Here is a 144,179-nt window from a genome sequence, read left to right as displayed (position 1 = left end):
AGCCAAGATATTCTAAATTTGTTAGGAATCGAACAGAAGAAAAAGGAAATCAGACTGAAAAAGGACAAAAGGTAGCATTATTAGATCATAGGGGTAAAAGGAAGAGGAAGGGGAAAACCTGAGCAGTTATTTATTTTTAATCTTGAAAGCAGAATTTTAACATAAAAATATTCCAAAAACTTCAATAAGAAAACGGTAATATCATAAAAAACAAGAAGAAATTTTACATGAAATTTAGTGCTTTTACGAAAATCACTATAAATCAGATAGGGACTAAGCAGATATAAATCATTATTCTCCAATATAAATATACAGGGCAAAGATATAATTCTAACAATGTGGGCAAAAAATTGTCGAATTTTCGAGGCGATCTGCCCCTTTGTCAATACACAAGAAGAGAAAATAAAATTACATATTAAGGACGGTCACGGACGTTCATAAAAACGTTAACTATGAACACATATATATGTAGAACATACAGATAAACAAAAGTGACAATACCTATGCGTATTGTCTGGATGGTTGCGATCGCCGAAGGCTTATTCAGGTTGTCTATTGAAAGGCATATCAAAATGGTGTGTAGTTAAAATTAGTTTTAAATTAGAAATTATTTACATTCGTTCATACGTAGACACTTTATGTAATAAAGTGTGCAGCGCTAGGCGTATCAAACAGAGAAGGTGTCAGTCTGTTAAAATATAAATATAATTATTATTACATATCTATAGATATCGATAATATTTATAGAGCCAAACGCCTGTGACTAAATGCATACTAATAAATAAGATCTACTGAAATGGCTACATAATTACCTCTACATTACTGTTATTATCACTCAAGGAATGTTAAGGATTTGCTGACTCTTTTCACTTTTTATATGGGAACACATTATCTATATCCGTTTCTCTGATGCAAATGATTAAATAAAAAAAACACATATAAAAGGATAGTATTAAGAATATGTGCTTATACAAATATGTTTCGTTCTGAAGTAAATCTAAACATTATAGAGAACAGAATGTTTCAAAATATATTTATACTCATTCCCAATAGCATGTTATCACAGTACATGGTTTGTTTGAGATATGATGTTTGATAGAAGTTAGCAATAATGACGGATTCCAAATGAACATTAAAGAGTTGTTATTGAAACTGAAATATTGGTATTAAAAGAGAATGTACATTATAACATTTTTACGATATTTAATGAAGTGTGACTATAAATTTGGGTTTTCTCCAAGTATGTTCCGGGAACTCCGTAGATTATGTCATCTCTATACGGGATGTCTGTTTAGAGGACGCGATACTTCGTGTGGCAACCTAGTACAGCCGAACTATGAAGTTATATAAATATAAACAGATCACATGTAGGTTCTCAGAGAAACATATCGTCCGAAACATTATCATTCGTATCCATCGTCTTTGCAAGCTATGCACTTTGCAGAATAAAATAGTTTGTTGTCACGAGTGATCAAGTCAGTTCGAATTTATATTGATTTATCAGACTGGTACATCAATCACATCAATGTTCAGCGGCACAGAGAAGCTTACAGAGTTTTTAACGGCCGTACATCTCACAATAACGTTCCTCTTGTGATTTTATTCATTTGGGACAGAATCACTTCGCACGTCTCTTTGAATCACACCGACGTTATGATATATTACGTTCTTTAAAGGAAGTTGATTAAACTTATCATCCATCCACTCCACGACTGCCATTGCTCCTAGTTTACTACATGTATAATGGTGACTATGAATGTTTATAGTGACGTGTGGTAACGAATCCGATTCCATGACTTTGGAAACATGATTATACTTCTTGGTATGTTCATTGCCAGAAATCCGGCGATCTAAAAAAAATCAATTACATGTAGCTTAAGCAGTACATATTTAGTAAGTTCCATATAATTTTCATTAAAATTTGTGTCAGACTCATTTGATTTGTAGATAAACGCAACAAAAATAGATTCGAGTGAATGAATGCAGGAGGATATATGGGTCTAGTCTCAACGCTCTTTTACGTTTTTCCTATTAGAAACTTTAAATTTAGAAATCCCTTATAGTTAAGATAACTGGACCATGACCATGTATTTCAATCAAAGGAAATGTATTTTTTTTCAAGATAAAATAGCCATGGTAATTAGCATATTAATTGATAGCAGTCCATACTTGATAGTATTCACACACCTAAAAGGAATAATAACTGCATTAACTTGCCTATAATTTACTTTGTACATAAGTTATTGGCTAACAATTTAATACACAAGTTTCTGTTAGGTAAAACGCACTCAACTCCAATCAAACCGCGTCAATGTTAACACGAAAATATTTTTCGTAAGCATACTTTTTTTGTTAATCGCCAGGAACATATCTTTAACAGTAGACCCTTTTGCATTTAAATTGTAAACAAGAAATCATTAAAATGCTTGCCGTAAGAATAATCTAGATTATACATATGTAATTGCATTTCTTCCACTGCAAAAATGGTATTGACGCGGATACAAACAAAACTAAGATCTACAAAAGCCAACACTACAAAAACGTTTCACGATTATACTAAGCAAAAATCAATCCTATATAAAATGAATTTATATATATGTATTTTGCAATATTTCATAAATACCAGAAAACCATTGGTTGTATTGTATCATTCAAACTTAGTAACAAGAAAACGTACTCATATTGGCACATGAAGATATCCGTTGTGTTACAATTGACCGATTTCCATTCCCGCAGCACAGACGTGTTGACATACGACACACCCATGCACATGCCATCTTGTTTAGTCGGAATAGTCGGCGAAAACATGTTGTAGGTAAGACTATATCTGCTTCCGTCCCATATCCAAGCTGATTTAGGACTGGAGTATACCAGTCCAGTCCAAAAGACACCTTCTCTGATTTCTAAAACCAAGCAAAAATTATAAAATATTGGGAGCGTCCCGTAAAAAAGACATTTCTTGTGCATGGGCAATTGTTCGCGCATTGACATTCTAACTAATTATCAAGCAACGCCTGTTATGAATAAAATCCACTATATGTTGTACAGGTAGGACTGGTATTAGTTCACAAGCAATAATCTAAATGCATTTGATCAGGAGATCACGGTTGCAGACATGCCAAATGAATATTCTAATTTGCAGTCTCGTGAACTCGTCCAAAACTATTATGATTTGATGGAAGTGTTTTAAAAAACGAAGGGGTCCATTCCAAATATCGATATCCTGCTCAACTTTATTCTTTATTTAGAACCACCAGAAAGATACTTTAATCCTTAAATAAAAGTCGAGAATTGTTACCCGCAAAAATGCCACGATATATATAGAAGCCAAAGTGGTTATAGTAGATTATGGTAAAGTAGTTTTTTATAAATATATAAATATACCACAAATATTGTTTTACTTACTGAGCTATATTGAATTGCATTATTAGCATACTATATTGAATTTACTTGAATTTATTGAATTTTTTACCCGCAAATATGTTCTGTTTTACTCACTGAAATCCACTATTGAAAATTTCGCGATGCGTGCAATAAACTCGTCGTCCTCAGTAGAGTGTATTTCAATCAGATTCGATCCTTTAGCAACACAGATATCCTGATAAAATAGTCACAGATTATCAATATAATATACAAAAATTCAAGAAATATTGTATGTATACAAACAAAACATATCCTTTTTTCTCAACATTAACTAGAAATGGTCATTTGACATTTTGACGGGCTTTTCACCAACGCGGAATTACTGTCATGATAATTAATTTCAATAAATTTGGTAGCCCTTTATATCAACATGCTGCATCTTCAATTTCAGGTCTCTGGGCCTTTCTAGACCTAATAAGAAGAGGTCATTTTTTACAAACGTAATAGTACATACATTTTTTTTCTTTTTTTGGAAAAGTTGCACTTTTAAAATGTTTGACCCTTATTTCTAACAGGCAGTTAATGTTATACAGAAAAGTGTTAGTTATTTGTTCTATTTCTATTCTACATAATATATCCAAAAAGGAAAGAATTTTCTCAAGTCGTTTACGAAATATTGACATCAGATTTATAGGAAGTGAGGTGATACCGGCCATATTGATTTTGTGACCAACTGAATTTAATTCATGTAACACCGTCAGACCTTGTCCAAGAACATACAAAAATATTTTAAACATTTCTTGTCCTATTTAACTGGCAGAGACCCCACAAAAACGGAAGTATAAACAAAAATATAAAGCAGGAAATTAACAAAACCAAAAGGTATTTCAACAGTGGTAAAATGTCCTAATTATCAGCTATATATTCTGATCACTCAGAGCTATTTCCCTGCTTTTCCATCCGATCAGTACATGTAGCATAGCAGTCTATGGTGACAAACATGGAGCGAAATATTTAATGGTGTGTTATACTGATTTTAACTTGTTGCGTTATTATATTGTCAGTTTCGAAATATAAAGAAATGACGATGATTAATTAACAAACTTGAACTTGAGGTGGAAATTCCAACGGTTATTTTGGGTACATTTCAATTATTAAGTGTGCTGAATATCTTTTCTTGCGAAAATATTCATGTTTAATGTTCATTTCAAGAAAACATGATAAGTGCAGATGAAAGGCTTATAGCCTATTAGTGATAACACATTTTCCCACAAAGATATCCGTTCGATCCTCATTCTAATCGTATTATGTCAGCTCACTCTATTTGAATGATTTGTTTTGTTATCCAAACGAAAAAAAAGCATTCATTGTCAGTACTCAGTAGTGACGAGTACAGGCTGTCGTTGTCTATCGTCGATGTGTGTTGTTCAAGTCAGATATGGCGGCAACAATGGTATTGTACAAGCCTAAATCTTTTATTCCCGAATATGTAATGAGTAAGAAATTTACCCTTGCTTTGTTCCAAGGTTTCTTATCACCAAACATCTTGTAGCAGGTGTTCCCTTTGCGGAACGATTTTTTGGGGCATTTCACAATACTCTTTCCTGAAAAGATCGTGAAGAGATATAAATAAAAGATCCGTTTTTCATTCAATAAACAATCAAGAATATTTAGATAAGATGTTTTATATATATATATATTACAGGAGTTATCTGCACTTACGGATAGGTATGAATTGCGAGGTCATGCATGCGCGAGCATAACATCATATTTTTCAGCAAAATACTACATGATTTTTACAAAGACTCACAAAGTAATGACGTCAAAATCAATACGTACCTAGCCACAATGAAGGTAACCCTGTAATATGGAACGATGTAATACCCACACATACATTTTAGTTGTAAACGAAAACTGTAAACTTCGAATGTAAGACTATAAAGAAATTACCATTCATCATCAGTTTCGTGCAGCTACCTTTCTATAAATCAATTTACTTCCACATACAATTAATATTAGTAGTGGTCAACACGACATAGCGACTCTCACGTAACAATCATAATCCTATCAAATACAAGTAAAGTTGAAACATGGAAGTTCAAGTCGCCGCGGGAATAAATTGGTTGTTAGTTATCAATACACACATTAAGCTTTTATTGTTATGCATGCATCATCTTTCTATCCTTTTTACCGTGTTTCACACAAGTTGGGTTAGTGGCATCAGCAACACACATTTCATCTATTCTACAGGAAGGTGTTGAACAAGACCCAGCTTCTATCCCCTGTTTCGACAAGAATTTCATCATTGATAAAATAAAACTGATATTTCATTATCTTTTGATATGATTTTCTTATGTTGCAAACTCATAACTTATTTTCAGAAATTGACATTGACTGACATTTACTATGACATACACATGTACCCAGGTATTTTATATTGTCGTTTAAAACTACAAATGTAGACGTACATTGTATCGTGGATCGTGTTTCATAATATAAATTATAATAAATCAAAATGGATAGTTTGTTGTCAAAATTATAATCAATATACAAATGAATGTTTATTATTGCTACTATAAAGGGACGTTACTTCGTTCGAAACAGTACGTATAGGGTCAGAAACGCACCAAACTGGATTTTATCTGCATAAATATATACTGCATATGTATGCACAGTTTGGAATGTTGCTGAAATATGTGATGATCAAATTTCACAAAATCGATCAAAAGTATCATTAATTTCCACAAAAAGATGGGTTACAAAATGTAGAATCAATATACATACACCCTGCAGCATTCGCTATGGGGCGTTAACATCAAACTATGGACTATTACTTTAGTTCTTTGAATTTCAAGCGTTATTATAAAATCAAATTTTTGACAGGATTTATTTTCAGATTGTAACGGTATAATTAAATATTAACCTTTGCCATTTCTTCTATATAATCTTAACAAGGCAATGTAAAGTATACGTGGAAGTAAAACTGACACTCAAAACGGTTTTCATGTTCTAACGTAAACAGTGTTAATGCAGATACCCCAATGATTTAATGATGGAAATATACAATGTATTAAATATTCTACTATCTTCAAAGTGCAACTAGCGTATTATGAGGATTGTCTGTAAAGCTCTAGCATCTATATAAACCATATATGCTATGGGAAGAGAGTTCTTAAATAAACACAATACTATCATATAAACCAATACAAACAAGTCTTGACTGGAAAATGATTAACACAATATAGTACAGTTGATGTGGATTTACAAAATAAATCCATAGTTTACTTGAAAAGTAATAGAGACGTTATACAGAAAATAATATATGGATAATAATATGAATACTCTATGGCCAATTTCATTTCAAACATTTCTTACACGTTACATTGTGCAGCATTAAAGCATTTCCCTGTTCTTTTCAAATTTCAAGCAAATGGGACTTCTTTGATTTACCTGTGGGATCTCTGTTCTCCAAAGATGCCTGACCTTATTAATAAATTTATATTGTCTGTCATCACGATCCGAGTTAATATGACACCTCTTCTTACTATCGTTGTAGGTCATGGAGCGACACAAAGCAAAAGCTACACATAGTTCCATACATTGGTACTGCGATGGTAGCGTCATCGTGATGACACCGTGAAAGAAAATTGGATTTTTTCCCAGAGGAGAAACTGAAAGCATACAACCAGCTTCAAACACAAGGCTGACAAACACCGTTAACAGTACGACTGCTTTCCTCCAGACCAAACAACTTCTCCACATATTCGGTGAAACAGTTTACCTACCACAATGTAAGTAAGAATGTAATTGTATCCTTTTTACATTCTAATGAACACAGCTTGCTGGAGCGTATCTTTTATGAATTTTACAATTTTGCTATAAACATCCTCAATCAATACTTATCAGACATATTTGTTTTAACATATTTAACTAGAACAAAATTTAATGTCCAAAGTCAACGTTGGCGGAGTGATACATGTAATAATAATGTTTGACTTATCCGGGCCTCGAACAAACGTTCTACGACACCAAACCACCTTGTCTACAAGTTAAACCACTGTGCCACACCTTCAAAAATGACGTTTCAATAATGTTCAGTGATGGTTGGCTCAATGCTTTGAATATCTGGATCGCAATATCTATATACATGTATAAATGATAATTGTGCCTTAGTAATCAGATGATATCATATAAACACAAGTGACGGAGGATGACAATGTTATGACGTTTCCATGGTAAAGAGATGTTTGGCCGATATGTTATAACATCATGACAGTGGTCGATTAATGATTTATGCCTGGATCGCAATGTATTCAAGGCCCTGAAAAACGAATCAGATAAGAAATGCATATTGTTTTGATCTTCATATGATCTAATACATGTATGTTCTGTAAGGACGTATATATCCTTGGTTTAACCATGGCGATAAATATCAAATAATTTGTTGTTATTTAACCAGGAGGACTAAATTGACACAGGACTACGTCTTCGGCCTGTATCATTTTCTTTTGGTTCAATAATTCCACGCATTGACCTCAGTCACATGCAATCAACGGTGACCAAGTGCAAACTTCAAAAGAACGGAAAACATACAGGAATGTTACCTTGTCACTTGATCCAGCTTTAAAGCATTCCTATTCCACGAGCCGAGAATCAAGTTCATATAAATCATATACGTGTATGCAATGCAAACTGCTCTTAGAAAATTGATGCTATAAAGTTGAGGTCAATAATATCAAATGTCGTATAATAAAACAATCACCTGTTACCTCGAAAGGGATGTGAATCTCGACTTGTGGCCTCCGGCTACATGTTTTAAACTTACTCGGGATAACTTGCTGTATCTACATGAAAATAGGTCTATGATTGTAAAATATCAATCTAGTGAGATGCAGTGGTAATTCTGTAGCATTTCTTTTCTTTTTGTGTGTCATCCAGGCCGTCAAATTTGTCCTGGTGCTCCAGGTAATAGATTTAGTTGTCTGATTATATGTGGAAAGGAAGAGTATTTGTATATTTCTCTGGTACAGTGTAACATACACATACATTTAGATATATGTGAGTGGGTGTGCGTGTGTAGTACGGGGCGCCGATTGGGACTTTATCTTTTTGTAATCAAAATCAATTGTGTGTACACAAAATTGAATTCTGTCATAACGAAATCATTTTCGTCTCACAAAATTTTCTTTCAGCACACAGAATTCATTTTGTCTCCACAAATTCATTTCTGTCATGACAAAATTCATTTTTGTGGACGAAATTGAGTTATGTTAGATTAAAGTGAAACTTGACACAAAATTCAATTTTGTCTACACAACATCCATTTCTGTCATGACTAAATTCATTTTTGAGGACAAAATTGAGTTTGTTAACAAAATTAAAAATTGAACACAAAGTTTAATCTATGTCACAAAAATCATTTTGTCACCGAATCCAAATATGGATACATGTATATGCAAATGAACTGTCTCATCACGATTTTGTGACGTGGCCTCTCATTGGATATAGTGACCGTTTGTATGGCACGCGCACACGGTGTTAAACCAATATGGCATTACATAATGGATAGGCAGCAAGAGCTTATGGGGAAGCACATGTGTTTGTATCATCATAGTCATTCTTGAGGATGTTTAGTACTTTAATCAGCAGATTATGTCACGATTTCTTGTGAAATGTGCATGCTCTGGAATATCATTTATATAAAAAAGGTCTAGTAGATGGTGAGGGAGGTTACGATATCAAGTACAGACCGATTACATACATACAGAAACGGATACTCTATAGAAAATAGTCTTTCAAGGAAATGCACATGAATTGTCATAAGCGTAATGATTACGTGCCTATTCAACAAATATTCGTTCACTATCACAACTTTCAAGTCCGGTCACCCTTCGCCAAAGATTGAGCGAACTGTAAGCGTTTCAACCAATCAGTTAGCAGCCTACAAGTAAAGGTAGAACATGGACTCATTTGCATACTTAACTGACGGAAATGAATTCCGTCGAGACGAAAATGAATTATGTCCATAAAAAATGAAATTTGTCATAACAAAAATGATTTTTGTCCACTGAAAGATGATTTTGTTTAACAAGATTAATTTTTGTCATAAAGGGAATGAGTTTATAACAAACAAACAAAAACATTTTTTGCAAGACGAAAGTGATTTTGTTTCACGAATTTTAATTTTGTCTACAAAATTGAATTTCGTCATGACTTTTGTCCACTCAGAGATTGTTCGTATATCAAAACTTATTTTTGTAATGTTTTATAAATTTTGTTAATCTGGACTCATTTTTGTTGAACAAATTTCATTTTTGTCTACACAATATAGATTTCGTGTGCAAAATAACAAGTGTCGCATTAGTTGAAACTATCACGTAATATTTCATGTATGAAAAATTGACTTTCAGCCGTGGATTTCTTCGAATTTATTTCAAAAATGGTGGAATATTATAATTGTAAAATTGCAATAAAACATCCAGGTATGAAAGAAAAATACTCTTTCATAAGTGGATATGAAGGATAGGGATATTCTACCCTCGGGATCACAAAATTTTGCAAAACCCTCGGTAAGCCTCGGTTTTTACTACATTTCGTGACACTCTGGTAGAATACCCCAATCCTTCATATTCACATACGGAAGAGTCTTATATTGTTGTATATGCAGTGTTATATTATGATTTATGAGAACGTTAAGAACTGGGTATATAATGTATGTCCTGATTATTGTCTTATAATCCTTACACATTTTTTACAAGCACGGCTTGAAGTCGATTTCAGCAAAGCAGTGAATTTACTAGCACCTCTACCAAGTGTTGGAATGTGAGTGGCAGACATTATCGTGGCTTTTCGAAGATCAATTTAAAACATCACTTTTGACAACGTGATGACGCGGCTTTATTGGGAATGGTGGATATTACCCCAAACAGACATGTTTGGAAATTCTATGAAATAAATGACATCCCAATCAAAGACCTAAAACACTTGGTATTATAGAAATCAAAGAGCAGAAACCTACCTCCACACATGGGTTATAAGTTTATATTAAGCTGAGCCGAGAGCTGTAATTTGAGTTATGAGAGGGAACATGCCTATATGAAACTAATGTCAGAATTTGACAGACTTTTTAAAGCAAACGAACTACTAGAGACATTAACTGCGAAATTTATCACAGTATGCCGCGGACTATATTCATTTTTGGTAAGAAATCCCACCATTATTTTCGAGAGCGGCCTTTTTCAAGTTAGATATCATATAAGGCATGATAGGTTTATTAATTACTTACGAGACCGTCTCATTTTCGAAACCTTTCATCGGCGTTCAAAATAAACCGAAAATTTTTGATAATATATAAATTACATAATATATTTACAGTAAAAACGTATATAACATTTATAATTTGTCACCCTAATATATCGTAAATTAGATTCAAGGTCCAGTGGATGTACTGGCTGAATTATATATCAAACAATGTAAATGAGAAAGCAATTCCTCGCACCTCGGACAGAGAAATATCATATGATACCCAGTGCTAGATTTTTTTTATCTCACCGATCTGTCTGGTACCTTTACGCGCTTTTTGGAGGAATATTACGACATCCATGTAACAGTCCATTCATGTGACGTCATACTTTTGAATCGGTGACGTCACACGCTTGAGAGTATCACTATCTTTAGAAATATGTACATTCAGTCATTTATAATTCATTGCTTGGTTGTTGTTTATAATTATTAAAACAGTATGTGCCGATTGATCATCGTTTTTCTTTGATATCACCGAACTATAGTTTTACGCGGAATGACTAAATTCGAAGCTAATATAAAATTGTCAATCAGATTTGATCCAGGATGCCCCAGACGGGATGATCTTACACTGAACACGTTTATAGAATTCGCGGGACATTGCTATGCACTAATGCCAGATCTTCAAATTGAGAGTTCATGTAGATGTCATATAAATTGTAGAAAATATGTCAATAATATCTGCACTTTTTTTAAACATCTTAATATTAGATATGGGCTTAGTAGGAAGCTAGACTACGCCTACCTAAGCAAAAATAAGTCTAGAATTTTTTCTTGCGCGAAGATCGTTGTTTATATACCTAAGTTTATGAGCAAATGGAAGATGATATTTCCCTTTTTTCATTGAATCCAGCTTCTATGAAATGCTGATACATGACATATTAATCATCAAAGCCTGATTGCAAAAATTTTGAATTTGATTTTCTCGTTTTAAGATTAAATCGCAAAATTGTCCACCTGCAAAATAGCCAGCTATACGGTATACACTTTCCACACAATTACAATAACTATATCAGTATCCGCCTTATTTTCGCAGCATATCAATGTTTTCGATCCTGTTTATTCTAGAAATTTATGTATGCCTATACATGTATATCACTTCTTAGGTGTACTTGAATATAACTTAGTTGCTTGTTAAAAAGTGACTATGCATCGGTCTTAACCTTAGATTTTATTATTGACTCGTAGATCGTTGTGTTGTTTGTACATTTTGGAATTTATTTGAACCACCTGATTAAATTTAATGCATTGCTTTATCGGTAATCATTCGCATACATAAAACAAAACAGAAAACTACTACGAGGTCTTATAGAATTTGATTTAGCTATAATATCCCGGCATTTTGAAATAAACTCGAAGAAATCCACGGCTGAAAATCAATTTTTCATACAAGAAAAATTACGTAATATTTTCAACAAAAATTTCGTTGTTTCTTTTATAGTAAAACCAGTCAAGTTTGTGAAAAAATGTTAAATTTTTTATCGAGGAAATAGAAATTTTGCTGACGCCGTGACGTCACAAGACTTTATTGGATATGTAGCCATGCAATACAGCCTCAGGCGGCATGAGTGTATTGCCCTATACCAGCTAGTATTTCACCCGTAGGTATGAAAGCAAAGACTCTATGAGGCTATGAAGGAGGTGATATTCCACCATTCGAGTGACTAAATTAGGTGACTCCGAGGGTGACATATTTTTTTCTCCCATACTTGACAGGGTTTCCCCGCGGTTGCCAAGGAGAAGATTAGTAGAGAATCAAAAATAGGTCTGTCAAGTGAACAGGAATATCTCAACCCGAGTGAAAGATTTTATACTTAATAGGAAAATCCGAAATTCTCGTTGTTTCCCAGCCTTTTCATCGCGCAAATATCATAAGAACGTCGTTATACGTCAAAATTGATGACGTGATCGAAAATGCACGTCGCAGTTACGCCACATGTATTGATGACGTCACGTTATTGTCTAGCGCGTGTGAGCTGCCTTACACCCCCCTGTGTAATATAGAGTTATGTTTTCCCTAGCTACCAAGGAATTTTCATGTAAAGTATGGGAGAAATCTCTATCATACACAGGGGGATGTAAGATAATCGACACGCTCTAGACAACTACGTGACGTCATCAATACATGCGGCGTAACCGCGGTATGTTTTGTCGGTGATATCACCAAGTTTGAAGCATAACGATATTCATGTAATAATGGAGCGATGAAAAAGCTGAGAGCTAATAAAATTTCATCATTTTTCTATAGAAGGAAAATAATCAATCATGGATCTGTCAAGTAGACAAGAATATATATCTCTACCCAAAAACTTTCACGGGTTGAGATATCCATGTCCACTTGACAGACCCATTTAACATTCTATAAATCCTCCATACCAACTATATGACAGAGAATCCCTAACTCATAGAATATCATTTATGAGAAGTATTTACATTTTCTGCTCCCGAGACCGCCATTTTTAATGACGTCATAATGCAATAGTCCAATAATTATTTTGACTTTACAATAAGGTTTACTTATCCAGGAGCATGTGAAATAATATATACACTGGGAGTATTACCCTGGACATTTACAGAAAGATGTGAAATAAATATTGTTCCCTTGAATAGCTTTGTTGACAATTTTGATTCAATCTACATATGTACATTGGTTTACATGTACATTATTATATTACTATAAATGTTGTTGATTAAAAGTTCTACATAGGCAATATTTCTTCACGTTAATTGCACGTGATTTTTTTTCACTTGAATTTCACGTGGATTTCAAGTGAAAAAAAAATTCACGTGAGGTAAGGTTTTCTTATCTCATCATACAAATGTTGTCGATTTTAAATACTATCGTACCATATAAATGTTGTTTAGTTGCTTAATAGTAAAATATAAATGTTGTTCACTTGTTTATATTACCATATAAATATTGTTTACTTGCTTAATGGTTCCATATAAATGCTATTTATTTGTTTTATATTACCATATAATGTTTAATTGCTTTATATCACTATATAAATATTTATTTGCTTTATATTACTATATAAATGTTTGTTTGCTTTATATTACCATATATGTGTTGTTTATTTGCTGTTAATACTCGTACATATACAGATCTATATAATCATTATATTTTGTAAGTTATGTTGATAAATTTAGTACCTTTCCCATTTCAATATAACGTAGTTATCGATAAGCCAATGACCCAACTTCCCAAGAGGAAACACATACCCAAAACTATCAACTTTTACTGCGCAATAATATCATCGGATATAGTTCGTCAATGCAACCAACACAAAAAAAAACTTTATAAGAGTTATAAGAACTTTCTTTTGTAGTAACCTTCCTAACATTTGATTACAATAATCGATCAGTAGCATGAATTATGTAAAATTTAAATAAACATGCACAATCCAAAATCCACCGAAAGCCTGCCGCGGAGGAAGACAGCGAAGAAGGCGTTGTTCGTGATTTTCGGGAGACTACTATCGCGTAGTAATACCAACATCATAGAGTCCCAACTGAACACTTAAAACCCTTCATCCATGGTGTATATGTATGTACAAATTCAATGTCTGTGGTTTTAAATATTGGGGTTTTATTTTTCATACCATTAAGTACATGTATTACTTGAAATGAACTAAACAACTTTTAATTTTCATCGCGGAGTGGTTTCATTGTTTTGATGTGCACAGGGCGCCGAGCGTACCTAAGAATGCTGTTTCACAGCATCAAAAAAATAATGTCTTTTAAAAAACCACTTTCTACGAAAAATAATATCAGGATTTCGACTCAGACTCCAGTTCTGGCCATTATTTTTAGAGTGAAAGATACTAAAAAATCCTCCCGACCTACTGACCCTATTTTTTTGCCAATGTAACTCTAAGCAGATATATTTTTTACGTTATATGTAGACATGCGGGAATAATTTTGGAGGGGCCCCTTACAGTAACCATTGGCCCCTTTATTTTGAAAATGGCCCTTATGATTGGGAAAATTGCAAAGATCCTTGATTGCATGCATATTTTGTAGTGATCGAGTGCTTCAAATATAAAGTTAACAAAATATAACAAACAACTGTGTCTTCATGTCAGTTTCTTGACAGCTGAGAGTGAGTTTGAAAACAAGATTTCCTGATAAATAAAGAAAATCCACAGACAATAGATATAACCGCAGTATAACTTTTTTTCATTTTTTTTTTTTTTTCCAAAAATAAACTGTTTAGCAATGCATTTAAAGTGTTTGCTAGGACCATGATGTGCAATGTACATGTATGTCAGACAATCCAAGGAAGGTTAAGAAATTATTGGTATTTTTTTAACATATTTTGAAATTCTTTCAGAAACATATGTCATAATGATTCAACTATTGTATAATCTTGTCAAATCATAACAAAGGGACCTTTGAATTCAATTTGAGACATATTTTCAGGTGTGTGTGGATATAAGAATATACTTTTTGTACAGGTTTATTTTAATGTTCACAAAAGGAAAACTGTAGAATTATCATTTCCATTATTCACTACAAATGTAGACTGGTACATGTATATGATCTTTATAAAACTGTATTGTGAAAAGAATCATTGAATAAATTAGAAGTATTTAGAAGACATACATGGTGCATCAGCTAAAATATTATATTATAGATTAAATACTATACTAAGTTAAGTATCTTGTGTTTTACCTGTTGGACTCTCATTATAACAAATCCCAATAATACAGGTATTTTAAATTTGGAATCAGTGTTTTGGTCTGACTGTAGAGTCCTTCAAACACTGCATGCTGTGCATGTATATGTAATGAATTACATCATATGAACATCTTTTTTTGTGTGCACAAAATTATACACTGATTTTGAGTACCATAAAAATGTGTTTAATGTATATGATCCTTCATGGTTCCCTATATACAGTACAATAAAAGAAAAATGACAATACATGGAGTTGAAGCTGTATATTTGGAAGGGTTTTCATCAGTGTAACTTAACATGGATGTATGTTATATATAATGTCAGTCTATAAGTATGTAACATATACATGTATTTATTTTCTGTTGAATGAAGAGTGCATGATGACACATACTCCTATATCATTCAACATCTTAAAACATGAAATATAAATATTTGATATATGTTTCTGCTTATAAATCATCCATTCACCAATTAAGATAATGTTGTGTCTTTAAGAAAGAAATATAAATTACTCTGCCTTTCTCAGCAGATTGGATGGATGGCATGCATTTATTTAATTGATGGATAATACACAAGCAACTAAAGAATAAGTTTCATTTATTTTACTAATTATTCTTGAAAAAGTACACTGAAAGCTGTAATAGTCCATGTTGTGTGTATATATGTTCTGTTATGTTGTTCCTCAAGTTGTATTACATAGATAAATGCATAACTACGTTACAAGGTTTAATTGGGAAGTTTAAAAAAAAGTCAATCAGTAGCTCTATATGCAGCAGAACCACATATGTAATCCAGAGAAAATATGCATGTACATGATTCATATATATGTATGTTTTCATATATCAAAAATAGATCAAGCAATAGGAAATGCAAATCAAAATCATGTGTTTTGTTGTAAACAGTTGATCCATGTGACCACAATAAATCTCTATACTTCTCTACTGATAAGTCTACATATATGTACATATAAAGCTGCATGTACCTTAAGGCTACATGTATGTAAACTATCAAGGTACCACTAATATTTGTCTAATGTATGTATATACTGCACTCATCTATGCTGAAAACATATAAAAAATCAATGAGAAAACAAAATGAAGCCTGCACATAAAAAATTGATTAAAATAAAGTAATGGGTATCCAAAAAATTGTGTACATTGAAACCATAGTACATGTATATATGTTTATGATCCAGAAGAAATATAGATACAGCTATTAAAAGTATTTTAATGTACATATCAATTTTCAACACAACAATAATCATCTCAACATTCTTCAATAACTTTCTTTCTTATTTTTATCCATTTTAAGTCTCTATATTTGACCCATTTAGTTAATGTTATTTACATACTGTGGTGAAATATGTACCCCAGTACTTGTCCTGAAATTTTAAATTTGATGCAGTTTTTTTATATACATTATTTACTTCTACATGTATTGATATAAGATATTATATAATGATATAAAAAATGTATATCAGACAAATAATTTAATGATTTTAGAAAGGCTGTTAAATTATAATATTCTCTTTGTTGTTGTTCCAATTTATGGTAACAGAATACTCCTGGGCTTATCAAATACTGACCTAATAATTATAGTAACAGTCAGTGATTTTTTTCCCCTTTTTCTTTTTATTATGTGACAATGATTACAAAACTAGGTTAAGTTGAGACTGGGTTTGTTACAGCCACGCAGCATTTGGCAATCGGTCTATATAGTCTTAATCAGTAGGTCCCATGGCAGATTTGCAATGCGTTTTAATTATGAAATAATTAAAAAAAATATTTATATGAATGTATCATGAATTGAAGGCCTAGTGTCAAAACGTGTTGCATATTTTATCACGCTGTCAAAGATCTAGAGTGGGGGTACGTAATTTCGCACACTTTTGACATTGATTTTAATAGATTTCAAATAATTTCATTCCGAATCAAAAAGACTCGACTTACATCGGCAGATGTACACAAGTGCTTCACAACACACGAGTGTGTAAACGGATATGCGCAGACGTATCAGTGCGCACGGGAGCTATTATTAACTTGCGGTTAACCTGTGGTTGAACGGGTTTTGGGGACGTCCCAGTGGGCACATACATAATGTAACGTCCGGACAACATTTTGGCAACGTTTTATTTAGGTTGCGACGTCGGGGATATTCTGACGATGTTGTGAGAACGTTTTTCTCCAAACGTCCTCACAACATTAGCACTTGACGTCCTGAGAATGTTTTTATATGGTTAGGAAAAAAACTTTGACAATAATTTAACATATTTCAAAAAGAATTATTGTTGGAAACATCTTTTAAAGGAAGCGAATGAATCTATTCAAATAGTGATACATACAAGTAGGCCTTATAGTTTTTTCAATAATTATTAACTAATAAAAAAATAATTAATTATTTTTTGTACTTTTATTGTTTGAATTACAGATACTATAGGTATTAATTGAATAGATGAAAACAAAACAAAAAGTATAATTATAAATACCAAGTTTACTTTGTGTACACACGTGCTTCACACGGATAACATTTCTTAGCCTCGACAGCATCCAAACAGGCTAGGATAACTTCCAGATATCGACAGATATTTCAAGGTAGGTATTTGTTGATTCGTATACAAACTTGTTTTTATAAGAATGTGTTTATCATATTATATCAAAATGCTTACATAAGTCCACACGGAGGTACGTGAAATGGCTCCTACACAAACAGTCTAGGTGGAAGTTGTTGCACCTATTTCATGCAGGATGAGCAGAAGACATTAAAATATTATATAAACACTATATTTTGTTGTTATTGTACTTCAAAATACTAGAATAATGAAAATAAACAACGTAACATACAAACGTTGTGAAAACATTATATGAAAACATTCGGCGGACATTGTCAAAAAACGTTCCCCAAACTTTCATTTGTACGATGGCCCATATCAGCCGACATGGCAACTGCTTTACTAAACTGTAGTTGTACACACATTTGTGGTGATTGTCATGGCAACTGCTTTAGTAAAAAGCACTTGCCAACGGGTTTTGTCATTTTACTAGTTTGGCAACTGCTTTACTAGAGTAACTGTTTTGTCATCCTTACGCGTGGCCCATATCAGCCGTATTGGCGAGTGTCTGGCTTTTGAGACAATTAACATTCCACGCCGATATAAAGCCTAGTTTGATGCCGTACAGGTGTGGTGATTAAATGACCTTTGAAACCAAAACGATACTTTACGACACAAGACAAAGGCGATTAAAGTTATATACAAATAACATAGCCATAGGTGGTAACAAGTTATTGTACGGTAATTAACGGTAAACTAATTTTGAGAGCCGGATGGGGAGAGGTTACAGCCCTAGGATAGGGAAAATTAAATAATAGCTAGATTATCTCTCCTTAGTTTGAAAATTATTCAGACATGTATACTTAGTAGAGACAAAAAAATCGAGCAAATTTTTTTTTTCCAAATATACTAGGGACTGGTTGCCAGCCTAGGAGGGAAGCTAATTTAATGAAGGCATTCAACTCACCTAAATCTTTCATTATATGCCCCTACCTAGGGAAAACCCATATTTTTACATAATACCTGATATTATTAAAGATGAATAAACATGAGTATGAAATTTTATAATATATTGAGTTACTTCACTGAAAGCCTATTTTCATTCAAACGTCAACATTAGCCACAGATTGCGTTACATACCTATGATTCTACCAAGAAAAGTGTCGCAAAATATCGTTTTGGTTTCAAAGGTCATTTAATCAGTACACGTGTATAGCGTCAAACTAGGTTAGATATCGGCGTGGAATGTTAATTGTCTCAAAAGCCAGACACTCGCCAATACGGCTGATATGGGCCACGCGTAAGGATGACAAAACAGTTACTCTAGTAAAGCAGTTGCCAAACTAGTAAAATGACAAAACACGTTGGCAAGTGCTTTTTACTAAAGCAGTTGCCATGACAATCACCACAAATGTGTGTACAACTACAGTTTAGTAAAGCAGTTGCAATGTCGGCTGATATGGGCCATCGTACAATTGCAACCTTTTTCGCACACCCCAAAGCAGTTGCCATGACAATCACCACAAATGTGTGTACAACTACAGTTTAGTAAAGCAGTTGCAATGTCGGCTGATATGGGCCATCGTACATTTGCAACCTTTTTCGCACACCCCTCAAACTTTCATGTTTTGGGAGAAAATAATTATTTTCAAACATTTCATAGACCAACAACATCATAAAAAAAGATTAAGTACAGTTCCAATCTTGAAATGACATAAAAACACAATTATATTTCGAAATGAAAAAGTGACATCTCGCCGCCATTTTCGTTACGAAAAATGACCGCTCCCCATAGTAAACAATGTTAACGAGGTCAAGAAAGTCATAGGGTGTCCGCAGAAAATATTTGTTTTCCGCTTATACTTGATGGATTTTCATACGATTTTCGTTATATTCTAAAAAAAGGATTGTTTCTCTACATATTTGTACATGAGTCAGTTATTTATCACCCAGAATTATTCAATATCAAGTGGTTTATTTTCTATAAATTTCTTAACTGAGATGGGCCGTATTATTTCGATTTCGTTTTTTCAAACAAACTTATCCTGAAAAGTTTAGTTAAATATGACAAAATCAGCATGAGATGTCTCCTTTAGTCACAACATGAGCAACAAGGCAAACCTTTCTGACATTTAAAGGAAAATCGCGTAAAATCGCCAGGTGTGCGAAATTACGTACTGTGCGAAATTACGTACCCTCACTCGAAATGTGCAACATGTGCGAAATTTCCCTGTAAATTGTGCTTTCGTTTTGCTAAGCGTTATATCTTGTATTATTCATTTTCCTGTTTGAAATAATGCTCCTGAATTAAACTTTGATAAGCAACATTAAACTTTGTTCATGGTGAAATTAGAAACGGGGCGCACAATATCAAAGAACAACGTGAGGGCACTGTTTACGTTAAAATGACAGTGCGAGATTTTTTCCTCTATGACCTTTGACCTAAGCCGCCATCTTGGATAGGTTGATACGTCTATAGAAATCGGAAAAAAATATGCAAACCATGTTCATTGTTTTCAATAGAATGTGACTGGTACTCATTAAAATTAATGATTGTATGCCTCATGCATTTTCATTTCAAAAATGGAATCTGTGTCATGAACATGGAAATTGTAAAGCATCGAATAATGAAATCAAAACATATTTTTAATTTCCCTCTACTGTGGTCCAGATTTAACTGGGATGTAAGCTTACCATCGCTCTGTGGGATACGATCGCGAGTCTGATTTTCACAAGGAATACAATCACTCTAACAATCTTATCATATAAAATTTTGAGGATCATTTTGAGGTTTAATCAACTTTTATTCATTGAAATGATCCGCTACTCGAGGAAGTTCGATGCTGCATGAACAACTGTAGATCTATTCAAATAAATTTACCGCCAAAAAACATGTGCATATTCACACATTTCTTGTATCTGGTCGCTGCCATTTTGGATTCAGAAAACTAAGAAAACAATTCAGAAACAAAGCCTAAAAAGACGCGTATACTCCCTCAGTTGGATAAACATAAACTGGATTTTGAATGTTATGTTATGAAGTATGTTCCTTGTATTCGATAAATGACGAGTAAACTTACCAACGTCATTTGTCAGGCGAGCCGCCTCTGTCTCCGAACGCTGATGCAGATGCACAGGTGAATTTATCCCGAAAAATTGTTCCAGCCCTGGTCACGTGAATGCTTCTCATTAGCATATTTTGGTAGGATGTAATGGTGAAATGGTATCATATAATGATGAAATCCCGCCATATAATGTCAGTTTATCAGAATGACGAAATCCCGTCATATAATGATGATATCGTATCATATAACGCTAAACTCGCATCATATAATGATAATATCACATCATACAATGTATAATGGTAAATTCGAACAATATAATGGCGAATTCGTATCATATAATGACAATATCGTATCATATAATTGTGAATTCGTATCATATAATGATAAACTCGTATCATACAATGGCAATATCGTATCATATAATGACAGTATCCTATCAAATAATTTCAATATTCCATCATATAATTACAACTTGTATCATATAATGCCAATATCGCATCATATAATGATCATGATGAACTCCTATAATATAATGATGAACTCGTATCATATAATGATGAAATCGTATCATATAATTATAAGACATATCATATAATGACAATATCGTAACATATAATGATAAAGTCTTATCATATAATGATGATTTTGTATTATATAAAGATGAAATCGTATCATATAATGGACATTTATAATATAGGCTATGGATTTCCATAGAATGAAGGACTTATTGTGTATACCAAAAGTAAAATAAATTATTTTATAAGTAATCTGTGTCAACTAAACATTTTACATCAGTTATATATTGTTGAAATAATAGGCATCGTGTATGTTCTGTAGGTCGTGGAGCATCTTTAAATAGGCGCCTAATCCTGGTGCCATATATGGCAATTTTACATTGAAGTGAATCGGGAAACCTCTAGATGAACCTGCTGTTTTAGGTGTACTGTTTATGTAAAGGAAGAATAAAGAAAAACAGGAAAAACAAAATGAGTCAGTCGGGGCGTGTATTCTTATACATGTATACAGAAAACGTCGAACAAATGGATTGAATTTCCTGTCACCGGTAAAAACGTCATCTTATAGTCTTAAGAAAATTATACAGTTTTACAGGGCTCCTTTGATATAATTGCGTTCTTGCTATGAAAAAAATTAGCAAATTATTACAAGAACTTTTATTATGAAGGATCAATGTAGAAAGATACAATATTGTCATACCATCTTAGTAACTTGAAAAATATATATATACATTGTATTACGTAATTCTGATGAAAATATCCAGCCAATTACAATTTTGGTGACAGGAATACAAATATTGTACATACAAAATTAAGACATCGATTTAGCCAGTTATATTTCTTTTTATTCTTTGTAAACCTCACCACCAGTCCAAGTATCTGTATTTGTGGTCATAAGTGTGGGAGTGCGTGTCATTTTTTTTTCTTCCAATGTAATAAGTATGTAAATAAGACTCGTATTAATGTCACTATTTTTTAACTTCATCGGGGTATGAAATTTTGTTTGCAAACTGTGTGAATCCGCGTAAGTTTGCAAACAAAATTTATTTCATAACCCGATGAAATTAAAAAATAGTTATATCAATGCATGTAAGTAATTTTTTTAACTACCTAATGCTATAAAATACGTTTAACGTACGATTCCATTGATTTTCCAATGGATTATTTTTTTCTAAACCAATACGCAACGTCGACGTCTCTTTTCCGTCATTGCATGTTACAGAGTTAGCTCCCTTGCGGGTAGGTGCGCAATCCACGTCGTTTTCTTCGAAACGTATGACGCTACGCTCGCATACACATAGACTGGTTCCCGCCTCAGTTACCTCCCTTGCGTACGCTTCACTGAGGACCGGTAGCGAGTAGCCATCTTGAGTGGGAATTCCAACTCCAGAGTAGTGCGCATCATTTCTGCGCATGCTATGTCATCATGGAGACGGCTATTAACGTCGTTCTTATGAACACTCTAAACTCTGTTAGCACGAAATGATTTCAAAACTTAAGATCTTATTTAATTTTGTTGATATATCGTTCAAATAAATTATTTATTCTTTACGTTAAGATCCGTCGCTTCGTGGGTAAAGGGGTTTCCCACGCCTAAAAAAAGTAATGCCAGCGAACCGGATATGTAGATTGACCAATCAAAAAAATCATCATGGTTACCCGCTACCGGTCCCTAGCGAGCGGAGCGCAGCCTGGCGGAGAGTAGAGAACTAAGGGAAGGGAACCAGTCTAGCATACACATGACGTCACAATCAATACCTTCCCGTAAATGCAGATAACTCTGTAATATGCAAATTTGGAATTGTGACGTTATGATAACGTTGGGTTTTTCACGCCATTCTCGAATTTTTTAAGCCGGATTAAGTATGAAAACAAATAAATATTAATTATTACCTCATTAAAAAATACAGGAGGTACAATAAGTATAATTTTTCATTTAATATAAAATTTGTGGTTACATGTATATCTTCCCTAAACTCAGCAAGTCAGTAAAGACTAGAGCTCTTAAATTTCTTTTAAAGGGCCACTTCCTTTCCGAAACGGTATTTAATTTTTAAAATGGGAATGTAAAACGAAATTGGTAATTTTATAGAGTCACAAAAGTTATTAACTTACCGTTGATATTAGATATCATCTACTTCTGAACAATTTAATTAAACGAAATAAAATGTTAATTTTCATAACACGGGTCGTCTTGTGTTTCCCGCCGTCGTTCTTAATACCGCGCGGTAGTTGACTATCACAGCATCAGACGGCGAAACAGCGAAAAGACTCTCCACTGTTGTAGTATATTACGCAGGAAATCTTCCATATTTTTTGTGTTGTTACCTCATCTAAGGCCATCGATATACAATTTCTGATGTTATTGAGAAACCTTTATGTTTTACTCCGGAAAGGTTGTGGGCCTTTAAAATTTTGTAAAATAACCAGACCTTATTTCATCTTGATTTGAAAATTATCGTTAAACTAAATGTGGTTAGTCTAATGACCATTTAAACAACTGAGCTCTGGTGTACGGTGATTTTAATACGCAAATTAATTAATTTGATAAAAACTTTGGCTTAGACAGTACGTACAAAAATAATAGATAGGAATATACAAGGAAACAAGATAGTTTAAACATTATTACAATCTGGATAGAGATCTTAGATTAGCCACATGCGATAAAGGACAAAAATGAGTCCGGCAAGATGTGTATTCATATTGATTAAGAGGTAGGAGAACAATAAGGTTGAATGCCCTCGTATCAGTAAAAACAAGCAAATTCATGGAATTTGTATCCCCCGCTTTAGTAAATCAAAGGCCCATTACTCTGCCAAAAAGGGTCCGATGACAGTGTCAATTAGACTTGGCCAAAGTCCTGAGACATTAAACATGTTACCAAGTTTTCGAAAAAATCCAGTTATATTTGTGAGAGTTATTGAACGAAAACAGATGGAATTGTCATTTTTCATTATTCAAATGGTCATAACTCCGCCAATTAGGGTCTAATCAAAGTCCTGCTCGAATTTAAGCACGGCCCTAAAATATTTATCCAGGTTACCAGTTTTCAAGAATATCCGGTAATATTTGTGAAAGTTATTGAATAGAAACTGACAAAAATGACATTTTTTATTAATCAAAGGGCCATAACTCAGTCAAATATGGTCCGATAAAAATGCTAAGCAAAGTTATTCAAGCCCTTGGTATATTTGGCCATGTGACCGAGTTTGAAGAAAATCGATTAATATTTATTAGAGTTATTGCAGGGAAATGGCAGGAAATGAAAGACAATTAACTGTGTTACCAAGTTTGAAGAAAATTGGTTAATGTTTATTACAGTTATTTTACGGAAGTGGCAGAAAATGACTTTTTTATCAAATCGAATGGCCATAACTCTGCTAATTAAGATCTGCCAAAAGAGGCGATCGAACTTGGCTAAGCCCTTAAGACATTTTACTTTGTTACATGTACCAAGTTTTAACAATATTAGTTTTAACATTTGTTAGTTATCACACAGAAACTGCAGAAAAATGCCATTTGTAGTAAATTAAAAGGCCACAAGTCTGATAAATAACATCCGCTGACAGAGTTGATCGAACCTGGCAAGGCCCTTAACTTGTTACTAAGTTTGAAGAAAATCGATTTACATTCATTACACTTATTGCACGGAAATGGCAGAAAATGACTTTTTAGTAATTCAAAGGGCCATAACTCCGCTAAATAAGGTCCATCGACAGTCGCGATCGCAGTTGACCGAGCCCTTAAGGCATTTAACCTTGTCACCAAGTTTAAAGAAAATCGGTTTACATTTGTTACAGTTATTGCACGGAAAAGGCAGAAAATGACTTTCAGAGGGCCATAACTCCGCTAAATTAGGGCCATCGGCAGTCGCGATCGAAGTTGGCCGAACCCTTTATGCATTTAAACCAAATAAATATCATCCCCCATTTCGGAGAAAGCGGGGGATGAAAAAAAATGTATATATATATACTCATATATATATACATCAAATATATACAGTAATACTCATATATATACATCAAGTAAATTAAAAAAAAATATATGCACATTTTTTTGTAACAACGAATAGATTAAATTGTATACATAGATGTTTTATTACATATATACAAGAAAAATAGTAGTTACTACGCCCGTGATTTCGCAAAAAAAGAGAGCCCCTGTGTTTGACGACTTATAATGTTCGCGTGGTACACGTGCATTTATTCAATGTGTTTACTGAGGTTAATACGTATTGTTTTTTGTAAACCCGTCTTGAATTATGAACATGTATTGCCTGGTAGAGTCTCTAGGAAACAGAAATCGAAGATTTTCCAGCCCTATAACAGGTTCATGTTAATGTTTTCTTGGTATATTTGTTTGTTTGGACACCTACACAAGATCTATGGACACGGATATAAGCATTGACACGTCGGACACTCCGTAAAAGCATTCCCGACTTCAGCAAATGTATCCAATGCATCTCTTGACATAAGCCATTTCTTTTTTGTGCAGAACCCCGAGTTTGAAAATTAATAAAGCTAGCACGACTGCCCACGCTAAAACATTTACCAGTGTGATAAACACCTAAAATATTACCACGACTTCTCGTGAAATTCTGGAGATCCTAGATCAGTGTTTTAATATGAATTTTCTTGACCTTCATTCAAGGTTACAAGGGAAAAAATATTAAAACGACTTCTCTAAACGTCCAGGAAGGCATAGAAATAGATACCTAACATTATGTCTACAGCATTCGGATATAAAAGGCTAACAAGCTACAAAAACGAAAAATAAAAAAACTGCCTTTCCGAAACAAAAATTAAAAGTTTCTTTAAAAAGATAATAACATAAGAAAAAATATATCGATAGGCAAACGATAGTGAGTGTCAACTAACGTGCAGTGTTTAGGACGACGGTGGAAAACGTAAGACGACCTGCGTTATGAAAAGTAATATTAAGGATGTACTCCTCTGAGAAGTCAAAGTTTTCTTGTATTAAACTTTTTTTCTCATATAGATTTTTGGAAAGAGGAGTTCATACCATGAAAGAAAATGAAAGAAAACACATATGTCCGTGTGCTCGTTTTTGAGCTACTGTCACTGAAAGATACCTAGTTGACAAAATATTGGATTTCATTGGAATTTTGCCGTTTTGACCATATACACAAGATATTTAAGCCATAATTTCCTAATAAGGTGTTTGATATGTATTTATGACTGTAGAATTTATTTTCCAGTAGTCTTCTTTTAAAATATACCAGTTTTGATCAAAAAGAATAATATTTTTTATCAGAATAACAAGATATGCTACCCCTACCCCTTAATTTTGAGCTACAAAATGCACCATTTTCAGCCATTTTTGCCAAATCCAACCCTTTATAGAAAAAGTTATGGTATTAAACTTTTGTTAATATTTTGCATATCAATAGGAAAAGGGTTGTTCTTTCATAATCAGGCAGAAAAATGGGGGGTCCGTGTGCTTACTTTTTTGCCCCACTTGAATATATGTTATTTTTCAGTATTTTAGAGTAAAATTAAAAGTGCTCAAATTACCATTAAATGTAAAGTGAAAAAAGTGAATCATTTCATACATTAATGCTCAATATTTTAATTATCACGAACCAAGTAAAGATTTACAGCAAAAATTAGCTCAATACAGCTAAAAATGCTGGTGCAGTGATGATTTAAGCAAAAACAATTTCAGTAAAAAATGGTAAAAATGTGGCTCTACTTGAAGCGAAAAAAGACACAATTTCAAAATGGCCGCCAAATGGGCCATTTCTTAAAATCCTCGTATAAAAAAAAGTTAGAACTGTAATTTTTTGACAAAATTTGCAACTGGCAACTTGCTACAGATATTAATAAATTGTATTTGAAAATCTCATAACTTATTTGATCTTTGTCGAAACGAGACTTCAACGGGACTGAAACCTCAGAAGAATACATCCTTATATGTATTTGAATCAAGTTGTTCTGAATATGATAATAAGAGTAGTATTCACGTTAAACTAACGATTTTGTGACTCTACACAATTATTAACATAATTTTACTTTCCATTTTAAAAATTGAAAACCGTTTCGGATGAGGTTGCGGGCCCGGGCCTTTGAACGACTTGTCCATTTCTGGAAAGTCCAGAGACTTGATATTAGGTCTGTAACACGCTGAGATAGACTGCTGTTTTGGGTTTTTTTCAGATATGAATGACATTGATCATAATTCCTTGTTGGTAAAAATACCGTCAAGTTATCCAATGCCAATTTCTAATATATATTCTGTAGTTATGTAAAAGTTTAATTTTATCATGCATATTTCTGTTGTTTTATCAGTATAATAAACATACATTTAATTTATTTTTTGAAAATATTTAAAATTTGCTAAAACTAACGAGTCACATGCATTGGTTACTAATATAGGTGCATGATCGGAAGAACCGTCGGAATAAACAGCTGAGGAAATAACACATGTCCGGTAATTATATTTTACCGGTTCGGAAATCCACAGCATATTCCGGACTTTTCTATTTGTTTCCGACCTTCTTGTTATAAAATGCCACGGTTTTTTCTCAAAATCAACAGACAATCTCATCAACATCAAATAGCGTACCCGTCATTGCAGACTGAATCAAACTTGTCATCAATATGCAGGCACCTACACAACAGTGAGTAGCATGTTTTGTATTCATTTTTTCACCGATATTATTATTTTCATTTTAATTGACTTTTAATTCACTTTTCTTGAATTTAGTTGGAGAAGTATACCCCTCTATCTCCACATCACAAAATAATTACACATGTATAAATGCCTAGAGAGCCTAATAATTTTAAAAGTCCAATATCCGAATCAGTCTACTTTTTTTCTCATAATTTAGAAGAATGTTGAAAAAAAAATGTTGTAAGCCATGTAGAGACTAAATCGAAGTCAAGATGAACGACAATGATTCAAAAACTGTTTAAAAAAATCAAATAAATATTGAACGTCCCAAGTGGGGTTCATTTAGTCAAACAAACCGAAGTTACACGTAGTTGACATTGTAACGTCGTTGCCGACAACGTCAAATGACTAACGTAACTACATATATAACGTATGTCCGAACTCTTTCGGGAACGGGTCATGAACTTTCCGACGTCCGTTCGGTAAAAATCGTTCTTCTTTGGCGACCAGTTTAAAATGAAGGCATGTTTACAAGCATCGACTTTCAACAAGTACCAAAGTTATTAAGAAATCATCATAAACATTCTTTGATAAAACTTAATTTTAACTGCATCTACAAATATTAACAATATCGGGGTCTAATCTAACTTGACATTTTGTTGATATTAGACTAATGCTATGGCACACTTCTGTAATAATTATTTTAATTTTCAGCGTTGGAACCTGTGTGTATCCATCCGGACCAGGATCTGTTCCATGTTGTAAGTACCTAGTTAATATTACTCATCAAAATCACTTTATACTATTAATCAGTGCGTGATGGTAGTTCCAGAATGTGGTTCAATATTGATATTTAATATGAATTTAAGGCAAAGCCTCAGAAGAGCGCAGCTACATGTAAAATATTATAACATCATAACTTTATATTGTCTATATTTTTCTACGAAATTAACAATAAAATCTTTCACTGACATGCACATACTATCGATAGTTAGAAAGAATTCAAAATAATTCAAATGGAATAGTTCAATATAGAATCTACTTCAATCTTGTTTTTATCAGATGCTATCAAAAATACGCGCGAATCTGTGCCGTCATCTTTGGCGTCAGGTTTTGTGACGTCACTGCTGACGGTGCCGTGCGCTTGAGAACATACACAGTTTATATTGGAACAGTACATTTATTGCGTTGTTCTTGTATATGTGTAAATTAAAGCTACTTACAGTAATTTTAAAACGTATGCTGATAACACATTTAGTCTAGTACAGAAATTTCAAATCTCGTCGTGCTGATAACGAGAATTAAAACATGGCTGCCTGCATGGAGGCGCGAGACTTTTCCCGCGGGACACAATATCAAAGTCCAAAGGGGTACTGGAATGTATTGGATCTTTATGCTTACACACATGTTATGGATAGTAGAGCTTCGCTCTACGCGGCCTTCGGCCGCGCAGAGAGCTGCGCTCTTATAAGCTATCTCAATGTGAAGCCAAACTATGTAGCATGCTGTTGAAAACCTACTTAGTTAGTAAGAAAGACATTGGCACTTGTCGTCGGTTGACCACGTGAATCAGTCAACAGTCAGATTAGTCCGCTAAACCTGTCTATATTAGTTTTATTTTTTTTTGTCTTAAAGATGCTCCACCGCTGACAAATGGTATTTTTTCATTATCAAAAACAGCAGCAGACGATTTAGCATTTTTACTCAGTTGCAAAAGTTACTTACTTTACATCATTACCGCCACTGAAAAGTTTGAGCTTCTAATTTTACTTCAAGTTAAAAATATAAAAAAAATCATTAATTGCATCCCGAAAACATTCAGTGGCACTATATCCTATATGGAATGAAGTACTGATTGCTCATGACCCAAAGGCAAAACAAATTATTTTATATTATTTTTTGAGTTAATTAGACTTATGTATACACGATTAAACACTAACTATTGTTCAAATGATGAATATCATTTATGCTCTGTCGGCGGTGGAGCATCTTCAATATTAGGCAAACTAATAATAAATGCAGGTTTAGCGGACACCGCTCTGATATAAATTTACACTGAGCGTCGTAGGGTTTAGACAATGGCTTTCCGAGGGTATAATGAAGAATATGAAGTCCCATCATGTGGGCAGCGGTAAACACCGGGGAGCTGCATGTGTGGTACATACACGGGGGCTGCATGTGTGGTACTTACAGGGGAACTGTATGTGTGGTACATACAGGGTAACTGTGTGTGTGGTACATACACGGAAACTGTATGTGTGGTACTTACAGGGTAACTGTGTGTGTGGTACATACACGGAAACTGTATGTGTGGTACATACAGGGGAACTGTATGTGTGGTACATACAGGGGAACTGTATGAGTGGTACTTACAGGGGAACTGTATGTGTGGTACATACAGGGGAACTGTATGTGTGGTACATACAGGGGAACTGTATGTGTGGTACATACAGGGTAACTGTACGTGTGGTACATACACGGAAACTGTATGTATGTTATATACAGGGGAACTGTGTGTGTGGTACATACACGGGAACTGTATGTGTGTTACATACACGGGAACTGTATGTGTACGTGGTGCATACACGGGAACTGTATGTGTGGTACATACACGGGAACTGTAAGTGGTAGATGTACTCTGTTATCGTTTATATATGCTGATTAATTATTATAGATATGTCCTTATCATTATGAAATTGCTGCTAAATAGCTTTAATTAAGCCGAATTCTTCACATCGTCAACAGTGTTTCCTAAGTTTCTAGAGACGATTGTGTCATTGATAAGCTTGGCTAGTTTGGATTTTCCACTTCGAATCGAAATCCCTATTTCATTTTGTTCTATTTTTTAGATGGTGAGCTTATTATTACTTTGTTTGCCTACATATTGAAGATTACCCGATAATAAAAAGTAATTCATTAAAGTAGCAAAATAAAGGTTCAAATTACTTAACATTAACTAAAGGATAATATAAATCCATCCACAGTTAATTAGATAATAATACTACTAATTATAATAAATAGGAAATAAACTCAAAGGAAAAAAACCAAACATGTTTGTTGATAGTGATATACTTTAAACAAATAATACAGTATGTAGAATGGCGCGTCGTCCGCCCGAGTTCTACATGGATTGTAACCAAATTTGGTCAGAAACATCTTTAGGGAAATAGGAGTTTGTATAAATTTTGGCTCTGACCCCACCGGGGACAGGAAAAGCAGGGCCCGATAGGGGAAATAGAGGTAAATTCTTTAAATCGTAGAGTTATACATGGAATGTAACCAAATAGCAAGAAATATGAAATATTCTTGGGGAAAGGGGAACAGAGTTTGTAAAAAAAATAATTCTCTGATTCCCCCCTCCCCCCTCCGGGAGGGGGGGGGGAGGGGGAGGGGGGGCAGGAAGGGCAGGGCCCAATAGGGGAAATAGAGGTAAATCCTTTAAATCGATACTTGTCATAAAGTCAGAAAACATCCTTGGGAGAAGGGAAACATAGTCTGTATAAATTTTGGCTCTGCCCACCTCTCTGGGCCTCTTAATAAGGGTGACCGCCTTATATCTCTACGGCCCAATAGTCCAAAGGCCCGTTAGTTCGAAGGCCCATTAGTCCTAAGGCCCGTTAGTCCGCAGGCCATATAGTCCGAAGGCCCGATAGTCCGAAAACAGATAATATAATTGGGATTTATATGCGAACAGTACTTGAAATGAAACAAAGGTTTATTACAGTTTTCGATGCAAAAGATTTGTTGTAAACTTGCTAAGGTATCTTACATGTATGTGACTATAGAATTGATACGGAAAATGATATGAAACAACGAAATGTATAGCGTATTTTCAAAAAGAGCATTCTAATCTTGAAATACGTAAACGTATCTGATATTAAAGAGTATTATTTTTTTATATGTACAATGCAACCCTGTTTAATATTTCACCAAAAAAAAATTTCATTATGCGGACCATTTCCATCATTATGGATAGAATAAACAATTCAAAGAATGGGGAAGCAAAAATAATTCGTTAAATACATGTACCCTTGACCATATATATTGTACAATATAACGAAGTTTACTGGTATAATAAAAGTCATTTTTCGGTAGGATTTGATTATATACATCATTTATCCAAGGAGCAATGTTAATCCTAATGCAATATAGTGTACAAAAGGCTAACAATCGGACATTTTAAAGCTTGCATGTTTGTAAGATAATCCACAGAATGTATGCTTGTGAGATATCCTATAAAATGTAAGATGTTATTTTTATTATTTTTTTTAATTTTTTATTTTTTTTTTATTTTGATGTAATTTTGACCTGGCATTGCTCCATGAAGAAATGACAACTTGCTGTCCATAGAAATTGTCAGATCAGCAGTGCCGAAAAATGTTTTCGTCAAAATACGTTAATTATAACAACTCTATAACTTGTAATATTTACTCATTTTCGGACTAACGGGCCTTCGGACTATTTGGGCATTCGGACTAAAGGGCCTTCGGACTATTGGGCCTTCGGACTATTGGGTCGTAGGGATATAAGGGTGTCACCCTTAATAAGTAACGTAGGAGCCCAGTCTAGTCATTCAATTATTTCCTTAACATCGACGTATAGACAGATACATGTATATATAGATAGAAACGAATACGTATATCCTAGAAACGAATACGTATATCCTCCAGTTTTATCTACAGGATACCAAGTTGTTTCTGGAAATGATAATCGAATGGGAACTTTAAGTAATTTAAATTCAACTGTCGACGAATGTGAACTTTAAGTAATTTAAATTCAACAGTCGACGAATGTGAACTTTAAGTAATTTAAATTCAACAGTCGACGAATGTGAACTTTAAGTAATTTAAATTCAACGCTCGACGACTATGCACTTTAGGTAATTCAAAGTCAACAGTAGTTGAATGTGAACTTAAAGTAATTCAAAATCAACAGTAGACGAACGTGAACTTTAAGTAATTTAAATTCAACAGTCGACGAACGTGAACTTTAAGTAATTTGAATTCAACAGTTGACGAATGTGAACTGTTAAGTAATCTAAATTCAACAGTGGACGAATGTGAACTTTAAGTTATTTAAATTCAACGCCCGACGACTATGAACTTTTGGTAATTCAAATTCAACAGTTGTTGAATGTGAATTTTAAGTAATTTAAATTCAACAGTCGACGAACGTAAACTTTAAGTAATTAAAATTCAACAGTCGACGAATGTTAACTTTAAGTAATTCAAATTCAACAGTCGACGAATGTGAACATTAAGTAATTCAATTTCAACAGTCGACGAGTGTGAACATTAAGTAATTCAATTTCAACAGTCGACGAATGTGAAATTTAAGTAATTTAAATTAAAAAGTCTACGAATGGGAACTTTAATAAATTCAAATTTAACAGTCGAACTTGTATTTGTCAATATACCACACTATGTACTAAATCTGACTATTGAATTTTACATCGTTTTTACTTAAGCATTGATGTCACTATTTTTTAATTTTATCGGGGTATGAAAAAAAATTGTTTGCAAACTGTGTGAATCCGCGTAGCGGATTCTCACAAAAGTTTGCAAACAATTTTTCTTTTCATACCCCAATAAAATTAAAAAATAGTGACATCAATACTTATAATTAATCTTATACTCTATTTGATAAAATGAAGTATGTTTAAGTGTAACATTACAGTGGTTTTTCAAGGGACTCTTTTTTCCGAATCAATACGCAACGTCAATGTCCCTATTGTGACGTCACGATAACGTCGGGGTTTCGCGCCATAGTGGTATTGTGACGTCACGATAACGTCGGGGTTTCGCGCCATAGTGGTATGCAAAAAAAATATTGACCTATCAGAAAGCCAGATTTGGTATGAAAACAAAGAAAAATTAATTATATGATTTTATTTCAGGCGTGGATGACCTCGATAGATGTCCCCAGGCTTTCAAGAATGAATGGGCCAACATTCCAAATGCCAGTAGAATGTTAACTTCATTCCATAAAGGCTATGAACATATCGTAACAATGAAGGTGTGTACGTTTTTCTAATACGATTATACCAGAATATGTGTTCACCATGAAAAATGCTACGGAGTTGTTAAGAACCAAATCAAGGACCCTTAAAGGCCTACTACCTTTCAAAAAAAGTTTCTTAAAAAACTTCACAACGTAAGAAAATATATATCGATGAGGTTACAACACCAAACAAATGCAAGATTTCCTGCTTATCCTATACTAACAGTGAAGATTCATTTCGCTGTTTTGCCATATGGCGCAGTGATAACTTACTAACGCTCGGTAATTATGACGACGGCGGGAAGCATAATTCGACCGGCGATATGAAAATTAGCATTTAATTTATTAAAATTTTATTGTTCAGAAGGTGATGACAGGTGTAGTATTAACGGTAAGCTAATAACTTTTGCGACTCTACAAAATTATTCATATCGTTTTACATTCCAATTTAAAAAAAATTAAAAGTCGTTTCGTAAAGGTAGTGGGCCTTTAAATTAGGGGCCAATACGACGGCGCCATGAGGAGATCGAAGCCTGAATATGATTACGATGGCATCGATATATCTTTTTTCTAACCGATGGAAGTCCTTGATTTTCGATTTGTAAATTATACAACCTTAATATTTGCTTTATAAATAATATCAATTCTGGTCCTTATTTTGCTTATTTTTTAAGCAATTAAGCACGTCTTTGAACAATTTTTACAATTTTTTTTTTGTTACATTTTGAACAATACCCACTTTATACGTGACCCTGTCTGTTAATAGAAAACTGGCGGCAATTGGTCGGTGACAACCGTAGAAAAGGGCAGTGCAATCGGACAATAACCGGCGTAGTTGAACATTGGGAAAACGGATCTGGAAACTGCATGGACCTCAATAATCTATTAAGAAGATATCTTCACTTGTAATCTTCCAAGAATTAAAATATATTCGCAATAAAGCTTATTTTTTGTTATTTTCTTACAATCTGAGTAAAATACAGATCCTTACAACCATTCCGTTAAACATAGGATCTGAGAACATCACATAAAGGGTTATGTTTGGATTACCTTTGTACCACGTGTATTTCAGATCCAGTGCATTTTCTACACATTGCTACATCAATTGACAACGCCATTTCGTCCCAGTATACATATAAATTTAGCTATGTTGTGCTCTATGGGCGAGATGACTACGTACATGAAAACAATTTGGACAGCTTTTTCAAACTAATTCGTCCCCATTCAAGATTCTGGCAGTGCCAATTTTATTGGCCATTTCCAAAGGTTATCTGGACGTGACCCCGAATGGGGTGTCGTCAGATTCTCTTATCAAACGGAATGGTTATAAGGATCTGTATTTTAATCAGATTGATTTTCTTACGAATTTAACGACGTTTGGATAATTTCATGCCAGTACATATTAATAGAAACTTACATTGGTCTGTCAAGTGGACAGGGATATCTCAACCCAAGTGAAAGATTTTGGCTTGTCAACCCGAAGCTTGCCGAGGGTTGACGGCCAAACTTTTTTCACGAGGGTTGATATATCTATGCTCATTTGAACGACCAATGTTTGATTCTTTTTCTCTCATACTTAGTAGAAAAGAAAGATATGAAATCACAGTTTGTTTCCAGTTTCAAACTGGTCTGATATCTTTCCAATGTTAGTCTACATGTTAGAGGGGTCGATTGGGTTTAAGCATCATGAACCACAAAAGCGTCATTTCCTTTGTTTTTTCTTTATTCTGGTTTAAAAACCCTACAACAATAAACAATCATCTATCATACATACATACATATAGAACAGACTGATTAACAAGGGACATAACTCGTGCATGCATATTATCAATAAAAGAGCTAACAAAAATATACAATATATACTACGAATCTCGAAGTACCAATAAATATAATTAGTTCGACATATCAGAATGTTTATACAAATAGATTGATTACATTTAGATAACTGAATATCAACAGATATCAAAAGATAGACAATCACTTATCCTACCGTTCATCGTTAGCTTCACAGCGATAAACGGAAATAATATAAATATTGAATGGTTAATAAACATTCAATTATAACTAATCCCATAATATTCTATTATAAATTAATAGCAATTACTAAGTAGTTACTCACCCCACACATCATGCGGAGGTTTCCAAAATGGGCGATTATTGCCTCTTAACCCGTAGTGTGGATACCTGGTACAATTACTGTAATAAATACACACAGTATTGTACACAATTGAATTTAACAGATGAATGTATATCTAATTCAATCTGTATAGCTTATATAAATAATTAATAATCAATTATCTGGATCAAGATACATCTGACCATTTAATATACTCTAAAAATATATTCTTATGTTGTATTTAATACTATTACAGTACAACATTAATATTCAATTGTATACAGAATCATAACTAAACTTATTGTAAAAACTCACCAGATCTTCTTAATTTCCCTGAATATACTCTGCAGGAATAAGTGTGGTGCATATGGCTCAGGCGCCAGAATAGAAGTGGTAGAAATTTAGAAGAAGATTAAAAGCATGCAACATAAGTTTAAACTGTCCAATGGTCATGTCTGTCTCAAGTCACCTGACATACCTAGTCACATTCCTCTCATACCTATATTCAAGACCATTAAAGGCGCACACTCCATACAAATCTCTACTACTTGAAATTATCGTGGATGAAATAGCATACCCTATACATTTTTGTGTTGTTTCGTATCTCTGATCATGCTATATCTTGACGGAACCTCGGATTGAGCATCATTGAACCTGTGTTTGTGATGGTTTGAATGACAAATGTAGCTAGACTCCTAATACAGTATAAGAAAACAAGATCCACTTTGAATAAGAAGGTATACCAAAGTAATTCCAAACAAACAAATGTAACAAATATAAGCCCAATAATTGCTACACACAGATAACGAACACTGATTGTGTATCGATGTAGTTTGATTGTTTTCCTTCGATAAAGATTTTAAGAATCTTTCATTTGTGGATATGAAGGATAGGGATATTCTACCCGAGGGTCACAAAATGTAGTAAAATCCGAGGCTTGCCGAGGATTTTGAAACATTTTGTGATCCCGAGGGTAGAATATCCTTATTAGGCCATGGGCTAGGAGGATCCCACATAAACCCCCCTAAACCTCCGAACCAATATTTTTCTTAACCCTTATGACCAACTGATCACAAATCAAAATGTTAACATAGCATAAGTAGAAGCTCTAGGTTATGACGTCATCAAGAAGGCCGCCATTTCGAATTTCACTAAAAAATGAAAAATAGTCCTTACATCGACATTTTTCAACCGAAGTAGACAAATGAGGGATCAAAATGACCACAATAGAACATCAAATACATATCAGGACCAAATAATCCAATATATGTAGTGATCTTTACGCAGAAAATGAAAAAATAGGATTTTAAGCTCAAAAATGGTGATTTTTCAGCAAATTTTTCATATTTGGCTTGAGGCTGCAAAATGTTTCCCAACAGCAAAGTATTATTTCTAATCAGTTTTTTAACACTTATCCCCCCAATCAGTTTAAAGAACAAAACAACAAAAACCAATGTAAACATTGTATAAGTTCCGGTTATGACGTCATAAAAATGGCCGCCATCTCGAATTTCACTAAAAAATGTATTAGTGAAATTCAAGATGGCGGCCATCTTGATGACGTCATTACCGGAAGTTCAGCCCAACTTATGAAATGTTAACATTTTGATTTGTGATCAGTGAATCATAAGGGTTAATAAAAATATCGTTTCGAAGGTTTGGGGGGAGGTGCCTGTGGGACCCTCCTAGCCCATGGCCTATATCCTTCATATCCACTTATGATAGAGTATTTTTCTTCCATACCTCGACTTTTTATTGCAATTTTATAACTATAATATCCCGCCATTTTGAAAAAATTCGAAGAAATCCAAGGTTGAAAAACAATTTTCATACATGAAAAAATACGTGATATTTTCAACAAAAATTCTGTTGTTTGCATGTTTTATAGTAAAACAGTCAAGATTGTGAAGAAAAAAAAATTACCGAAGAAATAGAATTTTTGTAGACGCCGTGACGTCACGAGGCTTTATTGCATGAGTAGCCATGCAATACAGCCTCAGGCGGCGTGAGTATATTGCCCCAGACGAGCCAGTATTACATTAGTACGTATGAAAGAAAACTTGTTCTAGATGCTTATTATTAAATTAAAAAAAAAACAATGAACAACAACAGAAGTCATATGCATCGTGATTTTGTTCAATTCCTCATCTTTTGCAGCTGCATGAATAAAACATATATTATATTACATTAAATGTTAAGTTCTTTTAAGTTTCTGTCTCAAAAGGATATATTTTACTAAACGTATTGTTTACAATGTTTTAATCTGATCCAGTAAACTTTCGTTTCCTCGTTTGCTGGACTTTTCATTGTATAGCTCAATCGTGACCTTCCGGAATTCGTCATCTTTGGCAGTTGCATGGTGCATGGGAAAATGTCTCAAACTAATATTTGAATTGTGTCAAGAGCATATTATGCACTCCAAGTTAAAAATAATGTGAGAAAGGAAATTTAATAAACTAATATGAAGTTTAATTGGAACAATATTCAGAGGAGTCAGAGGAACATCACTTTCCTTAATGCTAATAGTCCTCGATATTCCTTTACATGTACCCAGGGCAATGTCATAGTAAAACTGAAGGCAGTTCAGGATCACATCACAAAAAGAGCAACTTCTAAGAAAGATAATGTACAGCAGTTCGATTTTGTTGATTTACATCAAAGGACCAAACGTTCGGCTCATCTGTTGTCACAGACAAAACCTCCAGATTTGGTATCACATTATCTAGTCCAGGAGTGGATATTACGCAGTAAAAATAGTCCTATTGATAATATAGTATTGTTGCAATCAGTTAATACAATCGCCCATACTCAATTTTACTGTGAGGGATTCCATCTTTTTCCGAAACGAATCATCTTGTTTGTTTTACTTTTTTTCTGGGCAAGTTGATTAGTTTGGTCGGCAACTTTCGCAGTCATGTTTTCTTCAGTAGTTTCCACTCTGCTGAGCGCACGTTTATATCCCCTGAATGTCTAGTGAATCATGACGGTCAATTATAGATTGTGACAATTTAGATTGCAATTGTTCATTTTCATACTTCAGTTTTTTGACGTTTTCGAGTGTTAGTGTATGGTCTTGATCAAGTGCTGCCAATTTTCTCTGGCTCTGGAGTAATTCATTTTCCTCCTTCAGGTAAGAAATTTTTTATTTTAATTTTAATTCTTTGTCTTTCATCTCGTCATAGTTTTTTGAACACGTTTCTTTGACTTCAATAATAAGCTGTAAACCTTTACAGTCGGAATTCCCTCAACAGATGTTTGCAATTTACGTCTTTCATTCTTATTCCTACAGTTTGGGCACAAACATAGGAGAATGTTTCGCTTCCATTTTTCGCACCAGTGTAAAACGTTATCTAAGGAATTAAGGGCCAATTCCTCACCAGCGATATTCTTCTTCCCTTCTCTTTTCATACTGAACAAAAATTAATAAAAAATAAATGAGAAATATCATGTGAGGCTCCATCGCCGGCTATTCACGTAATCAGCCTACACTAAGTTATACACTGGTTTCCGAAAATGCTTATTTTATAATATTAATCCCTGCGAAATGGTATTCATGACATCATGAATATTCATGAATGATTCATGAACTTTCAAGAATATAAGCAGATTGTGGTTCATGAAAAAAATGAATATTCATCAAATGATGAATCCACGACACATTCATGATTGTTCATGATCAATGTGTCAAGAATTATCCATGAAGTTTTATGCATGACTAACATTCATTAAATTCTTCAAAATGAATGAAAACGTTTCATTCTTTATAATAATTTTAATGAATATCAGTTAAGCATAAAACTTCATGAATGATTTTTACATACTATTTCATTCATTTTGGTGATTTTAATGAATATCCACTGAAGTCACATAGCTTATGACATGACCACATGAGTCACATCACTTCTATATATATTTCCCGCCTAAACAGACACAATCGCAAATGGCTGCTGTATTTGCTGGCATGTGGAAGGGCAAACATTATTCATCTTAAAATGGAAGTTTTGGCACATTAATGAACGGATTATTCCATTCCTGGATTTCTTTAAACACATATAATCACTTTCGGAAGTTTTGATTTATCTGCAGTTCTTTTAAGTGCGAGTGTACTCGTACTATCATTTTCCTTGTCGGGTGTAGAATCTGGGTACATCCGCTATTTCGCAGATTCCAACTGCGTACGTGATACCGGAAGTCAGTGTCTCATAGCGTTTAATAGATTTCGCCATAATTTAGTGACACCAAACTTTCAAAAACGTATATTAAGATATACTTATCAGCGATAATCTACTAAATTAACAACAGTGACATTCCACAGTTTTAACGCATTTGTTTTGTGTAAACTCCAAGCGGCGTATCATACAAACTCTTGCATCGGTCATGATATTCTAAGCATCTGGTCGACTTTGGAAACTTCCTGAACAATGCAATGCAATTCAGGTTTATATAAGCAATAAAAGAAAGTGACGAAACGCATAACATTTAGCACCGGCCACATATTTAATTTATATCAAATCATCCTGGGTCTTCGGTGAACGTTGCACTATCGCTTACTAAACCCTGTGACCATAGACCGCATTAGCTGCTGTTCTAATTACACCGTGATATTTATAATATTTATTGCATGAGAGAAACAGAATAAAAAAACTTATTACAAAATATCAGTCTTGAGTGTCTGAGCTCTAGATCTAATGTAACCCAGAAAAGCGTTCAAGCATGACAAAAATAAGTCACCACGTGAATGTGCGTGCTTTCTCGCCTCACTGCTCTATCCACTGAAGTGACTCCGCATGTTTGGTAGCTGGTAGTCCAAATCAGGCGAGATATCAGTATCGAAAGCCAGAGAGTTGTCTTCAATGTCGATGAGCTACTATGACCCTACATTACCAGTAATGTTCTAGCCTGTCATCTGTCATGGTCCATCAATGGCCATATCAGGAACAACAGGTTCAGGGATGTAGGATCTCCCTCAGATTCTAACATATCTTATATGCTAGATAAGTCGTATAAAGTATCATTCATCAATCTTGTGGACCATCGTACGACCATAAATGGCACAGGTGATATCATCGAGGTCATAAATGAGGCAAAAAATGTTAAATGTTTTCATCTTTTCCCACCACTCCATAAGATGCTGGTTGTGTCACATCTAGTGTATGCGCAAAGAGACCATTGAAGACTATCCAGAAAAACAAATATCTACAGTGCTTTACAGACTTGGCAAATAGTGGAACTTCACTGCAGACCTCATTTATGACCTCAAATAATCCGCCTGTGTCATCTTTGGTCACTGAGGGTTCACAAGAATTAAAAATTGTGTTCATAGAGAGCGCAGTGAAAGATTAACCTTCCAGTTCATTCTTACCTGAATCTAACAATTACATTTTGTCCTGAATCTTAAAAGCTGTTTTACGTTAGGAGTTGCTTCGGAATTTTCCGCCTGGCAACGGAGAATGACGTTGAGATATAATTTGTAGCCGCAGTCACGTATTTTTACAGAAAGTGAAAGTAGAAATATCCTGTGTTCAATATTGTTTTTCTTGTTATTAACTCAATACCAGTAATTCAGCAAAGGTATCATTCTGATAATTAATAATTCTATAAATTATTTCTAGCAGTACAGCTACTCAGCGCACCCAATAAGCTGTAGCACATGTCAATATCGATAAGACTGATGGGTCAGGGGATATTACTCTTTCGTCGTTGGATATCCTTTATTTACCTGGCATATTTCTATTTAGTTATACATTAAAAAACATACGAAGGAATGGATTAGCTGCTGCGCTCTCAGATAGGCTTTGCTTTAAATTATATTAAGAATTAAGGAGAACCAGCTCAACCATTCGAAGAATGTGGATCTGGTGTCTTTTGCATCATGCCGGGGAAGTCTAGAACATCATATACGATATGTGAATCACTATGTTGGAAACAGGAAGAGCTCCCACATCCCTGAAGCCGATGTTTCTTACGTTAAATCTGGTCATGGATGGTTGACAAGTTAGAACCACGATGGTAACCCGGTAATGTAATGTCACATCAGCTCATCGCCATCGAAGACAAAGAACTAGTGAAAGAAATATGTGACACTGTAGTAAACATCTGACATTTCCTTAAGTTATAAACAGGAAATAACAATTAATGTGTTCATTCTAAAAGACGCAAAATGTTTCGGAAAGTGTCATGGTATTTACGGAATGACAGGCTTACCTCAGTTTTAGTTCGATACCACATAGCTATTAGTTGGCGTTTTGCTGTGATAATTCAGTTGGAGACGCTACTAGTCTACAAAATTTCGATCATTAAAATAAATTGTTTTGAAGTCCCACTTAGATATTGAGCCAACTTTAAATTCAAATTTGTAAAGATCTAAAGCTTCAAAAAATTGAAAAAGAATCAAATTGCATTATCAATAGACCTTTTATTCCACTTCATATACAGATTCTTATAAAAATAAGAAGGGATGTAAGAATATATATAAAAATCTGACAAAGTCAACACAAAATATCAACACTGCAGAATTGAAATGGCTTTTAAATCCCAACATACAAATCGAAAATTGGAAACAAATATACACAAATATCTTCAAAATAACACAAGACACTACAATACAATAGTCCCAATAAAGGCTGCAACATAGAGTTTTTCCCCTAAATATGTACTTAAAAACATTGGAGTAAAGAATTACAACAAATGTAACTTATGTTAAATAGAAACTGAAAGCATCGAACATTTATTTTGGGAATGTGAAAAACTTATGTTATTTGGCAACACCTAAGTAGACGGATTAAAGATACACTCGATAAAAATGTAGAACTAGATCTTATATCAATCCTATTCGAGAAAAACAACAATTATCAAACTTACTTTCCTCTAAATTTTTTAATACTTCATACAAAATACCTTATCTAATCTTCTTCCAGGAAAGCTTACTTTCAATGATATTAAACATATTTGATATATCGAATTGATATTGAAAAAACAATTCCACAGAAAAATATTAGTATGGCTCACTTCAACAAATTATGGGAAGGCTGACAAACCATATTCAGTTCATGATTTTTCTATCTATTTACATGTGCTTAGTATTGAATTTACATATTGGTTTCTAGATTTTTTTAGTTTATTAGATATATCTAGCTTTGCAAATCTACATGTTGTCTACATATATACTTAGACCTATAGGCTCCTATTCATTATTGTGTAGTATGTATGATTTTTTTGTTCTGTTTTTCCCTGTCTTTATGGCTGCTGAGTAAAGTGAATCTCGATTACCTCCCCTTACCAATATTATTATTACTAATAGCTGTTCATAAATCAATGCAAACACACGTACAAGTACATTTTTCCTATAAGATTCTAATAGCCGACAAAACTAACTTGCAATAGTAATTTGCAAATTCTTCTTAACCAAATTATATCAAACTCTTTTTTTGTTTGTTCGCTTTTTCCCAAACGTACATATACTTACTCAGCATACTATATCATGTTTTTTTTATAGAAATGCAATGCATATGCCATGAAAGTTGATGTTGATGTCCCATGTACTTGTAAATGTGTTATACGCAAAAAAAAGCAATTTATGACTGAAATTTGCAAAATTTAATTTAACAGAAATCTACATTAAAAAAATTAAATACTCGACTTTCAGATGAATAACTCATTTTGCGTATTGTTTCACCTGAAATTGATGTTGTACCTCATCTCCAAAGTTATCTTTTAATCTAATCAAAGTTTTTGGTCAGGGGAGTTTATTCATAATGCTGATTTGTAAAAGTATAATTAGATCAAAAAGATCAAACGTCAGCTGAACGTTGTGGCTAAATTTCTTACCCGCCTACCTGTAGCGGCTATACAAACACTTATCTGGCCACAGGTTAACGACGCGCAAAAAAAAAAAAAAAAGAAAACCAAAAACCTATACATACTGAAAGGTTGTTTACTTAGCCCTGTATCCTATTTCCAGAAAATGGGGTAATTAAATTTAAAATACTCTGAACACCTCAAAAATCATCCGATCTGAATATTTTTAATTAACATTGAAGACAATTCCTTACTGGTCACTATGATATATGATATGATGGGATTATGTGCGAATTGTATTTCATATCGAAAGTTGAATTACGAGGATTCGTGTAAAAATCGTTAGTCGGAAAAGTACACGCTACATCCCCAGGTCACGATTCCCTAATGAGCACAGACCGAATAAAATCGCCATCCATTCAATGAATGCATCACTGAAGTGCAGATCCACAATATAAACCCACTTACTTATAAAAAATGCACATTGGTATCCCTTAGCGATCCCCACGCTCCAATTATTGTCATGCAGAACAGATGATCATGGATATCGGCCATTTTTGTATGTCGTCTCAAATTTTATACAAGCTCTCTGATTGGTCCACTCGCTCCTAGGAGTCAATGATTTAATGCCTTAATCAATATGTTTAAATGGAAACATCAAATAATTTTGTAGTTATATGGAATGAAATTGTTAATCACAGTTTGGCTTCATGGCACGACCGTGCGACCATGGCACGACGCATAAGAATAGAAATGTGTGTTTTGTTTTTTTTTCAAAATTTGCAACTGACAACTTGCTACAGATATTGATTAATATTATTTTTAAATTTCTTAATTTCTTTGATTTTTGAGACTTCAACGAAACTGATTTTTCAGAGCTGTTGATCCTTACGATATCAGTAACCAAACAATGACATCAACTATAAAGGGGCGAAACTCTAAAACAATTACCAGATAAAGATAATATTATTGTTATATGCAAAATGTTAATATTTTTCAATAAGTTTTTCTTTCACAACTATTTTAATGAAAAACCAAATTGGATTATATATATATATATATTCCATCATATTGTTTATGTATTTTATTGATTACGTTAGCTTGCTTAAAAACTGCGAATCAACCTTAGAAAATACTTTTTTTTTAAATGAACCTCCAAAATTCCTATATAATGAATATAAAAAATGATGAAAAATAGATTATTTTTAAGCAATCTTTTAGCGGACTTTGTTTTCTTTTGAAGAATATGTATCTTTCTTTCAGAATTTCGAGGAAAAGATATCTTTTGCGTTTACATTTACGCGTTAACCCTTATTGATTAAATTTATAAAGTTTTTGGCATCTTTCGTGGCCGTCCTGAATACCTATTTTCAATATGCAACTTGCAACATAAGTACATGTAGCAAAACAATTTTATGCGAACTATGATTTTGGGATATTTGGTTTGTACCCAGATTGGTATCTTACCATCTTTAATATGATTTTTTATGTTTCTATTTAAAATTTTGACTTATTTTCAGAAGATTACATTTGACATTCATTTTGACCCAGGTATTTCATATTGCGTTTCCTAGTATTAAAACAAATATCAAACATTGACACTTTTACAAACTGAATCCAGTTTTAACTCTGTCTCTCAGATATATATCTGTTCAAATATATGATGAAAGCTCACTTTTCAACCACGTCATAACAACCCGACTGCACTGTGTTGCGCAAAATACAGGACAAAGTCTAATAAATAAAACATACATTTTGCTTCTATGCCTGGGTGTTGCACTTTATGCATCATGGACAGCTTGCATATTTTGAATAGAAGATATTTGTTTGGTGATCCACGTCATAAAAGAAGCGTTTCAAGGGTGTTCAGTGATTAACGGATCGATGTGTTGACATGATTCCACTGAAAATTGTCAAATAATGCTTTGAAATATTGATCGCAATATACATGTATATGCATGAGATATTATGTTTTAGTAATGAGATAATATCTCAGAAACACAAGTGACGAAAGAGCAAAGCGATGGCTGACCGTTATGCTAACATAATCGCAATGAAAATTATCATTTAATGATTTATACCAGGAAAACATTTCTTATAGGATGTATGTAATGTAAGTCTACATATTACTTCGGTAAAAACGGTAATTAAATCCACATATTGACCTCAGTCACGTGATCTATAATGCATATAGTTATATAACTGTGAGTTTTGTCAAAATGTTATGTCAACCTGAAACCGATGAACACCTGTTCAGAGGTTAACATTGCTAATCCGGTAACCTGGCTATAAATAAATACAGGGGATTACCTGTCTCTTCCACAGTTTTGACCAATCAAAATAGAGCATTGCCTATCATCGGGCAAAAACCAAAGCAGATATGGCAGACAGCAGTGTGGTTGGATTAAAATAGATATTTTACACATGTTGAATAAAGCTTTATGTCAGATGATTTCATTGTGAAGAAAGGTACTTCAAATACCTACTGAGGGATACGCTAATAAATATTTTCTTGGTTTTGTTTTGTTTGATTTTAAAATCATTCACTGTTCTTTCTTCAAAATTGTTTCAAATAATGAAATAGCAAAGTATGTATCGTTTTATATAACAAAACAATAATTGACTTTTGTAGGTGAATAAAAGAAATTGTTAAACTGTTGAAAGGTGATATTTCCATCGGCCTTTGGCCTTGGAGAATAACACCATTCTGAGGTTTAAAAATTCCTCGTATTAACCTACAAAAAAGTCAATAATTACATAATGTCTACCAAGTGAGCTGCAATGATATTTATAGATCATCTTATAGTCTTCTGCTTCTTGTTCTTCATTACATAAATAACTTCCACGGATACTTCACACACAGCACGCTTCTTTTTATCGGTGAACAGCAATTTAATATAATTATCTACCAATAAATATACAACAAGACCTACACGTAGAAGCACACTTGGCACAGGACTGTCTTATGTCTTTCCATCCTGACAAATGCAATTCCTTTTGATTGTGACGTCATGTGTTTAAGAGCGTAACGTCATACGTTTCGGAGAACACACAAAATAATGACGTAACAATCAATACCTACCCGCAAGGGAGCTAACTCTGTAATATGCAAAGACGGAATACCATCAGCATCACACAAAAAAGGAAACAAAATACACTAAAACACACTAGTAAACCACATATTAGAACAGTTGTAGCTCAAGCGTCACACTACAACACCCTTTGCTGAGACATACAGTTGATATGAACCCCATCTGAAAGAAAGATCAATCAAACAAATATAGCACAGAGTAACACGATACATTCAAAGCAGATTTCATAACACTAACTCATTTACAACATACAGATACATGTATGTTTCAGAACTAGAGACGCACATCGAAACATAATGATACATATCTGCTACCAAAGACACAAATAAAGAGTCTTTCTTTCAACATATAATCACACAATGGAATCAATTACCAGTGACAGCAGTACAAAATAACACTTGCTGAATTCAAAGCACACGTCCCATATACAGTCCTTGTCCTTTTTATCTCGTATTTATCTTTCAGATATCGTTCACCGTATATTATCGACCTATTTTCAAGTTGATACGGTTAGTTTTCAACCCGGGTTAGTTTTTGAGATACGTAACCCGAGGCCGCAGGTCGAAGGTTATACCACCTTATACTCTCGAATTCATTGCGATCAAGGTAAAAATTATTAAATGCTAATTTTCATTGTGATTATGTTATATGATATCGGCCAAATATCTCTTCACCATTGAAACATTATATCATTGCTATCCTTCGCCACATGTTTTTTTCTGAGATATCATCTCAATACTAAAACAAAATTATCACATATATACATACATATTGCTATCCAGTCAATGGCCATATTGAAACAGTCTTTGTTGGGGACTTGGACGTGACAAAGTAATGTAGCTTGAAGGCCAGGCGATGATTTGGTGCCGTAGATCATTCGAGGCCCGGATACGACACGAGTCGTTTTAATTATAACTCCGGATCGACAATCATTGACTAAAGACATATACATCAAATATTAGAATGCGTGCTAGTTAAATAATTCCAAACAAAAATGTCTGCGCAATGGGTATCAATTAAAGATGATAATGAAGTTGCAATGTAATTATGATTCAATCACATTCTTAGTTTCTTTGGGTAGGTAACCGGCACCACCGAATATGTGGAGAAGATATTTGGTCTTGGCGAAAGCAGTCTTACTGTTTACCAGCCTTGTGTTTGAAGCTGCTTGTATGCTACCAGTTTCTCTTGTTGGAAAAAATCCAATTTTCTATCATGATATCATCTCAATGACGCTACCATCGAAGTACCAATGTATGGAACTATGTGTGGCTTTTGCGTTGTGTCGCTCCATGTCCTACAACGAACATACGCAGTTATGTCTCATTGATTCGGATGGCAATGACAGACAATTTAAATCTGCTTACCAGCACACAGTTATTTCAAGGATAGATATTCCACAGGTAAATCAAAGAAGTGAAATTTGAATGTTTGAAATGAATGTGTGATATTGGTCCTAGCCTATTTTTGTATTGTACTTTTGTGTAAATACTATATAAAATTATGTTAATGAATTTCTTGTCACTATTTTCTGCATTGACTTATTTTATGATAAATGACGTTTATTTGATTATACCCGTTACAATCTGTAACAAGTCTGCCAGTTGCGATTGATAGTAACTTATCCAAACTAATATTATTTACTGCCATTGAACCCTAAATGCATCTGTGAACGACCAAAGTACTATATTACTGTAGCGAGTGTACATAGAGATTGAACAGCGTTTTGATTGCGTTAAAGGTGGTATGAACGCAATGGGATATATTCAATATAGCGCGTTAGCGATACATGTAGAATATGTCTGTATCCCATTGCGTTCATACCACCTTTAACGCTATCAAAACACTGTTCAATCTATATATTTACATAAATAAATATACTTTTACGTCAAATTTAAAACGGTGATGGTTGCTAAGTTGGGTAACTACGGTAGTCAGGATGATAGATGATATAGTTCCGATTGTTGAATGTTATAGTTGCAGTTTGGTTTGAAATACAACAATGACACTTTTCGATTATTTTCATTTTTTTTCAATTTGATAATATATCAATAATGTCCATTTCGAATAAAAATTGAGAAAACCAAGGCGGAACGACTACCGGTATGTATCGTTGTCAGGGTAGTGATGCGGTCCGAATTGGAGCGAGCCGCCGTATTTGATTTTCAACCAGGGAAAGATACTGTGATATAGCCTATTGATGGTATGACCGTTGGGCTGCTGAATGTTTGTTATGTATGTATCGGTCTAAGAACGCGATTTAGACTACATTATTCATAGTCATGACTTTTACTTTATTTTACGGAGGATAGACAAGTGTTTGCGTTTGTGTAGGCCTATTTTGAATGCAAAGACGGGGCTATTTAAAGCTTATGATACTGTTTCTGATAGGCTACCTGTAATGTTTTTTTCTGGAAACCTGTATATGATCTGTTAACCTATTGTATGCTTAGCCGCTCCCAGAATTGTTCACCGACAATCAGATGGTCATGCATATTTATGCGAGATAAGTGACCGTACACACGTGTAGGCCTACATCTGACGTAACTATGGGATTCCCCGAACATTCCTGAGGAAAGTCCCCCGGTTGTAGCCCTGACCAACGATTCATTTTGTAGTTTCTTACCGTTACAATGCTTGAACACAACTTTTGTTTTGATGTCGATTACATGTTTGATTGGATCTAATAAAAACTCTTTATTGTTTATCGTCAACTTGTGACGCAAAATCTTATCGAAGCGTGAACTAGAAGTAGTCCGAACCTGCACTGAGTTTATATTCATACGTCATTGCGATTACGCTAATTTGAACGCAACTCCCCTCCCATTGACTATATAGGGGCATGTGTAAATATATTGTATTGAATGAAGTGACGAAACAAGATAGTCGTGTCCCACTCAACCTAAAATAGCGATGATTGCATTTTGGCTGATCTTAAAGTAGGCGGAGTTAAAAGTGATTGAAGTCCCACTTGCTGAAGATTAAAGGTCAGCTGAACGGTGTGGCTATATTTCTAACCCGTCTACCTTTAGCGGCTATAAAAACAAAACAAAATTCTAGCTCACCTTCAAAAAAAAACGGCTAATAACGCTGGAAAGAGCGACAATTTTCCTTTTCAAAATTATTCTACACACATATGCATAGTTCCGTCACGAAGAATTACCAGCCAAATGTGCAAAAACATTTCTCTAGATTTTTGACAATCGCCTTATTAAAATTCATATCTCCTGCTCGTAGAATATGCATGAGCGATACAAAAACTATGATTAAACGTATTGATAATAAAACTTAACCTGGTTTCATTTACCTTAATATATAAATCTTTCAATCAATTTTGTACAGTACCTCTACACATTTGTTGACAAAAAACGTTTGTAGTTAATAAAGTTAAATATTTTCAAAACCTAATGATATCGAATCCAACTATATTTAAAAATTGTGTTGTAGTTTATATTATCGTTGGAATGAAGTTCTTTACCATAAGATATGTTTTTTTTACTTCAACTATATATTCGTTGTCACTACAATTCATTTAGCAATGTATAGATCATGAGTCTCCTAACCTTCTCGAATTCATATTCTCGATAATGAAAACTAAACCGGGTACTAATTTATAAAGAAAATAACACCAACGATTATTTGATCAATCTTTAATATTATAATTGTTTATACTGACATACCATCGGTCCTCGCTGATACATGTATACATATGAAGACTCCTTCCAACTTCGGCACAAACACCAAATTGTAACATCAAAACCCACGTGCCCTTCAAGTTATATTTGGTTCCGCCCATCTTGTAAACGAACCATCCAATGAGAAAACGTTTTTATTCTCAACGCCGCGGAGTACTTGTGCTTTATCCTGTACTATTGATACTTGTCGTAATTATATGACACTTTCGGCGTTCACAGATAGGGTTTACCGGCAGTAAAATAATTCTGTAATATAATTAGCTATAGTTATAACTACAATAAGTAAACATATATTTACTATTTAGTCCATAAGTAAGTTTTTGATAATTCCTAATACAGCATGATTACCTTTTACGGTAAATGTATCCAGAGATACTAAATATTGGTATATTTGTAGTTTGAAAGCAGTTTCAAAATATGAAATACCTGGGTATTTCTAAATAAATATCTGATGAAATCTTCTGAAAATAAGTCAAAATTATTAGTTTAATCATATGAAAAGATTACTAGCTATATATATTGTTTAGATTTAGCAATGATCTTATTTTTGTCGAAACAGGGGATAGCAGTAGGGTCTTGTGCAACACCTTCCTGTAGAATAGATGAAATGTGTGTTGCTGATGCCAAGAACCCAACATGTGTGAAGCATGGTAAATCAATACTTAGAAAGATAAGCCAAGACAAACAATGAAAACTTAATGTGTGTATTGATAATTTACAACCAATTTATTTCGGCGACGATTTAAACTTACTTGTTTCAACTTAACATGTAATTGATATATTTTTGTTAATTACTGACGCTATTTCGATTCATTCACCGCGAAATTTTATTGCGTGTGGAAATAAGGCAATGTATTGTATTTAAAGGTGCTTGCGATGTATGGTCTTTTCTTTATATTCTTACATTCGAAGTTTACATATTTCTTTTATAACTAAACAGTTGTTAGCTGTAAGTATTCAGCCTTCACATAGTACATTGTTACATTCCTTGCAGAAAGGTATCAATTGTGAGGTCATCATTTTGTGATAAAAAATCACGTCGTTTTCTCTAGAAAGTATGACGTTTTGTTATGTTCACAATTCCATGACGTTACAATCAATACATATCCAAAAGTGCTGATAATGTTTGTAATATACAACACAAAATGTGTTCTCCTAAATATTCTTATTTCTTTATTGAAAAAAAATTTCTCGTTATTGTCTTTACAGGGAAGAGTATTGTGAAATGTCCTGAAAATTCGTTCCGCAAAGGTAACACCTGCTACAAGTTGTTCACAGCAAAGAAAACTTGGAACGAAGCAAAGGCAAATATCTTACTCTTACACATTATATCATGAGCATAACAGGGTGTCATATAAAGTTTCGAGACATGTACATAGGTTTAGGTAAGTACTGGCTAAGTATAGATATTAGTACATTTGAATTACGCGCCATTTTCTCACGCGTAACTTAAAAATATGAACTTCGCATGCGTGAGTCAAAAAGGTAAGCTAAGCGTGGTGAATACGGCAGACATGCATCTTGATGGGTTAAGAGGTGTTTACATTCCATAAGGTCGCGGGGAGCGTGAAATGCGGTCACGGTAAGTCAATATATGTTTAATTTAGTTTAAACAATATTTATTCAAATATATACATACATATACACCAATACATACAGACAGCTAGGATGGGAAAACAAGCTTAGAGCTTATACTAATTCCTCTCCTGAAATAAAAGCACGGCGTTTTGACATGGACATATACACAATAACAGAACAACCAGTGAGACAATACATTTATACTTAAGTAGAGATATTTCTCTCTCTCTCTCTCTATATATTTTTTTTGGTAGTACATTAAGTGTTTAATATAGAAATATACTGTCAATAGACAATTAATTTTATAGTTACTTTTCAATTAAGTGATAAATCTATATGATTTACGTATACGTCTACTGCAGACATTTAAAATAATAATTTTGTGATAGTAAATGTAAAGTTATAATTATGAATTAATTATGTAGTTTGACAAGTTATATTGATTGAAACCCCAGTGAAAAAAAGAAGAAAACTATACAAGGTATGAATTACTAAAATCTTTTACTGTAAAAGATGAACTTCTGTACCGAAACAAAAATTTCCTCGTTCATTTTATTTTCAAATGAAGGATCACCCCATAAAAGGATATTTAAATCGTCAACGATATTATATTTTGTGAATATACCAGAGAGATATTGGTGCCTAATGTCAGCATATTTGATGCAATTGAACAAAAAATGAAAGGAATCTTCTATTATAAAACCACATGCACAACGAGGCGAATCTATAAGATTTTTACTGTAAAGATGTTGGTTTAATATACTGCATTCTAGACGCAACCGAGCATGAAGTATTTGGTCTGATCTATTACCTGTGTTAAAATAGCTAATCGGTGTTCTTGTGATTTCAGTTTCAAAGTAGTTTTTGAGAACCTTAATAGAGGAATTTTCTCTTATATCTAATGGAAGTTCATTCCATGCACGAGTCGATGAAGGTAAAAAAGATTCATAATATAAATTTGTCCTTGTGCGAATTGTTTGATGCATATCTGATCGTCTAGTGTTGTATGTATGAATTGCGGTTGGTCTAGGGGGTAATATGGAGGAAAGATATGTTGGCGATGTGTTATGAACCATTTTGTGATATTGTAAAAGTTTATGTTTTCTACGACGTTCGAATAGCTTTTCCCATTGTGTGTCTTTATAAAGTAACTCTATTTTCGAAAGTTTGGTTCCCCCTGTTATAATTCGGGCCGCTTCTGTTTGAACATTTTCTAACCTATCAATTAAGTATTTTGGTATATTGTCCCAGATTACATCCGCATATTCTAAGATGGGTCTAATGAATGACATGTAAATGTGTTGTAAAGTGTCTCTATCAAGTGTAAATTTTAATTTTCTCAGTATGTTTAATCTTTTAGAGGCTGATTCTATAATATGGTCTATATGTATATTCCAAGAAAGATTTGAAGAGAACCAAACTCCAAGATGCTTATGATTGGTAACTTCAGAAACAACATTGTTATTTAAGTAAATGTCTCCGTGATCGGGTCCTAATAATTTCCGTGATATTATTAAACTTTCTGTTTTGTTTGGGTTAAAGGTCACCAACCACGTATCAGCCCATTTTTGAATGGTTTCAAGATCATTATTCAACATTGATCTGGCTACATTTGGATTATTAACAATAACATACAGAGACGTGTCATCTGCAAACAGTTTAACGTTACATCGTAAATTTACAACTATGTCATTGATATAAATAAGAAAAAGTAGAGGACCGAGTATTGACCCTTGTGGTACACCCGCATTTATGTTTTTGAAGTTTGAAAATTTACCGCCAACAACTACTCTTTGCTTCCTATTTATTAAATAACTTTCAAACCATTTAATAATGTTACCTGATAAGCCCGCTAGTTTCAATTTATATATCAACCCATCATGCCAAACACGGTCAAACGCCTTGCTTATGTCACAAAATACTATTCTAATTTCTTTCCCTAAGTCTAAAGCTTTCCCAATATCATTTGTAATATAAAGTAGCTGATTAATTGCAGAATCACCGGATGTAAAACCCGACTGGTGTTCAGTGAAGAAGTTTTTATCTTTAAGAAAATTGTAAATATATTTAAACACACAACGTTCCATTAATTTACCAACAATACTTATAAGAGAAATGGGTCTATAGTTTGCTAGATTAGATCTATCGCCTTTTTTAAACACTGGAGTTACATTTGCAGTTTTCCAACTATCTGGATAAATACCTGAATTTAAGGAATTATTAAAAATACAACATAGTGGTTTACATAATTGCTCTTTGCCTTCTTTCAAAAGCTTTGCATGAATTAAGTCGGGACCAATTGCTTTAGACACGTCAAGAACACTAATGGCGTCATTAACATCCTGGGGAGTTATAGTGAATATATCTAAATAAGGTGGATGGAATACATTGTGTGTAGGTAATGTAGCATGTGAAGTGTTTAATGAAGACTGTTCTGCGAAATAGGTGTTTAGTGCGTCTGCTTTACTTTTATCATCATTAATTACTGTATTGTTACATATTAAAGGGGGTATAGAAACAGATTTTTTGGAGAAGCGAGTAAACGTGTTTGCTAATTTCCACCATTGTCGAGTGCATGGTTTGGTAAGTTTAAGTGTATTTGACAGTTTAGTTTTGTAATCTGCCTTGGCTCTTCTTATCGCATCAACACATGAATTACGTAACTTTTTGAACTTATTCCAATGGATTTGACTTTGAGTGTGTTTAGCTTTCCTATGCATACGTTTCCTAGCTCTTATCAGAGCTCTGATATTATTATGCATCCAAGGGGAATCTCGAGGACGAACAGTAATAATTTTGTTGGGAACTGAACATGCAGCACAAGTTAAAATTGATTCGGTTAAAAAGTTAACAGCATCTTGTGGAGGGCAATTATTTATATTTACCTGCCAATCGATTTCACCAAGTTTGTTATTGAACAGCTGATAGTCGCCTTGGTTGTATAGCCATACTTTTCTTTTAAATGTACAATTGTAGGTGTTTTTAGGAATATCAATATATACATATATAGGGCAGTGGTATCTATCTAAAGCTGGTAGAAACGATTCTCCAACTGATACCTTTTTAATCATATTCATATTATTAACTATGAACAAATCGAGTAAAGAAGAAGTTCTTTCAGTGAAGTTTGTTGGATCATTTACTAATTGAGTTAGGGAATAACGATGTAGAATATCTTTTATATGTGTTGGTCCGTGTGTACCTGGCAGGTTCAACATGTTTTCATTAAAATCACCAGTTATAAAGATATTCTCAGTATTTGTATCAACAGCAAGATCTATAGAGTTTTCTATGAGGAGCCATATATCATTTTTGGAATTTGGAGGTCTATAAAATGTTCCAATTAAAATATCAATATTGTTTACACTTATTTCCAACCAAATACATTCCAAGCTTGCTATTTCAAGATCAGTACGACGGTGTACTTTTATATTTTTATTTACATATACAGCTATTCCTCCACCTATACGATCATATCTACTCCTAAGAAATGGGGGATGGAATTTGTCGAAAAGCAGATCATCCGAGGTCTCAGTGATAGAGTTTAACCAAGTTTCGGTAATAGCGATAAAATCGAAATCTTCAAGTTCAGACATTATAATATCTATTTTTGGTAGCAAACTTTGAACATTATAGTGAACTATTGACAAGTCATTATCATTATCAAATGATACAGTACTGTATGATGAAATTGTGTCTGAGTTATCAACAGAAGGACCCGGATTTAATTCAACATCTCCACATTGATATAGCAAATACGCAAACCATAAATGTACTAATAATATTAAACTGCAGACGCAAAAATATATACACACAATATATAACTGCTTATTACTATTTTCATGGAGAGCTTGCTGACTATAGATGTTGTTTATTTTGCCTTCAGAAATCAAAAATAAAAACACAGTAATTGGAAGTGATCTGTATTTATAGAGCCAGAACAAATTTACCATCAGAAGAAAAAAAGGGGTGATCCTCTTATATCAAGTGGAAGGCGAGCTTTAAAACCATGTATACCGATTCTCATGCGGTGACACATATACTCAACAGGCATTAGGTTATACGATAAAGGTAATACAGATAAGACCGCAGATGAGAACCGATGTACATGGTTGATATGAATAAAATATTGAAATTTCTTACCAAAATATAAACGCAGTATTTGTGCTTCGATACAGACCAGCAATTCCTTCCCAGGTCAGGATTCAGGGATTTCACTGAGGTTAGATGACACATAGATGTACAAAAGAAAATCGCAAAAATCAGATACATATAGAGGATATGAAGATACATAAATTGAAGGAAACCTTTAAAAAAACCGTGATTATAAGTATTCATATATTAGGTACGTCGTTAGCCATAAATAGCCTATAGTAGATACGATATGTGTGACGTAGTCAACGATAAATTACAGAACATTGGGTATCTTAGGTGGTAACAGAGTAAGGAAAATAACAATGTGGTATATATTAGAGATTTTACACATAATGTATAAGTATAAACACTCATAGAGCCCGACACACATATAGTCTGCCATATTCTTACACGCACAACGTGTATATCTATCAATTGGAATCCAAAGAGACAAATTATGAAAAAAATGATTTAGAGGCTAAACGTCAGTTTTTTTCCATATTAGTGGCCAGAAAACTTAAATGTAGTTCTATACAAATAATAAACATATATGTATGTAGTGTACATACTAGGTATTGTAGCTCGATATTAAGTAAGAGACCACCTTAGACAAGCTAACTAAGAGACAAGACACTTTGGGGGGGGGGGGGGGGGGGGGTAGGGTAGGCCTAGCAGATACATACATATATAGAGATATGACTGTAAAAAAAAAAAAAAAAAAAAACCCAAAAAATTTATCAAATGCTTAGTGAAAAGACATATGCGTATACTATACACATATACTGATAGGGTCAGTATCTGATTATGATGGATGTTATTTCATATAAGTAATTCATTTATATATATATATATAAATAGATACAATGATTTTTGTGGCGAGGATATATTCGGGCGGCGGGGGAGGGGGATTTGGGAAGTATAGCAGGGAATGTCTCAACATATGCACATACGTAATATGTATATATCTATATTAGGAGGTACGACTGTACGTGACAAAAAGAGAAGAAAAATAACAAAACAACCTGATAATGAAAAGAAATTAATAAAAAGAAATTTTCTAAAAAAACAAAACAAACGGATTATGAATACTGCTTAGTTAAAAGGCATTTTCACAAATTGGTATGGTAAGAGTTCTCTATACTGAGAAGATCTCGAAGTTTATAGTAACCAAGATAGGGATCAAGGTTATACTTGTAGACGGAGTTCTCCATTGTCGTTTAATTGTCTCTACGATTAGGAGGATAAAAAGTGTGGCCAAACTGGCCGAGATCAGACTCATTAGAGATTTGATGAGTGTGTTCGGAATTGTCTTTGATCATTATCTTGCCATCCCATGTCCAGGTCTGTTTGATTTTTCTAGACTTCACCATATTTCGACACAGATAAAAAAGACGGTCTCTCTTTTTTGTGAGGTCCTCGTTTACGGAGATGTTGCGTGTGGATGAGCAATCTTTAAACTTTTTCCCGGATTTAAGAAGTTCACGCTTGGATTCATAGGTTCGCATTCTTACGATTATCTGACGGGGTTTATTTTTATCGTTAGTATGGCGACTTGTTCCAGCTTTTCCCACCCGATGTGACCTTTCAATGTCATCGGCAGCTAGAGATATATTAGCCTTCTGAGCAGCCTCTATAATTAAATTTGTTGTTACCTCCCCTTGTTGTTCAGGAATGCCTGAGAAACGGACCAAGGGCCTGCGGCTATACTGTTCCAAATCATCCACCTTCCGCCATAAATCTCGATTCTCTGATTTAATCTTTTCTAGTTCATTTTGGATGGGTGATAAGGCGTTTGATAACATAGTTTCAAATCTATAAAATATCATGTCGCTTACGGCCGAAGCTATGCTATTGATGTCTTGGGGAGTAAGAGTAGTTCCGCAAGATACAGGCGCTGTAGCAGCTGGAGGAGGGGGAGGAAAACCATAGGGATAACGGTATCCGCTCTCAACGTTACCAGGGTCTCTCCGATAAAAATCCATAGGCGGGTGTCCACGAGGAGTAGATGTGTATGCAGCGGCCGGGTTTGAATTGACGTTTGCTTCCAATTGCAAATTAAGTTCTGGTTTTTGTTTTTTTAGTTCTTGATACTGGGATGCGCTTAAATTGGAAGAAGATGAGTCACTAAGTGGTCGTTTATTGGAATCACAGTTTTCTTCAGACATGTTTCTAAATCGAACAAGCGTATAAACAATCTGTCTAGGCGTAAACAAAGTTTGTATGGTTGCACGTGAATTCGTGTTCACATATACACTTAGTGGAGATACCTCAACCGTGACGTGAGCGAACAGCAATATATAAATAAAAAGTCTCATTAACGCGGAATTCGGCCTTATCTACTACTTTTTCAGTGTCTCATTTCAAAGTTCAACATACCCAGAACACACCAGCCAAAGATGAAACAGCCAGGTTCCCTCAAAAGTATCACATTAGCATGAAATTTCACTGACAGCCATCCACGTATGTGTACACGACCAAGGGCCGTAACTCTTCCTATGTTTAATTTACCTGTATATGTGGTGTATAATAATAATGTATTTTATTGACGTGTCACACATTTTTACACATTCACAATTAAAAAATATTCTTCATTAGTAAACATGCCCAGCCATTAATTACCTTACGAGACACGAATGTAATAAAATTATGGACAATATATGTGAATAAACAACACTATCAGTTAAAGTTAGAATACGTTAAAGATAACTATAATAGAGATCGCCTTCTCTTCATCGCTAAAAAGATATGTTTTGCAAGACTAACTTGAAAAACATCACAACTCATTAAATAGATAAGTTGATTATCATAAGACATACTTTTAAAATGTTCACATAAAACAGTTCAAACATGTAAGTTTTCCTTATGCTTTACAGTGAAAAATAAAATGAACTTCAGACTCAATGATATCATCACAAAATGGACAAGTTCTTTCGTTTAAAGGCATTGGAGGCTTACAATAACGCCTTTTGCAAGTTCCTTTACCATCATTTTTAAATCTAGGTATTCATCGAACCACAGCCCTAAATATTTATAGGCATTACATATCTCCAACTCATTTGTACCACAGGTGAACACAGACTCCTTACGTGATGTAGAGTTGGGGCGAAAGTGAATAATTTTGGACTTTGTCGTCTTAATTGTGATTCTCCACTTGAAGCACCATTCCGACACAATATTCAATAACTTGATCACTTTCTGTCGCCGAGATGAGCGCTATGTCGTCCGCGTAAAAAAGAAGACTTAAATTCATTGTGTCTATGCTGACACCACATCCTGACTGATTAAGGATTTTAATCAAGTCATTTATATACAAAAACAAATGCTGCTGGTGGCAACAAACATCCCTGTTTTAGGCCCCGCCGTACATTGAAGCTGTCGGTTAATGTTCCATTTATCCGTACATAACATTTTACATCCTAATTGTAATTGAAACCACAAACAATCCCTATCTACCGTGTCGAACGCTTTCTGTAGGTCTATAATACTTGAAAATGTAGATTAACCTTTAAATTAATTTTCTATTGTTTATAATGTTATATAATGTATAAATATGTTCCTGACATCCTCTTGACTTACGGAATCCATTTTGAGCGTCGGCCAGTTTATTTTCCCGTTCTAACCAATTCGTAAGTCTAGTATTGATACCATCGCAGTAAACTTTACACGGTACCGATAAAACTGTTATCCCGTGATATATTGAGGGGTTCAAGGGGTCAGGGCGTGTGTGGAATTCGGCTTAATTAGTGGATTAATTATTCCTTCCTTCCGTTTTCCAGGCAACACTCCATTTTCAAAGCATTTTTAAAAAATTGAATGAAGAAATGTGACACATGCATCATGTTTTAACGCTTCCGCCGGTATGTTGCCTACATGTATCAATGCTGCTTTATGAAGCTTTGCTTTTTTCACTGAAACTTCTACTTCCTCCATCGTTTAGAAAACTACTATCACAATCATCGGAATCGGTTTCCTCTCGAATGCGCTTTAGGTGAACCTCATCAAAGCTATTGTCGCTAGTAGAGCATGTAGAATATAGGTCATTGTAGTCTAATTTCCAACTATTTAACACTGCTTAATATCGGTAACAACACGCCAAAAATTCCTAGAATCGTGTTTAACAAGTGATTCCTCTAATGCGCGTTGTTTCTGTAATTGATAATTACGTTTACATCTACAATGAAGTTTGTCGAACAGTCGCCGAGCGATACAATACTCCTCCTTATAGCGACGATGTGTTATAGGTGAACCTTTATACTTCAGCCAAGTTTTTTCTTTATCGCATAATGCATCCCAATTCTCCTGTAAGATATCGTTCCAGTAAGGTTTTTTATATAACGACTTGCATTTGTAACTATTATACGAGTTCTGTGTACGTAAATGCACACGCGATGATATACCTACTCCCTCCTTTTCTGTATGTAGGAATTTTTCAAATGCGTCATAAGCTGTATTTATGTCACTATTACAAGCGAATTCGTGCTTAATGCGGTCTATAGTTTTGTTTATTGCGTCTATATTATCGACGGATTTAAATATTGCGTTGAATATTGGAGCTGTGCGTTTAGACTCAATAGATGTTTCAAAGCGGTGATTAAGATCCATTTCCGGAATATCGATAGAACATTGTAAGTATGAGTGATCCGGGGTTGAACATGGTGTATTTAAAACGTTGTCGTTAATCAAATTAGACATTCTGTTCGCTTTTAAATCATCATATGAAATCAGTTGTTCATGGGGAACAAGTATGTTATTCACGACAGACCTTCCTTTTGACGACACACATGTAAAATCTTGTTCCCGTACGACCGTTCATAACACACAAATTCGTATCGATCCAAAAGTCTAATGACATGTCACCATAACTGTTTTGTGTTGGGTCGATAGATATACGTTGGGGGAATGTAATCGACGCCCTCAATGAAATCATTTTCCTCTCCGATTCTGGCACTTAGGTTTCTCATTATAGCAATATTACCTTCCTCCTGGTATTCATGTACATGATTTAAAATTTCACTAAAAATTGTCCCGCGTCGCATGCCCTTGTTGAATTTTCTGGCACTAGATATAGTACACACACAAATAACACAGAGTCAGTGGATTTGTTCCGTAATTTTATCCAGAATATTCCTTCGTGCTCTTTATTTATTTCGGTAATCACATAACTTGTGAAGAGATCAAATCAACTTCTCCGAACCCCGTCTGGTGTGTTTGTGTATATCGGTACGATTAGGCAACATCAATTTGAAAAATAGTTCTTCGGGATTTTGGAGAGAAAAAAGTGGGGCGAGAGGTGTTTTTTTTTTTTTTTTTTTTTTTTTTTTAAATTTTTTTTTTATTTTCATTTTCCTAAAAAATGTGTCGAGCGGTAAAAAAATGAGAATATATGTATACAAACATTAACACCAGGCTAAATCCATTATATTTGTATTTCATTTACATGCAGGTTGTAGCATTTTATGTTTTGAGAGTCAAAATAAAAGATATACTGTAAATAGCATCTTTGGCCTCTGTGTTATTGACTTGTCTGATAGACTAATTGTTGTCTGAACAATGTATATGTGCAAAGATTTAAAGTGAACAAGGTAAAACCCAATATAATGATAAATTCAACATTAATTAACAACAATAATACCTGACTGCCATACCTTGGCATTGAAATGAAAAACCCAATTAATTATCGAATTCAAATATATTTATACTATAAATCAACAGTGTTTTTATTTCTCGTCCAGGTGGAAATCTACTAAAACACTATAGGATAATAATAAATATTGTTGATCTTCAATATTGGGAACCTGTAAAATTTTGCCACACCCAATAGAACAAAAGGTTAGCATTTGCGTACATGAAATTTTTTTTCATGTAAATATACATCAAAAAAGAATTTTCAAGTATGCAAATGTAATAATTGGATTGTTAAGGGTCGTACAAAATCAAATGTTTTGCTGGTGTTGACATGATATGTAGTAAAAGTAAAAAAAAAAAGGCTGTTTACTTTTCCGCGTAGATTTGATTTTTTCGGCTCAGTTTTCAGTTTTTTTTATTGGGTTATCCGATTCAATGTCTGAGCATTTTTTTCCGTTTTCTCGGTGAGTTGTGGGTATGTATGAGGGCAGTGGTACTCACAGTGTTGTCGAGATCTTCAGTCACACATTCTACCACTGATGGTGCCATCACTGATTCCAGATATGCACCGGCGGCCGCTTGAGACAATGGCTTGTCCACAAGCTCCTCAGATTCCAAAATGTCAAAGAAATTTGTGTCCTTCATCTTCAACAATAACGTGAAGCACTAACTATCCCAGGCACAAATAATTATAGTCACTTAAAAACACTTGGAGAAAAGGCATATGTATAAGTATCACCCAAGTATACAGCTCATCGACGTCAAATAACCTAATATTCGCGTTAGAGCTTTCAACGCACCAATATCCAATGATTGCAATGTTTCGGCCAGCTGACAAAATACCTTGCCGAGCTGAATATGCGAGGAAATTAGTACGCGAAAACTCAAGTCGTGAAAACAGTTCACCTGTTATCACTTGACCGTGGTCAGGTCTCGGAATATGGAGAAAATTCCACGTTTCTACGCTCAAAATCCAATTAATACAATGAAGTTTGTAAAGTGTTCATACAAAAAATAAATTTCTTTCCTTAACTGGTTCCAAATGTGCAAATGTGTATAAGAATAACCGTGAACGTAAAGGTGTATAAGCTCGTGGATAATGATTTGTTGACAGTATTGAGCTAATATATATAGGTACGCGAACGCACGTAGAGAGCGGTGATGTGTATTGCCGTGTTTGGTATTCAATACCTGTATTTATTCTAGTATAATTATATCATATCAAAGTTAGGTAGTATTTTGATAGGCTTCATTATTTATATAGTATTGCTCCATGCCAATGTCTACATATACGCTAACCACATGTATGTGACCTATATGGAAGCCTTGAACAGCCATATACTGAGGGGTTCCCATTATACACAAGTACCCAGATATATGAACGTTTGGTGTTGATGCCTTGTGAGGTGATTCCTGGTGAGGGATTGCGACCCTTAAAGGATTTATGTTACACTAATTGTTTGTTACATTGTATACTATGGAGGCCCAGCTGTGTGTTGCGCTAGTGAAATTATTAGTTATAGGTCGTTGATGATTGGCACACGACCACAGAACTATTATACATGTATAAGTACAGTCTGTTGTTCGTTCGGGATACAGCACTACAGTACAGCGCCTGATAGCAGACAGGTTTTATCTGTATGGAACGACAGAGGGGACACCAGGATTTCAGTGACATTGCGTATGGGATTTGTGGAAGCAGTAGTGTGGAGCTCATGGACTTTATATAGAGGGGATAAATTAGTGCTAGGAAATTGTTGTATTATTACTAGATATGTGTAAATTCTAAAGTTGTAACATATAGTATTGTAATATAAATATATAATACAAAAATATGTATAAACTTCTTAAAGTGTGATTGTGGGAGCATTGTGGGAGTTATATGGAGTGTGTATGTCTATTGGAAATTGTATATTTTGTATAGTCTATGCTGTAAATTGTAATAAATGTAAACATTGCGATATGTTGCTCTTTCATTTGTGAAACATGTGGCAATATGTCTCGGTTAGGTTACACAGGGTAAAATGTTGAAGCTTGTAGAATCCCATTGTTGCCGCCACAACTCACTTGACCAACAGATACTAACGGTAAACCATGCACTACTCCAATGACAGGCCGTACTTAATACTACTGAGAAATGACAATGCGAGTTTATTTGTTTTTCGTTGAGATAATAAAACAAATCATTCAAATAGAGGGTGTGGGTCTAGGTAGAAAAGATATACTCTGTGGAAATCCTGTATGACCAGTAAACTGATACCATACTAATACACGTTTAGAATGAGGATCGAACGGAGATCTTTGTCGGAAAGTCTATTACCACTGTGTCTTTCGGCTACGCTTGTCATGTTTTATAAGAATGAGTATTGAACATGTACATTTTCGGAAGAAAAATAATTCAGCACTATTGAAATATGGAAACATGCCCTAAACGACGGCAAAAATCGTTGGAATCACCACCGGAAGTATCAAGTTTGCTAATTAGTCATCATCAATATCATTAGATATTCCCGCTTCATGTTGTTCACTTAAGTCAACTTTGGGGCCGCGGTGGCCGCGTGGTTTAATATATCTCGACATATTACAACAAACCCTCCATCTCTGGGTCGCGAGCCGAATCCTATATGGGGTAGTTACCAGATATACGTACTGACCGCCGTGATCCGGGATCCGCCTTTCTCCACCAACAAACCTGACACGTCCTTACATCACCAAGGCTGTTAATAGGATGCTAAACTAATAAAACCATAACCCGCTTTGCTACCGATAGGATGTAAAAGTAAAGAAATACCTCTGATAGGTCAGAATAAATAATTGTGGTTTTGTCAGGTTTTTTATTTTATCATTCTTACTCTTCCGTTTTTGTTGAGTCTCTGCTAGTTAATTAGTAAAAGGTTTAAAGTAATTATAGTATGATGTAGGACAGGGTCTCGAGGTGTCACATGAACAAAATGAAGTAAGTTACAAATTTAATCCAATATAGCCGCTATGACCTCACGTATGTCAATATTCCATTAACAGCATGACAAAATTCTCTTTTTATACATTATGCAGAATCAAAATGGAACAAACAGTTTTCAGATAGAAATAAGGTTCAGAGTTCAAAAGTACAATTAATTAACCTAATTTGTTATTTTTTGCCTATTTCATAAGGCTTTTTGTGTCGCTGAAGGATCGAAACTGATTGAAATACTCTCTACTGAGGACGACAAGTTTATTGGAGCCATCGCGAGAATTCCACTAAAAGTTTACGGTGAGTAAAACAATATTTGTTTCATATATCTATATTTTTTTAATAACTACTTTAACATAATCTACTAAAACCAAATTGGCTTCTGTATACATAATTACATTTTTGCGGATGAAAACTATCGAGTTCTATTGAAACATAACTCAACGAATAGGATATAATAGTCCAGATTGTTAATAAGTTTATTCATTAGACATGTCAGGCCTTAACCACTCTGATCAAATATATTAAGATTATTGTTTATAAACCGAAGTACATGTGAATTGATACCAGCCCTACCTGTGTATCACTCAACAGTCCATATGGCCAGATATAGGGCATTTTAAATAGTCATACCTAGTTGGTATTAAGAACAGGCGCTGCTTTAATGATCTCTTGTTTAACATTTGTTGTATACATGAACACTACAGTTGTTTTTAGTCACGAAGTGATTTGAGTGGCTTACACAGTTCGAATGTCAATGCTTGAACAATTGTCTATGCCTTATTATGATTGCTTTGCTTTTAGGAATAGGAACAGCAGGTACCTTTTGGACAGGTCTGGTTTATTCCAGCCCGCAAGCAGCTTGGATATGGGATGGAAGTAGGGATACTCTTCTCCCAACCTCCTTCAACAAATTTTCGCCGACGATCCCAACCAGCCAAGATGGCATGTGCATGGGTGTATCGTACGTTGACAAATTTGTGTTGCGGACCTGGAATTCGGTCGATTGCGAAACAAAGGATATCTTCATCTGTCAATATGAGTAAGATTTCTTGTTACTAAGTATCAGTTTCATGAGTATTCCTTAACATTTATTTTTTTTTTAAATCTATTTAATATATTTAATCGAATTCCCCATAGGAAAGTAATATAAAAGTTAAAATTATATGTGCCGTAATTTTCAAACTCACGAATCAAGAAGAGCTTTTGATTTTTCATTCACCAACATTTTGAAAATTACAATGCAGAGGTTTTACAAGTATAAATAAGACCTGAAAATGTTTCAAGGCAATACTGCCAAAAATAGTTATATATTACATGTACTATAGAGCACAATGGGTACATACGATTAGACCATGAATCCAAGCTTTGGTCTACAAATTCATTTCGCATTATTTCAATACTATTAGTTATTTTAAAGTGATTTCTGCTGGTTTGTTTTCATCTAAAAATGCATAAGGCCTAAAAGAGAATTTTACAAGGCAAAACTTATGTGTTGTACCTAACGTTTACAAGGCGTCATACATGTATATGTTTCTCTGTCCTTTTCAATTATTTTCAGAGCGTAATTCATCAAACCTGTAGGTTTTTAACAGATTAATGAAGGAAAAATAGTATATTAAAATGTTCGTCCAGTTGTGGAACATATAACTTTAAGGAAAAAACATTTAAATTTAAAGAGCTTTAGACCTAGACACATATTCTCTCCCCTGTATTCATTCACTTAAGTCTGTTTTTGTTACTTTCAGTTACACACTAAATTACACATTTAAACTTTAATAAAAACGATATACAATTAACTAAATATGTACTGCTTTAGCTAATTCCTGTTTTATTTTCAGATCACCGGATTTCTGGCAATAACCAACTCAAGAAGTACCATCATAATCGAAAACTCGTTGAATCTGATTCTTTGCAACACGTTCATATAAGCATTAACAATCAATTTAGTGAATTCGGGGCGATGACATACATTCGAGGAGTGGATAGTCGATAATGTTATTGGTGTCCTAGTTCTATACTGTTTAAATTTCCTTAAACAACGAGAAGATAATGAAGGCGGGATGATAGAAAGTGTCGTACGAGGTGATTCCGTCCAAAACGGATAGCCTCACCAAAGAACGTTATTGTTAGATATACAACCGTTGAAAACAGAGTTTGTAAGCTTCTCTGGGGCGCTGAAAGATGTAATTGATATACAAGTCTACTAAAACAATATAATTCAAACACCTCGATTATTTGTAACAACAAAACATTATATTTTGCGAATGAGAGACAAGTGTTTTCTTTTAGATAATGTTTTTCTCCGAAAACCTACATATGATCTGTTTATATTTATATAACTTTATAGTTCGGTTGTACTAGGTTGCCACACGAAGTATCTTGTCCTCTACACAGATGTCCCATATTGAAACATACTTGAGGAAAACCCCAATTCATAGTCAAAGCTTGTTTATTATCGTAAAAATACAATGTATGTAACAACATGTTATGTTATATGTTATTTCAGTTTCAAAAAAACTCTTTATAATTCATTTAGAATCCGTCAGGATTTGACTAGGGAACTTAGTTTAATCTCCATTTGGTGTATTTCCCTCCATTTGAGACTTTGATATTACTTCTTGCACCTATGTGTCGGACTATGAGTGTTTATAAATAACTGTTTTTTTACCGTGAATCACAGCAGAATTGCTAAAATGTGAAATAATCAGAGAATGTTTACTAGTTATTGTATTTGGAGTTATTATGTAATGAAACATCTAGATACAGAACAGTCTGGGTTTGCATTATGTCATTGTGTTAGATATGATATTAAACGTAATAGCTATTATATTGTGCAAATTGGGATATGCGTTATACTTTTGATATTCCAATACCGCGGTGTTGAAAGAGTGATAAAAAATCAAAAAAGCTAACTTCTATCACTGTAAACGCGTACTTTTTGCGAGTACTTAATTTCGCAATTTGCATACATAGACTTTTCATGGTGTTGTTATTTTCGCGATAGGTACACTTTTAGACATAAAACAACAAAGTTCATACATGAACAAAACAATACGCGCGGGAATAATTCTTTGCGATCAACTGGCCTCGTAAACATTTGACGTTTCCAGTATACACCGTAATCACTATACAAACCATGCACTGTGATATTATGCTATTGAGAATGAGTAAAACAAATTCTGATGTCTATTATGTTTGGATTTACTACACAACGAAACTTATCTTATGTGGACATACGCTTACAACGTGTACATTGTACATCATTCGAGTATCATAAAAGTATTTCATTGTTTAATTTTTGAAAGGGTTTGCATTGATTAAACGGATATAGAGACTGGATTCTCATAAATAAGTTAAAGAGTAAGCATTCTTAAAGTGATAATGTTATTTAAAAATATACAAAGAAGTAATTCAGTAGCCTAGGTGGACATTACTTATACGTGTAAGCATGCATTTAGTAAGATCAAAAGACAAAACAAATGTTGTAATCAGCTGAAGCGTGGAAATGACACGGATCATTAACTATTAGTCCTGTTCCTATTATCATTAATTATAGTTAACGATCTATAATTTTATTTTCTGACTGGTGATTAAACCTAATTGTGTGTACTAGAGGAGGCAAAGCGTAACGTATAGTAACTCGATAAAAGAAATAATCTTTATTCTACATCGATTTCGAAACGGATTGTTAGTTATTTAAAGTAAACAAATCACTTCTGATGGCCCCGATTCGCAGACGCAGTGACAGATTGGTTAAGATTTCGCTACATGATACTATAAACCATCCACCTCTGGTTTAAGAATTCCATGTGGGCATTTGTCAGGAACTGACCGGTTGTCTTTCTTCGGATGCAGTTTAGCGGCTAAGCATGAAAATCGTTCCAATTGTGAAGAAAGCATGAAACTTTGCATATGGCTTCTTTATGACATAAGGTTTCAGGAAAAGAATTGACCCCAAAAACTCACGGCCTTCTGGAGGCCGCCATATTGGTTTTCAAAATGGCCGCCAAAAAACCACCTTCTGCGAACCATATATCACGTTCTATAACAACTAAACCCATACTACATCCATATTATTGCTACCTAGGAACAATCTGGTATTGTTTAAAAGTCAAGTTGAGGAACGCCATTTTATATTTCAAGATGGCCGCCAACTTTGCGAGCTATATCTGTATATAATTCACGATGGTAGGAAAGCTGGCATCTAAAGCCTTTCTCCAGACAGGTCTTTATAACGACAATAGGGTCTAAGTGTCATGGATAATGTTTTATTAAGTATGTAATTGAGGTTACATTAATATTTTTCTTTCAATCATTAACCAAAGCAATTAAGTAACAACACGGCACATCATTCGCTTGTCCTTGATGTCATGGTCGTCATTGACTGTAATACAACAAACATTTTCTCCTTCATTGAGCATAAAAAGAGTTTTTCGGAATGGATCATGAATCATAATTAGGAATACACATAAAATTGATAAATGTATGTATGGATGTTTCACTTGTGTTGCCAAAGGGTTCACTTTGTTCACTATTCTCAATATATCCGTGACGAACCATTGGAAAGCAGTATCGGACATAGAAAACTAGCTTTTTCCGGGGCTATCCTTGAAGTCAATTGAATCGGTAATGGCACCGACGAGATGATCCATGAATGTGTAACCGCGGCATTAAAAACGTTTAATTAGAAAACATTAAAAATGTATATGACAAATAAAGTAAAACTATTTGCTTCATCGACCTGTAATCGCTGGTATATATAGACAATACCTTTATAACATAAATCTCTCTGCAATAGGTACATCTGTAACTGGTAGCTTCCAATATGTGGGGACGTTTGGTATGGAGACAAATAATTGTATTGATAGCGGTATTGGTCAGCCTTGTTTTTGAGGTTGATTGCATGCTATCGATTCCTCTTGGTGAAAGACTTCCAACATTTTACCATGATTTCATTAACATGAAACTACCAACGAAATACCAATGTATGGAACTGTGTGCTACCTTTGTATTATGTCGCTCCATTTCCTACAGATCCTCTGACAACATGTGCATTCTCTATTCGGATTACAAAGACAGACAGGCGGTATTCACGTCCGTGCAAGAAGTGTTCTCCAGGACAAATATTCCACAGGTAAAATAATTACATCACATGACTAACAGAAGCTAACATAAATAACAAGTCAATCGCATAGGCATTGGATATATTTTTCTAATTTTCATAGCCGCTATGAAAATTAGAAAAATACATTCAATTCATATATTTACGTTAGACTAATGTATGAAAATAAAATTATTGAATGGTTATAAAATTATATTTAAAATTATGACACCCATATACGACGAGAAACGAGATTAATGGAACAGCTTGATGACAAAGTCATTCCTCATTCGAATCACAATGTACATGTAGAAAGACAGACAGTCGTTATTTCGTCCCGATAGGTATATTTATGTCATTGGTGTCCACACTGCTATAAACATTGTACGTCTGTTTTACCACTGACGGACCCCTTATGTACAATGTCATTTTTTTTTAAATAAAATTTAAAATCTTGAAACTTAATTGACATGTAATATAGGTAAACTTAACTACGATATTTTTATTATGAACAATCGTCACTTAGATGTTATATGAATACAATATATCACCTTACTTGAATATTTATTCTCAAACGTTTGATTAAAAAAATACGTGGTCCCGTCAGGACATTGATAATTACATCACGTCAAGCTCAGCATCGCTTCGCCCGATACAAGTTTCGTTAAGACCCAATAGTTTTCCGCATTGTGTCACTGACACACTGTGTATCAAATTTGTCCTGTCGTTGGCTCTAAATAAATAACTAAACAACAAATAACAGAAATATAACCCAAAAACTTATCTTGTGCAATATTTCCCTCATCTAATCACTCAAATCCCTTGTAATGACCCATTTCTAAAACACAATCCTAAAATTAATTCTAACCGATTGTGATATTGTCGATTATTGATTGTGTCATCAGGTGACGTCATTTTAAACCAATACGAATAAAGAGTCTTTCCACACAATATTGGCCCCATATCTAAAATTGATTAGCATGCAACTACCTTCTACCTTGGAAAACAATCATGATTTTACTACGAATCCCACATTTTCACCATCCTGCTTAGACTATGAAAAGTAATGGAGACACAAAAACCATGGCGTCCGTCGTCTGTCGTCCGTCCTTCCGTCCATCCATCAACAACAGACATGTCTATAACATCCGGTCGAAATATAAACAAATGTCACCATGGACCCTATGGGCGGGTTACAAATGGGACCAATTTGGCCATTTCCATATAAACGACCTCTTCTCTGCAACTCCAAATGTAAGAATGGAAAAACAATTATATTGCATTTTTACATTTTGTTGCATCTTTTGAGACAGAAATTTGAAATTGCACAAAAGGGATATTTTCACATGTAAACGAATTCCTCCCTGAACGGAGCACTTTATTCATATTACACGGGTACATAGCTAGATATAGATATAGAAGATTTCCAGTACAGGAACTACTAATAGTTCCTCTTCACCGGACTCAAAGTATTAGTTATCAATTATATCATATTCCGCTTATAGAAGCCTTGTAGTTAAATAGGATATATTGATTTTTCCACTTTTTATCCAGTCTATTTTAAAAACAGTTAATGTTAGTGGCCGATACAACTTCCTCAGCATGACTGTTCCATGGCCTTACTGTTCTCATAGCAAAAGCGTTCCTTCGTAGTAGTGTCCTCGATTGCTCTGGAATTACCATTCTTGGGTTCCCTCTTCTACTATTTCTTGTTGCAACATTATACAACAAGTATGCCTATTAATCATAGATTCCGATTGTTATTTTATATAACTAAATCATATCCCCTCTAATCCTTCGGTATAATAGCGTTGGGAGGTTTAGAATTTTGAGTCTTTTTGTGTATGGTAAATTATGCAATCCTGGAAGGCTTTTAGTTGCTCTTCGCTGTACTGCTTCGAGTCTATCTATGTCCTTGATCTTGTATGGAGCCCAAACCGAGTTTGCATAGTCTAGTTGTGATTGAATGATTTTGTATTCATAAAATTAAAGGTTCTCCGTAATATATCTAAAATCTGATTGGCCTTTTTGATCTTTTCACTTATATGATAATCAAAAGTTAGAGTGGAGTCAATAGAAACACCGATATCATTTTCCATGTCCGTACGCGTAATGTCTTGTTTAGGCTATTCGACCTTTTTTGCCTATGTGCATGTGCTTACATTTTTCAGGATGCATACGAAGCAGCCATGTATCACTCCAAGTCCCCATTTTGATTAGGTCCTCCTGTAATATATTTTCGTCCTCGAACTATACCATCCCTATTGGATGAGGATTCAAAATTGTACATATGTTTGGGCTGACCCCTGGGGACCTAAGAAGGCGGACCAAAAGGTGTCAGTTTGACTGTATTCATATAGACGCCGTCCTGTGTCGAAATGAGTATCCGTGTTGTTCATTTTGTATATGTAAAAAACATATGGGGTTGCAATTGAAGAGGAATCAATTCAATACAATCCATGAATACCAAGGATTTACCTTAATTTAGAATATTTTTTTCTATATATTATGTTAAGAAGATAAGCCGAAAACGGTTCAAATTGTACCGTATTCATTTCATTCCTAAGACTTTTCTTGAATGTTTAATTAAAGAATTAGTTAGGGTTTTTTTTAATCTGAAAAGAAATTGACAATTACTTTAGTTTTATTTACCCTTTATTGTAATTCTTGTCGAAACAGGGGATAGCGCCAGGATCTTGTACGACGGGTTCCTGTGGGATAGATGAAATGTGTGCTGCTGATGCCAAGACCCCAACATGTGTGAAGCATGGTAAAGTATATTGCATCAATATTGTAAGACAGATAACGCAAGACTTAAGAACCTTTATCTAAGGCATCTTATTGATTAATATTTCCAATTACAACGGATGAATAAACATCACACATATTAAAGTTTTCTAATTTCCGGCTTCATTAACACATGAACGTCAAATATATGCGGCATGACTGCTGAAGTAAATTTAAACATGTACATGTTCGCGTGTAGAAGATTTCGTAAGCCACCTTTTAACCTGTTCTCAACCTGATGAATATGTCAAACTTTGCTGATGTTCCCGAAATGATATATTTCGGGGACTTTTAAAATAAATACAATGTAGTAGTCAGCAAATCTCTGTGATCCGACAATAATTATAATTTTTGTTGTATCATACAAATGTACAATACAAAATCAATATTTGATTCCCAACGCAATCATATATTTGTCTTCCTTTCCGGGGTAAGTGTACAAGAGTATTGTATGTCTAACGTTCTGCAATAAGTCCTTCGACTCGTGGCCATAAATGTGACAGATGTCTGACCATACATATTGTGTGTAGTCGTTTTGTTTGCAATATATATCAAATATATATATTATATAAAGGTTTCATTTACTGCCGGAAGTTTGCATGTACTATCCTTTAACATTCATAAGTATTGAAAAGACAAAAATAGAAAATAATGATGCATTAATAGTTAACTAGTATTTGCTGTATTTCATTGCTCGATATTTCAGGGAAGAGCATTGTTAAATGCCCTTTAACGTCTGTCCGCAAAGATAACAACTGCTACAAGCTATTTGCAGAAAAGAAAACATGGAATGAAGCACGGGTAAATATCTTAATCTCATGCAACAACTATCCTATGAACGGAGCCTTTATTCCAACATAAGGACGTATACGGCGGGATTTTACTGAGACATTTAGTGACGGCACTACTGAACAGACACAGAATTTATTTATTATATTATCCATACCCATGTTTGTTGTTTCCTGTTAGAAACCAGGGTCATTTAAAGTCCAATTTCATCACACTACTCTTTTTACCGACTACGTTGTACATGAAAACCCCACATATTCCAAGGAAATTCAAATTCATCTTCGCGAACTTGTTTCGAAATGGAAATATCGAAATTAAATAGCAACAAGAGACAGTTGATTTGCAGTATAGTCACTTTAAATAGTGTGTTATGCTACTTGCTATGTATTCGGTATTTTAATATACAGTAATTACTTGTTGTTATTTAGTTTGACATCATACCAGTTCTACGTGTTATACTATCCATATACAAGCGCCTGTTAGACAATGAATAAATACTTTGAAATCAACCGGATCATAGATTTGTGTCGTGTTTACAACACTACTTGACAATTAAGATGTTATATCTGACTGATCAGAAACCATAATTGATAATCAATGATTGTGGTTGGTTGGTTGGTTGACAGGATTAACGTCAAATCAATAACCAGCTCCGACCTCCCGTGTTTACGGCGATAAGAAGACATTTTTTCACTGATTTGTTTCAAATAGGAATTCTGTCTGGACGAAGGAGCCAGTCTAGTTGAGATCCACTCTCTTGATTTCGACAGCTATCTTGCAGTGATCACGTATGCTCTAATGACAGTTTTTGGTGAGTTAACTATACCATTAGAAACAAACATTTATGTTCCTCCAACTTAAAAATAACTCAATGCAGAATAGACATTGAAATTGTCACCTTATGTGACATATATTTGTTATCATTAAGAATTAAAACAATAACATCACAACATCAGAACCAATCGCTTTTCACTAAGAAAGTATTTGGAAACTACATTACCAAATATTATTACAATTAGCCCTTAAATTAGCTCCTCCACAAATCCCGTGTAACCATATAGAGGTCGTCTTTACATAGCTTGTCAATCATATGTTTGCTGATGACTATAAAAAGCCTATTCCATAAACTTAACAAACGGAATAAATAGTCAAAAATATTACTTTAAAGGGATGTAAAGAAAAAGTTCTGGAACTCCTCAGAGATGTAAATACTCGAAGTAGTATTACGATCAACAAGGTTTTATAGCAAATACAGTTCAAAGTAATGTACAATGTGAGATGCTAAATGTAAAAAACGCTTGGTCAGAGTAAATCATACTGTTTATCCTCCTCACACAGCCTAGACATACATGTTACTTCTTTATAAAATTGAAAGCAAAATACAAATGCATTTATGTATTTTAGGATCTGTAGATTAACAGGTATAAGGTTCAAGCTAATCTTTTACCTCAATGCAATCTTGTCTTTCATAGCTGAATTGGCTTACGTTTTCTCTCAAACCTATGGGTATAGTACTGGTTTATCTCTCATATCTACGACTATAGTACTGGTTTATCTCTCATACCTACGGGTGTAATACTGGTTTATCTCTCATACCTACAGGTGTAATACTGGTGTAACTCTCATACCTACGGGTGTAATACTGGAGTAACTCTCATACCTGCGGGTGCAATACTGGTGTAACTCTCATACCTGCGGGTGCAATACTGGTGTAACTCTCATACCTACGGGTGTAATACTGGTTTATCTCTCATACCTACGGGTGTAATACTGGTTTATCTCTCATACCTACGGGTGTAATACTGGTTTATCTCTCATACCTACGGGTGTAATACTGGTTTATCTCTCATACCTACGGGTAATACTGGTGTAACAGACTCTCATACCTGCGGGTGCAATACTGGTGTAACTCTCATACCTACGGGTGTAATACTGGTTTATCTCTCGTACCTATGGGTGTAATACTGGTTTATCTCTCGTACCTACAGGTGAAATACTGGTTTATCTCTCGTACCTGCGGGTGTAATACTGGTTTATCTCTCGTACCTACGGGTGCAATACTGGTGTAACTCTAATACCTACGGGTGTAATACTGGTTTATCTTTCGTACCTGCGGGTGTAATACTGGTTTATCTCTCGTACCTATGGGTGCAATACTGGTTTATCTCTCATACCTACGGGTGTGATACTGGTTTATCTCTCGTACCTACGGGTGTAATACTGGTTTATCTTTCGTACCTGCGGGTGTAATATTGGTTTATCTCTCATACCTACGGGTGTAATACTGGTTTATCTCTCATACCTACGGGTGTAATACTGGTTTATCTCTCGTACCTACGGGTGAAATACTGGTTTATCTCTCGTACCTACGGGTGAAATACTGGTTTATCTTTCGTACCTGCGGGTGTGATACTGGTTTATCTCTCGTACCTACAGGTGTAATACTGGTTTATATTTCGTACCTGCGGGTGTAATAGAGGTTTATCACTCATTCCTATGGGTGTAGTACTGGTTCAACTCTCGTACCTACAGGTACAGTACTGGTTTATCTCTCGTACCTACGGGCATGGTACTGGTTTATCCCTCATACCTACGAGTATAGTACTGGTTTATTTCTCATACATGTACCTATGGGTGTAGTACTGATTTATCTCTCATACCTACGAGTATAGTACTGATTTATCTCTCATTCCTACGGGTGTAGTTTTGATTTATCTCTCATACCTACGGGTGTAGTACTGGTTTATCTCTTATACCTATAGGTGTAATACTGGTTTATCACTTAAACCTATAGGTGTAATACTGGTTTATCACTTAAACCTATAGGTTTAATCACTTAAACCTATAGGTGTGGTTTAATTAAACCTATAGGTGTAATACTGGTTTATCACTTAAACCTATAGGTGTAATACTGGTTTATCACTTAAACCTATAGGTGTAATACTGGTTTATCTCTTATACCTACAGGTGTAATACTGGTTTATCTCTCATACCTACGGGTTTAATACTGAGTTATCCCTCATACATTGTACCTACGGATATGATTCTGTTTTATCTCTCATATGTAATGCACTCCCGTTGTCGCTAGCAAGTATCTCGCTATAATCTCGGTTTAGTTTAAGCATCAGTAAATAGAGTGAAACGAATGGTAAAGAAGATATCATGTATGAATTGGTACTGTTAGAAAGTGGAATAAATGAAAAGTTATCCCCGCGATGTGTATATACAATAACTCGCGAATCGCGAAATGATGATATAATGCATGTACTTTCGTTTCTATGTTTGACACGCCAAGTCACTTTAAATACAGTTAATGTTTGTTTGGGCTTAAGGAGTCAATGGAGAAGGAGCTTTTTGGACTGGTCTGGTATATTCCAGCCCGCAATCAGCTTGGATATGGGATGGAAGTGGGGATACTCTTCTCTCAACCTCTTTCAACAGATTTTCGCCAACGATCCCGACCAGCCAAGATGGCATGTGCATGGGTGTGTCATATGTGAATAAATCTGTTGTACGAACCTGGACATCTGTTGAGTGCAACACAAAGGACGTTTTCGTATGCCAGTATGAGTAAGTATATTTGCTTCACAATTATAACCGAACTTTTTTGACAGATACTTAAAGATGCTCCACCGCCGACAAAGCATAAATAATATTCATCATTTGAACAATTATTGGTGTTTAATCGTGTATATATACGTGTATATATATAATAAACACAAAAAAATAATATGAAATAATTTACTTCGCCTTTGGTGCATGCGCAATCAGTACTTCATTCCATATAGGATATAGTGGCAGGGAATTTTTTCGGGATACAGAATTTTTTTATATTTTTAACGTGAAGTAAAATTAGAAGCTCAAACTTTTCAATGGTGGTAATGGTCTAAAGTAAGTAACTTTTGTAACTGAAGAAAAATACTAAATCGTCTGCTCCTGTTTTTAATAGTGAAAAATACCATTTTTCAGCGGTGGAGCATCTTTAATTTCGCGATTTTTATTTCAGATAAAGTTCGAGAAGATTATCAAAGCGGGTTAAAACACTGAAAAAATACCCTATCGATATAAGTGACGTAGGCATTAACTCGTTGAAATAAACTCTCGTGATTTTTATTAGATCGCTAAAATTCGCGAAAGTAAATCGTACGTGAAAGAAAGTTATATTTACTATTTCGGAACGATGCATTGCACCATAGATTGTAATACTGTAGATACTGCATAGACGTTTCCAAAACTATAGCATAATTCACTCTATAGAATAACGAAGCTAACTGTAATCATGAAAAATGTAAGCCCTTCTCGTGTGAAAAAAATGCGTTGTTATTTGTGACTGCTTTAAAACCACGACAATTAGCTGCATATATATAATGATACTGTTATCATGATGAAAAGACTAATCTCGTGTATTTAGAATGGGAAGAACGTTCCAAACAGCGACAGAGGATAGACACAATTATACTGTACTCATATTAGCGCTAGTTATATTTTTTTCCGTTTTTCGCGCTGTTTTTGAATCTTTAATTCATGTACAACAGTAAATTTTGTAAAACGATATTGCCGGCTAATTGACATTCGCGATAATAAACCATATTAACAGGGTTTTTCTGCATTTATGTTAAACTTTGACTGCGTTTACAGTTACTATATAACATACAGTATAGAGTATTGGTTTATAATTACCTGTTATAGTCTGGATGATTTCACGGCGATTGCAATTCAACATAATTATATTATAGGACACTTTCGAAATTAACGCCTGCAGCTGTCTGCCCATGACCGACAACTCAGTTATAGTGCAATATAGGGCAGACATTTTTTGCCATGCAACTGGTCCTTTGACTTTTTGGTCCAGTTCTGATGGACTTCTAAAGATTTACAAAACAAAAATAGCAGTAGCATTGCAGAAAGGTTGAAGATCAAATTGTACAAAAAAGATTTTCGTAATTTTCTGGTTTTCTGTCAACTTTGTTGAGAGCGCACGATAGTAATACAGATATGTTGATATTTTGTTTAATAAAACATAATAGTACATAATAAACTACAAGGATGAATTGTAACTTTGTAAGGATCAGTAACTTTCAGTCAGGACCAGTAACTTTTAGAGTAAGTCAGTCTTTAGGACCGGCTGGGAAATGTACTGACTTTTAGTGATTTATTATTTGTAATGTGATTCGGAGTGAAAGAAGTCTTTCAACTTAGTTCAACGTTGTAATTTGCTCAAGTAAGGAAACAACATTCATAATCACATGGACAACAATCAAATGGAGAAAATCGGGATGTTATTATATATGTAAGTCTGCCATCAATGCAGAATATTGATTGTAATGCATATTTCGTTTAAATGTGAATTATATGTTCATTTACTTTCATCCTAAAATTATTTAACATGAATCTACCTTGTTACTTCAGGAAATACATTAAATAGAAATGGTTTAATAAATACAGCGTAAAAATTACATCAGTATAATTATGATAAAAGACTCGTTTGAACATTTTTTTCAGATCACCAGATTTTTGGCCTTGATCACTCCAAAAGGAATTGCTATGTTCCAAAGGCAACGGTTTAACATGAGATTCTGAAATCACATGTCCACGGAAACAGCCATCAAGTAAATTATGCTGGGAAAAATGAATGGGAAAAATTTTTTTAAAAAAACTTCCATATCTGTGTACATATATATTATGTTAAGACTATTGCACCAACATTTACTCACGTTTTCGATGGCGAAATTAGGGGTCGATTGCGCACTGGCAACCGAAATTTTAGTCGGTGAAGGGAGGGGTTAAAACCCGATAAGACAACGAAATTTTAGAGCGGAGCCACATCGATGCCTCTTCGCGGGCCATTCACCTATATATAGCTAGCGCCTGTTTATACAGTACAACGAGGTCAACTACCCGTAATTACATTCACATGTACCTGCGAATAAAAGACAAGCATATCGATAATTACTCACAATTTTAATGAGTTATCTCCCATGTATCAAGTTAGCTGGCCATGGTGTGCCTTTAAAAATCCTTTTGCTGATACGAGTAAATGATCATATAGGTAGCTTGAAGGTGGAATTTCGAGGAAACGCCGTAGAACAATCAAAAATTCAAAATCTAAAATTCATTGGTTTTTTCCCCAACCTACTTCCACTCATAGAAATTGACCTAATTTGGAATACTTGTCCTAAAATATTTTGTTTAATATTATATTCTATTCATTAATTATCATACAAAGCATTTTGTTTTACTTTTCATGTCCCTTGTCATTGGTAAATCATTCATGCTTTATATAATTATAAAAACAGTATCCTTTGTATGTTCAGTGCCACATTTCGAATGACATTTTATTTGTATGTAAAGAATGTTTCATGTATATATTTCACGAAAATCATTTGTTTGTTATTTATATCACAAATTGTTTGTTGTTTACGAGGATACAATGAAAATAACAATAGCTCCAAGTCATATCAATAAGTTTCGACTGTTTTATTCCATCAGAATTACAACTGGTATGCGATTTGTAAGGTAATTTATATTTACTTCATTTTTATGACAATAAATTAGGCAACTTCAGATGGTATGACAGCGGTGAAAGAAAATACACTGGCATAAGACATGAAATATCCATAGCACACTTGTACCCATATTATGATATGATGCATGAAAAATAACAATCCCCATTCGAACTGCTTGTGGTAATATTAGGAAAAAACATGGTTTTATAAGAGTGTGTAATAAGCATTTAAAAGATATCATGACAAATACAATGTACACACATACTGCATGTAAAGAGTATATAAAAGATAAGTATAAGTACATTGACATTCACACACTATCACATCATTGAAGTAGATACAATATGATAGACATAAAAGCATAAACGTTAAGGTTAATGTAACTGAAAAGAAATATTGTACACGATAAGCTAAAAAGGAGTATTGAAAACATAATTTATCCCCACTACTCTTACATAAAGATAAAGCATATATACTACAGTCGTGTAATTACGTTAAAATACCATATTTATTACAGAAGTACATTCAATTCACACCCCAATACACTCACATAAAAATTATAATTTCCAAAATATTTTGTAAATAATGGAGGGGTTAGATTTGACAGATACATGTATTAAGAAAGATGTTACTTTGTAAACCTCTTTAGTGTCAGAAGAAAGACTTACATTTATGTAATAACTACAAAACTTTCCCCGCACATGCATGTACACTTAAATTACATGTACGTCACTTAAAGATGCAGAACCTAGCAACAGCCAACAAAAAGTTGACAAAATAAAAAAATAAATGGCAAACTTAGGTTTTTCAATAAGTCCAAAAATAATCAAAGTTTCGTATTTAAAAAAAATCTTTAATTTCTTCTGAAATAATTAAATCACTGTTTATATATAGCTCGTTGTGGTTTTCTTTGTGTAGGATATATATATACTTCCGAAATGTCTTGTTTTATCAATGTAAATGTGTATTGTAAAAGCATTCATAAAACATTAATTAATGAATAATCTGAGCAAACCTAGTTGGAAACAACTCGACATTTAAAAATGATACTTCGCAGTACTGCCAAAAATCACAATAGTTACAAAGTGAAATGATTAGGTACGTTCAGATCAAGCAGAAATCAAGTTGTGGTTTATAATTTCATAGTCGTTTGTCAGCCTTAAGCTAGGAATATTTACATATATAGCGGTATCACCGAATATATGTTTCTGCTGTTACTTGCATACGGATTTGTGTGGACGACAGAAGAAAGTTTAAAAATGGCTTAACTTGATCATCAGCATTAAATGTATGTGGGTTAAAGTAAGTTTGTCCAGGCTTTTTTTTTTTTTTTTACAAATCCCGTTTTTACAAGTTTTTTAAGTGCGCGAAAAACGATACCTCTAGGGTACATGCACAAAATGTAGTTTACATGTACTAAAATGTATATTTACTAATGATGTAAGGTTAACAATGGTAATTCTAAAATTTGTTTTGAACTATTTCTTAAAAAATTATTAAAACTTCGAAGTAATTACCCAGAGACCCGTTACGAATGACGAATTCTATGACTAAGGCCGTTTTCGATTATGCGATTTGACTGGTTGGACCTACATGTTAGTTGTTCGTTTTTGAATTAAAGACCTGGTGATTTTATATTGTTTTCAGGCGAGCCTTGACAAAGCCGTCACAGGCCTGTATCATAAACTGCAGGTCCGTCTGGATTTATATGTGAAATAATGACTTTTACAAACGGTCGAACCGGTTGTTCCAAATAAACGAAAACGGCCTACGTATATGCTAAGGGAGGCAACCTTAGCCTTTTTAGTCAAGAGTTATCGTTCTTCCGAGGAACTCTCCTGTAGTTCAGACGACATACGTGTTGAGAGAGAAGAACAATTAATGTAGAACAATTTAGTATGCATGGACTAGGTATGTTGGGTCGAGTGATATGTCAGAAGTGCTGGAAGCTGAGACCTCCTTCTTCGCGTTTCTTGACATCGCTGTCAGGAGATACTGACAGATTCAACGGCATCACCGTGGACGTTGAACAGGTGCCCCATACAATGTCAGACGAGGAATTTCACGGTTTATTACACGGTATGTTTCTAGCTATCAAAACTAAAAAGTCTGGTAAAAACTACTGACAACGTCATTTCATGATTGTAGAGACCCTACTTTTCTGCATTGATCTGTTGATATGTAATGGTGATGATGATTATTTGCACATCGGCGATATGGAAAAGGCCAGATGTGAAAGTAAATATGTAGATTATGTAAGAGACATTGGAGTGCCAATTTCTTTAGAAATAAGACTCAACAACCATTGGAAACATATATTCGCCCAGCTAAAAAAACCATAATAAAATCAAAATGCATACACAAATGTACATGTACATTTTGTACGGTCATGAAAACATACACGTACGGCCCCCAGTGTACAGTACTAGTAAATGAAATACAAGGCTACATAAATACATGTAATGTAAAAGAACAGGGAAAATACACATATACATATATGATTCCTGTCGAATGCCCGACCAGGAATCGAACCCGGGTCTCCAGCGTGGAAAACTATGGCTCTACCAATAGTGACCGAGCCAAATAAGCATGATCCGTCAGTTGAGCGACAGAGACCGTAATTATCTTATCTTAATAACCAAATAAATATATTTTGTTTTAATGTACTGAACAACATAATACTGGGTACTGCCCACACTTAATAATGACAACACATTAAATACGCAGGAAAGTTAGTGACAGCACAGGATATGTTGTTCAGTACACCAAAATAAATATATCTACAAAGTTTTATAAAGGTTGGTGCAAAAATGAAGTAATTATTTCGAGATTGGTCCCTGCATGGCCAACGATAGATCAGTTGGCTGTGACAGTATACCGACAACATATTCTGTGTAATCACTAACTTTTCTGCCTATTTAATTAAACTGTTGTTGTTTGCTGTCATTTCTTGTCACTTATTGTTGTTTCTTGTCGATATTACATGTAAGTATATGACAGCTAGGATACATGTACATTATGTAAAATGACACAACTAACCCATGGACACTAATACTGATCCTGGGGTATTAAATATGAATTAAAAATTAAGGCAAATCTTTATGATTATAATCAACATCAAGTGCTCTACAAGTAAGTAACAATCCTTTATTTACCTTAAAGATGCTCCACCGCTGACAAATGGTCTTTTTTCACTATCAAAAATAAGAGCGGGCGATTTAGTATTTTTCTTCAGTTACAAAATTTACTTACTTTACACCATTAATTACCACCATGATGGAAAAGTTTGAGCTTCTAATTTTTTCTTCAAGTTAAAAATATGAAAAAGAATTAATTGCATCCCGAAAAAATGCCTTGGCACTATATCCTATATGGAATGAATTAAGTACTGATTGCGCATGTATCTAAAGCAAAACAAATTATTTTGTATTATTTTTTGTGTTAATTAGACATATATATACACGATTAAACACCAATTATTGTTCATATAATGAATATCATTTATGCGCTGTTAGCGGTGGAGCATCTTTAAATGACCTTCGTCAACTAACCAAATATATACAGGTGAACAATTATTTAAAAGGACAAGTAAGATCTTCTCCTTGATTCTGAATTTCATCTTTATTGATTTAGCTTATTATTGTTTCTTTTAGATTCTCTTCAAATATGGAAATCTGAAAAACTGAATGCTGCATGGTTAAAAATGCCAATTCAGTATGGAAGATTTTTACCCATTGCTGCCAAATTTGGCTTTCAATTTCATCATGCAGAGGAAAACAACTGTCTACTAAAATTATGGATGAAGGAAAGTGGCGAGGACAAAACTCCTCGCTTTGCTACTCATCAAGTTGGAGTCGCAGGTATATGCAGACCTGCAGTGACATATTTTTGTGCATTTAGGTTCAAGTAAAGATTAATTTCAGAGAGAAATATTGCTGTATTTTGCGTAAATTGGTTAGTTAGTGTATAAACATTGTATATAAAATATATAACTTTACATGTACACTTGTAACTGCACATATTTTTATTAAAGTTAAATATGCCATAATATTATATGCACAATGCAAAAAAAAAACAAGAATTTTAAAGTCTATTAATTCTGTGTTGTATTGAGGTTTATAAGGCATCATACATGTGTCTGAGCATTTGAATGATTTACACATGCAACTTAATTCATCAAATCTGGTGGTTTTCAATAAATTACTGAATAAGAAATCACATGTCAAAATTTTCGTCCAGTTTGGGCAAATTTAATTAACAATACTTTTTGAATTACATGTTTAATATATCCATTTTTTTCACTTATCAGGATTTGTATTCCGTGAAGATACTGAGTCAGTTTTGGTTGTGAAGGATCGTAAGAGTAAAGTAAGTTAACAAAGATACATTGTACAGTCTTTGCTATCATAATAAAAACTTATTCCTCATTCTATTCCTTATTCTTGAGCTACGTACGCTCCTCTTGCATATCAATTTCAGCCACTAAGAGTGAAGTTAAGTCATGTATAGGGACTATACATGTGAATGTTGAAAGTTTGCATTAACTTTACTGACAAGAAATCTTTATGACAGGCACAGGGAAAATTAAAATCTAGATAAAAGTAAATGTTATAGTTTAATTATAGATATAATAATAAACTGTATAGTGCTTTTCTCTACATTGCAGTTCTCGTATTGGAAGTTTGCTGGCGGACTTTCAGATTTAGGAGAAGATATAGGTATGTTGTCACCATGAAATGATTTGTCATGTTAGCGTTGATGTGATCAGACAATTAACATGCAGAAATTTTCTGTTTTTACAACTGGATGAGAATTTTTTCAATCATATATATGTACAAAATATACATGGTCAAATATAAGCAAGTCTTCAATTTGAAAGGTATTTTGATATCGGTACAGCCAAAAGTCTGGAGACTTACTTATTTATAATTACATTGGTTTACAGGAGATACTGCTGAGAGGGAAGTGTTTGAAGAGACAGGTGTGAGGACAGGTAAGATCTGATCATGTGGAAGGGAATAAGTTAAGTATAGAAAATATATCACTATAGTCTTCCTTTTCTGAGCACAAGTGTTTTTAAGGTGTCTTACATTCTTTCACAAGTCCCCTGTCTCTGGGATTCAGTGGCAGAGCGGTTAAGGTGCCTGACATTCTACCACTAACCCTCAATCTCTGAGGTCAAATGCAAAAGAAGTAAATTATTTTTAGAAGATGTCAGGTATTCTGTCACATTTTCACAACCTCTTGGGCTCAGTGATAAATTTGATCTACATTTTGTACTACAACATATCTCTGTTCACCGCTAAAGTCCACTTTCATGTATCTATAAAGACCACCAAAGGGACACTTCAGCATGGAGGGAAAATGGACTTTATAGCCAGCTAGATGGTCTTTATACATAGGTTGGGACCCTAAAAAGCGGTCTTTTAATGCAAGTTGTCTTTATATATGTGTAGGTGGTCGATATTAAGGCAGTACATTTATATGACATTCTACTACTAACCCTCCACCTCCAGACTTATTGTCTAACTGGTTAAAATTGGAATCTCTAAAAGACAACCTCTGATTCAGTATAAAAAGAGACATGTCATACTGTAAAAATATATGTATTGAAAAAATTTGATTTATTTTTACATATGCATAAGTGTATGTCCCTTTCATTTGAATTAAATAAATTTAAAGTATTAGCTATTAAAAGTTCACAATTATAATACATGCCATTTTACAGAGTTTCAATTAAAAAAAAGGATGATCAGGACTTTGTACAGTAAGTCATATAGATAATTGGCACTGCCATGACATTTTACAGAGTTCCAGTCGGTGATGTCAGTCAGACAGCAACATAACCAACCTGGTGCCTTCGGCCGATCTGACTTTTTCTTCGTCTGCCGCATGAAACCTCTGTCATACGACATCAACCCCTGTAATGAGGAAATCAGCATGTGCCAATGGATGAATATTCATGAGCTTTATGAAGGGTCCAAATCGGTGGCACCCATCACGAAGCGTATATTGGACTTGGCTATGTATGGACTTAAGGAGGGCTTTCACAATGTTGATGTGTATGCTGAGGACATGGAGTCTGTATACAGGGGACTTAGGTATAAGTTATACCATCGACCATACCCTATATCATAGTGGTCGGTATATTTAGAAAAAATTCATTCTGCTGTAAATTACTTTTTTTTAAGGGTCGACATTAAAAGTGAATAATAACAATTGTACTGAAAATATGTAGAAGAACTTTCTACTAGTCAAAATTGAAAGTTGTGATATATATTAGAGTTATTTTCCATTGTATTTTTCTGGGAGTACATACATAGTGAAACAAAGGGAGGTAACTCTTGATAGACCTATATGAAATTGCAAAATTAAACCACCTTGAAAAGCACATGGCAGGAAAAGCAAAATCAATTTGTAATGAAAATGATCAGGGTGATTTAAAAAAAAAATTTAAAAAAAAAGAAGAAAGAATTGAAAGAAAACAAAAACATTTGGGTAAAGAAAAGACATCTGTTGTAATGTGCTAGTCATATCATATAGGTAATTCTAATTTGTTCTCTGAACTCAGATTTTTCATTATCACCAAAGCCTGGCAGTATTTTAATGGAAATAAACTGCATATACGAGATAAAAAGAACAAACAAATCATCCAGTATTTGATGGTGCGATCAAATCAAGTTTTTTCTGACCTAGTTAAGTTCCAATATCAGATTATATCATGATGTTAAGGTGAATCAGGCTACATGTACACAATGAAGCTCTAGTGAAGAGTACACATAATTGGAATCCTTATTACATGAAATTGTAATGGTGATAGTAAATCTGTAATATTATAATTTTTTGTGGATTTTTTAAACTTTGTTGGTCTAGCTCTTTTGGTAAAATGCTAAAGAAAAACAACAACAAACTTAAGATATTTATTGTACTTGATTATCCTGATGTTCAATCACATGAACATTTTACTTTAAAGATGCTCCACCGCTGACAAACGGTATTTTTTCACTATTAAACACAGGAGCAGACGATTTAGTATTTTTCTTCAGTTACAAAAGTTACTTACTTTACACCATTACCACCATTGAAAAGTTTGAGCTTCTAATTTTACTTCAAGTTAAAAATATAAAAAATAATTAATTGCATCCCGAAAAAATTCCGTGCCGCTATATCCTATATGGAATGAAGTACTATTTCGCATGCACCAAAGGCAAAATAAATTAGTTTATATCATTTTTTGTGTTAATTATACATATATATACACAATTAAACACCAATTATTGTTCAAATGATGAATATCATTTATGCTCTGTCAGTGGTGGAGCATCTTTAAATGATACAAGACTCAATATGAAGCACCTGTTTAAATATGAATAAATTAAAATCTATATTTTTATTTTTATGTTAGTTTATAATTCAAATTTTAATACAAGTTCAGTATTCTGCTCTTTTTAAAAAATTTTCGGATTTCATTTTAACATCAAACTATCATGCCTAGTAAGTTTTCAAAACTTCTGACGTCTTTGTGATAAATCCATTTGACCTCTGATGTATATGGGATTATTTCTCAGAAGTTTCATTTACGGAATCACCAGATCCAATTAAATATCAATTTTACTCAGGAAAGTGTGTTTTAATAATGAATCAAACTAGTCCTATAGTTTCATTTGCATATACGTTTTATATATATGTTAAGACTATACATTATACATTTTAATTCTAGTATTGTTTTGTTGGCAAATAGTTTATGTACATAAAAATGGACATGTACACTGTATAGTATACACAGGGCACTGCCATCTGATGTTTCAATCCTTGATCACTTATTACCAACAATGTCCAGCATACTGTGTGTATAGGCTTGTATCAAGTCTCTGTGTACGTACATATATATGTGTGCAAGACTTGACATTTTTATATTTATATGACAAAGAATAAAATGTATTTTTTTCAAAAAAAAAAAATAGAACTTTTATTTCATTTTATACAGCTAGAATTATATCCAACTATTTTTTGAATTTTTGGTAAGTTTGACTTAGATTAATTTAAAAATCTCTTTGTCCAGCTTTGTGCTGTGTGAATTTTCAATTGTAAACAAGTTACATTTTCAACGTCTTCTCAAAAACCATTGGTCCAACAACCAGGTTTTCGGCCTTGTTTGAGTAAGTGCTATCTGCATGTAGACTGTTCATGTTAATGATCCTCATTCAGGGTCGTAGGGATCAGCTTTTATGGCTTCTGAATTTAACAACCAAGATGTACAGAGACCTACAATTTGTACCTTTGTATAGTACACAATATGTCGCTGATATAGGGCTAGTACATGGTAGCATGCATTGATGTAAGGTCTACACAGTCTGTACAATTGAATATCCTTGACCTTCATCCAAGGTCATGTAGAAGTTGCACGTACTGAAATATTTCAATAATTTCTGCAAAATAGCAAAGAGTTTCAGATCCAGATATTGGACATAAAGCATACTGTACATGGATTAATCGCCTTGACTTTCATTCAGGGGTCAAATATATGCATTATAATCTTCAAATGGCTACTGCTGAAATATATCAGAAGACTTGAATTATGGTCTGTTGCATGCAGGGATGTACATGTAGTGCTATCAATTTTGATAAAATGATTGACCTTGACCATCAGTAAGGTCAACCTCATTTGAGGTTTATAGTGCATGTACAAATGTACATGTACATTGTATACATTGTCCACACTGGTAAAAAAATCATACAGAAAATTAGCATTAATTAAGAGGCCGGAAACCTCATATGAGCATGCATCAGTAGAATACTTGGATGTTGGACTACCAATGCAATTATGTCCAAATTCATCTTAGAGCCTTGTGACCTTGAATCTCATTCAAAGCTGCATGAATGTATAAAGCTGAAATCGATATAATCTTACTGCAAACGAGTTAAAGACCTATATACAAAAATCAAATATTGCATTGGTAGCATTTTATTTTTATGTTTGTTTGTTTATTTTATTTATTTATTTGTTTTGGTGCTAGATTGTGATGCATTTGATATTTGTGAACCACACATTTTTTAAATCTTTATGAATGGGTGCATGGGAAAGTTCTATAAAACATTACCCTATGACCTAATGCCTATCAGACTGGCATTTATGTGTAATCTCGTAATCGATTTATTGGCGATTGGATCTCTTTCAAGTACACACACACACGTAAAGGGGCAGGTATGATAAAAAGTGTAGCACACCTCTTGAGCTGATCACGTGACGATAAGACCTGTAGATATACTGGTTTGTATACCAGTTTGTTCCGGCTAGGAGCGGACACAAAGTTAAAGCGACTTCAGCTCCAAATATATTTACTTACATGTACATATGAACAACAAAATACGGGTTATGATTATGTCAAGGGCAAAGCTACGTGATATCATGGATGTCTTTAGATTTCAATATTAGTAGTGCAGGTCTTATTGTTGTCAAATAACTTGTTGAAATTCTTTATATGATAATTTGGTAATAAGTGGTCGCGATCGGATGATGTACAAACGAGTGCCTCGCCTTTCACCTAGCCGACCGGAGTTCGATCCCTTGCATGGGTGTGAAAAGCTCAGTGGTCATGCATCTGCCCGACCACGTTGATTTTCTCCGGGCACTCCAGTTTCCTCCCACTTAAAGACCCTTCGTGTGCTTATATTCGGGCAAGATACGGAGATGTTGCAATTGCTCTCGTGCATAACGAAGATAGTCGATGATAGCGGCCGATTGCCGTCCCCATCGGTTCCGTTTTAATACTTGCAGGCAATTCACTTTTTTCGATGTTTTATTTTCCGTATTTGCGCTCAATGTACAATGTAACATTTTATGAATGTTGATGTTGTAGATTGAAATACATGTAAAATAATCATTCGCTATAGGGTTGGTCGGTCGATTGGCATTAACGTTCTCGTCATTCATGGCTTGTGTTTTAGGAGACCATAATATTTTCGTTTAGTCTCATTTATAAAAGTGGAAATCATGCCATTTTTATTATTTTACATGTATCTCACTAAAGCTTTCATACCATCAAGATAACATTTTACTGACATCGCGCAAATCAGTTGCTCGTCCCTTTGGTAAACAAGAGCAGGAATTACATGTACCACTTTTTTAAGAGGATGATATTTATCGGCTACGGGACAGGGCCCAATGCTTTCTTCATATGGTCGAGGGTTCGATCGAAGGTCTAAAATGAGGCGATGTCATGGGGGACGGTTGGCAAGTAGAATATACTCAAAATTAGTCGACTTTTACTATCTTGGAACAGGTGCAATTTTAACGCCCTACTTGTAGGACAATAGCTGCGATGACGTAGCTCTGAACGACGACCGATAGTGGAAACACTGGTTCCACAAAAATGAAAGTACAGTGCGTGACTTTTTTTGCTTACATTTAAACTTCCCATTTAAGTTCGTTTGGCAGAACCTCAAATTCGTTAGCCAATGGTATTTAGTGCTATACTCTCCCCGCCTGAAACAGGGAGGACATAGTACCGAGTACCCTTGGCTAGCGAAACCTTTTTAGGATTCCCCATCTTGATTAAATATTAATTGAACTTATGAGGTGCGAACAGTAATCAAACTATGATAATAAAGTCAAAATTGTGTAAATGAAAGTTTGTTTTGTAAATAAAGATACAGTGTATCTATAAAACTGTGCGACTTTAAACGTTTAGTAGTGTACAGTTGCTTTATCAGCAGATTTTCAATGAATGGAGATTTGAATATTTGTATGTATGATAAAGTTGAGTGGTAGATCTATTCACTGTCAAACTGAATACCGGTGTTAATACAAATGTGTACCTATCAAAACATTTAATAGCACGTACCAATTTCCGGAGATAAATTACTCTCGTGGTTCATAAAGAGCACGGACATCAAAGGTGTGCGACTTTAACAGGGTGAAGGCGACCGATATTCGGTTTCATATCTCATGACAAATTATTACATATATTATTATAGTGTAAAGTTGTATGCTGTCTTTGGTTTAAATAATGCCATAATAACGTGAACTAGATATCAATAAATTTGTTTTACTTACACTGACACTTACATGAGATATCCAATACATGTGTGAATCTATACAATTTATATGTCAGATCTATAACTGACTAACTTTTCTCCCATTGTTAATGGCGAGATGATTTTTTTCAGGTAAATGCACAAAGTCGTTTTTCTTAAGCGACCATCATTATCCGTCCCTTCCATTTGGCGTTTGTTAGCTTGCTTTTACTATATTTTATACTGATAAATCATCTTTAATTACCTTTGATGTGTATTATCATTAAAGAGAGTATCAGGTTTTGATGATGTTGTTGAAAATTTAAGCTCCTGGAATAAAACAGAGCAACTGCACATGATACATTGCGAAAAGTTAACTCGGGGCTTTGTCAAAGCTGAGACCAAAATAAGCCGACAAGAAAGACTTATGCTTTGGAACTAGAGCCATTTTGAAATGCAACCTTGGTTATGTTCTTGCACAATTTATAACCCGGCACAGTTTCCTACCGGAATGATTTCTCAACAGCACATGCTACATGTAGATCTCAACCCAAGGTAATCTCTCAACACGGCACAATTTCTCAATACGATTTTTTTTTTATATCTCAACATGGAACGAAAAAGTCCTCATATCTGATTCCAACAAGATGGAGTCAAAGACACCACATAAAAGCATGCCGCATCATAGCCCGAGATACTCTGGCCCTGAAACCTGACCTATTAGACATTATGAGAGATAGAAGTCTGGTGTAGGGCCAGAACGGGGTAGTACTCGAAAACCTGGAATAAGCCGACACTTATAATGTCTAAGTCTGGTGTCAGGGCCAGAGTATCTCGGGCTAGCCGAATCAGAGTCTGGTGTCAGGGCCAGAGTATAGCCGAATCAGAGTCTGGTGTCAGGGCCAAAGTATCTCGGGCTAGTCGAATCAGAGTCTGGTGTCAGGGCCAGAGTATCTCGGGCTAGTCGAATCAGAGTCTGGTGTCAGGGCCAGAGTATCTCGGGCGAGCCGAATCAGAGTCTGGTGTCAGGGCCAGAGTATCTCGGGCGAGCCGAATCAGAGTCTGGTGTCAGGGCCAGAGTATCTCGGGCTAGTCGAATCAGAGTCTGGTGTCAGGGCCAGAGTATCTCGGGCTAGCCGAATCAGAGTCTGGTGTCAGGGCCAGAGTATCTCGGGCGAGCCGAATCAGAGTCTGGTGTCAGGGCCAGAGTATCTCGGGCTAGCCGAATCAGAGTCTGGTGTCAGGGCCAGAGTATCTCGGGCGAGCCGAATCAGACTCTGGTGTCAGGGCCAGAGTATCTCGGGCTAGCCGAATCAGAGTCTGATTTCAGGGCCAGAGTATCTCGGGCTAGCCGAATCAGAGTCTGGTGTCAGGGCCAGAGTATCTCGGGCTAGCCGAATCAGAGTCTGATTTCAGGCCAGAGTATCTCGGGCTAGCCGAATCAGAGTCTGGTGTCAGGGCCAGAGTATCTCGGGCTAGCCGAATCAGAGTCATGTTTAAATGAACCTGTCGTATGCGGACAAACGTTGCAGTCGCCACAGCAAGGGACAGAAAGCGATGATTGTATCATAAGGGTTCCGTTCCTCACAAAGCCAAAGAGAGGCAAGATTGGGGATGATCAGACAAAAATACCAAGGGGAGTAGGTTTTTGACATGTTCGACCATGCAATGAGAAGCAGCTTACACTTTTTATAATGCCTTCCACGCTGGTATACTTCTTCAGCTTCCAACTAGTTCGTCACCCAAAGACTTTTCAGTGATATGTTATGTCCAAAAAAGGATACATTGGTCCCAAGCCTGAAATCTGGGGGTAACAGTTAGGGTCGTATCTGCTCGGCCGTTCGTCCGACTGTTCGTTATCTTCTATAACTATGGGTCCACCTAAGAGAGACGGTGTGTGTGTGTCGCATACCAGAATAAAGTGACTGTGACCTACATGCTAGATTTAGGTTAAAAGCTTTCTAGACTATTTACAGTACTATATTGGTATATTATGCAGCACCATACTTGGTATATGGGTCCATCTATACACGAAGAATTTAATTTCATGGGACAAAGAAGAACTTGAATTCCTTAAAAGTCTATTTTTGTATTTGCAGCATTTAATTGACCTTTCTTTTTTGGGTCAAAGCGACCTAACGGATATGCCCAGTACCTTTACTTTAAGAGATATAGTATATTTTCATCAAGTTTCATCAAAATATGGAAGAGCTGGGCATGTCAACACATCAAGTGATGTAACAATATGTCCAGTCTTAATGGTAATGGCGTTTTACATTTTAGAAAAGGCATGACTCAGTGTCTCTACATAACAATGTTATCGGTGTGTGTTAAGGCTAGGTTGTTACATGGGTGGAGTGATTATGTTTGCTTTAAGTGTGGACAATGACTTGTATATTGTAGTACATGAAACGGAACCTGTCGACACATTATCAGGATTGAAGTGGGAGGTCAGGACGCAATGACCACTCAACGTGGCGCGACGTTACAGGTCAGGTCGTACTTGACCCAAACAGGTACATGTACGTATACCTACATAAATGTATGTATTGACCCAGTTAAGGCTAACTTGACCTACAGCTATGGTACAGTTTCATTGAAGTTCAATATATAATATATTGTATACTCAAACATTTACAACACAAACATGTGAATATCTAAGCTTTTCGGGTCAATAATGCGATTAATATGTACTTTTATTACTGGCGAATGGATACATCTGTTTTCCGGTCAGTCGATGGTCAGTACTGGTCACATTTATTGGGGGGATAACGTACATTTAATCTTGGACATATCTGACGAGACAGCAGACGACTGCCAAATAAGATAAAGTTATCATAAGAGCGATAGTGTCATGTAAATTCTGTATGGTGTAGAATGTAATGGTCAGTCCTCCGGCTGGAGTTAGGATAAACTGACCGAGTGTGAATTGGTAGTTGGGTTTTGTGATATTGTGATAATTATCAGAAGGACTAAGAAGTTTATACAATGAGTTGTCTCCTTATACCTTGTCCTGTTTACAGCCAAGGCCATATTAAGGTCAACACATCTCATGCTAATAGAAGAAATATTCAGTCTTCAGAGAGAGAAAAAAACTACCGCCTAACGGTCAGCCACTGACCGACGAGAAATTCGAACTCGGAGGTTAGTGACATATGGTGCACGAAGAATATATTGCTACACTAGTGTTCATCGACAGTGACACTAAACCTCTGGAATTTTTAGTGTATATTGTAGGGATTACCTCCCTTCTAACGTCTTCCGTCTTATGTGATATTTGGACCCTAGCATTAACTCATTCTAAGATAGATATACATATATATAGATTTTCCATTTAGCGTTAACCAAAGGACTTTATTCTCGTAATCCAGAAAAATAGGAAATAGAAGGCGTAATTACACACATTCTACTCTATATCGTATAACGACTAACTAAAGAAAAGCATGTACAGTGTACAATGCACATACAATTTTATAGAATATTGGGAGTAGACGAAGGATAGGGAAGGGGTTGACATCTGGTTGACAGAGAGCATTACATTGCGGTCAAGGTACATCATTTATATATACTTGAATCTAGTCGGCTTATCGATCCCGCGGCGACCACCATCAGAATATATATAGAACGTGAATGGTTTTGTGCCGATAGCCATCTCCAACCGTTTTCCCAACAAATCTTTAGATATAGGGTGAGAGGACATGTATATTTTTTCAATCTCAAGATGCTACTGTATCCCTAGTGTCTTCCGATATATTTGTGCATTTGACGTTGTGAATGGGCGATATTAGATGTAAATCACAATGTCTACCATATCATTTATCATATATAAATTGATAAAGTTTTTCTAGTGATGAAACTGATGAACTAGTAACCATTGCATCATTTAAAGATGCTTCACCGCCGACAGGGCATAAATGATACCCATCATTTGAGTAATAATTGGTGTTTAATCGTGTATATATATGTCTTATTAACACAAAAAAGTAATTTAGAATAATTTATTTTGCATTCGGTTCATGCGCAATCAGTACTGCATTCCATATAGGACATAGTACCACGGAATTTTTTCGGGATACAATTAATTATTTTTGATATTTTTATCTTGAAGTAAAATTAGGAGCTCAAACTTTTTCAAAATGGTAATGGTGTAAAGTAAGTAACTTTTGTAACTGACGAAAAATACTAAAACGTCTGTTCCTGTTTTTGATAGAGAAAAATTACCATTTGTCAGCGGTGGAGCATCTTTAAAGCTCACGAAATATAAAATAGATATGTCGTTGATGATTCTCCGGGTACTCCGGCTTTTATTCCGTGACCAATTATGTGACGAACCTCTTTATATGGCTAGTGATTACTGGACCAGAAACACGAAAATCCTAACTCACTACACTTTAAATCGCGCTATCGTGTGACCACACACTATAGTCTCGCCTGATGTGAGGTGATATGTGTAAGCTTTGCATTATTCATACGTTCAGTGGGAGGTCAGTAAATTTTAATTACATGTAATTTCCAAATTCCTTTTTTGAGAATAACTTGTTTGATTAAATCTCTATAATGAAAAAGAACATTCTTCCCCGACTGCTTGAAGTCATTTTGACCTTTGAGACATTCAGTATTCAATATTGACTTAGTCTGGGCCATGTAGATTCTATACTTGTATCGCGGAGTTTAAAAAAAATGATTCTCCGTTGAGTATATACGTAAGAATGAACCTGACATCTTTTTTTGTTATGTATAAGCAATTTTTACTCAGAGGTCAAGCCGGGAATACGTCTTACATGGGTTGGGTATTTAATTATACACACTGTACATAAATACATATTTACATATTACAATTGTTATATTTACTTTGTTCAATTATCTTAATTAACATGTTCAATATACACGTAAGTTCATATTTGTTTGTCCCAACAATTGTTAAAGGTCATATTTCAGTAATAAGTGTTTTAAATACTAGTGTATACATGTTATGTATAATATTTATCATAAACCAACTTATTTTCATCTTAATGATATTTCTACACGATTTCACAATTTATAGCTTTTTAAGTTTTGCATGGGTTACATACAGCACATCCTCGATACTCTAGGGGTTACTATATACATGTATATACTAATGTTTTATTAATATAATGATAGTGATAGTAACCCCTGGAGTATCAAGGATACATACAGCATTGCGAAGTAACATTTTATTTCGTTTCTTTAGTTTTTCATTTATTGATATTTGCACATTCGAGCTGCCTGTGAAATATGCCTTTACAGTATCTACGGACGCAACCAAAACTTGAATACATTAGACAGGTTCATTTTTGAGTGACAAGATTAAGGTCAAGGTTAAGGGTCAAATACAGCCCATCAAGGTTGTTTTTAATAAAATTTTCCATTTTTTATAAGTGAATTGACTTGCTTTATTTGTACAAATACCATCGTGTTCTTGGCACTTGCGATGCTGTGAGGTCAATGTACAAAATCAGAAGAAGAAAAAATTATTATCAATTCAAATTATGAAAAACTTCCTCGTTGTATTCTCCACTTGACATAAATTTAACCCTGGCTAGAGAAATGGATTTACTTAGTTTAACGTCCTATTAACAGCCAGGATCATGTAAGGACGTGCCAGGTTTGTTGGTGGAGGAAAGCCGGAGTACCCGGAGAAAAACCACCGAGCAGCGTTCAATACCTGGCAACTGCCCCACTCGGGATTTGAACTTGCGACCCAGAGGTGGAGGGCTTGTGGTCATATGTCGAGACACCTAAACCACTCATCTACTGCAGCCCCGCCAGCTTGAGAAAACATCTCTTTAATAGCTCGTAAGACTGTACATATATTAAGTTAAAGGTCTCGAGTTCGATCCCTAGCGGAGGCAATGATACGTCTGTGCTCTGCAAGTGAAGGAATCAATGTGACCCCTAAATTCGAAGGTATTTTCTGGAGGGGGGAGCATGTAACCCTGTAACGCTGACCCTGAGCTGGTTCGACCAGGTGAGCTTAAGACTATATTTAGAGGTCTCGAGTTCGATTCCTAGCGGAATCAATGATTCTGTTTATATAAAATCCTGCACTCTGTTATACGAAGGCCACCCGCACCTCAGACGGGTTTTATTATACACAAGTAGTTTACTCGATTTAAACATGTGTTTTCTACCATAACAAAGAAAGCACAGTAAGTAAATTCCTCATTCCGTCTTATTCAAATATCATATAATTACTTTTCTGATATTTTTTTTCTTCTGTACGGTATTGTAAACTAAGTCGCTGACAAAGACAAAATAAAGGCCTTTAACGCCCCGGTCCTTTTCTATACAAGACAGACCGAAGCATGCATAGCTACATATGATATTATTTCATTGAAGGTATTTATAATGCGAACATCACTTAAATGTGTTTAACAAGTGGGGACATGAAATTCGAGACCTTGAAATTATCATTCTATAGAAAAATCATTGTGGGTAGGTAAACGAAGAGATTTAGTTTCAAGTTAAAAGAGAGAAATCATTATAAGTCGCAAAAGGATTTATGATTTATACTGATAACACGATATGGTTTACCAAAGCTATCGGCTACTAGTATTTTCCCTCACCCCACTCATACGGTCATATCCATTAGTGAATAATGGGAAGCGTCCGTTTTCATATCACTTGCAGTCTGCTGACACCTATCGAAATGTTTATCCTAATTCGAATCATTGAGATTTTTCCTGATAATAAATATGAAACATTATTACTTGATTTGATATCATTGTCCTGTGCTATTCCGGCGCTATATAGTGTATATATAAATAACGTTAAAATGTGTGTGAAATAAAAATGGAAGTTTTTGTATGTGATGGGGTTTTCAAATCTAATCGATAATAAAAAGGGTAATTCAGTTGGTTTATTTTGATTTAACCTAACCTCCGACAAATTATGGTGAAATGCTCATGGTGAATGTTTGAAATTCAGTACACCGTTTACTCAATACGAGATGTTATCAATTATGCTATCATGTATAACTGTGTTACATTTCAAAATTAAAAACTAATTTGCCGTTCTCGACAACAAAATGTATTGAAGAGTCTAATAAAACATAACTTTTTATAGGCATCCTTATTCAACTCAACTCACTGCAAAAGAATTACAGAAGATGCATAAAATTCTTTTAATTTTCACTTTACTCATAAATACATGTCACATGTATGTATATATTCCTAAAGAGCCGTCAGGATACGACGAAAGCGCCCGGAAGTTTGGCGTCCAGATTATTTATTTAATTCCACATGGACATTTTTTTCTTTGTATATTTTATATATTACAGTATCTCAATGACCACATTATTGGGGCTTGCTCTTTTTTTGTTAGAGGTTGGAATGTTGATATTTCAGTGTGACAGAACTATAACAAATAGACGTATAAATATACACCCTCGGAGGTTTTTTTCAGGAGATTGCCGTGTGTGGCCTTCAGCTAGTACATTCCTACATAGGTATCTCTGGAATATAAATATGATCGTTCAAAATTGGAACCTTGTTGAACTAATAATATCGTATTAAATTCAGACTTTGGTAGAGAAGTAGTCGAACCATCCTAACCATTCAACACACAAAGTATTTAAATGTGTCCCATATACAATTCTAATCGACTTCCAATTAATAAGATATTTCAAAATCCTCGCTATAGGTCCGATATCACTGATCAAACTTAGCCAAGTGATCGCGTTTTCGTCTGATCGCGTTCACTGATAATTCCAAATATCTCCACCGATGAATGGGCTCCTTGTTGTTAACTGAAAGCCAAATTAAATGTTCATATAAAGGAATATATAGGTAGACATTTATACTTAGTTAAGAATGGATAATAAGATTTAACAATTCGTCAGATAAGATTAATCCTACATGGATATTTTGGTTTGAAGGGAATTTAACATATTACGTGCATATCACTCAACAAATTAATTGAACATTATCAGAATTAAAATCAGCGATTAAAAACCAATTAGGGATATCAAATTATTCAATGTGCACGGTAGGATAAGTTTCACGATATAAAGAGGTGATATAGACCTAGTTGACAAGGTAGGTAAATCATCTAGATTTATGAATGAAGCACTCGTTCCGGCAGAACCTGAAATCAATGGCGAACTGTTTGCTCTGCAAGATGTTTCTTCTCCTAAGAAATGTATTCTTACCACGCACATAATTTGTCTTTTATGTACCACTTTCTCTATTCATCTGTGGAACTACGCATGCGACTATACGCCATTGTGAAAATCATAGTGCTATCTTGCTGAATTGTACTGGTATGGCAGCTGGTAAACATGTCTATTCACTTCCAATATTACCCTTGTTCAATCAACAAGAGAATCCAAAATATCATATAACTATATATTGTATCTGATAAGATATAGACATATATTTTTTTCTTTACACGCATACATGACATTATACATTGTAGTATACCCCAATATGAATAATACAGCTACAATCATCCTCGATATTTCAGGGGTGTCTGTCACTGTTGGTATTCAAGTACCGAAGGTGAGTTGCAATATAGTCAGCTAATTGTTTTTGTGGGTTTGTTATCTGTTTCGTTTTTTCTCCTCCACCTATTTATCATTTTTTACTTAGGTCGCTACATCCTCCGCCCAATGTACGTAATGTACACTAGTATAGCATGCGCATTATGTGGTCGGAAGTGCAACAGGTAATTGTGCAAATACGCAATACGTATACCGTGCACATCAGCAAACAACTATTCCGGAGGGCGGATCCGTTTTGTTTATTATATTATCATCTGACTTAAAGGGCGGAACGCATTTTACAAATGTAAACGATTTATTCTTTAAAATGATAAATTAACCATTGTTATTGTATACAGGGTATGAGCACCATGCCAGATGCGGCATGCTGATACCAATTATACGTCTTTTCAGCACTAAGTATTTACACTTATGTGTAGAAATGAGAAACAAAAGTATGTTTGATTTTTAATAAAAAAATATAGTTGTTTTGTTGACATAGTTCCGTAGCGAGAAATTCATTAACTCAATTTCTTTATTGAAATTTCTATAATTTGGCACTCAAATGTGTTGTTTCCTGGCAAATGTAAAAGTTTTGAGTGCTACGTTTGTCTAATTGTATTGTTTCCAATAGTTTTTGACGAATTTGATCTATTTTTATCCCCGTTTATAGGTTGTCTTGAAGCAAAGAATAATAGGCATCCGTACTTTTTCTTACATACAGATAAGCACTGTCTTATTACACGGGTCTCCTCTGAAACCGTATTTATCCTAAACAAAGAAAAAATAAAGAACAAGAATGTTTGCCTGCTTTTTAAAAAACGCTCCCAAGCACTTCCATCTATTAAACGTTCTCATGACCCCGTCACAAAATGTCTCTGTCCGTTCCTACACCCCAGCTACATAACGTGGAGGATCTTTGTTTGTATTGTGACAATGGACACTTATCGATAACTTTCAATTAGCTCTTGTATCGGAGTACTGTAGGGCGTCCCCTAAGTCCTACCCAGGAATTTGATAACTAGTAATGAAGACGCACATACTGTCTCGAACACCGAGCTCATTGTCCGTCCTAAACCCGTCATTTTATTGACTGGAAACAATAGTATAGGTTAAAATACATACACGTTGCCCTCAGCTCACCCTAACACCGCACGACGCGGGTAGGAATGTCATGAGAGAAAAAATATAACTCGCGACAGGGAGCGATACCAATTGTGTATAGATTTAAGAGTGTTTATTTCAAAGAGATCATTGACACGTTTTTCAAGGTGGTACATGTTCATAAGAACGTGTCTCAATTAAATAATTATGTAAAATATACAAAATAGTTGCACCGCTATCTGATACCTCGAGTAGACAAAGAATTATCACAAAAAAACCTTTGAAATAAAATTAAAAGAGATTTATACATATTGAAACTGCAAACATTGTATATAGCAGTTAAGCTTTACTTATCATAATAGATGTACGTTCTTTGTTCAGACACTTTCGCAGAAGAAGAAAAAAAATCTATTTTAAAAATACCACAAATATTCGAAAGCTTTCGGTTGTTGCTGTATCAAATACATGTAAACCTTCTGTAATTATTGCGGGACGCAGTGTAAATATAAGCTGTCTAGCACTGATATTTTGTACAGGTATATGTTAATCATGTGCCTGTATGTACAGTTTCTGATTTATTAATATTCATATACAATCTGAAACTTCAAAGTATCATCCGGGAAATATCCAAGAGCAAATTGCTCTGTACTCAAATTACCGTATTAACAGGTGGGTCAAAATTATTCCATTTGTCCGGAAAATTATGGAGACTTACAAGCTAAATAGCTTATTGTAGCCGAATATAATATCATATGAAAGGAGGCTTTAAATATAAAATCACTTACTCTAATTGGTAGAAGGACGCACGCGCCTTTCATTAAAATACATATCATATATTTAAACATGAAAAATTATATTCTATAATCGTGATAAATGCGTTTCTTTAGAATTCGGCATGTCTCTAGATATTTCCCTAGTCAGATGTGTTTCCCGATAACATTTTATTCCAGTTGTGCATCAAAGCTATACCACGTCAGATGTGAATATAGTATGTAGTTGATTTAAATTTAAGTATATTATTTTTCAAATTACTACACTAATGATTGAAAACCTCTGTGTTTTGCTGTTGAAGACAGCGACCTTGAGACGTATGTTATAAACATTCTGTCCTCCTTTGTATTTGGTATACAGCTGTGGTTGTTAATGCGTATATAGATAATCTCGACTTGAATTGATTTCAAATACTTCTAGGGCCTTTAAGATGGTCATTTATTGATATAGGTCGTTTGACCGGGGTACTCTTAAAACTGAAATAGACTGGTTAGCTTTGATCAAATCTTTGTGTTTCTTATCACGACATACAACTTTTCCATTCTAGGGATATGCTAATATAAATGGAACAATTGAAATAAAGTTCACATTATGTTTTAATTGAATTTCAACAAAATATGAACGTTGCTGCAATTTATATAAATTTCTTTTAATGTTTTGACCACATGTCGAGTTGTCAAACGGTCAGCGGGCTTCATTGGCGACGAACTGACCACTTCAGCGTCGAATGTTTGGACATGATTTGAATATTTGTTTTAGACCTCTCTCCGATAACTTTTCGTCTCGCCTACATAATTCGCTACATGATTGCATCGTTCAGAATGTGGATGGTCAGTTTAGTGGCCAAGAGGGTGTTAATCTTACTTTGGCCACTCGAGATTACGTCCACTGTCATATACACACGTACCTCTTAACCAATGATAACTCGGGATTATCGCGGGATACCGGTAAAAGACCACCTACCTACTTCAGATTTCATCTATATCCTTATAAATATCAATCGATCTCGACACAAGATATGTTATCATATCATTGTCCCTTCCAACTGTTTTACACCAATAACACGTAAATAAAAGGAAATCCAACCAAACTAATTGATTTAAAAAAATAACAACAGAAAACTGAGTGTAATTGGGCCAAAGTCATTTCATCATTACCAGCCTTGAGGTCTAATGTTCACTTGTGTAACAGTTAACTCCCTTCTGACGAAAACTTCGAAGTTTAATGAAGCTGTTATTTCATTGGTACAAAAATAAAGTTGTTGAACTTTTATAAGAATAAAAAAAAGGATGAAGCACATAATTAGTCTTGGTCCTCTAGTGACACAATGCTTTCATTTTACCATGACCCCAGTATGTCGGAGGTAATGCTAGGATATCATGGAAATTTAATATAAAGAGACCAGAACTTAACACACGCCAGATTGGAATACTTTACTTAACTATACATTAATGCACATTTAGATGATAGTCCTACAATGTTTTTACATATTGCACTTTACAAGACAATTAACTTGACCAACTTTCATAATACATCTTAAAGATGCGGTTAGTAAGTTGATTATCTCAACGTCCTACAGACAGCTAAGGACAATTAAGGAGGAACTCGCTTTCATCTGATATGTTGCGTGTAGTACGTCTGGAAATGTTTTGAAAGGCTGTGGTATATTTGCGTTGTGTCTCCAATCTCCATCTAAAAGCGGAACTTGTATTTTGCCATGATATATATATATAGTGCTATCTCACTGCAGCATACTACGTAAAACACCGAATTACACACCCGCTTTTGGCACAACCGGCGAACCAGTCGTTCCACTTCCTTTATGCTGAGCTTCAATACAATGAAGATATAGATTCAAGGACATTTAGTCCTCACAAGTTGTTGTATTACATTGTATCTACTTTAAAGGTAGTTAAGTCTGGTGTCGTTGTCCTTGGGAAAATGGAAATAACGATGGACTCAGATCTAAGCAGACTGATATGTTTGGGCGGACGGGAGGAGTGAAGGCCTTTCTACCTGATTCCAAAAAGGGTTGAAGGGTACACACTTATCATGCGCGAGACAGCCACGTGAACCCGCCTCCTCTTGGGTTAATGGGTAAAACTACTCTATTAGACTTCTTTGCAACTTCATTTCCTTACATTTACCTTATTGTACAAACAATATATATGCCCGTCCCCTGCTTCACGTAATTAACATATACGAGTGTAACAGCGATATCACGTTTAGTGGTTCTAACGGATTTTAATGAAATGACGTCATTAGGAAAAAGGAGGCGCGTGGACGATTAATTATGGAATATTGTATACAATTTATTAACCGTGGGCTGTGTTTACACATAGTCCGGAGTAAATATTTTCTCTCTTAATTGTATTACGGGGGTTTGAGATCCGATGTATTGTTCGGTATAGTTCCATTAAATACCAGTAGATATTTAAATAGACTTATCTACATCCATCAACATGTATTTATACAAAAATTGGATTTCGATCACAAACATAGAAATTTTATTTCACCTTTGTTCGGACATGAGATTTAGCCTCCATATACCTACATCGCAGTGGTAGAAATCGGTTTATACATACGAAATTTATTGTCAAGTGATTTTCTATCGTCTTTCAATTTCGAAATAAAGAAAACTACGGGTTTACCATATATATTTGTATACTTTGAAAACGTGTGTGTCCTTCACTGAAAGTCGGCCTCTTGTAAGCACACCGATAAGTTATGACAGCCCAATTCTACAATATTATGTCAACTCTGCATCGTTTTCAATATCGAAGTCACCATTAATTTCTGGGTCAAATATTTACATATAAAGTACGTCAGGATAGAAATATTTCTGCAATTGGTGAGGAGGTGTCCTGGATGTTTTGCTATGCATTACCGTCGCACTTTTTGTCACATCAATCATTGATTCTTATATGCCTCTTCTAAAATCAAACAAATCTTGTCCATTCTCTATTTCAAATTATTGTTTCTGGCATGCCACTTTTTAATATAAAATCATTGCATCATTTTTTTCTAAAATCGTATATTTGGTTTCGGTGTCTCTTTCAAACCTTACCGCAGCTTATGATGTCTCTTTTTAAATCATTTTTTTACCACAAATCGTGCCATTGCTTCTACATTTTTCTCCAAATGAATCCATTTCATTCAATTGGTATCATTAAATCGACGGGTGTGATATACCTATCATCAAACACAATTGTCACTTTTGACATACGTGTCTCTTCCCCAAACCTAACTGTTACTTTTCTTCCCGGAACCCCTGTTTTTATCACCCGTGCCTTCTTTACGATATATCCTGTCAACTGTCCCCTATAAACTAACCTGACGACTGGAAAGACGACGTTATTTTCTGTCTAGAAGTCTTTTGATCTGCAATATTGCAGCATTGTCCCTTTCTCATCGTATCGATGCTTGAGACAGAATCAGTCATTTAACACAGAATTTGGTATCCCCTAATTCGATAACATTTTAAATTCGATTTTCCCACCCCGAAGATTTTTCCAAACTAATGGATATTGTGCTCTTGCCACCTGTAGGCTTCCCTACAAAATAGTTCGTTTCCCTTCCAGAGCAGGCCAATCACGAACAAATACATACTGTATGCTCAATCGCCAACTCTAGAGATAGACCTAACTGCAAATATGCCCCAAATTAAATCAGAATAAAGGTTTTACCGATATACCTATATATTTTGTACCCGTATACCTACCTATATTACCCGTTAAGTCCTGGGAGCGCCCAAGAGAACTCCTGCCCTCAACGAATTGTGCTAAACTTAACTCAAGTGGATATTCGACTTTCAAACCATACAAAGTCTATCACCGATAATACATGAGAGCTCTTGGGCAGTCAACACACTCCGAGTCAGAAAGTCGACAACTCTTGTGCCCTTCCGAAGATATGTTCTAATATTACAACATAAATAAATCGAAAACATTTTAGGATATTTGTTGATTATAGATATATTGACATCAGATAGTTATAAATCCGGCTGGTAATATGGTCTGAGATTGTCATATTGGTGATGTGTTACTCTTTATTCCACGCTAGTTGTGATTTTCGGGTCATCTTTTATCGCAATTGCAACAGTTGGAAATATTTCTAGAAATCACAAAGAAAATTCTCAATATCGGTTAGGCACTATAGTATTTGTTGGATACGCTTTCTCATTCCTTGATAATTCCATTGTTGGTTCTTCTGTTAAACTACGTCTGCCAGATCCATCCATCTTCGAGTGTTTCAATCTTCATCCTAGAGCTGTCTCCGCATCGCCGGTCAGTGAAGAAGTTGTTAGTCACTGAACTTTCCGACGGTTAGCTTCCAGCTACTCCCGCCTCGCAGAGAGGGAAGCTCCCTTGGCTTCTTCCCCGTTATCCCTGTGACATCGAGGACCCCGAGCATCTTTCAACGCGACCGGCTGGATTATTGAGAGGCCAACCCAACTGAGAAGGTTCATACCTGCCTGTTAGCTATTTCTTTATAAATTCTACCGGAGCCGAGTCTAAGAATGGAGGAGGAATAAAGCCAAAAGCAGAGTGTTATAACCTACACCTTGACTATAAACAACCAATTCAAACTAACCAATCTTCCTTCCACACTCGTCTGTCAACTTAGCCTACTTGGTCTTTTTTCACTTGTTGGTCGATTTACATCTGGTCTCCCAAGGCACAATCAACTCCACCAATACCGGTTTTCAATAAGGAAATCACTGGTCATAATGCGATCTGCGCTATCTCTGGCAAGCCTCTGTAACCGAAATCTACGAGCATCTCATATATGGCTAGTCGAAGAATGAGTAACGTATATTGATGACTGAAGGATAATACGCATACAATTTTTTTTGTATTTCAATATATGAACGATTTACATAGGTTTTATTTAATAAAATAATTTTTTCAAAGAAAATATGATAAGAAATAATGAAAAATTCTCTTGAAGGAAAACGAAAATAACAAGAGGAAAAAATAGGACAATTTAGACTCAAGTTGGCATCATAAACCACATAATACACTTACTGTACATAGAGAATCGTACATGAGTGACTCGTAGCATATCAAATCAATACTAAACTCGTTTGATATATTTCATATTACATTGTCACGATTGTTAGATTATGTTTATCACAAAACTTTGTATTAATAGAAATATAAAAGAAACTTTTAGTGTTGTCTCTATATAAAACAGTAGATATACGACTCGGAGATGACGTTTCTACTGAGACAATCATGCGACGTCATATATATATGTTATGACGGGACTGGCCAGTGATATGATAAATTTACTTTCGAGTCTATTCGATTTTTCGATTTCCGAAGGAAGACATAAGTGACTACTTTACTAGACTTCAAGTCTGAGAAGGCGATAATCAAAGAAGATAAAAAGTTTTAACAGAAATATATGGTTACCTTGATACCGCCTTGATATCAAGGTAACCAAATATTTCTGTGTTTGTTTTTCGAGTTAATTGCATATTTTTAATCTAAAATTGAACATATATTGACACGAACTAATTATCTGTGTATTTGAATACGCGACTTCAAAATGGTGTCTTACTTTAACGTGTTTTAAATACGTTGAACTATCAATTTGCCTCGGGTAAGTATATTTAATAACAAGAAAAACAAATTCCGTTTGATCTTTAGTGTATTTATTGAACAGCAGTGATATCGCAAAGAAGCACATTTTTCAAATATCTTGATTTTTTTGCATTTCGTGACTTTAAGGTTTGGTAAGGTCAAATTTAAGTTCAAACTGGGTTATAAAATAGAATAAATTTATGGCTGTATAAGTATCAGATAGGTAGACATCAATATTCTTATATCTACATTTCAAAAAATAACATACAATTGAAATTTGTCTGCACACACACAAAGCTGTATAATTGCCTACTACTTTGAATACGTAAAGTAAATTGATGTTCTCCGGAAAGCCCTCAGTAAAAATTTATCAATAGCTGTTTATGAATGAAATGAAATATAATGTTCAGAGCGAGCTTATGCAAGCAAAGCTCCATATAGCTATATGCCCAAAGCATTTTAACTGAAACTATTTATCAATAGACTTGTATGAATAATAATAACAGGTATATTAGTAAAGTAATAATTGATATCGTTCAAAGGTTCTATTAGAATTACATTTAAACCAGACACAAACCAAATGATAAATGTGTAACACATATTGGGAACCCCAATACCCACAGCCGCCGATCTAGTGGTCTCAGAAAAAACACTTTCCACATTACAGTGTGAATGAATCTAAAAACAAAACACGCATCTTATCTGATTGACTTTGAGAGAGAGAAAAAAAAACCTGAACAATCATATATCCCCACTCTCCGATCACTACTAATCTGGTTGTCCCACAACCAGTCACCACTAATCTGGTTGTCCCACTGCCCAGTCGCCACTTATCTGGTTGTCCCACTCTCCTGTCATCACTAATCTGGTTGTCCCACTCTCCAGTCACCACTAATCTGGTTGTCCCACTCTCCTGTCATCACTAATCTGGTTGTCCCACTCTCCTGTCATCACTAATCTGGTTGTCCCACTATCCAGTCACCACTAATCTGGTTGTCCCACTATCCTGTCACCACTAATCTGGTTGTCCCACTATCCAGTCACCACTAATCTGGTTGTCCCTCTATATGTCACCACTAATCTGGTTGTCCCACTATCCTGTTACAACTAAACCAGTTGCCCCACTTTCCAAATACCACTAATGCAGTTGTCCCACTACCCAGTCACCAATAATCTGATGACCCACAATCGAGTCACCACTAATGTGGTTAGTCCACAATCCAGTCACCACTAATCTGGTTGTCCCACTCTCCTTCTACACTAATCTGGTTGTCCCACTATCCAGTCACCATTAATCTGATGACCCACAATCGAGTCACCACTAATCTGGTTGTCCCACACTCCTGTCACCACTAATCTGGTTGTCCCACTATCCAGTCACCACTAATCTGGTTGTCCCACTGCCCAGTCGCCACTTATCTGGTTGTCCCACTCTCATGTCACCACTAATCTGGTTGTCCCACTATCCAGTCACCACTAATCTGGTTGTCCCACTATCCAGTCACCACTAATCTGGTTGTCCCTCTATATGTCACCACTAATCTGGTTGTCCCACTATCCTGTTACAACTAAACCAGTTGCCCCACTTTCCAAATACCACTAATGCATACCACTAATGTTGTCCCACTACCCAGTCACCAATAATCTGATGACCCACAATCGAGTCACCATTAGTCTGGTTGGTCCACAATCCAGTCACCACTAATCTGGTTGTCCCACTCTCCTTCATCACTAATCTGATTGTCCCTCTATCATGTCACCACTAATCTAAATGTCACAATAATATGTCAGTACTTACCTTAAACATTAACTTCAAGATATTCAGTTTAAATAATGTCAAAATGGATGCTGGAGTATTGTCCAATTACTTCAATGCATATTTTATTTTTAATGCATTTATTGTTTTATGTGATACAAGTGGCGCGAATGTCAACCATATAAATCACGTAGGAATCACTCAATTAGCTGATAAGGAATGTTGTTTTATCGTATCAGTATTCAGCCTATCAGCACGGACCCTATAGGCCTTTTGGTTTGTTTGTGAGTATGCATTACAATACAATATTGTTGTCAGGTGTTTTCATACAAACAAAAACAAAACAAAAAAAACGTGAAATTAAACCTTCCATGACGTTATCATTTCCGCCTTGTTTCAGAGATAAGGACTTGACTATCAAATACTATTAAACCACGTCGAAATATCCGGATATTTGATAATTCAGCCGATCAAATAACTCAAAACCCATAATGACGTCACGATGAAGGATATTACGGTGGGTGTTTATTACCAAATTGTATTAAATGTCTTACGTAGTAGATCACAAGATGAAAAGGCATTGTTCTGTGACACCAGTTATACATCGATACCGGGATATAAGATATCAGTTTACAGTTGATTACACCCAATCTTTGTATATGAAGCGTACGTCACCTGACTACAATACACAATTGACATCTTCAGACATCCTCAATATCATTTTTTTCAAGTATTATTGTGGTGGTTTTTTCGGTTTTTTTATTCGTTATTTCTGTATTAAAGTTACATATTACGATCTTAATTCCGTTTTAGTATAATCCTATGCATTTAAAAGTTAAAGACTAAATAAAATTACATATGCCTCTAGATTACAAATGTGATAATTTCATTGAAGTAGATCCGGTCTTTCGGTCTTCTTTTTTCCATTATCTTGATACTGTCATGAAATGCTGAATGATTTCAATGAAGTACATTTAACAAATACTATATCAAGATTAAAAAATAAGGAATGTATTTGCGTTTAAAGCAGCAAAGTGAATCCGAATATCAGTGTATAAAAACGTTATCATTAGAGGTTTTTCGGTGGAGGATTTAGTTTGAAATTGTAACTTTTTGGAAAGATTTGGCTTATGAAAGGAAGTCTTGTAGCCAAATAATCGGCAATGGTGATATGTACATTTCACGTGGGATAAAATTGCTAAATATATATTGTCTTCAAAGACGAGCGGAAACAATTACAACGTGTAGTGATTTCCTGTCGACGGTAAAAAGGGTAGGGTTTAGTAGTCCACGATATCCATACGCGTGGCTCGTCTGAATCTTTTTGTAGTGTAGAGCAAATTTACGATCAGGTGAAAACAACATTACAAACATGTAATACAGACAAACAGCAAATCGCAACAACAAATGGATAACATTTCTTGTATTTACCTGTAGATATAAAAAACACAAATTGTCTTTTCACCGGAAGACAACTTGACACCAAAATACCGCGACTTATAAGAATGCCTTTGAACATACATGGTTGTAACAGCGGGTTTTAAACCTAGTCTGAAGCACATTACGAGTCTAATGTATACTTAATAAATTGTTTTCATTCATAAGATTTGCCTGTTTACCAGGCTCTAACGGTTGTCCTCAGTGACATTGTCGACCGTCGTTAAATGCACAGCGTTCCTAACATATGTATTCGAATAGCCCTCAGTGAAAAAAATTGTGTGTGATACTCCACAGAATGATTTGAATGAATGTGAAAACAAAATGCATGTCAGATGCACTGAGCGATGTTAAATGTCAATCTATTGTTCTGTTACATTTTATAGCATTAGCAGGTCAGACAAAACGAGCTTGATACATCTAATAATGAAACCTAAGCAGTTTAATACATAAAAGTTAGATTGGACGACTGAACGACAAGTCTAACATCTTATACACATCTAACTTTGACTTCCTAAAGCCTGGTTATCTTGATGATAGAATGTGCGTAAAAATGTTGCATATGTAGAGAAATATTAGATAATTAAATGCATATTCAATATACAATATGGTGTGTGAATAATAGACCAATTATAGCCAATTTCAGTGGAGAAATGAAATATCAAAAGATAAAAAGAAAATAATTTCACATTTATTGAATATTTTACTATCTGAATTCATGTACCAGTACATTACTGAATAAAAACGAAACCTTTTCCACATATCATAGTTCATAACTTTGTCAAATAAATAATTCATTATTTTAATAATGTTGCTATGTAATGAATTGTTGTTAAAATTGATAAGATATTTCGTTACTTTTCTTTATAATGAAGCTTTCGAGACTTTCGATTTAGGTTTGCCAGTGTCTATTATTAGGAAAAATAACTTGTATCCTTGTCAGACGGCTGAGAGTGTAAATAAGTCTTATGCTTCAGTGACCTGATTCACTATAATAAATAAAATCACCTTTATTGTATATTGTAGAAGCCATGATCAATCACAGACGAAACTTGGGGGGCTCGATCATTGAAAAGATATGAAGTTCATTTATGAAATATTTTACGAAAATATCAATAATAAAATGTATCATTCTGTTTAGAAAAGAGGCAAATAAATTGGAAGAAACGTATTATTTTGCCAATAAAAATATATGAAAAGAAGATATTATTAAAAGTCAACAGTCGACGTTACACGATATTGGTTGTATTGATAGGTAGAAATTTCACGGATGAATGACCGCACGTGTTAACCTGCGCGTGTCATTCAATAAACATTAGAAGAGTACACTGTACTCTAAGAGAAATATTTCAAATTCTAGCTACAGCGGTGTTTATGTTCAGACAAGTATTACGAAGATGAAAAAATACCACAAATAAATAAATAAACATTTTTGTATATCTGTAAGTACTAGTGTATAGTTTTATTTAAGGTCCGGGTTCGAGGGAGAATTAGATGTCGTTATGGATCACTATACATCTACATGTAGATATACAATCACATGTTCAATCTAGATATGCAGGTTGTCAGACAATACTTTACATATTTTCTTGCAGTGTAATCATAATAGTTGAAACCCAAGCGGATGTGCATTTCTAATTGTATATACGGGAATTTGGCAAGAGATAGCAAAATTTCTTGCGAAAATCCCTAAAGCCATGTCTGAGTTGTTTATTACTGTTTCTTTTGTTTTTGTGTATATTCGTCTGATGTAATAGTAGTTCATATGTGCAAAGTACATAATTCCATTTGGTATGTCATGTACCCTTATATTCATTTGCATCAATAATTGCAATACACAAATATGCAAAAGCAAACTATTTTCTGAATATATCATTATAAAATTGTTTATATCTTATTTGAACTTATCTTTTTTTCTATTTTTTTCAATAAGTGCAGCAATATGCGACGTTCGTCTCGCAATACGGCTGTTCACTGCAGCAATGTTGATAAAACTTGAGGTCAACCTCGTCCTGGGTTGATAAATATAATTTAAAGTAATTATCAGTGTGATTTTTCATTTTTTGAGTGATTGTTATATTGTTCCCTTAATTTGTTAATTATTGGTTTAAGTTTTATTTACAGCTAACGATTGTTGATGATGTCTCGGGATTTTGGAGGAAAGGCGAAGCTGGAACATCCGAGGAAAACCAAACAAATTGCAATACAATGGACAAAATTTTCCAACTCAACCGAGGTCATTGGATAACGTTGCATGTAGGATGTGGTGAAAATCCTGCGGTCCGAGGAAAAAATTGCCGACTACCGTCAATACCAGGATTTGCAAAGCAGAGGTGAAGGTCTAGTGGTAATACGTCGAGAGTACTTTAACCAGTCTGCCCCATTTGATTTCGATCGTTAACACCTTAATTCATAATGTAATTTTAAACTGATTTTAATATTACGTTCAGATTTGTAATAAATACCCCCGCGGGTGCGTTTACAAAACTACATTGAACATAGCCAGACCGGCGATGATAGCATATATGCATTTATAAATATTTATGTAATTCTGGACTGTGCTTGATAAATATATGTAAATTTAAGTAGCATGCTCTTTACTTAATGTGTATTATTCGTTAAAAATGTACCAAAAATAAAGCCATAATTTAAACAACACAGAGTCATAATCTTCATCACATGGCAACCTCAAAGTCAATATAATATTGTTTTACTTATATCCCTTTGAAGTTTGCGTTTGGATATTCTGTTTATTGAAGTTCGTAGGAGCACAGATAATAGGAAGACTGATGTTGATTATAGATACGTGGTTATTATTACTGAATTATCCTTTGTCGATAAACACGAACAAAACATCTTTAAATTATACGTTTAACACCTGCTAATCTTTTGATGCAGGTATATATATGTACGTAAGTGTTTTAAAAACACAGGGGCTGGGGACCTTTCTTCGGCTGTATATTAAAGATGCTCCACCGCTGACAAATGATATTTTTCCACTCTCAAAAACAGGAGTAGACGATTTAGTATTTTTCTTCAGTTATAAAAGTTACTTACTTTACACCATTACCACCATTGAAAAGGTTGAGCTTCTAATTTTACTCCAAGTTAAAAATATGAAAAATAATTAATTGCATCCCGAAAATAATTCCGTGGCACTATATCCTACATGGAATGAAGTAATAATTGCGCATGAACCAAAGGCGAAATAAATTTTCTTTTGCTTTTTTTGTGTTAATTAGGCATATACAAACACGATTAAACACCAATTGTTGTTCAAATGATGAATATCATTTATGCTCTGTAGGCGGAGGAGCATCTTTAACAAAATATACAGCTGTGTTTACAATGATACATTCACGTTTAACTTCGTTTAACTGGTGTCCATGTCCCTGTGCTTGAATGTACCAGAAATGATAAATGTTTAAAAACATTTAAGAAACAGCCTGACTATTAAGTTCAATCGACGAACTATCACCGACCATACATTTCTTTAATTTGAAATCGAAAATTGATGAGCAACTTATCATATTTGATATTTCTAACTGAGTTTTGGTGTGTTTCTGATCGTTTCTAATTTTTGTGAAATTAAATACGGATTCGCATCATGCTATCATTTTGCGATGTCTGCATTTTAAATTAGTATCTGATGTGAATAGAATTATAACGATAATGTTCTTAGATAATCGTACAAGTGCTGAAAGGCTGCCTCGTACACTGGTTCGTGGAAGAATGTCGCAAGATTTTCATACTTGACCGGCCATGTCTTTATTTGACGTTTTACTTTCAGAGAATATGAAAATTATATATAAGTGTACAGTGCGCCTGCGCATAAGATTTCCTCTTGGAAAAAAATCAAGCCATATAAGAAAAAGTTTTTTTGGAAAAAGGAGAAAAGTTATTTTGAACAACATTAAAAGTTCTTTCTGAATAGAAAGGTCATCCCATGATTAAATAGAAAATAAAAAAATGACCGACTAGCTAAACTTAAGCTACGAAACTAACGAATATCAGTAACTGTAACATCCCTACATCAGTTCCCGACCTGCATCACAGACGTTGAGTCGGTTTGTTTTTTTGTGGATTGGCCTTAACGCTAGAGTCATTTAAGGCCGGCCACATATTTATGCAAATGAGTTGCCTGTGGGTGAATATCTGTGTGTTATAGGAGGCTACGGTACATTCGTGTTGTGTCTCCTTGCGATAGTGAAAAGTCTTACCCATTCTTATAATGCTCTAGCACTGAAGACTGACATCAAAGATGTTTAGCAAGTGGAAGCATGTTAGGCATCTTACAGACATCCTCTGATGCCATCATAACAGCTGGAGCAAATTATTCAAGGAATGAAAAAAACTGCAATCAATGAAGCATAACAAACAAACGACTCCAAATACTTCCTATTAGATATGGCAGGTTCATATTAAACAGCTGTATTAATCTTGGAATGATTTGTATAACTACCGGAATGCGATATCATAAAGATTTCTTTCGGGTATGGATTGGTTAAAATGTGAAACCAAATACAAAAATATCTTAGCATATTTTTACTGAATTTAGACTACATCATAAATAATCTATTGGCTAATTTATTTGATTAACATTAAGTGTAACGTAATGCTTAAATTGCCGTTTTATTTTGCATCGAGTCGTTAGTGAAAATATGATACACCGCATTAACTAAATGGATTTATGTATGTACGTGCTCGTCTTCAAGCTATTGTATGGACAAAACAGACACTACATATTTAGACTTATTGTACTTAATGAATGCACATAAATTTCACAAAAACGGCTTCAGGTTGTCTATTGGTGTGAAAATGTGCACATAGTAATTGGGGCTCCCGCTGACTTTAAACAACACATTTGGCCTTGTGGATGAAAATAATTGATAAAATTTACCGCTATAACAATAGGTGTCAAAATGAACAAAAAATGCTAAGTACGAGTTGTTGTGGATTAATTGCATCGTAGATCTTACCAAAATACCAGCAAGTTCTATAAAATGCGAGTTTAGCCTGTCTTGGTATGTTAAGTATAACTCTGTTAATGGGTTTAACTATCTTAGCGTAATGATTTATATATACCAATGCTTCATGTTTTAACATTATACAGGTGCAGATGTCTGACAAACTACTACGCCGAACTGTCAAACAAAACTGTTCAATAACTGGTACATTGATAAGAAAAAAGACTGTCTGGTTATCAAAATAATGAGTAAGTGTCGATTTCTCCTTTTTTCCGCTTCTTTAACTTCTATGAAAAATTATGGCGGTTTTTGGCATAAGTTTGTTTCGAGAAATCGGGACCAGGCCAGAATAATACAGTTTATGTAGATATTGAATAGAAACAAAAATTTAGAAAAATGGTGAAAAATTTTAACTCATAAGATGAACAATATAATGATTAATACGAACAGAACTAACATGTAAAAGTCAAAATGTGAAGAATATTCAGTTGGTCCAAGGGTTTACAATCCTCAAACAATTTATATCATCAAGTATTGAACTATCGGTTTATAACATTTCATAATATAATTCTCGTCCAAATCGTTTCCTATCATACATGTATCAAGTGTTAGTTTTATAAAGATCTCCTTTCACAGAAAAATGGGTATTCGATATCATATTGGACTTGTTTTAATGTCAAAACGAAAGTTTCAGTCTACTACTTGTTTGATATCAAACGTTTTAATCATTAGACTAATAGTTTCACAAATATAATAGATATAAATTTACATCACCTTTAGACGCATATTCGTGAAGGTTTTCAAATCTTTGTTTTAAGTTAATAGAATTAAAAGAAAATATACAATTCATAGAGGATATGTACTGCTTTTGTGTTTTTTGCTTTAAAATACACTCTTCATATGTATCTCTCATCTGAGTGCAAATATGTAAATAATTGTATTCGTGATTGACGTCAAAGTTATTTTCATGATGATTTTTAATGACACGCTTAGCCATCGAGTGCCTTTAAATTTAGCAATTTACCTCTATTCTATTTGTCGGAAACGATGAATATTTTGAATAGATCAAATTTTGAAAATTCTTTGCGACGAAATTGACTACCCTGGAGTTAAAGAGGGAAAATGGATTCATTTATGACCGTTTACACTAGCCTTACATTCAAATATTTGTCAGTTTGGTTTAAAGGTCGACAGGTTTGTTTATTATTTATGACACAGGGTTCAATCTTTTAGAAAAGAAGATTGCTATAGGTTATAGAAATGCTTTCATAAGTCGTTAAACCAATATGGCGTACCGCCGACTATGAATTGACTGTAGATGGCACGCGACGAAAGTTGTCCTGCTATTAGCCTAAAGTTTAAATACTCAAATTGCTTTCTCGTACAAAAAATGATCACGTCTCTGCCAAATAATGTTTGAAGCGTTTTAATTTTCAGATGAACAAATGAAATTTTGAAATAACAAGTATTATGTATTATCAACATTCGGGCACGTGTAAACACGAGAAATTGTTGAAGTAATTGAACCAATCATATCGGTTACAGTTCAAATATTTTTGGAACAATTTATTATAATTTTAAAAATTCTATTCATATATTCAAGCCCGACACGTGGCGGGGTATTTACGCTGACGAAGACTGTTGACCGTATGAAATATGAGACAAATATTGATCTTTGTTCCGAAGGATCGTGCAATATTTGCCGAAATTTCCAAGTGCCTTTTACATGATGTTAAAATATCTAATGAGGTTTAAGACGTCGGCCAGATCAAAGTGGTTTGTAAAACCTAGTGTTATCTCACTAAACACCTCGAAATTCCTTTATATATTGATAAATTGTTGACTGTAATTAAGTTAAATCATAGGAGATTTACTATCATATATAAGCACTTACTCGTGTATGGAGAACTCTGTCGTCATTTCGACACTATGGACATTCGTATGCTTCCATGCGTAAAATGTTTGACATTACGTTTCTATCCCTTGGCCTAACGAAAGGACACTTTCAGAATTAAGTCAATAACAATTTCACCTATCCTATTAATGATTGTGGTATTATGCTTTAAGGTATATATGTGTCATGTGCTTATTTAAGGTGACTACTTGTCGTGCATAGTTTACATAAAATGTAGAATAAGATTAAATAAGAACATGAGAATATACCAACAGGTTATCATAGGACTCCAGTTATCATTAAATCAAAGTAATGTATCACTGATATCACTATCAATGGTCAGTTAAACCAGTGAGTTGTTAGATAAGGTGACAGATATGGTCAGAATACTTTATCGCAAGCACGACCGTCATTTGCGATGTTTTGGATTCTCTTATTAAACGTAAGTGATGATAAAGGATATATATTTTTATGAAGTTGCTTATATTAAAGAAAACAAAAATATCTGAATACCAACCATTTTTGTAAATCGATACCGTGCATGGTGTAGGTCTGGCTCTTGAATCCTGAAGCTATCTTAAACTTTATTGTTTTTCTACCCAGTCAAAAGTGACTTTTGATTAAGTCAAGTATGGTTTGACAATTCAGTCTAACTTTAAGACTGTTCAATTAGACTAGATGTACTGGTTGATTGCGGGGACTTATTTTAAAACAGTCATCGTTTAGGGATTAAGTCCCAAAATCAATAAACTAATTTATGCAATACGGAAACAAAAACACTCGCTGAAGCACAAAACTATATCATCATTCTTGTTAATCCTTGAAAACCCTTGAATATATATTTGTGTTTTACTTACACAATAGCAACACGTGTAACTTCCTACATTTTTCACGCGCGCGCTGTCAGATGTGACATTGGTGACATTTTACCAGAAACACCTGGCGATGATTTATGTTATCTCCTACACAACCTCAGTTATATCCTTGATAGTACAATGGTGATGTCAAAACATGTATTCAGGGTGATACAATGTCAAGGTCATGTCAGGGCGGAATATGTAATATGGCAAGAAAATAACCCAATCGAAAGTCTTAAACAGTCTCTGTCATATCGCGTGATTGAATAAATACATTATAAATGTAATATATAATTTTCATGAATTTACTTGTGATTTTGTAATGCAAATTATGATAAGTTGTTTCAATTATCATTGTGAAATAAAATTGAATCATCGACACAGGTTCGTGTTGTTTGTTTTTTCTAATTTAATTCCAAATTTTTAGTTTAAAAGTTTAATAAGATGACATGTTTGCTATTTAAACATTATAGATAACAACAGCTATTTTTCGGAGTTATTGAAATTTTCGGTAAATAAACTGAGGTCATGACCTAGAGCGATGACACATTGATGATGTTGTCATTAGTCTGAAGTTAGTTCTTTAGATTTCGATAAAGCACATCACAGATAGGAAGCTTTTTTTCTTCTAATGTTTCAACTACTTATCAAATCATATTTAAACTACACGACACACGAGTATGATAATCATCTTTCTTTGCTAACAATAGGTATTAGGTTGACTGGATCGAGACCCGCATTGTCATAGAACGATTTGTTGACAGCGAGTTTTAACCCGTATCAAATCACGATATATATATAATTCTCCGGATCAAACTTGGGCCACTTTGAAATCACTCATCTAGTTGACCGAAAAATAGAACTAAGATATATCTAATTACCCTATTGCCGGTTTTTATGCAGATAAACTTTTTCTCGATTTAAACACAAAGAGAAAATCAAGTTTTAGATGTTTTAGAATATCGAGATTTTGCCTCCACGATAGATAATATTCAACTATTTCTCAAAAATGTGAAAAGGGCATTCGTTACTTTTAGAAATACTTAAGTATTCGAATGGTTAATGTGCCTGAATTTTCCACCAGAGTCTATAATCTACATGTCATGATACTCATATCATGGGATAGTTGCTTTGGATTGAAGGTTTATATAAGTCTTGGGGTTTTGTCAAAATTACTTTCCTTTGTCATAACAAGACCTTATCTTGTTTTTAAAACAACTAAGGATTTTAACCAGATTTAAATACAACTCTAAACAAAAAGATAATTGTAGATGCAGTTCCTACATCAAAATTGCCCTAGTTACATTACAGTATTCCCACGTTTCCATAACATGACATTGATCACGATCTTATACACGCTTCATCTACTGCATCATAAAGACGCCTGCGACCTAATTCTGCGAGGACCATATATAACCAAATGTACAGAGACCTTCATTCATAAGTCTATACAGAAATTCTACCGTTATTTTCAAAACAAAGCGACTAATGAGATGTTAACGAACAAACACAATATGTCTCTCAGTAAAACAATGGTAATAGTACACACCTATGTTTAGCCAAATGTTGTTTCTCGCCATAGATTAAATCGGAAATTGGGACAGTGTGACTATAAAAGAACACCTGTTTATATAGATCTATGTGTCTCTGTTACCTACCAAACAACAAACAAAAATATTTCAGCACAATTTAAAAAAAAACCCAAATCTACATAAATTATACTGTCACATACAGCAGTTTTTTGCTCCAGAAACAGTATCAGTGTTGCTTATTGTTTCAAATCCAGATGGATCCAGATAGCTTCGGCTCTGTACATGATTTATGACCTGTGTGCAAACAATAAACGGATGTGTGAAGTCAATAGATATACATACTTTATGAGAATGCAACGGTCTCTATTGAGTAACCTAATGCCATATATAGTGTTATCTTGCTGAAATGTCGAAGGCATCAGGACACAGATTTAACTTTAGGCCACCTGCCCTTGTCAACGACCGGGTCTCCGTAAGAGATTTACGCTAATGCTGTATATAGTGTTATTTTGCTGAAATGCACTGTCGAAGGCATCAGGAAAGAGACTTAACTTTGGGCCACCAATTCTTGCGAAGGGCTGGATATATTTACACATTGCCGTACTTTCTCACAGCGTAACATTATTGAGTTTTGGTGCAGTATCAAAAAAAAAACACTATTACTAAATCTCCCATTTATGCTCTCGTCTAATTAGAGATCATTTTCACTATCATAGCATTTCTCTCTATGTAGCTTTTGATGAGGAACCGAAATCGGCAGGAACGAGACGTCTAGCAATATTATATAATAAAGTTAACATATCAAGCAGATTAGAGGAATGATGAGTCGCATTACATGATCATTATTTAGATTTCATGGACATTTTCGACAATAATTGGACATTATTTGTCCAATTATAACCACCGCAAGTGTTTGTGGGTTTGATGTACGAGGGTGAGAAACCTGTGATGATAGTTGCCCATATCTCCTCCCAAATCTACGTAAATGTATTTTGAAGTGAGTTCTACAGTTCCTAGAGTTCGCCGGTACTGTTAGATCAAATGACCCTGTTAAAACACGTGGTACGTTGTGGTGATATTACGCTGACATATTAAACATCATTAAATTGTCTTAAATTCACTTTAAATTTCAATTATCAGTGAATTGAACATTTCTCGTTAAAATAATTTAGATATGAATGAACAATAATTATGTCTGGAAAATAAAAAGAAGACATATCTATATCAAAATAACAGTTGGGGTGTTTTTGAAATATCTGGAACTTTATAGCTTGAAAAAAATTGACTGTTATCGTTAATTGACTAATGAATCATTTTTCGAGATATACTTGTGAATTTGTACTTTGCAGTCGCATATTTAAGCATGTCTTACTCTACCACTTTTTTTGATATTTTTCGTTATTGATATGAGGATGATGAAGTTTGCCACGGAAATAAAAAAAACAGGTTTTAATTCTCGGCCGGGATAAAAGTCTATTATTATGCTATAGGTAAATATTTTCGGTGATGACTCTCGTGTCTGACAACGAGACCAACTTCTAGAAAGCAGTACAAATATTTAATCAATACTGAAAAAGACAATGGACTTTTTAGAAGTGAAGTGTTATGGAAAAGTAACCTTTTCAAGCTTAATGGACAACAAAAACATACTATCTACAGGTAGGTCACAACTATAAATGTGCAACTAACAATCATATCCTGTATTGCGTTTAGGTCACATCGACACTCACTAGTCATTCCTAGGTCACATCGACACTCACTAGTCATTCCTAGGTCACATCGACACTCACTAGTTATTCCTAGGTCACATCGACACTCACTAGCCATTCCTAGGTCACATCGACACTCACTAGTCATTCCTAGGTCACATCGACACTCACTAGTCATTCCTAGGTCACATCGACACTCACTAGTCATCCCTAGGTCACATCGACACTCACTAGTCATTCCTAGGTCATATCGACATTCACTAGTCATCCCTAGGTCATATCGACATTCACTAGTCATTCTTAGGTCACATCGACACTCACTAGTCATTCCTAGGTCATATCGACACTCACTAGTCATTCCTAGGTCACATCGACACTCACTAGTCATTCCTAGGTCATATCGACACTCACTAGTCATTCTTAGGTCACATCGACACTCACTAGTCATTCCTAGGTCATATCGACACTCACTAGTCATTCCTAGGTCACATCGACACCCACTAGTAGTTTCTAAATCAGAGCGACACCTAACATTCATTTTTAGAACACAACAACTCCAACCGTTCATATTCATATCAAAGTAATACCCAGGACGCTTGCCATACAAACTAAATAGGTTACCGGAATACAATGTATCATTTTTTTTTTTTTGCTGATACAGTGGAATTGTCTATTAAACCCCATTTAAGACAAAATGAATACATTGTGCCATTTGATGTGGTTTATGCGGTAATTGAAGTCAGTTTTAACATAATACTGATTTTCAAAAAATCTTCCACTCCATAATCCAAAGGTAATTGTCATTTGCAAAATTTGCTGTGACCTTTGACATACATTGGTTTGGTCAGGTTAAAGATGAAATAGTAGAAGCAGCTTGCTTGTACGATGTACATGGATCTTTTAACTACTTTGGGGACACGGCCAAAGCTCAAACAATCGAAACGATAAATCCTGGAAAGGAAAACTATACATTTATTTTGTTATCATTTTATCCTCAATTGTCTATTTTGCTGAAATACATATTTCACTTTGATAGTGAACGTGAATTGCACGTGTCACGACGTTGGAGACAAGATACTTCTAATGTAGCCAAATCAAAACAAAGCCGTAGGGGGCCCATACAGCACCACAGAAAAACTAGACCATTTCCAAATTGTTTTATTATCAATAATTCGTACTTAGTTTTCATGTAATGAGAGACGTTCTCTGACGTCGTCACAACGTCACGTCGGCCAAGTCACCTGTTCACTGGCCTACTTACAGATTAGTAGATACTAATACAACGTACCACGCACCATGCACATTGTGCAAAACATTCTACTGGACTGGATTTTCTCTTCCAGTCATACTTTTAAAATGGGTTAGATCAATCCCTATTTGTTTTATTTTTAAAACTAATTCTTATATTGAGAATCTGTCGACCATGTGTACACTGAATGCATGGATAACTATTCAAATACTCTATAATGCTATAAATAAACTCATATTTCTTTGGGACTTGTCAATTACTGAACCAATACCATAACCACACATATAATTTCGTACGATATATATTGTCACCAGGCCGAGTCTGTACTCAAGCTTACATGATCTTTATAGATAAGCACAGATTAAATCGTTATGTTTCATCACCTATAATCAGACGATAGGTAGGCGACAAAGCGCTGTACTTTGTCGTTCGTTGTTCTCTTGATACCAAAACTACTTGATGCCCGAGAGGCCCAGTGCCGCGTAATAATACTATTCCCCAACACCTGAGAGGTATTGTATGTCTTGTCTAAAGAAACAATTCATTATCGGTGTTCCATGTCTGGCACACGTAAGAGGTCGAGATAATCCTGTATATATCACTTCATAACCTTTCTGATTAAAGAACTTGGGACTATTTCTTGGTTCAGTGCTTCCTCTGATGGCGTATTATGTAGGGGTGTTTCCTATCGAACGTTCCCGTCTGTTGTCCTTTACATTGAACGATAAAGTCAATCGCACATGACCTGCTTAGGTTTATCTATATGTTTAGACACATATCAATGTTCAATTGTCATTTTATGTCCATTCATTTAAAATTTGAAATCCTTAAAAAAGGACGTTTCCGACCTACATGTTAGTATCGGGGACTCGCATCTTAAAGGTGACCGGCCATTTCATGTACTTGTCAGAGCTGTCGACACATTTCTAACCGCCATGATACAAAGCGATCTTAACGCGTCTTCAACAGAAATTAATTGTTTAGTTCAAATTCCAGCAGAACACGACCGATTCAAGCTTTTCGGATAATTTAAATAATATCAAATACGTGAATTAAACATACTCTAACCTACATTATAGTATATTGCACGTTTAAAACGACCTAATACTGATGATTTATCATCAAAGATATTTAATTTTCTTACGACTTAAAAGAGATTTCTTTAAATAAATAATGCGTGATGTTTTTGAGAGTCAAGACAAAGCCAGTTTGTTGTTCAATCTTATTTATCAATAATCTGATTATATTAGATACAATGTACTGACTGACAAATTATTTCTCGTTAAACAAGTATTTGAAAACTTGAACTTGCTGAAGTAATCTATCACATTATACACCAACAAAGAAACCAAAATATAAGGGAATATCTTCAAGAAATCAAATTCGTGGCGCTTCATTTTTGAAAAAAGTCAATATCATTTAAAAAACTTGACAAGAAAACTTTTATTGACACCAATATCAAAAACTTCGTCTGATGCAATTCATTTTTTGTGCAGAACTAGAACGTCTTTAAGTTATGGGACAGACAATGGTAAAAATACAATTTTCCCATATTTTGTATGAAGAAGACGCATAAAGTCCAATATTCTCAAGAATTAGGATCTTCAAAATTTCAAGGAATAAAATCAGATACATTGTATAGCCAACACCTACGACTGCTGCTATTCCTACTTAATATTTTTAGAAACCTACCAAACAAGGACTTATTTCCCTTTAATACAGTCGACTGGTCCCCCAAGCTTTCAATTCAGTTTCCCTTACCTCTTTTCTTTCAGATAAATTGCTCATAAGTTGATTTTGTTTCTTTCTGTCTTGTTCTCATTGTGTGTGATTTGCCATTTCTAATTTTTTGTTGTCTTATTGAAAATTATTTTGCTTCGACCATTATCATTGTTAATGCCAGAAACATCGACTACATTTTTTTTAATTTGTAATTGCACTTTATTCAATTATGTTATTTCTATAATTCAAGAAGTTGATAAAATGCATATTTTATGTATTTGATTTAATTTCCTGATTCTATATATTAAAAATATAAAAAAACACTGTTTTTCTTTTAGTAAATAATGTTTTTACCACTTAGTAGTTCAATAACTAACTTAATGCATTCAAGCAATCAGTACAGTTATCATCTTAAAACGTGTATCAAATATTTAAATAGTTGAAAGTGTATTTAAAGATGGTCCACCGCTTACAAATGGTATTTTTTCACTATCAAAAACAGGAGCAGTCGATTAAATATATTTCATCAGTTACAAAGGTTACTTACCTTTACGCCATTGCAACCATTGAAAAGTTTGAGCTTCTTATTCAGTTTAATTCAAGATAAAAGTTAAAAAATTATTTAATTGCATCCCCCCAACAAAAAAAAAAGCATGGCACTATATGGAATGAAGTATTGATTGGACATGGACCAAAGGCAAAATAAATTATCTGATATTATATTTTGTGTTAATTAGACATATATACACGATTAAACACAAATATTGTTCAAATGATGAGTATCATTTATGCTCTGTCAGCGGTGGAGTATCTTTAACGATAAAAACAAATGTTAACAAAAGATCATTAAGAGGAAAACATGGCTCGATATTGTAATATGAACTTCACAACACCTACGTGGCGTTCTTTCGCCGTCCGGCTGTTACTCGGGGTTACACTAAGACCATTGCTGACGGCAGTTCTGCCCTCCCCCAGCCAAACTTAGAAGTCTACTCAAAGTAATTGGAGAGCACTCAGCCCCCAACCTGGTCAAAATATCACAATATATCAAAGTGCATAATGTTGGCGACCGAGGTACCAGTTCACAATGTTTATCGCCCTGTACCCCGGGTAAAGAATGTCCCACCAGGAATGTTCGGACAACGAAGTAGACGGATTAATCAGGCGCTGTGTTGTCATCTGGTCGTGAGTTTATCTCTTCTAAGTGGATATTGTAATAGATTAGGTCACAACACAAACACAAGATGTTAAAACGTGTAACGGCAAAGGTTAAAGAAAAGACATTCCACTCAATATCGATCTTAAGTGGTATATTAATAGATATGTTGAAATATTCCTTTATGAACATCGCGTCAACAAAAACGTTCCGAAAATCCCATATTTTAATATTAGTTAAAAAATAAACATTCCTCTTTATTTCGATCTTACAAGATAAAGCACATATTAAAATAATTCACTATGGACATTATGAGAACAAAAGAGTTTTTATTCGCATTCCGAAATCAAGGATTATCACATTTATGAAAGAAATAAAATCAATCTACAAATGCACATCAATCTTCTTGTGTTGTTTTCAATAGTTCATTATGGACAGTTCGTCAACAAGAAAAGTTTTATACATATATTTTCAGTTCGAAAATTTTTCGTTGTCATAATAAAAATCTGACTTACATACGAACAGTCAGTAAAAAAACACAACATTTGAATACACGTAACGCTGCAGAATATAAATTATGTATAAATACATATGATATGCCCAACTGTATACCTGACATAACTTTGTGCACATTTGAAAGACTTGAAGATTGGCTATTCTGGAAATTTATTAGAATAGTCTATATATTTCCGGTTACCAAGTTGTTAAATATGTTTGAATTTTGTCGAAGGCAATATTAGACTTAAACTAAAGAAGAAGACTTCTTCACCAAAATCCCTCAAGCAATTGTGGATTTTGAATCGGGAATCACTTACGAATACCAAAATAAACAACATCGCATGAAAAGTTAGAAATATTCTAAAAACATATAATCATCTTAAAAATGATAGCAAAACTACTTAATTAAAGCAATTGCAACATGTTGTTGGCCTTAGTAACGAAAAAATGAATTGATCAATTTTGGTTCACTTCCCGCCCCGTTAAAACGCGTGTTAATCCGTGATTTCCGGTGTCACGAAATAGTTGACTTTTATTTTTGTCGAATTTGAACAGATTTTTTATTTAGAAAAGAATTTTTGTTGTTGTAATTGTTAGAAATAGAACAGAATAAGTAGAAAAATAGGTCATTAATACAATATTTATTTTTTTTATTGAGGTGGTCGAGGACTGGTCCCTTCTTACGCAATATCCACCATTTTGACAGTGGTCTTTGACTCGCTGTCATAAACAAACCAACACGTAAACTTAATTCTAATTTTGTTTAAAATATTCTCCATAAGTTTGTCATCAGCTAAAATAACACAAAATTCTCCCTTTACACACTAATTTAATATTTACAGCCAAAATCCGTGTTTTTTGTTCGAGCACTTGTCACGGGAGTCTAGTATGTATACAATGTATATAGTTTTGCATGGTTATCACCTAAATATCGTGACCTCCATTTAACCATTGGTAAATACGTTAAAAGTTACCAAAGAAGTAAAATGGTTACTACATTGTAACAATTTCCCGTCAGCTTCTGGGGGGATTCGCCCCCATACCCCCTACCGGGGCTTCGCCCCTGGACCCTGAGCAGGGGGCTGTCGCCCCCTGCTCCCCCAGGCATGCAGGCCTATCCAGACCTAGCTACGCCGCTGAACGCTACCAATTAAACGTCAGGGAAGAAAAATGTAATGGATGAATTCGTTGCACTTTTATAAGGGTAAATTGTAACAAATAATAATTTTCCGTTCTTAGTTCAAATCGTCGGATTTGAAGACGTTTGGTTACATTTGCAGCAGTGGTTTGGTATTGTTCGCATCTGGTAGTATTCCTTTCAGGAAACTTGATATTCTAATATTTGATTTTAACAATATAATTTCTAGAACTAAATAATATCTTTATGACAACATATATTAAGTACTCATCAGATAACTTGAGTATCATATTCACATTTATAGAAATATTTTTGCGCTTTCTATTTCCTCTCATCCAGCCATGCTCTTGTAAAAAACACACACATCTGTTACACTGTAAAAGTATATTTTCATGCCAGTGTCACGACCAGTGAGGATACTTTAAAGTACAAATCTCTTGAATTTTCATAACTAACACATACGAAACATTGCAAATACTGGAATTACTGGAATAAGGTGCAAAGGGACTGTTCTTGTTAAAGACTAATTCATTGAAATGCGATAAACGACACACATCCTGAAGAGTTCTATAAAAGAACGGTGTTGCAAGGAAAACTCCAATTCGTTAAAAGTGTTAAGTTATGAGAGTTATTTAATTGCCCCTGTTGACTTGAACTTGGAATACACATTCCAAGCTCTAAGTATTTACAGAGAGACAGCAGCGTGCCGTATGAGTACTTTGCAAGACAATTTGGAGACACTCGAGATCAGCGACGTCTGGGTTCTTTAGGGGTACTTCAGAGGCTTACATGAAACCCCTACAATCATTTCATTCGATAATCATTCAAAACTAAAAATGGGGAGTAGATATATGTCAATGAAAAAAATTATCCATTTCGATAAGACTGTTTGGTAGACAATATACCCTATGTGTTATGTACCAACGAGAGAATGTCTGATTTGGATGATAAGGTGAGGTGTGAGTTCTTCAAAGAAAGAGAAAAGCTATGTTTACCAACGTATGTTAATGTTCAGATAGGAAAATGATAAGTCTGCAGATTCTAATGGAAGGTCAATAGTCCTGGCGTGAGAATATCTTTGTTTAGCCAGATAGGTAAAGATAGGATATATATATACATGCTTACAGGTAAAACCTGACAGCCAACACACACAAGGTATAAGTATACTATCGAAAATGGGTTTTAAACGTGTGACTGACTGATACTTCAGGAATTCATTCTCTTACTGTGACATGTTCGATGGCGTAATGAAAAGTTTGTTTCAAAGTTATTCCGTTAGTGCTTAAGAAAGATAACGTGATTATCAATTTCGACATTTTTACAACTTGCAAACCATGATATTACATACAAGACATCCTACAATGTTTATAAATCAATAAAAAATAAGGAAATAATTTAATACTCGTTTATTCTATTCCATCTGCATTTTGGGATGATTTCATATTAATCAAATGTTAATCGCTTTTTTTACATTATTTTGATAACGTAGTGGTTAGTTATCACGAAGAAAATACAGTAACAGTTATAAAATGCAAAACATTAAAATTGATAGAAATCTAGGAAATTTTTTATCTCTTCCTGACTTACATTGGCTATACAGGCACTGACATTGTCGATTTATAACTTCTCAAGATCTCAACAATATGCATGACATGACAAAAATTGTTTTGTTATGATTTCTGCTTTTTATAAAATAAATGTTAAACATTGATACCTTAAAGATGCTCCACCTCCGACAGAGCATAAATGATATTCCTCAGTTGAACAATAATTGGTGTTTGATCGTGTATATATTTGTCTAATTAACACAAAAAATAATATAAAATAATTTATTTCGCCTTTGGTGCATGCGCAATCAGTACTCCGTTCCATATAGGATATAGTGACAAGGAATTTTTTCGGGATGCAATTAATTATTTGTCATATTTTTAACTTGAAGTAAAATTAGAAGCTCAAACTTTTCAATGGTGGTAATGGTGTAAAGTAAGTAACTTTTGTAACTGAAGAAAAATACTAAATCGTCTGCTCCTGTTTTTGATAGTGAAAAAATACCATTTGTCAGCGGTGGAGCATCTTTAAAAATCGTATGTTTCAAATAAATGTATTGTCATATCTTTCAAAACAGTACAACTGTATTAGTAATAGAAAGGGTCATGTTACAGAGTTTACTTTTGATGTATGTCATGTCACTGACAGAAAAAATTCTTGGAAATAAAATTCACACAATATATAATGATTTCAAAGTGCATTGATATCTTTGAGTACCTCAAGAACTCTCCATGAAGTGTTCGCGGTCTTAACATGGATAGTTGGCTCAGTGAAGTTACACTTTTAAGAAAGCCAGAGTTTTACTATCATACATAGGATGAACATATCGCAGCCTCCTTAAGCTGAAATAATACAAAGTTGAACAAAGTAGAACAAATACAATGCATATTCTCCTTTCCGCTTAATCATCCTTCACAACATAACAAGTACAAGTGAATGGGCAATCCACATCAAAACAGACTTTTAATGTGCATTTGTATAAACGAACAGAGACAATAAAAAGTTAGATAAAATAAAAACCATTTTGAATCCGAAATTCCTGCCTATCGGGCTTTGTTCGAGCAATTGCCATGCTTCAATACAATCCGGAAAAAGGTTCTTCCGGTGACTCCATTATTTCCGGTGATCACGTGATGTCTACGCACGTACTCATCACATGGTGTCTGCGCACGTTCGTATATTCTGTCCAGGTCACTGACCTCATTATACACATGGATGTACAAGATGTAATGTCTGGCGACAAACTCGTACATCCTATTGACATACATCGACCTTGTTTGAAGGTACAAAATTAGCATATAATTACTCAATATACACACTATTCCAGCTGTGTAGGCAAAATCCTTTCGTGTGTCAAATAAAAAAATATTTCTCCTGTCATGTTTTGATTCAGGCGTTTTGTTTACGACCGATAGGATTGTTTCAGACATAACATTTCAAAACAACAGCGTGCCGGTGTGCCGCTCATCCTAGAATATCCGCGGATACTGCCATCGATGACGGACGTAGGGTGATGGTTAAATGTCACCGTTCATGTATACATGATGATAGCATAACCCTGACCTCTCTTGACCTCTTGACCTACATTCAAGTAATGGGCGTTGTTAGCAAACTGGAATGCCCACATATTTAGTAATATTTCTTTATGGGGAACTACAAATATTGCAATAGTTAAAAAAATCGAAAAAATGTATTTGTCTTAGTTTATCTAGTGTCTGTTCAGTGTCCGTCAGGAAGTGTTGTATTTTTGTATAAAAAGCCCCGAACGAAAACCGTCAACATAAAGCAATACATCGAGCACGACAATATATGGTCGCTAAACTTACAACCTGTCACATTATAGTGTGTAATGCACAGGTTCCGCCATTAAATGTAAAAGGGAGATAGTTAGATATTAGTGTTTTATAGTTTTGCGTTCGAGTTATAAGCGTTTACTTGAATCAGCCAAAATTGCACAGATCAAATCTTTACTATCATATCAATTATTTATGCAGCGCGATCACGAAAATATCACTCTCGCGCAAATCATTACAGGTTAGATACCGTATATCCGTTATTTTCGCGGACCAAAATTTTATCGATTTGGATGTAAGGGGTAGATATCATTCTACCATTTCTCATTATTTCGCGGATTTTTTTTCGCGATCCTTGCAATGTCCCGCGAAATCGCGAAAATATCATCCCCGCGAAAATAACCGGCTGTACGGTATCTATGGAAGGTACAAAAATTGATTCAGAAATAAAAAAAGAGAATTTATAAAATGTTCTACTGTCAGACCTTTGACCTATTTTGACAATTTTATTATTGAAAGACTACAGTGAAATCGGTATTATTCGCGGCTTGGAAATTTTCGATTATTTTGCTGTCATTAGGTATCCGCGAAGATATCTACCTACGAATAATTTGCATTTGGTAAGTGCAAATGTTGACATGTGGCTATCAGATGAAACTAGAGGTACACAGATCAAAAATAAGTACATTGCGAACTGTTTGCAATCTGACTTAGCGAAAATATCCACGTATGCAGTATCTTTATATAAATATTAAGGTAATCGATTGCCAAGCGCAAAGTTTCATTTCCTTCTTATTTTTTTCGTTTATTTACAAACGGGACGTGAGGTGAAATACATATCCATCATTTGCGCTTGACAGACAACATTCAATCATAACCGAACGAGACAATAAAAAGTCACAGCGTGGAGATATAATTTGTTGTCCATTCATATCTATTTTCTCCTATGCTTGAATCATCATGCTGTGTTGAAATGATACATATTGATTATTCTTGTTATTATCGTGAATTTGCCCTAATTATTTGTAAAAGCACATATAAGCCAAGAGCTTATTCATCATCATCATGTACATGTAACAGCAGGTGATCTTACGATGTAAAGATATAAAACAATTCATAATTATATATTTCAGACGACTTCGATACTTCCTGGTATACACTATATTTATATACTGCACACCTGTTAATATAATCTATGTAAATTATAAAAGTTTCGGGTTGTAAACATCTCGAGATGCCGTAAATGGAAATATCCCACCAAAAGACAACATTGTGGACGGGGAGTGTGCGCCGCCATTATCGTGACGTGAAATATGATGTTATGCACTTTAATGATGCATACTCCGCTGAAAGTAAACCAATTAACAAAGTGTATATTTATAACAGGAAAAAAGTGTTATAACTTAATTACGAAGATGACATTTTCAAAACTCTGAAGATAACAAACACTAATTTTGCGATATAACGTTAAAACGACATAACGTTATTTAGAAAAAAATACACACTGTACTTTAAACTAACCTATAATCGTGACGACTTGTTTTTGCGTATCTATAACTTACGGACTTAAACGTCAATTTAATTTCGCGTCAGGGTTTCTACAGTTTTATTTCGTCATTTTTTTTTTATTATTATTTTTTGGCAGTGATTTATTTTCATGATTTGTTTCCCGGCCACGAAATACTTAAATAGCAATGCTAAGTTGTTCAGTAGTATTCCCCATGAGGATATACATAAACGTACAATAGGGGGATTGAAAGACAAATCAACCAGCTTTCCATATGTAACAGAGGATGGTGGATGGTTGGATGAAAATTGAATTTTATCTTTGTTGTTTTGATGATATCGTTATCTTAATGAGCAGATCCTTCCTGACATTGACGGGACAACGTGACATGTACAGATGTACTATGCAATTTAAATTTTGGATTTTTTAGCAAAACTTTGGGCTCATTTTTGTGGTATTAAAATAAATCTTTACAACTGGAGCTCTCAGAATGACTTCAATTCAGTAATATTCATAGTGAGGCTATTTAGTAGTAAAAGATTAATTATCATAATGACTAGTATCACAATGCCATCGTATAATTTGATACCATACTTAAATTTGAAGGGTGGCTTTTTGTGCAACATTAACGCCCTCGTCGATTATCAAATCTTAAACTTTTCAAAGTACCATAGAAACCCGTTCAATAGCGCGAGGGGCTGTTCCCTCCCCCGGGACTCCACTGGTTTAGATTTATAGCAGACAACAATTCGGCCAGAACGAACGGTCTCATTTTCACATTGACCCCGAATTCACAGCCCACCTCTCGACCCCGTTAGATCCAGACGCCTATGGATAGGAACAGAGGATACAATTAAAGGGTATACTTATAAGCATAAAAGTTAGACAGTCAGAACTCCATGAATAATTCAGGCCAAATCATCAACATCACGTAACAAAATCAGGGTGGTCTTGAGACGGTTCTCGACCCCGGGGAAGGTAGGTCGCTCCAGAGCAGATCAAGCGGAAACCATTTATATGTATATGTAGGTTGATTCGAAAGTTTTTTGTGTACATATGTATGTTGTTGAATGATAAAGGATGTGGTCGTACGTGTTAGGGACCACTGATTGTCGATAGTGGGCTTTATATCATCTCATTATTTATTGTAAATCTCTTATCATTATGGTTGCACGACCACTGCACCTGATCTTTTCAACCGCGCCTTTCTTCTTATTTTTTTTTCCAATTAGATATTGAAACTCTTCATTCTAGATATTGATACATCTCCATTTCCCATAGAGAAGATTGTCGTAAATGTAACATTCTATCATTTTCGTTATAAAATTTTAACAAGAAGATGAGCATTTATTATCAATACAATTCCCCCAAAAATGTTCCCTTCAAACGTATTGTAATTTTGGAAAAAAAACTGTGGTATTATACTAAACATAATAAAAATCGAAACATTGTTTTCAACAAAACAATATGTCTGACTCCAAAATACTTTCATTCGACGATAACCGTGTTATATTTTATAATTGCATCAGTCGTAAGGCATTTTCTGATCTAGAATTCTTTTTTTTTTTCATTTGATTGTGTCAATGATTATTTTGATATGATAATACATTGTTTTTTCTTCGAAATTTTCTCAAAAATATCTAGTATCATTAATATATTAATATATAATATATATATTATTATTTGCAACTAAGAACGTAGCATGCATATACTGATCCGTATATGTAATGATTAGGCACTATTAATCATGTATATTATTTTGGATTTGAAATAAACCGAGAAAAAATATACATATCAATAATATATGCTTAAGGCAACGCATTATAAATTATTAACTTAGCATAAACAATTCAGCATTAATACCAAAAATTTAATATGTTTGTGGACAATGACAACTGCAAATACGCGCTCATCTTTAAGAAAATCAAAACTACAAGAAAATATTCACCGCACCTTCTTCCGAGAGGTTAAAAGTTCATCCTGTTTTGCTATTTACTCCTGTATAAGAATTAAAAATCCGAGGATTTTTCTCACATATATATTACTTTTTGTACCAGTCTATGTTAAGTGTGTTCCTATGTTAAGCAGTAACCGAACAATATCGGGTAAAAAAAGCATATTGAGCATATGTTTGCACAGGGACAATTACACCTCTGATTTGAATTTAAAATAACTTAAATCTTATTCCTGACCAATCCTCATTAATCGTTTTTTCTATCTTTCTGAAGAATTATATTATTCAAAATTCTGGCACCCCTTGTAAGGTGTTAAAGAGTTAATTGTTGTTAGAAGTGGTCTTATCAACGGATAGATAGGCGGTTGACGGTATTGCTGAAATGTTTGGGGATCGTTTGCATATACGGACGAGTTGAAACACATATTCTTAACCTATGGCTGTTTTGGGTGAAGTGTATTGAATAATCTATCAAGCATTAGCGACATGACTCGATGACATGGAAGCTCTTCGCATTTATTCTTGTGACATTCTAGTAGCAATGTCGAATTCTCCACTGAACGTTGAGGGTTTGGAGATAAAGAATATGCTCAATTGGTTTCACAAAAATCTGTCCCTTTTGATTCAAACAAAATATTATACTATTAAAGCCGATATGTTATCCTGTCTGTTCAATTTGGTATGATTCAGTGTAATATACAATGGTTATGTTACTTGTATATAACCTAAAAAATCTTTATCTGAAATTCACTTGAACTTCACCTGAAATTGAGGTCAATTTCACATGAAAAACACTTAAGGTCAAGATTTTGTTTAGGCGAAATTGACCTGAAAATTCTTCATGTAAAATTCAGGTCAATTTCAGGTCAATTTTATATGAGTTTCAAGTCAATATCAGTTCAGAGTTTTGACCTTAATTCACTTTTTTTTCTCTCTTTAAAGGTAAATTTGACCCGAAAACTTTTACTTTCAATTTTCCTGAAATTTACCTGAATTAACAAGAAGACATTATACCTATGAATGATATTAACTTTTTCTTAATCCTACTTATTGCATTTTTGACAAAGCCGCAAATACGGCATTTGTAAAACTCCGTTCAGAAATAAATCACCGATCACATCGTATTCCTCCATACAATCTACCGTTAAAACAAAAGATTTCAACGTTCTTCTGATCCTCCATTGCAAAATTATTCACACGAAAATGTAATTAGAAAGAAACTGATGTGGTTCTATAGAAAAATGCACGAAGAATAAATAATCAGAACCGTTTATAGTAGTCAATCGGAGCTTAATCGTGATTGCAAGGGTTTATAATAGAATTAAGCAGAAGCCAAAAAAATCATGTCACATTACATAATCAAGCATAACTGTTCCTGGTTCTACTACTGGTGTTACATTTACTCATAGGGACATTAAAATTGCATACTCGGCATGACCTATGGTATTTAATTCCTGATCAGATTAATATTTAAACATGATATCTGTTTATCTAAACAATATACTGTGTTTACAATCACATCCCGGACAGCTGTGAAGGGGACTCTGATAAACAAGTTTAATGCTACAGAAATGAGAAGTGTTAAAAAGTACAAAGTCCATAGGTTCTCTATCTAGGTGACAAGTGATAGAGATCTAAGCATAGAGGATAAAAACTTGGTCAATAATGCAATGAACCCTATCATTGATTCTGTAAACGACTTTTCTTCGTTAATTATTTTTAAACATATTTATATATATATATTAGTTTACGATCAATTGTTAATTAGTTTACGATCAATTGTTATATTTCGGTGTAATCATGTGCTATTAAATCATTCGCAAAATATTTGAATTCCCGTTTGCGCCCTCTCGCGGAATTACGCGGAAATTATATCTCGAGAAAATGAAGCAGTTTCAAGTATGCAACTCCATATATTTTTATATGCCCCTATATAGTCAATGGGAGGGGAGATGCGTTCAAATTAGCGTAAACGCAACGACGTATGAATACAAACCCAGAGTAGGATCGGACTACTTCTAGTTCACGCTTCGGGAAGATTTTGCGTCATATGATAATCTAAATAAACTTTAATTACTTAATTTATATTTTACTTTTTCACAGATGACAGATTTGCTTTGAATTAATAATAAACTAAAAAAACGATTTCGGTCTTCTATTTGTCTAAAAACTTATCCTTAGGCGGCACAGACAATATCATGCTCGTCATTAGCCTACTCGGTTGGCCTTCTGTATGAAGTGTAAACAAAGTTTCCTCGTTGTCGGATTCAAAATAATATTAAAGAGTTGTTATTAGATCCAATTAAAATGTATTTGACATCAAAACAGAATATGTGTTCAAGCATTGTAACGGTAATAAACAACAAAAAGAATCGCTGGTCGAGGCTACAACCGGGGGCTTTCCTCAGGAATGTTCGAGGAATTCCATAGTTACGTCAGTCACACACCATGCGAACATTTGTCTATCATCCGTACAATAAAATAAAAGTCGTGACTATGAAGAATTTAGTCTATATCACGTGCGTAGACCGATACATACATAACAAACATTCAGCAGCTCAACAGTCATACAATTTGATCAACAGACTATTTCACAGTTACTTTCCTCGGTTGAAAATCAAATATGGCGGCTCGCTTCACTTCGGACCGCATCACTACCCTGACAACGATACCGGTAGTCGTTGCCTCGGTTATCTCAATTTTTATTCGAAATGGACATTATTGATACATTATCAAATTGAAAAAAACATAATTCAAAAATAATTCAAGGTGTCATTGTTATATTTCAAATCAAACTGCAGCTATAACATTCAACAATCGGAACTATATCTTCGGTCATCCTGACTACCGTAGTTACCCAACTTAGCAACCATCACCGTTTTAAATTTGACGTAAAAGTACTTATTTATGTAAATATTAAGATTGATCAGTGTTTTGATTGCGTTAAAGGTGGTATGAACGCAATGGGATACAGACATATTCTACATGTAGCGCGTTAGCGCTATACATGTAGAATATGTCTGTATCCCATTGCGTTCATACCACCTTTAACGCATTCAAAACACTGTTCAATCTATATATAGCAACAATATCAAACGTTATAGCGGGATACTCTTGATATTTTGCTGTATTTTGTAAAATCATATAAACGTACACAACTCGGTTGGCTTCCAAACGGAATTTTGAATCCCTAATGTACAAATTGAAAAATATTAAACGGTATTTCAATTCCGTTGCACATGCGTACTTAATGCCATATGACGTCATAACATAGGTCAACAGGTAAGCATTTTGATAAAGACAGTCCGAATTATATGTCCTACGATCAAATTCACTGAATTACAGAAATTTACCGTGTAAACAACGAACAGACTCAACCCAATCCTTAATGTATAAGAGAAAGGGCATTGTTGTGTACAGGACCCGGAGAAGCAGCTTTAAAATCTGTGTATTTATAAGTGTTTACAGACAAATACTTGTGCACAAATGTACTTTCAAATGTTCTCAAAACATTTACCGATTTTATTCGCCAATTAAATAACTGAGAATAATGTGTACATAACCTACTATAGTCAAAGCCGCGAAAAGTAAACAGGAGCAGACGACATCTTGGCGCGTGCAGAAAGCGAGAAGACAATGCCACTTTCCACACAAGTTTTTAAAGAATTAACTTTTCATTCAAATAAATATTAAGTCAAAAGTTAGTTTAAGTCTTTGTTTGAAAAACTTCAAAGGGTTTTGAGTTATCAATGTATACAGGGTGTTTATCTACCAGTAACAAGTGCTTTCGAGTAGAGAAGATATTCAACTTCAGCTCAACGTTTGTATTATTACGTTGAATTTACAAGAAAAATTGACAGGTATTTTCGATAATTTTTTTCAGCTAAATGGATAGTGACGGTAGGAATTGGAAATATTAGCTTGATAAAAAGCTTAAGTTCTCTTTCATGTCAGTTATACGTGTTGAAGAATATGGGCGGCCTGGCCTTTCACTCTCAGGAATTTCAACGACCATTGCCAGCGACGAGAGTCAATTAAGTCTAGTCGAAATTTCGTTTCCATCAGGAAGAGAAAAATAATCGATAATATTGCACTTTAGTGTATGAAAACTTGCTGAGTATGCAGTTATATTTGTTTGCTATCGGATTGAAAGTGATCCAATGGAAGGAAGCGAAAAGGTTCCCATTAGATAATCAAATTGTACCAACCCATGCTTTTATCAGGATTTTCACTTCACATGGAAAGAAAATACAAATGAAAAAATCATATCTGAAGAATTTACTAATATCTCTTTTGGTTTCCCCGGACAACAATATCACTTCATGCCAGATGAACACAATAGGGAAAAAATCAACATAGCACCTTCGTAAAATTGCAACAACTTGATAGAAACTAAAATGTAAATCGAACACAAAAATGTTTCTGATTTACTAAGCATGCTACACATCTACATTACGCATAGTGTCATAACAGCAGTATTACAACACAAGTCATCAATACAGTACTAAAACACAAGACACCAATAGAGTATTACAACACCAGTAATAAATACAGTATTACAATACCAGTCTCCCCCTACAGTATTACAACACCAGTCTCCCCCTACAGTATTACAACACCAGTCATAAATACAGTGTTACAACACCGGTCTCCCCCAGAGTGTTACAACACCAGTCATAATACAGTGTTACAACACCAGTCTCCCCTACAGTGTTACAACACCAGTCTCCCCCTACAGTGTTACAACACCAGTCTCCCCCTACAGTGTTACAACACCAGTCTCCCCCTACAGTGTTACAACACCAGTCTTTCGCTACAGTATTACAACACCAGTCTCCCCTACAGTGTTACAACACCAGTCTCCCCCTACAGTGTTACAACACCAGTCTCCCCTACAGTGTTACAACACCAGTCTCCCCCTACAGTGTTACAACACCAGTCTCCCCTACAGTATTACAACACCAGTCTCCCCTACAGTATTACAACACCAGTCTCCCCCTACAGTGTTACAACACCAGTCTCCCCTACAGTGTTACAACACCGGTCTCCCCCAGAGTGTTACAACACCAGTCATAATACAGTGTTACAACACCAGTCTCCCCCAGAGTGTTACAACACCAGTCTCCCCTACAGTATTACAACACACGTCTCCCCTACAGTATTACAACCAGTCTCCCCACAGTTCATACAACACCAGTCTCCCCTACAGTTTACAACACAGTCTCCCCTACAGTATTACAAACCAGTCTCCCCTACAGTGTTACAACACCAGTCTCCCCCAGGTATTACAACACCAGTCTCCCCTACAGTATTACAACACCAGTCTCCCCCACAGTATTACAACACCAGTCTCCCCTACAGTGTTACAACACCAGTCTCCCCTACAGTATTACAACACCAGTCTCCCCTACAGTGTTACAACACCAGTCTCCCCTACAGTGTTACAACACCAGTCTCCCCTACAGTGTTACAACACCAGTCTCCCCCTACAGTGTTACAACACCAGTCTCCCCCTACAGTATTACAACACCAGTCTCCCCCTACAGTATTACAACACAGTCTCCCCCTACAGTATTACAACACACCAGTCTCCCCTACAGTATTACAACACCAGTCTCCCCTAGAGTGTTACAACACCAGTCTCCCCTACAGTATTACAACACACGTCTCCCCTACAGTATTACAACTCTAGTCTACCCCTACAGTATTACAAAACCAGTCTCCCCTACAGTGTTACAACACCAGTCTCCCCCTACAGTATTACAACACCAGTCTCCCCTACAGTGTTACAACACCAGTCTCCCCTACAGTATTACAACACCAGTCTCCCCTACAGTGTTACAACACCAGTCTCCCCTACAGTGTTACAACACCAGTCTCCCCTACAGTATTACAACACCAGTCTCCCCTACAGTATTATTACAACACCAGTCTCCCCCTACAGTGTTACAACACCAGTCTCCCCCTACAGTATTACAACACCAGTCTCCCCCTACAGTGTTACAACACCAGTCTCCCCCTACAGTGTTACAACACCAGTCTCCCCCTACAGTATTACAACACCAGTCTCCCCTACAGTGTTACAACACCAGTCTCCCCCTACAGTATTACAACACCAGTCTCTCCCTACAGTATTACAACACCAGTCTCTCCCTACAGTATTACAACACCAGTCTCCCCTACAGTATTACAACACCAGTCTCCCCCTACAGTATTACAACACCAGTCTCCCCCTACAGTGTTACAACAACCAGTCTCCCCCTACAGTATTACAACACCAGTCTCCCCTACAGTTTACAACACCAGTCTCCCCTACAGTATTACAACACCAGTCTCCCCTACAGTTTACAACACCCCAGTTCACCCTACAGTGTTACAACACCAGTCTCCCCTACAGTATTACAACACCAGTCTCCCCCTACAGTTTACAACACCAGTCTCCCTCCCACACCCTACAGTATTACAACACCAGTCTCTCCCTACAGTATTACAACACCAGTCTCCCCCTACAGTATTACAACACCAGTCTCCCCTACAGTATTACAACACCAGTCTCCCCCTACAGTGTTACAACACCAGTCTCCCCCTACAGTATTACAACACCAGTCTCCCCCTACAGTATTACAACACCAGTCTCCCCTACAGTGTTACAACACCAGTCTCCCCCTACAGTATTACAACACCAGTCTCCCCCTACAGTGTTACAACACCAGTCTCCCCCCTACAGTGTATTACAACACCAGTCTCCCCCTACAGTGTTACAACACCAGTCTCCCTACAGTGTTACAACACCAGTCTCCCCTACAGTGTTTACAACACCAGTCTCCCCTACAGTGTTACAACACCAGTCTCCCCCTACAGTGTTACAACACCAGTCTCCCCCTACAGTATTACAACACCAGTCTCCCCCTACAGTGTTACAACACCAGTCTCCCCTACAGTGTTACAACACCAGTCTCCCCCTACAGTATTACAACACCAGTCTCCCCCTACAGTGTTACAACACCAGTCTCCCCCTACAGTGTTACAACACCAGTCTCCCCTACAGTATTACAACACCAGTCTCCCCCTACAGTGTTACAACACCAGTCTCCCCTACAGTATTACAACACAGTCTCACCAGTCTCCCCCTACAGTATTACAACACCAGTCTCCCCCTACAGTATTACAACACCAGTCTCTCCCTACAGTATTACAACACCAGTCTCCCCCTACAGTATTACAACACCAGTCTCCCCCTACAGTGTTACAACACCAGTCTCCCCCTACAGTATTACAACACCAGTCTCCCCTACAGTGTTACAACACCAGTCTCCCCCTACAGTATTACAACACCAGTCTCCCCCTACAGTATTACAACACCAGTCTCCCCCTACAGTTTTACAACACCAGTCTCTCCCTACAGTATTACAACACCAGTCTCTCCCTACAGTATTACAACACCAGTCTCCCCCTACAATGTTACAACACCAGTCTCCCCTACAGTATTACAACACCAGTCTCCCCCTACAGTGTTACAACACCAGTCTCCCCTACAGTATTACAACACCAGTCTCCCCCTACAGTATTACAACACCAGTCTCCCCCTACAGTATTACAACACCAGTCTCCCCCTACAGTATTACAACACCAGTCTCCCTACCCTACAGTAGTACTTACATTTACACACCAGTCTCCCCCTACAGTATTACAACACCAGTCTCCCCCTACAGTGTTACAACACCAGTCTCCCCCTACAGTATTACAACACCAGTCTCCCCCTACAGTATTACAACACCAGTCTCCCCTACAGTGTTACAACACCAGTCTCCCCCTACAGTGTTACAACACCAGTCTCCCCCTACAGTATTACAACACCAGTCTCCCCCTACAGTTTACAACACCAGTCTCCCCCTACAGTATTACAACACCAGTCTCCCCTACAGTACAAACAGTCCTAGTATTACAACACCAGTCTCCCCTACAGTGTTACAACACCAGTCCCCCCTACAGTAGTCCCTACAACAACACAGTCTCCCCTACAGTTTACAACACCAGTCCCCCTACAGTTTACAACACCAGTCTCCCCCACAGTATTACAACACCAGTCTCCCCCTACAGTGTTACAACACAGTCTCCCCCTACAGTATTACAACACCAGTTCTCCCCCATCTCACAGTGTTACAACACCAGTCTCCCCCTACAGTATTACAACACACCAGTCTCCCCCTACAGTGTTACAACACCAGTCTCCCCTACAGTTTACAACACCAGTCTCCCCCTACAGTATTACAACACCATCTCTCCCCTACAGTGTTACAACACCAGTCTCCCCCTACAATGTTACAACACCAGTCTCCCTCATATACAACACCAGTCTCCCCCTACATTGTTACAACACCAGTCTCCCCTACAGTGTCACAACACATGTCTCCCCCAGAGTATTACAACACCAGTCTCCCCTACAGTACTACGACATCACTCTCCCCCTACAGTGTTACAACACCAGTCTCCCCCTACAGTACTACGACATCACTCTCCCCCTAGAGTATTACAACACCAGTCTCTCCCTACAGTGTTACAACACCAGTCTCCCCCTACATTGTTACAACACCAGTCTGCCCTACAGTGTCACAACACATGTCTCCCCCAGAGTATTACAACACCAGTCTCCCCTACAGTACTACAACACCAGTCTCCCCTACAGTGTTACAACACCAGTCACACATCCCCCCTACAGTACTACGACATCACTCTCCCCCTAGAGTATTACATCACCAGTCTCTCCCTACAGTGTTACAACACCAGTCTCTCCCTACAGTATTACACCACCAGTCCTTTTACCAGTGTCCTTTTTGTGTTCAAAACCTTTGCCTGCGTAAAAATTCTAACATATTATTTTTCAAATACCTAACATGATTTCATTTTTTCTCATACATGTTTTTGCTTCCTATGGTATTTTCTACAATCTAAATGTCTAAACCCATTACTAACTGATAGACTTTTTTTACTATCCTTTTTATTTATTTAGTTTTTCTATTTTCTCTATTACAATTGCTCCCTTCGATATTTTTTCGTCCAATCTTTTTGTTAGGTTTATCAGAGCACTTTCGACGAATCGATATGTAATATATTATACATGATTCTGCCAAGGTTAAAGGTAAAGGTCAGTCTCACAAATTAGCACATTACGTTGTGTATACAGACACACAAAACCCATTATCTATCCCGTAAAAATTACCATCACTACTTCTGCCTAATGGCGCTCCATCTGATACGAAGCAGTAATCGTCGGCCGATATCCCGGCCAGAGGTTCCTGCAGACAAAATAATGTGTAAACGGTGCAATGAAGGCAGTGTATCAAAACAAGATAGACTCTGTTTATTTTCTCCGGACTTCCAATTCAAACAAGACCCCTCTCGCCTCTGGTACGAGTTGATTCGCATGGTGCCAAATGGCATTTTTCTAGATGTCGAAATCTGGGTCAAGCGAACGCCAGGCTGTCTTGTAGATGATTTATCCTGATGAACGTTTGCCTTGATATATCATCGAATGTTCAATACCCACAGGTTACCAGTTGAAAGTTATAGAGAGATTATAGAAAGTATTGCTTATCCCTATTCATTTTTTATTTAATTTTAAATCTAGTGACCTCCCAACTCAAGAAAAAAAGAAAACATTGCATAAGTGGTCGATATATGTTTATTACAGATTAAAATATACAAAAGCGAAAATGTTTATACTGAAAATCAATATCATAAATCTTCATATACATGTATGTGTTTTCCTATACTATAATGCTTACAACGTTTCTTCAAACCACATGTAATTGTCGTGTTAAAAGAACGTTTGCCGAGAGTAATATGTGATGATTTTGGGGGATTATACTGCTCGATTATTTGCCGCAGATTAGATGCTAGCTGGACGTGTGGACTGCTCTCTTTCAATAACTAGAAAACACAATGCGCCTACCAAAAGTCATTGTGTGATTTTTAAGACATATTAGTGATATTTACCTCAAAGGCAGATTTTAGGAATAATTCTTGCTGCGTTAGTCGCATTTAATGACTTGTTTTGTTTTGTCTTTGAAAATAAAGTTAAAGAATATATAACACTTTCGGTAAACAACTTTATATTCTCATTAACTTTAGTTTGCGTCTTCGTTAATTTTGTAATATTTCTAGAACAAATAAATTCGCGATCAATTGATGTTAGGTGTAT

General features: G+C 34.8%; 3 protein-coding genes across 3 annotated transcripts; 2 read left to right on the top strand and 1 right to left on the bottom strand.

Moving 5' to 3' along the window:
• Positions 1 to 2,613: 2,613 nt before the first annotated feature.
• Positions 2,614 to 5,772, bottom strand: LOC138327160 (snaclec anticoagulant protein subunit B-like). Its single transcript, XM_069273148.1, has 4 exons — positions 5,555 to 5,772; positions 4,873 to 4,967; positions 3,499 to 3,598; positions 2,614 to 2,903 (listed from the first exon to the last, which is right to left on the bottom strand). Exons 1-4 carry the CDS (start codon positions 5,667 to 5,669, stop codon positions 2,614 to 2,616), a joined length of 600 nt encoding a protein of 199 aa, XP_069129249.1. The 5' UTR covers positions 5,670 to 5,772.
• Positions 5,773 to 82,116: 76,344 nt separating this feature from the next.
• On the top strand, positions 82,117 to 90,619 carry LOC138328234 (nucleoside diphosphate-linked moiety X motif 6-like). The gene is made up of 6 exons (XM_069274946.1): positions 82,117 to 82,361; positions 83,936 to 84,142; positions 84,592 to 84,650; positions 84,949 to 85,000; positions 85,228 to 85,275; positions 86,092 to 90,619. Exons 1-6 carry the CDS (start codon positions 82,181 to 82,183, stop codon positions 86,418 to 86,420), a joined length of 876 nt encoding a protein of 291 aa, XP_069131047.1. The 5' UTR covers positions 82,117 to 82,180; the 3' UTR covers positions 86,421 to 90,619.
• A 9,126-nt stretch (positions 90,620 to 99,745) lies between these two features.
• LOC138327159 (uncharacterized) lies at positions 99,746 to 143,539 on the top strand. The gene is made up of 3 exons (XM_069273146.1): positions 99,746 to 99,817; positions 139,923 to 142,835; positions 143,528 to 143,539. The coding sequence occupies exons 1-3, from the start codon at positions 99,746 to 99,748 to the stop codon at positions 143,537 to 143,539; spliced, it is 2,997 nt and encodes a 998-aa protein (XP_069129247.1).
• Positions 143,540 to 144,179: the final 640 nt, after the last annotated feature.

The sequence above is a fragment of the Argopecten irradians genome, chromosome 7 (genome assembly GCF_041381155.1).
Source record: "Argopecten irradians isolate NY chromosome 7, Ai_NY, whole genome shotgun sequence".
Taxonomy (NCBI): domain Eukaryota; kingdom Metazoa; phylum Mollusca; class Bivalvia; order Pectinida; family Pectinidae; genus Argopecten; species Argopecten irradians.
The sequence above is the reverse complement of the archived record's forward strand: the minus strand, read 5'-3'. Positions and strand labels throughout refer to the sequence as shown.

Coding starts and splice junctions, on each gene's coding strand:
- LOC138328234 (XM_069274946.1), top strand. CDS start 82,181: ATGCATGGACTAGGTATGTTGGGTCGAGTGATATGTCAGAAGTGCTGG. Junction 82,362..83,935: donor ATTTCACGGTTTATTACACG/GTATGTTTCTAG, acceptor TGTTTCTTTTAG/ATTCTCTTCAAATATGGAAA. Junction 85,276..86,091: donor AGAGACAGGTGTGAGGACAG/GTAAGATCTGAT, acceptor GACATTTTACAG/AGTTCCAGTCGGTGATGTCA.
- LOC138327160 (XM_069273148.1), bottom strand. CDS start 5,669: ATGATGAAATTCTTGTCGAAACAGGGGATAGAAGCTGGGTCTTGTTCA. Junction 3,599..4,872: donor AACCTTGGAACAAAGCAAGG/GTAAATTTCTTA, acceptor CTATTTTATCAG/GATATCTGTGTTGCTAAAGG. Junction 2,904..3,498: donor ATTTTCAATAGTGGATTTCA/GTGAGTAAAACA, acceptor GCTTGGTTTTAG/AAATCAGAGAAGGTGTCTTT.
- LOC138327159 (XM_069273146.1), top strand. CDS start 99,746: ATGAATAATACAGCTACAATCATCCTCGATATTTCAGGGGTGTCTGTC. Junction 99,818..139,922: donor TTGGTATTCAAGTACCGAAG/GTGAGTTGCAAT, acceptor CTCCCCCTACAG/TGTTACAACACCAGTCTCCC.